The sequence below is a fragment of the Poecilia reticulata genome, chromosome 12 (genome assembly GCF_904066995.2).
Source record: "Poecilia reticulata chromosome 12, P_reticulata-male-v2, whole genome shotgun sequence".
Taxonomy (NCBI): domain Eukaryota; kingdom Metazoa; phylum Chordata; class Actinopteri; order Cyprinodontiformes; family Poeciliidae; genus Poecilia; species Poecilia reticulata.
Window position 1 is genome coordinate 29,942,374 of NC_088841.1, and position 120,860 is coordinate 30,063,233.

Here is a 120,860-nt window from a genome sequence, read left to right on the forward strand (position 1 = left end):
ATACATGTTTTGATCATACATTACAGACATTTCTTCATTGGCATGTGTATTATCACTTTATAATCACTTATTACTTATAATCATATGCAGGGTATACTGTTAATTCTCAGGCCTTTATTCCGTTTTCTGCGTGCACCTGGAAAGATCTCACATGCTCATACCAGATTTCATGACAATATGTATAAATAAATCCCCTAGTCTGCATGTCTAGAGGCTTAATGTTATACATTTGTCTCAATGGAAGTGATTGGAACACCTAATTACGAAAATCTGAAATTGTGAGCAAAAGTGTTGACTGACCCATATAGTGTATCTTAGACATTCTCCATGTCCATATCACCTCAGATTTAATCATGAGAACCTCATTGATGCAGCACACTGGTTGGGAGACTTGTGGGGACAGAACCTTCACGTCTACTGTCCCCAATCTCTGGGACTCTATCTCCATCAGCATCAGATCTGCTGACAGTGTGGACGCTTTGAAGTCCAAGTTCAGCACCAACTTTTTAAAATGTCTGCTGGGTGATTCTGGTGTTACTGGTCTTCATCCTTGTAGTTCATCTTCCTCTTTCTAACGTCTCTGTGTTGTGCTCATGTAATGCTCTGTTTTTTGGCTTTAAGGATTTTGATGTGAAACTCTTGGTGATTTCAACTGTGACCACTGCTGGATTAATATTTCCTGATTTCCTAATTGTTCCTGGTTCCTCCACAGAGTGGACCAGCAGAGCTCAGAGGCTGCCAGTGGTCTGTCTGCCCAGCAGCATCAAAAACAACTGGACTCCATATTTATGGTCTGCACATGAACAACAACTACTTTTCCATGGTTCTGTTCACAGTCGTCTCCATGCTGCACTTTGTAGACCAGAGGACTGTCAGTGTGTCCAACATCCATCTGGTGTTTGGCGCTTTGGTTCCAGTCTGATGTTTCCTTGATCTATTATTCTGTTTCAGATGCTGGAGGACAACATTGTCACTTTTATGAAGAATGAGCTGAAGAAGATCCAGAAGGTTCTGAGTCCAGATTACCCAGAATGCTCAGAGACTCAGAGAGACTATGATGAGGTGTTGGAAAGTGAGGAAGAAGAGCAGAGGAGGAGCAGCAGAGAGGCAGTGATGAAGATCATACTGAACTTCCTGAGAAGGATGAAGCAGAAGAAGCTGGCTGACCTTCTGCAGTGCAGTAAGAGGATTTCTACAAAGATTTAATTTCATGCATAAATCACACAATTATTAATGTCTGAAGAAATGCAATCTCATTTATTCAAATCATCATCAAATACAGATTTTGTCATTCCTGATTTTACTTTTTGTGTTAATTTAGAACAACATGCGGCAGTTTGTAAACATCAACTTAAATCTAGTCTGAAGAAGAAGTTCCAGTCTGTATTTGAGGGGATTGCTAAAGCAGGAAGTCCAACCCTTCTGAACCAGATCTACACAGAGCTCCACATCACAGAGGGAGGGACTGGAGAGGTCAATGATGAACATGAGGTCAGACAGATTGAAACAGCATCCAGGAAACCACACAGATCAGAAACAACAATCAGACAAGAAGACATCTTTAAAGTCCCACCTGGAAGAGATCAACCAATCAGAACAGTGATGACAAAGGGAGTGGCTGGCATTGGGAAAACAGTCTTAACACAGAAGTTCACTCTGGACTGGGCTGAAGACAAAGCCCACCAGAACATCCACTTCATATTTCCATTCACCTTCAGAGAGCTGAATGTGCTGAAAGAGAAAAAGTTCAGCTTGGTGGAACTTGTTCATCACTTCTTTACTGAAACCAAAGAAATCTGCAGCTTTGAACACTTCCAGGTTCTGTTCATCTTTGATGGCCTGGATGAGAGTCGACTTCCACTGGACTTCCACAACAAGGAGATCCTGACTGATGCTACAGAGTCCAGCTCAGTGGATGTTCTGCTGACAAACCTCATCAGGGGGAAACTGCTTCCCTCTGCTCTCCTCTGGATAACCACACGACCTGCAGCAGCCAATCAGATCCCTCCTCAGTGTGTTGGCATGGTGACAGAGGTCAGAGGGTTCACTGACCCACAGAAGGAGGAGTACTTCAGGAAGAGATTCAGAGATGAGCAGCAGGCCAGCAGGATCATCTCCCACATGAAGACGACATCACGAAGCCTCCACATCATGTGCCACATCCCAGTCTTCTGCTGGATCACTGCTACAGTTCTGGAGGATGTGTTGGAAACCAGAGAAGTAGGAGAGCTACCCAGAACCCTGACTGAAATGTACATCCACTTCCTGGTGGTTCAGACCAAAGTGAAGAAGGCCAAGTATGACGGAGGAGCTGAAACAGATGCACCCTGGAGTCCAGAGAGCAGGAAGATGATTGAGTCTCTGGGAAAACTGGCTTTTGATCAGCTGCAGAAAGGAAACCTTATCTTCTATGAATCAGACCTGACAGAGTGTGGCATCGATATCAGAGCAGCCTCGGTGTACTCAGGAGTGTTCACACAGATCTTTAGAGAGGAGAGAGGGCTGTACCAGAACAAGGTGTTCTGCTTCATCCATCTGAGTGTTCAGGAGTTTTTGGCTGCTCTTCATGTTCATCTGACCTTCAACAACTCTGGGATCAACCTGTTGGAAGAAACACAAACATCTGAGAAGTCTTCATTATTTAATAAACCTAAATTAAATGATCTCCATAAGAGAGTTGTTGACCAGGCCTTACAGAGTCCAAATGGACACCTGGACTTATTCCTCCGTTTCCTCCTGGGACTTTCAATGCAGAACAATAAGAGACTCCTACAAGGTCTGCTGACACAGACAGGAAGTAGCTCACAGACAAATCATAAAACAGTTCAGTACATCAAGAAGATCATCAGTGAGAATGTATCTGCAGAGAAAAGCATCAATCTGTTCCACTGTCTGAATGAACTGAATGATCGTTCTCTAGTGGAGGAGATCCAACAGTCTCTTCGTTCAGGAAGTCTCTCCACAGATAAACTGTCTCCTGCTCAGTGGTCAGCTCTGATCTTTATCTTAGTGTCATCAGGAAAAGATCTGGATGTGTTTGACCTGAAAAAATTCTCTGCTTCAGAGGAGGTTCTTCTGAGGCTGCTGTCAGTGGTTAACTCCTCCAACAAAGCTCTGTAAGGACACAGATTGGTACTGTATTTATTTTTGACAGAGTGAAATATACTAATGTTGAGGTAAACATTGAATCATGTCATCTACATTTATTTTCTGGTACATTGTCTCCCTCATGTTGACCACTAGCAAAGGATGAATGAAATAGAGACCGACTTCTTGCGGTGGCTGGCCATAATTTTACATATCGAACACAGGACGACAAGTGGGATTTTTGACCCTGTATTCTGACGCAAACGCAGCTAGTCAGCAACAGATATCTACAGCAATCGTAAGTTTTCATTTTCACGCCCGGGAGTCGAAATCTGTCTATTGCGGAATCCTTGGAGGGGGGGAGTGGCGGTGCGGGGGACCGGACGGGCGAGAGGTGTTAACGACTCTACTTAGCATATGCAAAGGCGCTTCAGCAGACTCACGTGGATTCTCAGTAATTGGTTGAAAAACAATGACATCAGAGTTCATCATTGACATGTGATTGGTTGGTTTATGTGTGCCCATTGGACTTTGCACTTATGTTTTTATAAATAAACCCCGCCCCAATCATTAATATATTTAATGATGTATTTTAAAAAATCTATATAAAAAATAAATGCTGTATTAAAATATATTTATTTGATATGCAACTTGTTCATATATGAGAAACATAAAAGAGACAGAAGCTTTTTTTTCTTTATTTCATTTTATTTTTTTTACTGTTTGCACACAAAATAAGACATAAATGCTTGTCTGGATCATCTGGCCGTGTTTTTTTGTCCAAACATGAACATTATGCTGCGTTCAGGACAGGCCCAACATCTCTCCTGTAGCATAGACCTGATGTCTCTTCCCGTCTTGTAGTCCTGATGTCACTGAGCTCCTGGTTGGAGGAACTTGGGGTCCATCCTGACACCACCTCATAGCTGCCATTCTCCCAGAATGCCAGTACTCTCTGCCTTCCTCCATCAGCTGTTAATACAGAACAATCATTATGAGCTACAGGCAACTTTTAGACATTATGAAACTACAGTGAAATTGTTTGGCAACTGCCAGGTTAGTACATTATATAGACATTAAAACAAACAAAAAAACATATCAATACATTCTTACAAAAAATAAAAACTTTAATGAAAAAGAGAAAACACTTGGAAACAATTGGAAGAAAAAAGAATTAAAAGCAGTTGGTAATAAATAGTAAAACATAGTTCAACAAACTCTGAGGCAGATAATTTGCTTTGATGGATTTTAATAAATCACAGTACTTTAATCATTCAAGGAATTGTGACATCTCTAGATTAGTAATAAATCTTACCTGCTTCTTTCTTTAGCTACATCTGGATGACTGGCAGTAGGTCCTGGATGCAGCTGGAAAACATTTTTGTGCATTGTCAATACATAGCATAATTACATTATGTACATAAACAATATTGAAGCATAAATGATCAACATTCTAAAATAGTAGATATTCACACACAGTTGCATCTCTGTCCTCATCACGGACATCAGAATGTTCCTGAATAGTCTGATTGACACAAATGTGACTCCCATTCTGAGGAGTCTGTGGAAATAAATTTAAAATTTAAAAAATATTGTAGCAAATATATCACTTTCTCAAAAATACAGAAGTAAATATGTTAAAATTATTCTCAACCAACCATTATACAGTTGGGAATCAACGCAGTGATTATACATACCGGCTTCATGACTTCGTCCTCATTTCTGTCCTCTGTCCGCCATTTTGTAGATCTCTACTGCTTTTCACACTCTGCCTTGCTGTACTGCGTTACAACAAAATAAATAAATAACGGGAAGATCAGTTTTCCTTACAATATGTGAGTGTTCACTATTCACTAAATGTGAAATCATAACTTACTGAATTTCTCTTCATCCTGGTGGACTCCGTAAGAGCTCCTCGGCACCGTGGTCTGAGGTCTGGCTGGTACGGCTTGGCCATTTTTCAGGTCTGAAAAAATCAAAGAATGTGTAAGTATTTTTAAGAGTTCAAAACATCACATGTAATAGAGATTACAATACAAAATCTCACCCTACACTTGTTTCGGCATTAAGAAAACGACAGTCGGTGTCATCTGTTGTTTTCCGCCGGAACATTGCTTAATATCAAAACGATACTGAAAATGTAACTCCGTGAAATAGGACATTTTCCACCATTTCACACAACGCACGGGTATTTTTGTTCATGTTGGGTGTAGGCAGTTAGCACTCGTTACCACCAGTGCAATCTTCCTCTAGGGTTTAATGGCGGCTGCTTGACCGACTATGAAAGCGCATTACTGCCACCAACTGGACTGGAGTGTTAAATGAAAGCTGACCAAAAAAAATACATTCTAAAAGTTATTTTTTCAAAAGTTACGTGACAGCATATTTTATTTTTTATTATAATTAATTGCTAAAATGTTTTTAGATGTATATATGTTTATTTACTCAATTCTACTTTGAGCTGTCTCCTTTTTAGTTTATACAGAATATGATTCATAATCCTTGAGTTATATTTAGGGCTTAACTAACAAAACTTTAAAAAAAACAATACAAATGTTATACTCGATCAGAAGGAATCACATACTTTCAACCATTTTGCTCTTCAATTTAAACTTCAGAGTTAAGCCACTGAATACTGACAAATCATCTGTAGTTTCTTAAGTCCTGTATTGTGATGTGGAATGACCACTACTACTCCAATATAGCATGAGTCTGGGTCTTTAAAGCAATCAGTGAACATTAACATTAGTTTGAATATTTTTCACAAAATTCTTTATGTACAATCTACCACTCTGGAACATCCATCCATTTTCTGACACCCTTGTCCCTCAGTGGGGTCGGGAGGGTTGCTGGTGCCTATCTCCAGCTAGCGTGCTGGGCGAGGTCACTCTGGACAGGTTGCCAGTCTGTCGCAGGGCTACAAGGAGACACACACTCACACCTACGGGCAATTTGGAGAGGCCAATTAACCTGACAGTCATGTTTTTGGACTGTGGGAGGAAACCAGAGTACCCGGAGAAAATCCACGCATGCACAGGGAGAACATGCAAACTCCATGCAGAAAGACCGGGGCTGGGAATTGAACCCAGAACCTTCTTGCTGCAAGGCAACAGCTCTACCAACTGCGCCACTGTGCAGCCCCACTCTGGAACATGGTTTTTATTATTATTTTTGATTAAGTTGTGCAATTCCTCCCATCACAAGATAAATCTTCAGATAGGAGGAATGTCAAAGTAAGATCACGTTTCACAAAAATCTATTGTATGTAATCATGCATATTCTTCTTTTAAATCATCAATTCAACCAAAACTATGTTTTTCAGTGCTCCTAACACACATGTAATATATATTTTAATGGATAAGATAGTTTTAATATTCTTTCTCCAAACATACTTCTTTATGGTGAACAGAAGATAAAAAGGGTTAGCTACAAAATGAATAAGAGTCAAAAGGCAGAGTCAAAAATCAACAGTTGATTTGCATTTGCATGGCACTCAGCAACTTCATTTAAATACGAAAACCTCTGTTAGGCACAGGCGGAGGGGGTTATAGGGGAGCACGGACACACAGCGTTTGACCATTTTTGGCAGTGTTCGACAATGACAAAAACCTCTTGCCGAAAGCCCTCAATCTCCATGCGCACAGCAGAACAAGGTGTCAATAGCTGTCGAAAATCCCATTTTTTGTCCTGTGGAAGGAACAAAACTACTGCTTTTTGAGTTACAATAGACACTGCCTTCATGTACATTGTGAAATTTTATAGTTGTCTTGCCAGTAGTTAATTCCTTTAAGGCCCAACTATGGGATGAACCATGTGTAATAGGACAGTTCCTTTAATCTGTCCTAGAAGAACATTGATGACTGAAAATTGAAACATATATTTTGAATTGTTTAACAGATTTTCCTTCCTCTCTCCTCAGACTGAGTGGCTGTAACCTCTCAGAGAGAAGCTGTAAAGCTCTGTCCTCAGTTCTCAGCTCCCAGTCCTCCACTCTCAGAGAACTGGACCTGAGTAACAACAACCTGCAGGATTCAGGAGTGAAGCTTCTCTCTGCTGGACTGGAGAGTCAAAACTGCAACCTGGAAACTCTCAGGTACAAAGTTCTCAGTCCTGATTAAATCAGGTTTCTGTCCAATACCTCCCATCAGTGATGATGTAAATGTTATTTCAGTAGTGGATTGAATAGTAGATTCCTTCAATCTTTCCAAGAAAATTGTTTACTTGTAAGGAATTTATTTTATATTTAACATTTTTCTTCCTGTCTCCTCAGACTGAGTTACTGTAACCTCTCAGGGAGAAGCTGTAAAGCTCTGTCCTCAGTTCTCAGCTCCCAGTCCTCCAGTCTCAGAGAACTGGACCTGAGTAACAACAACATGCAGGATTCAGGAGTGAAGCTTCTCTCTGCTGGACTGAGGAGTCCAAACTGCAACCTGGAAACTCTCAGGTAAAATGTTCTCAATGCTGGTGAAACCAGCTTGCTGTTGATTGGCTGCTGCCCGAGATGATACAAATGTTATTTCAATTGTGGATTGAATAGTATATTTGATCTGTCTTTCCAAAAATAACATCATTTATTGGTAAAGAAAACAAATTTTGATGAATACTTGAACAGATTTTTCTCCTTGTCTCATCAGTCTGAGTGGCTGTAACCTCTCAGAGAGAAGCTGTGAAGCTCTGTCCTCAGTTCTCAGCTCCCAGTCATCCAGTCTCAGAAAACTGGATCTGAGTAACAACAACCTGCAGGATTCAGGAGTGAAGCTTCTCTCTGCTGGACTGGAGAGTCCAAACTGCAACCTGGAAACTCTCAGGTACAATGTTCCCTCTCCTAGTGAATCTAGAGTCCTGTCCATTATGTTACGCTCTGCCAATCCAAATTTGTTACACTAATAAAGGTGTTTTCCATTAAGTTTATCCATTCGTAGTTCATGCACCACTTTAGGTGGACAAACCCACATAAAACCCTGCAATTGTTCACTGAAAACTTATGATGCACTTGATTCACTGCAAAAAATATTTAATTTAATCCCAAGATCACAGTCCAAACACAATCATGTCTCAGAGATTTAAGATTAACAGTGATGTGGATAGTCTATTTTGCACTGGGAGTCTGTGGTCGGATCTGTCATGATTTGAGGAGTGGGTGGTGAGGTAGGACGCAGGCAGACGCAGGACGATGATGATGATGATTTAATGACAAAAATCCACAGAACAGAACAACGAGCAGCAAAGACGTACACACGACGAGGATCCGATCAGACACAAAGAAAACAGGTGGGGACTAAATACACTGGGAGGGTAATCATAGAAACGAGACACAGCTGGGAACAATCAGGACGGCACAGAGACTCAGGGGAACACAGGACACAGAACCTCAAAAATAACTACACAGAAAACAGATCGTCACAAGCACAAACCTGGTCACACACACATGAAATTGACACTTGGCCACAACTCTGCCATCTTCCTTTTTACAAAAGCTTATGACATATGGAAGGTGCAGCACAGTGTGTTGCTATCTATTACAATTACATGCTAGCAGAGATAAGTAAATGTTATTTCAGTATAAGATTAGAACAGTGGTTCTTAAACTGGGTTCGATCGAACCCCAGGGGTTCGGTGAGTCGGTCTCAGGGGTTCGGCGGAGCCTCTGCCGCAGAGGTAAAGACACACTTGTGTAAAGTCGTGATGACGCCCAGCTTTGCCATCACTTGCAGCAGAGAATCACGTTACATTGTTTAGCCAATCAGAGCTGCGGAGGAGCACTGATTGAAGGAGCTCCACTCTCAGGGTGGATTTGAACTTGTGTCTTTAATTACTTCAGCAAAGCTCACAGTTTTTTACCAAATTCTGTAGCTTTCGGTGTACTTCTAAATCTGCTCCTGAGCAGTGGCGCAATTACACATTATTCAGGTGGATGCGAAAACATAGATCGGCGCCCCCCCTCCCCCAACCGAGGGAAGGAACGTCAGGGTGAAGGAGCGACGCTCACTCAGCCCCCCCCCGAGACGACGATACGTCAAGGGTAAAACTCGCTACATTTACCTCGTTATGTGCGCGAGGTGAAGGAGCGTAAGGCACGCATTAGTGTACGGGAATAAACTCGCTACATTTACCTCGTTATGTGCGTGAGGTGAAGGAGCATAAGGCGCGCAAAAGTGTATGGGAATAAACTCGCTACATTTACCTCGTTATGTGCGTGAGGTGAAGGAGCGTAAGGTGCGCAAAAGTGTACGGGAATAAACTCGCTACATTTACCTCGTTATGTGCGTGAGGTGAAGGAGCGTAAGGCGCGCAAAAGTGTATGGGAATAAACTCGCTACATTTACCTCGTTATGTGCGTGAGGTGAAGGAGCGTAAGGTGCGCAAAAGTGTACGGGAATAAACTCGCTACATTTACCTCGTTATGTGCGTGAGGTGAAGGAGTGTAAGGCGCGCTGAAGTGTATGGGAGAACATCATCGGCGCGCTGCCCCCTCCAGACTGGGTTTTGGCGCCCCCTCTGGTACTGCGCCCCTATGCGTTGCATACCCACTTTTTGCGCCACTGCTCCTGAGTCACAACTTTTCGGGCCTGCTACAGCCTCTAGTGGCGTGGGGTGGTAACACAACTAATATAATTACATTACTAAATCAGAATACCGCAAAGTCTTTATTATTTATTATTATTTTTTCATTCTCTTAAGAATGAAAAATTAAATGATCTAAACAAGACCTTAAGGTGGTTCCAGTTTCTCTCGATGGCCAACCTGTTGAAACTGTGGCAAATTTTAAATACCTTGGGTCGTTCCTGGACAGTCAGCTCAACTTTGCTGAAAACACTGACTATATGTTGAAGAACTGATCTCAGAGACTCTACCTTTTAAGAAAACTTAGTGTGATCTTGGGGTGACCTAACTAGACTCTAGTTGGGTCACCCCTATGTCTTGAATTTTCGGGGAAAAAAATCATATTTTATTTATCAGTACAGAAGGGTTCAGTCAATGCACATATGAAACTGGTGGGTTCGGTACCTAAAAAAAGGTTAAGAACCACTGGATTAGAACAATAATAATAGTCTTACCATGATGTGGCTAACCAGGCTAAGTCTTAACAACACATGAATGTGGCTGGTTTTTCTTTACTCCAGGCTGGAAGAATCAAGAAGAGAGATAAAGGTAGGAATCTAGCTTTGATTGATAATGTAACTCTGAGAACATGACAGATGCCTGCATCCTAGGTGCACAAATGAGTATTATATTAGATTCTTCCTCCCAGCAGTTGCTACATTCTATATGTGAAAAATGTTAATTTTTATTAGCTACAGAATTAAATAGTTTTATTACTATATAATTTTATTAACAGATTAAGCACCACATTCTTGAGTTTTTTCCCCTCTAGTGAAAATGACCAGTTCAGACCTTGGGCTGTACCTCAATGTTCTCATCATGTGATGCATTGTGTGTCGGCAGCTTATCAGGCTGTTTGGTCTCAGAGGACGGCTGTGCTTCTCTGGCCTCAGCTCTGACCTTTAACCCCGCCCATCTGAAAGAGTTGGACCTGAGCTACAATCATCCAAGAAACTCAGGAATGAAGCTGCTGTTGGCTGGACTGAAGGATCCACACTGGAGACTGGAAGCTCTCAGGTATGGAGGAACCTAAACATTTTCTTTGTTTCATCATTGTGACACAAAAATGCCCCGTCATCCATTTACTGAGCTGTTGCAGAAACAATTCAAAGAGAAAGTCCAGTGTTGAGGTGTCTACATATTTTATGTGGCTACATTAACATAATTTCTCTCGCATTATTTCTCTCGTTTCTTCTTTACTCCTTAGCTGTTAATTCTGGTGAACAGCCAGTAGGTGGCGCTAGAGTCAGAAGGAGGCAGCCTGGAGAAAAGGCTGTTCCTCCTTGATCTGTTTCCCAGCAGTCAGAGTGTAGAAGTTGAGAGCTGGAGAAGTTTCCTCCTGTTGCTGCAGCAGCAGAGATGTTCTGCTTCATGGACTGAATCAGGTTGGAAAGAGGAGAGATCTTTACTGATGGAACATTTAAACTCTTTCTGGAAACTAATGAGTCAGAAAAACTATGGATGTTTTTACCATCCAGACCTTTAGAATCAGTTCAGGTCAATAATTCAGTTGTTTTTGTGGAAGATGAACATATTTGATGTGAAATGATGAAATTCTTCATTTCTATCTGATGTTCCAGCAGATCAGTAGAAAATGGAGCTGCAGCTCTCAGATATTTCAGTCATCATGTTTTCTACCAATGAATCCACTGATTAAAGTAGGAATCTCATATCCATGTTCTCCTCCAGAGGTTCCCAAGGTTTGTTCCTGGAAGCTGCTGCTGGTTCCTCCAATCCAGGCTCCGCCCCCTTTAGAGGAAATCTGTCCAATATTTCTTTGACCCTGGAATCAGTTTGAAGGCAGGCCAGCTCCTCATCAGAGCTGAGATCTTCTCTGTCCTCCATTCCTGTCTGCTCTCAACAAAGAGTGGACAGACAACCCTTATCTGTGTTCTTACAACAAATGGACCTCAGGGTTTCCCCCAGAAAACTTGCTCAGACTGGTGGTCAGGGTGCTGAGGCGGTCCACTGCGTTTTTGTATTAAAGGATGTTAAGTAGATAGGAAATTTAAAAATATTACGGGGTAATTATAGGGTACGGGAAAACAGCATCAGTGAAACACTATTTAAACTCACAATTAGTCTTAAAAACAACAAATCAAAAAACACAATTAAAACGAATTTAAATTATTTGCACTTCTGTTTAATTCAAATTAAGTCAGCAGCTCCATCAGGAGCCCCATAAATGCTAATATTTTAACACAGACCACAGATACATAAATGTAACATTTATTTATTGAGATGATCAATGCTACAAAATTTTATTTAATGGTTTCAGCATACATAAAGTAAATTTTTAAATTGCTTAATATTTAAATATAAGATTTTAAGGAGCTGGCAAGCTTACTTTGTAAAAGTTGAAAGAACAATATTCATAGCAAGATTGTTTTGTTACCGTAGCTAAAATCTAATGCTGAGTTTAATCTTTGAGTTTAAGCTCTGTTTGTTAACAAATACAAATTAGTAAAATGCGATTATAACTTATTGCTTTTTAGATTGACCAGTAAAACTACTCCCCCTCTCCCAGATTTCACTGAATCTAACACAGAAACTGTTAGAGGTGCTGATGTTTTTAGCAACAAAAGGGGCCCCTAAGTCAAATTCTGCTCAAGGCCTCATGCAGCCTTGGACTGGCCCTGCATGACGAGTTAAACCCGCTGCACTGCGCAGAGATGTGCAACAAATGGGAGATTTAATTGAATGGTGCTAATGTGGCTTTAGTAGTTCTTTAATTTTGTGTATGTAGAGTTTTTAACAAGGGGACACAGAAACTATTTTGGTTGGTTGAGTTTATAGGACGACTATAAAGATCTCTACACGGCAGCGCACAATAATTCTGTCTGACTAAGTGGACAAAGCATTTGATATGGTTTGATGCTTCATGTAACCGGAAAAATAATACTAAAAATTATAATATAAATCAGCGTGATGAACTGTGAGGAGAGCGCAAAAGCTCCTCACCAGGCTGAATAATCATGAGTGATTAGCGCTGGTTCGTTAACCCCTAACACAACGCCCAACCGATATACTTTTATCAGCGCAGAAAGAGCCAGGCGATGGGCAACGTGTTGAGATGGAAAAGTCACACAAAATTCTGTTTACAAATATAAATCATTCTCACAGCTCACTCAAAGTGCACCTCTGAATGCACGACTACAAATTATTCCTGCACGTAGAGCTGCACAACCAGAGCTAACACAGTGGGTTTTAAACTTCTACCTTGATTTAAAAAAAAAAAAAACTCTGAAAAAGAATCATAATTCCTCACAGGGGGTTGATGTAAATATCCATACAGGTCAGCCTGTTTCCAGTTTGAGTAAAAGGAGGCACACTCGATCTGTGCTGGGGTTAACTTTAGACATCCAGCTGCTGCAGTGCGCGAGGTAACGCACAGAAGCGCCAGCGGTGTGATTGGTCCGGCTTATGCATAAACTATAAACCTATCTTCTATAAACATATCGTTTAGAAATAAATCTGCTCGGCCAGTGAGACGCTCAGAGCAACAAAGACGCTTGCAATCCGATTAAAAAAAAACCAGAGATTTTATTTCATTTAATTTTTATATTTCCCTAAAAACATAAACAAGAACGACTTGGCCTGGTGGTGGTGCTAGTAAAGCATGGCGGGCCATCAGGCCTTTAATACACTGGGGAAACCCTGGACGTATACAAATTTTGGACTATTCCTGTCTCAGTGGAGGACAATGTGTATCTGAGAGACATGTAATGTCCATGTTTGCTGCTGAAAAAGACTGATGGTCTGACCCCCTCCTCCTTTCAGGGTGGAGCCTGCTGGAGGCCGATTCTTGACACCAGGTCTGAGGAAGTGTAAGTGTGTTTTTTATCTGATTCATGACAACAAAGCAGCTCACATTCAACCATCTTCAAACTGCCACATCACTCATTCAGGATCATCATCAAAGATCAATAAATAATCAATAACTGCAACTGGATTGTGTTTGTTCTCCCCATCAGATTCCTGTCAACTCACCATCGACACAAACACAGTGAGCAGAAAACTCAAACTGTCTGAAGGCAACAGGAAAGTGACATTTGAAGGGGAGCTTCAGTCATACCCTGATCATCCACACAGATTTGATATTTGCCAACTGCTGTGTAGAACTGGTATAACTGGTCGCTGTTACTGGGAGGTCGAGTGGAGAGGAGAAGTTGATATATCTTTGAGTTACAGAAAAATCAGGAGGAGAAGAGACTGTTTGTTTGGATGGAATGATTATTCCTGGAGTCTGAACTGCTCTAATACTGAAGGTTACTCTGTCAGGCATAATAACAAACGTACTCGTCTCTCCTCCTCCTCCTCTGTCTCTAACAGAGTATCAGTGTATGTGGACTGTCCTGCTGGCCTTCTGTCCTTCTACAGAGTCTCCTCTGACTCACTGATCCACCTCCACACCTTCAACACCACATTCACTGAACCTCTCTATCCAGGATTCTGGCTCAATTATCGTTCCTCAGTGTTTCTCTGCTGAGTTGAGTCTGAACAGGGGTGGGCAATCCTTCTCCTTGAGGGTCAGTGTACTGCAACTCTTGGATGTCTCCCTGGTCCAACACATTTCAATAAGACACCTGAATCACCTCCAAAGTGCAGTCAAGATCTATTGAGTCCTGCTATTGATCTTATTATTTGACTTAGGTGTGTTGAAGTAGAGATGTATCTAAATGTTTCAGGACACTGATCCTCGAGCCCTGCAGTTGCCTATCCCTGGTCTATAGAGTCTAAAGCAGTGGTCCCCAAACTATGGCCGCGGGCCGGATCTGGCCCCCTGAACAATATATTTAGATTTTTTTCATATACCGTATTTTCCAGACTATAAGCCACTACTTATTTCCTACACTTTGAACCAAGAGGCTTACAGTCCAGTGCGGCTTATATGTGGATTTTTCTTCAACCACCAGGGGGCTCTTTAACAGGAAGTGAATCATTGGAAGTCAAAATTGGAAATAAAAGAAGGATGCGCCCATTAAAACAGAATTAGGTTTTAATAGGGAATTGAAATTTGAGAATGTTGATCAGTTAAATAGCATTGACAGGAAAAAGAAGATTTTTCGGTTTTTTAAATTATACTGGGATCGTTATGAGAATTTGAGGTATAGATATTAGGATCCAATAGATGGCAGTAGTGCAACAATAATGGATGCAAGCTGCTGTTGAAATCTGAAGAAAAAGCAGAGGAAGAAGAAGTGCCCATTTTCATTTAGCACATGCTAGTAGCAGACACGAAAGATCAGCATTTTTACTGTTACAGTTACTGTTCGGAAACTACAGTAATCAGTTCAGTTAAATCTAAACTTGGCACCATTTTCCTTTTCAACCGTAATAAATAATATTCAATTGACCTGTTATGACTCAAATTTTGGGTGTCCACCCCCCTCTGCTGCTGCTGCATCATTGTGGAAAACCTGGAGCGGCAGAGATATCTGTGGTTTATAGTCCGGTGCAGCTTATGGTCCGGTGCAGTGTATGTTTACTGGTTTAAAAAAAAAATATTTGGGGTTGCGACGTATAGTGTGATGCGGCTTACAATCTGGAAAATTCGCTATTTATTTTGTAACTAGTGTTATTTCCTGGATTTTTCCTGTGAAGAACCCAGAGAGGGTTATTTGTGCTTCTGGAAATCAAAAATTTTTTACATTTAGGCACTCCTGCAAACGTCACACTTTTTCTGTTACAAACGGACTCCAGCCTCCCACCAGAGAAAGGAAAACGTATGTGGCCCTCACAGGAAAAAGTTTGAGGACCCCTGGTCTAAAGAGTCTCCTTTTGTCAAAGAAACTCTGTGTTAAACAGATCGTTCAGTCTCTACTTGTCTGTCTCTTTCACTCAGAAACATGTTTCTTGGTGAAACTCTTCTAATTGAGTCATTGTAAATTTATTCATCTTCCAGTCCTTTAAAGATGAAAGATGGGATTATTCCATAATCTGCATTGTAGACCTTTTCATTTTACACAGTAATTTTTCCATTTACCTATTTTCCTTTTCATTTATCCTTTTCCAAGTTTTCATTTATCTGTTTTTCATTTTCCCATTTTCATTATTTTTCATTGATCCCTCTTTCATTTATCTATTTTCATTGATCTATTTTTATTTAATTTATCCCCTTTTCAATTATCCATTTTTCATTTCTCTCTTATCAATCTTTCCCTTTTTCATTTATCCTTTTTCCATTTTCATCAATTCTTTTTGATTTATTCTTTTTTAATTTTCCTTTTTTTTCATTTATATTTTCCCCAAAACTGGGAAAAAAGGTAAATAATTAAATGCTAATGGGAGGGGAAGCGTCATTAAGCTACAACTTCTGCAATTGGTTGGTTAACATCACACCGTACTTTGCTTCAAACCCACTGGCTCATCAGTGAGCTGAAGCTCAGCAACTTTATTAGAAAATAGTGTTATGAAACAGACTAAAAGGTTTAACATGACGAGGACCCGGCAAAAGACAACATGTGGGTTCAAATACACAAGGAGGGTAATCAGGGAACAAGACACACCTGGGAACAATCAGGACAGGACGGCACAGAGACTCACAGGGAACAGCACCAAATAAACAGAAAGACCTCAAATAAATACAGATCACCACATAGGGAGGGTAAAGAATGCAGAATGGATAAAAACTAAACTCGCACTACAATCTTTGCCTCTCTTGGTTACATCACTGAAGTGTGCAAAGTGTAGAGATCTGTCTTTTTCTGTGTTATTTTGAGGTTTTCTGTGTCTTGTTTTCCACTGAGTCTCTGTGCTGTCCTGACTGTTCCCCGCTGTGTGTCGTTTCTTTGATTACCCTCCCAGTGTATTTAGTCCCACCTGTTGTCTTTGTCTGTTGTTGGATTCTGGTCGTGTGATGTTGTCAGTTTGTTTCCCTGTTTCCTCTGTGGAATATTCATTAAATCTAAATCATCATCACTTCAACCTGGGTCTCCCTGCGTCCTTCCTCACCGCCACACGATAAATTATTTGGAGCTAAATTGGTCTCATAATTCACAAATGCACAGACTAAGATTCACAAATGCACAAGACAAGATCAACAAATGCACAGGACAAGATCCACAAATGCAAAAGATTTGCAAATGCACAGGACAAGATTCCCCTACAGCTCCTCCCGAGGTTCCGCCTTCTGCCGGCCCACCAGAGTCTCCACGACTCTGCTTCCTGCGGCGGCAGCCCCCAGACCCGTCTTCTGGAATCCACCTGCTGTGCCATGGCCGGCCCCCAGAGTCTCCATGGCAGGTCCTGCCCTGGCCATGTGTGCTTTTTCTTTTTGCTGGGGCTGAGTTTTTTGTTTTTGTTCCCTGTGGAACAAAAACAAAACAATATACATATATATATATATATATACACACACATATATATGTATTTGAATTAGGGGTGTAGCAATACAATAATCTCATGATACAATATACGATATTCTGATCACAATACGATATCAATATTTGGGAAACTATATATTTCAATATGATTTAATGTATTTTTATGATTTTCTGAAATATTTTAGAAGGACAGAGTGATTTTAGTAACATTTTGTATTCCATAGACTGGAATTGAATTAACTGAAAACTGATTAAAAGCACCAACTACACAATGCAATGAGAAAATTAGTTTCTGTCATTTAATTCATGTGGATTTGACATAAAACTCAAAGTTTCGAAGTGATCCAGGAGCTGAGTGGGGAGATTTTCAGTCTCTGTAGACACTCAATATGCAAATGTTTTCTTTTGGACATTCTGTTTCTGCATTTTTGAGTAAAAAAGTCTTTTGGACCATAGGGAAAAGGTTTTCCACCTTGGCTCCCGGAGTTAGCCTTGGCTGTAAGCTGTTTACGTCTAGCTGCTGGGGGAGTGGCTCCGCCTCAGCGCCACCGTTCTCCTGCTTGGATCTCTGAGAAGCTGCCTCTCAGACTGCCAGGATCTCATCGTACTTTCAGTCTCTGATACTTTTTGTCAGATGATAATAAGAATGATCGATCAACCATCTTTATCATGGAAATCCTCACTGCGCCGCGGATTCCGGCTGCTCAAAACACAGCGCCGCTGCATGCTGCTTACCCGCTTCGGATGTTATCAACTCATGTGCTGCGTGTTCATCTTCTTCTTCTTCTTCTTTTCTATTATGGCGGATTGCAAGCAACTTTAAGGTGCATACCGCCACCTACTGTACATGAGTGTGTAGCAACATTTCTCTACATCTTTTAAATTCTATTTATTAATCTTGTATTTTTAAGAAAAGTAAACAATGCTTTCCTTAGTCTATAAATATCCTTTATGTTTCCTTCATTTCCTAATATTCCTTTAAGACTCAATTCTTGACCTGTCCTTCTAACCATTCTTTTCAAATGTTCCCTTTCAGATTCATATATTCTACAGTTCATTAATACATGTTCTACATTTTCTTTCTCACCACATCCTTCACATTTATCATTATTTTTCTTCCCTATTAAATATAAGGTGTCATTTAAATAGGTATGACCTACTCTTAATCTGGTCATAATTATTTCTTCCCTTCTGTTTCTCTCGTTAATATTTGTAATTAGTACTGACTTTTGGACTTTATACAATCTTCTCCCTTTCTTTTCTTCATTCCACCTTTTTTGCCATTCTTCTATTTCTTTATTTTTAATACATGATTTCCCTTCCCCTTTCCCAAAAGGAATTCTAATTGTTATTGCCATCTCTAAGGCCCTTTTTGCTAATTTGTCTGCTTTTTCATTTCCTTTAACCCCTTCATGAGCTGGTACCCAGCAAAACCAGACATCAATACCACCTCTATATAATCTAAATAACTATGTATTGTTTCTAATACTAAATCTTTCCTATTATTTCCTTCTCCCTGGATGCTTTCTAATACTGCTTTAGAATCTGAACATATCACCACCCTGTCTGGTCGAACCTCCTCTACCCACTGCAAGCTTAATATAACTGCCATCATTTCTGCAGTGAAAACAGAAAGGTGATCTGATAGTCTTTTGGAGATGTAAGTTTCAAACTCTGGTATATTTATTCCTATTCCCACACATCCTTTGAGATTTTTAGAGCCATCTGAATAAATTTTGAGGTAGTTATAATATGTTTCCCTTAAATATATATCAGTCTTTACACCTATTTCATTTAAATTCCAGTTACTTTTCATTTTAAGAATTGTCATGTCTACATTAATCTCAGGAAATAGCCATGGAGGAATAACACTAATTGGATTAATTTGAGCTATTTCCTTATCCTCTAATCCATATTTTTTGGTCAGTTTACTTATCATCCATCCGAATCCATTACTCTGGAACTTTGCATATTCCCAACAGTTTTTTACTATATTTGATGTTATGTTCTCTTCTTCATTACTTTTAATTTCATCCAATATACTAAGGCTAATTTTATTCTTCTCATTTCTAGCGGAGTCTCTCCAGTCTCTATTAGAAGAGCATTAATAGGTGTCGTTTTTACCATTCCTGTACATATACGTAAAGCCCTACTTTGTAGTCTGTCTATCTTTTGCAGTGTTGTTTTAGCTGCTGCTCTATATATGAAACTGCCATAATCAATTATTGATCTCATAAGAGCCCTATATATGTTTAATAATGACTCTCTGTCTGCACCCCAGTTATTTCCAGCCACAGCCTTAAGTAAATTTATGACCTTCTTACATTTAGTTTCTAACTTTTCTATATGTGTTTTCCATGTATAAGACTTATCTAACCATAATCCTAAATATTTAAAGTCTTTAACTCTTTCTATAGGTTGTCCATATAATGTTAGTGTTCCTGTATCTATATTTCTTTTATTTGTAATAACCATAAAACAGGACTTACTTGCTGATAATTTAAAACTCCATTCATATGACCATTTTTCCACTTTCTTAATTGCTTTTTTAATTTTTTCCACTACGTATTTTACATTTTTTCCCCTCATCCATATGGCCCCATCATCTGCATACAATGCAGAATTTATACATTTATCAGTGTCAGAAAAAATGTCATTAATAATTATATAAAATAATATTGGGCTAATTGCACTTCCTTGAGGAATCCCATTCTCCACATTAAACTCTTTTGAATAATCATTTCCGATCTTAACTTTTATTTTTCTATCCAGCAGAAAATCTGCTACCCAATTAAACATCTTTCCACCAATTCCCATCTGCTTGATTTTATAAGTCATCCTTCTTTCCACAGTGAATCATATGCTTTTTCTATATCAAAAAATACTATAATCATTACCTCCTTCATTTTTAAAGCTTTCTCTATGTCATTACATACTCTGGTTAGGGCATCCATTGTTGATCTTCCTGTTCTAAAGCCACACTGGTATCTATTTATTAGTTTCTTATGTTCAACAATATATCCTAATCTACTAACTATTATTTTCTCCATCCATTTACTTAAATGAGAAGTTAAAGCTATTGGTCTATAGTTATTTGGACTAGTAGGATCTTTCCCTGGTTTATTAAATGGAAGTATTATTGCCCTTTTCCAGCTATTTGGTATTAAACCTTCATTCCATATTCTATTAAATAATTGTAATATTAATTTCAATGTTACTTCTGGTATCTGTTGAAACATAGCATAACATAATTGATCCTCCCCTGGAGCTGAATATCCTGTCCCTTTCAGTACCGTTTTCATTTCCTTCATGGTTATATTCATGTCTAGTGTTGACATGCATTTCTGACATTTTTCTAATATATTTTTATAATTTCCTAATTTTTGTATTTTCTGCTGTCCATGAATGTCTGTAAGATGTTCTCCACTGTGAACTGCAGCAAAAGTCTCCCCTAATAGTTCTGCTTTATCTTTATTTAGAACTAATATTTCCTGTCCTCGGACTAATGCTGGTATTTTAACTTCATTTCTTTTCCCCGTCATTTTCCTAAACATTGACCAAACATTCTGTAATTTTATTTCTGAACCTATTGAGGAACAATATTCTCTCCATGTTTTCTTTTTAGCCCTTTAATAATTTTCCGAGCTATTGCTCTTTTCTTTTTATATTCAATAAGGTTTTCGATTGTTAAATTTTTCTGTAATATTTTAAATGCTTTGTTACGTTCTTTAATTGCTGTACTGCATTCATCATTCCACCAGGGAATTACTTTTTTCGTTCCTTTGATTTTGATTTTTAGTATGCTATAATTTGCAGCATTTAAAATGTGTTATGTTATCTGTTTTGTACATTCCTCAATGTTACTATTTAATGTAACCATATGGCTGGTTTTTTCACAATTAATTTTGAATTTTGCCAATTGGCTTTTTTAAAGCACCATCTTGTTAATATGTAATCTTGTTGCCTATTTATACTGTCATTAATTATTGTACTCACTGGAAAATGATCACTGCCTAGTGTAGTCTCACTGTGAATATCCCATTCACATGAACTAACAAGACAGTCAGTTATTAATGTAACATCTAGACATGACATTGTATTTTTGTGTATATTTACTCTTGTACCTTTTCCATTATTTAGACAGACTAATGACCTTTCATCCATCATTTCTTCAACTATGATACCATTATGATCTGTTTTCTTGCTACCCCATAGCCTATTGTGTGCGTTAAAATCACCACACCATAGTTCTCTTCTATTTATATTTCCTGCAACTTCTGTAAATATTTCACTATCAAGACTTTTTACAAGGGTTATAATAATTTATAATTGTAATATTTCCATATTTTCTTAGTTTAAATATTTCTATATTAACACATTCTAAATCTTTATTTATTATGTTTCTCTTATAAGCTATTCCATCCTTAATTAAAGTGGCACATCCACCTCCACTACCATTACTTCTATCCTGTCTTTCTACGTTATATCCTGGAATTTTAAATTCTAGATTAGGTTTCAGCCATGTTTCTTGTATACATATTATGTCTGGAATTATTTCTAAATCATAAATAAATTTTTTAAGTTCTTGTCCATTGGCAATTAAACTTCTAGCATTCCATTGAAGAATATGAATAATTATTATGAGAGTCTATTCCTGAGTATTCTCTGTCATTTCTGTGGCACTTAAAATGGTATGAATCTGATCTGCTTGGATTTCTTTCATATCTAGAAATCTTCCTGCCGCTGTTACAATTGCTTTTATTTATCACTTTTCTTCTTCATTTGAACTGTAACATTAATAATGTGGCACATAAATGCGACAAAGTTTTCTTTTTTCACCACCATTGAATTTTCATCCACTTTACATTTATGTGAGCATGTTTTTGTATAATTGTTGTTGGAGCTGAGCTTTGTCTTTGCTCATTCTGCCCTCGATTTGAACTCCAAATTGTGTTTCTTTGACCCGTTTCTCCTGACCTAATTTCTCTTGAGTCATCTTTCCTTACTCTTTTTAAGGCTTCGGCATACGAGACTCTTTCTGTTATTTTAATTCTTTGAGCTTCTCTAGCTTCCTTTTGTATTTTGCATCCACCATATGCTGCACTATGTTCTCCTCCACAGTTACAGCATTTGATTTAGCTTCTTTTTCACATTTTCCATATTCATGTGGACCTCCACATCTTGCACACCTGGGTTTTCCTTTACAGTCTTTTGCAATGTGTCCCATTCTTTGACAAGCAAAGCATCTGAGGGGTTTTGGGATGTATTCTCTGACTCTGTAATTCAAATATCCTAGTTGAATATTTTCTGGCATGATATTTTCAAATTGCAGAATTACTGCCATTGTATCTTTAAGTTCTCCATCTCTTTTACCTTTAATCCTGGTGGCATCTGTTATTTTTCCTCCTTTAATTCTTTTTTCAACTCCTCCATTGATATTTCTGTTGGAACTCCTGATATAACTCCCCTCAGCCTTGCTAGGGACCCTGGAATATGTGCTTTGATTCTTTCCCCCATCAAGTTTTCCATTCTGATTATCTTTTGTTGTTGAGTTTCACTGCTAGCATAGATTAGCACTCTTTGTTACTCATGATTCTAGCCGTTTTAATTTTTCCTATCTTTCTCTATTGCTCTAGTCAGCTTCATTGGGTGGATAAATCCTCCTTCTTGCTTAAATTCCACTATTACCTTAAATTCCACTTCTCTATTATGCGTGTTCATTCTTCAGGTAATCCTTTATATACAGAACAGAAACTATTAAGCTAATGTGGTGGGATGGTGTTCCACCCTCCCCAGCTCTGTGAGCTGTGTGAAGCTGACACCCCACCCACGTCAAAAAATCCAGCAAATAGTCTGAATGGTTAGTGCTCCGTTTGTGCAGGTTTGTGCCGTTAAAATTTTCGTTTGTGCAGTTTTGGTTTCTGAGATATTAAACATTATTTTTTAGGTCATCTAGAGTTCACCATCCCCCCATATCTCTCCAAAACAAACCAAAGTGGGCTAGTTCGTTAGTGCTCCGTTTGTGCAGGTTTGTGCCGTTAAAATTTTCGTTTGTGCAGTTTTGGTTTCTGAGATATTAAAAGTTATAATTTTGGCCGATGACGTCACCGTCACCCTATCATGTTCCAAATCAAACCTAAGTGTGGGCTACTTTTAATTCTTCAGATTTTCAGCTGTTGTACAATGTGTACATTTTGTTTTGAACTTCAATAAAGACTTAGAACAAGAAAAAATGTCTCATTTCAAGAAATGTTTTAAGATAGCAATGTTTTTCACGAACGTAGCGTTCTCTCCACAATAATTGAATCCTGCTAATAAAGGACAGGGAGGGCAGGAGGAGGCTCACTACAGTGTGGGTGGAGCCAATCCCAGTTGTGTGAGAACTATGTCAAAGTTCGCAAACATGTCTATACAGACAGAGTGGCTATATGGCCGTTTTCTAGAATGGCCTTTTTTGAGTTGCAGAGAACTGCGAAAAGAGACTCTCTGTCTACTCCTGGTTGTCGAGGCATCTAGTTAAAAAATAAAAGGCTTTGATTAGCATTGCTTAAAATAACTATTGCCTACATGATTTCAAAGAAGCCACAAATTGTATTCTAGCAGTGTCTGCACACTTAAAATAGTCTTGAATTTAAAATATATATATATATATATATATATATATATATATATATATAATTCAATAATGCATCGTTACTTGAAAATGTAAGTACCTGTTAAATTTTTATTTTCCTTTGGAATACATTTTTAAATTGAATTCAGAAGATGTGCCCTTTGTGCATATGCTTAAGTGTTAATGATTCAATATAAATGTAAAGGCTGCAAGATGATGCCTCGCTATGTTTCAGAAGGTTTGAAATATCCACTGAATACAAGTTGTGAATTCAAATAAATGCATATATAAGCTAGCCCTGCATACATCCTCTCTGCTTTTATGGGATGGATTGCATTGAGTCAATATTTTATGTGAAAGCTGAGCATTAATTTACTTACCTTGTTCAAAAATCAAAATCGGGGTTGAAAAAATTCCAAAAATGACTTATTCAAAACGATTTGAGACCGCTAGAATATTAACGAGAGGTTGAAATTACACTTGCTCTGCCGCCAAAACAAGATCGGGGGTGGTGAGGGGAGGGGAGGGGGCTCACCACAGTGTGGGTGGAGCCAATCCCAGTTGTGTGAGAACTATGTCAAAGTTCGCAAAACATGTGGAGCTTTTCAAAATCCTTGAAGCCCATACACATTTAATGTAAGAAATTGGATGAAATGAAAGTCGTTGCATTGAAAATATATTTACTAAATATTAAGTACATTACTTGGATGAACTTTGAAATAATGACACATTTCCGTTTTACTCTGCAAAAACTTTGCTCAAGCAACTAGCAAATTGGCCGTTATAGGCTCATGTAATTTTTTACTCCGAAATCAAAGCACAGTTGAACAGGTCATACACATTACGTTAGGGTCAGGCTGCATGTCCTTTATTAGCAGGATTCAATTATTGTGGAGAGAACGCTACGTTCGTGAAAAAACATTGCTATCTTAAAACATTTCTTGAAATGAGACATTTTTTCTTGTTCTAAGTCTTTATTGAAGTTCAAAACAAAATGTACACATTGTACAACAGCTGAAAATCTGAAGAATTAAAAGTAGCCCACACTTAGGTTTGATTTGGAACATGACGTCATCGGCCAAAATTATAACTTTTAATATCTCAGAAACCAAAACTGCACAAACGAAAATTTTAACGGCACAAACCTGCACAAACGGAGCACTAACGAATTAGCCCACTTTGGTTTGTTTTGGAGCGATATGGGGGGATGGTGACGTCATCGGCCAAAATTATAACTTTTAATATCTCAAAGACGAAAGCTGCACAAACGAAAATTTTAACGGCACAAACCTGCACAAACGGAGCACTAACCATTCAGACTATTTGCTGGATTTTTTGACGTGGGTGGGGTGTCAGCTTCACACAGCTCTGCTTTACCTGCTATCTGATCGCTCCGTTTTTTTTTTTACTGCAGTGAGCCTCAATGTAGCCAAACTCCGTCAAGTATGGCGTTGTTTTTATGCCATATTAGATTCTTTGTGTTGATGCATTTTGACGTGCTTCAATTTCCGCCGCAACACGCAATCTTCCCCATTCACTCAGTGCGTCTTAGTTCCACATCGCTTAGGATTTGTTGCTGCGCGCTTGCGCAGTGTGAAGGAAAGAGGAGACCAGCTGCACAGGCAGGCTGTGACATGAGATGCAGGTGATCGGTTTGTGTGATCGGCAACAAGAGACCGTGATCGGCGATCACCAATCATACACTTTTTCACGGAAATCGGCCGATTATGATCGGTGGTCGATCGATCGGCACACCTCTAGTATCCTGGTATCCCTGGACCTTTGTAGAGGTTCAGGGGTAAATCACAACTCACATATGGGGGCATTAGATCTTGATCGGTCGTCACAGTTTCGAGTCCCAACCTGTTGACTTTTGCCACATGTCTTTCCCCTCTTTCATTACATACTGTCCTGTTTAACCACTCTCCATTTACAGTTTTTGGGCACAGTAAAACCTTTTTAAAAAGTTATTCAAAAGAAATACAATGAAGCATTCAAACCAGATAATTTCTGAACACAGTCATTATTTTTTGAAGTTTTGGAAACTTGTCTGAAGCTCAACTGAAATGTCTTAAATCCATTTAAAAGCTGAAGAACACACTGCAGTTTTAAACTCCTGTAAGGGGTGGAACACAGTTAATGTGTTAACTTAGGTACGGGAGCAAGGCCACGCCCAAACCACACCTCTAATTTTCCAGGCAAATTTATACTCTGCTTATCCACTCATCTCGGTTTGTTATGTTTTGCCAATCCCACCGTCTCTTACCCTTTATCTCTTTCATTTTATTCTCCTTCATTCATAGCCATGGTTTGCTTCTTTGTGCTGCAGGTTTCATCTGGGCGGTCCTATGTGGGCTCGGGAAAATAAGAAGATCCACTTCCCGAAGACCAAACCTCCACGCAGAGTCTTCACCTCCCAGGCCCTCCATCATTCTCCCCAGATGAACAAATAAAGGTCATTCATCCCCTCAGCACTTATCCTTTTATTTCTACATCCTTACATCCTTTCATCACTCGTCTCTACATCCCTTCATCCCTCATCCCTAGATCCTTACATCCCTTTATCCCTCATCCCTAGATCCTTACATCCCTTTATCCTCATCCCTAGATCCTTACATCCCTTTATCCCTCATCCCTAGATCCTTACATCCCTTTATCCCTCATCCAAGTCCAGTGGGCGACTGTGGCTCTGTGGGTAGAGTAGTTGTCTTGTGATCGGAAGGTTGTAGGTTTGATTCCAGCTTCCTCCTGCCATGTGTCGATGTGCCCTTGGGCAAGACACTTGACTCAACCCCAAATTGCCTACCGAGCTGTGTATCAGTGTATAAATGTGTTTGTGAGTGCAAATGGGTGAATGTGACTCTAGTGTAAAGTACTTTGAGTGGACAAAATGATTGGATAAAGCACTATATAAGTTCATTTACCATCCTTTTATCCCTCACCCCTTCATCCCTTCATCAATAAATCTTAAAACGTATATCTTTGTGCCGTGGTCCTTGCTAGTGAATTGATTATTGCTAAAGCTGAGAAGAGCTGAGGCGCTTCATCTCCAGAACTGAGGAAGACTATCACATATGGAATAAAGAAAAAATCTGTTTTTTTACATGTGAAATTAGATACAATCAATATGAATGAGAAGGACTGAATAGTCCATTTATCTCATTCAGATGGAATAGAGAAGCAATGAGAGAGTTTGACAAGAGAAAAATGTTTAATGATGGTGACTAAACAATCAGACCCAAAGCAAACATATCAGTTAAACTTAGTGTAGCTCCATCAAGGAAACCTCCAACAACATATTTTCTTTCCACCTTCACTGCTTTGGTTCTGGAGAACTTCCAACACAAATCACTTCATATAATCATAGACATGTGGGAAAAATAGATTTTGTTCCATCCTGGGATGAAAACATTTCAGACTGACTCAGTTTACACAATTACAGCATTTAGAAACAGCTCATCTCTTTGATGGTCGACGTCCAGAAGTTTGAAAATCAATAGGAAAGCTATTTGACCAGTCACTCTTAAAAGACGCATAGCCGGGTTCTGGTTCTGGTTTGAGTCTCTGATCAACCTGACAGAAAAAGTCATACTAAAATCTTAAGTGGAGTTTTGCTTAAAGATTTTTTTATGTGACTGATTGTAAAATAAAGAGCTGTGAGACACAACAGAAGATCATCAACTTGATGTTCTAAATGATTAAAATCAGAACCGGTCCAATCCTCCAACATGTTCCTGATCATTGATCCTCTTGAATGTCCAGTTGTGTTTAAATAGCAGAAAGGTCTGTTTTTGAGAAGTCAAGTCCCCTCTGCCCCAGACTCTCTGCACATACCTTGTTTGACTAGAATAGTCCTTAGTCTGTACTTTCAACTTTCAAGGTCAACATTTTACATGTAGTGGTCTTGTTAGAAAGTACAATATTAATGTTGAGCTCTGGCATAGAGAACAACCAGGGGTACTTTCCACTCTGTCCACCCAAGGAGGATCTGGTGGAGTTTCATTCAGAACCAGATGGTCCGTTAGAGACACTGAAACCCACTGCTGATCCTCGTGAGGTATTATTTAGTTTAATTAGAAATTAGGGATGCTCCAATCAGGTTTTCCTGATTCCAATTCCTATCACCCATTAGGGCTGATCACTGCTGATAGGCTGTTAATTTTTTGCTTTGGGTATAAATACTACTATGTGATTTGACAAAATGGAAAAATTATTTGGTAATAAATTCACCTAATTTAGACATAGCCACTTGAGGTGTGCCGATCGATCGGTCACCGATCATAATCGCTTAGGATTTACTGCTGCATGCTTCCACAGTGTGAAGGAAAGAGAAGATATGCAGGCAGGTTGTGAAGTGAGATACAGGTGATCGGTTTTGGTGATCAGCAATAAGAGACTAATCAGTGATCACCAATCACACAATTTTTCAGGAAATCAGCTGATGATGATTGATGGCCGATTGATTGGCACACCTCTAGTAGAAATAGTTGATATTCTATTGGATGATATTTGAACATCAGAGATTAAACTTAAATTTAATTAATTCAGAGAAACTTTTTTTCATTCAGCATTCATCTGTAAGGGAATTAAATTCAGATTTAATGACCGATCCAATGTCAACCCAAAATTGAAATTCACTTGTGCTATGTGTGTCAATCTCAATATTGGACTAAAAAAATGAATATGTTTCATCTAGAAAATTAAGTTGATGCAAAAAAAGAATAAAATGCAGTTGCTGTATTTTTCAGACTATAAGCCGCTACTTTTCCCCACGCTTTGAACCATGCGGCTTGTAGCATGGTTCATGCGGCTTTTCTGTGGATTTTTCTTCAACCACCAGGGGGCTCGTTAGAAGGAAGTGAATCATTGGAAGTCAAAATTGGAAATCAAAGAAGAAAGCGCTAATTTTAATTTAGAACAAGCACATGCTAGCAGCAGGCACAACGGAGAAATGTTTTCAAACTCAAACCCCCTCATCATGGAAACAACATGAAGAAGTTCATATAATGCAGCTTTTAAGTTGAAGGTTATCTGGTAGCACAGATTGATAGTTGCTGCATGTTAGCTCAGTGTGAACAAATCCATGGTTCAGCATTGGAGATAGAGAGATGCGTCTTTAACAGTATATTTATTAAGTTGTGTAAACTTAATAAATTGTGGAAAACTGGGAGCAACGGAGATACCAGCGGCTTATATATGTACGTTTCCAGGTTGTTGTTTTTTTAACTTTGTAGGTGCGGCTTATTGTGAGTTGCACTCTATAGTCTGAAAAATACAGTAAATGTTTTTCAAAAGTCCTGTCAACATAATAGTCAATGTAAATATGTACTTATTGAAGTTTTTCTTTGTTCTTTACCTATTATATTTTAGACATTTTAGCAGAGATGTGGGTTGATTTTTGTTACATATTTTGTTTCCATTCATTCAGGAGTAATTGTTTACATAAGGTGTCAATAACTTGGAGTAGTAAAATGCAAATATCAGATTAGATTTGGAGATCTCTGTTAACTAGATGGATGTGTAGACTGTGGATCTAAATAGACCAGTTTTACCCTGAAGTTCTTTCTTTAAATGTTATGGTACCAACGACCCAATTGGACTTCAATGTTATTGATGTAATACATATGAAAACAAAATAATCTGACTGCCTGAAATTTAGTTTAATGTTACAACAGAACTTGGTATTGTCACACAGTCACAATGACAGGTATAAACAGTTACAGCAGTTAGAAACAGCTCACCTCTCTGATGGTGGAGATCCAGGAGATTTAAAGTTAATAGGATCATGCTTTGACCTGTCGCTCTTAAAGGACACACAGCTGGGTTCTGGTTCTGGTTCTGGTTTGAGTCTCTGATGGATCCTGACAGAAACATGATGATTAAAACTGAATCTGTTCAGTCTGGATGAAGCAGCAAAGAGGAGCAGCAGCAGCTTCATCACCACGTCTGTTTTGGCCTGATATAGTGAACGCTGTGTGAAAAGGGCTGTGGACAGTTAGAGATGGTGACCTCACCTCTGACCTTTGCTCTGGCTCTCATCTTCCCCACACAGAGTGGTTTTAGAGGGAGGGACTCCCTCCTCTCTGTCCTCACACTGATCCATGCTGCTGAATTCACATCAGCTCACACACACTTTCTAGCTTCACCTGCAGAGGAAACACACATCATTCATCTGCACATCAACTCTGATCATCCTTTACATCATTAGTGCTGGAAAAAGATCAGCTGCTCCTCCTCTGATTGGCTCTTCTTCTCTGCTTCATATCAGTGTCAGGTGAATGCAGTCAGACAGCAGAGAGGCAGAGGAAGCTGCCATCAGCTGCTGCACTTCTACTATCAGTCCACTAGATGGAGACATGGAGCAACATTTACATTCACTGGTTCAATCTGACTTCTCTAGAACTTTGTTTCGCAATTAAACTCTCCAAGTGAATTATCTGCTCCATAAAATATTAACTATTTATTAATCTCACTGGAAAAAAACTATTTTTAACAATATTTAATGTTGAAAGGAAGAAGCAAAAATGGCGGAGACCAAAGATTAATTTTAGAAAATGAAAAAAAATTAAGTGTTCTGTGTGTTCTGTGTAGTTATTTTTTAGGTTTTCTGTGTTCAGTCATGTTCCTGTCCTGTCCTCACTGTTGATTGCTTCCCAGGTGTGTCTCATTCCCTGATTACCCTCCTTGCGTATTTAAGTCCACCTGTTGTCTTTGTGTCTTGTCGGGTCCTCGTTAAATGTTGTGTCTCCATGTTGTCAGTCTGCTCTCTGTTGTTTGGCTTTATCATTAAGTGATCATTTACATCATGTCTACCTGGGCCTGCCAGTGTCTTTCTCACTGCCTCCAAAAACACTTATTGATATAAGCTGTTTTTTCCACATAAGAAAACAAACATCAGCTGTTTATATTGTTTAATTCCAGTTCATCATTAATTTAATAATCCTGTAGATTAATTGTCACTAACAGATTAAACTTTGAGCTGAAATCAGAAGAAATCAGGAAAGTTCCAGAAGACAAAATTTAACTAGGGAATAAAGGAAACTTACAGTTTGTTCAAATGATCCAAAGGTTTAAGAAGAAAATCTGAATAGCAGACTTAAGACCCAACAGAACCAGACTGGTTCCACACCTGAACAGGTGAGTTTAAACTGAAAGTGTTTTCAGGATAAATGAGTCCAGAGGACAGAGCTGCTGGTGTCTTTTTGTAACTGGTCAGACGTGTCTGATTGGTCATATGGAATTAGACTTCCTCTGCTGTCTGAACACATGAACCTTTATTATGACTCCCAGTTTGTACACAAATAACGTTCCTGTTTTATGGGGATGCAGATTCTGTTCAGCTGTACTGGAACCAAAATCTGTTTTAACGTTGAACCAACTGGACTCTTGGTGTCCAGTTTGGATGTTCCAGGATGTTCCATTTGGATGTTCCAGAGTATTGGGAGAATGTCATATGGTCAGATGAAACTCGAAATGTAAACTGGGTGTGTTTGTTTTCCTCTTCATGGTTTCCACAAGGAAGTAAAAGGTAATAAATTAAGGCCAGTAAAAGGTAATAAGAAGTAAGTAAAGGTAGTAAAAGGTTGTACATTTTTATCATCTCTTCAAAATATTTTACATTTTCCATTAATGCTCACTTATTGTTTTAACAGGAAAACAAAAGTTCTTTTTAGCCTCTTAGTACAAATGTATCTTAGCTGAGTTTTATAAGAATTTTCTTCTATTTAATTTCAATGCAACAAATATTATATGGTAAACCAAAATGTTATAAACTGCAGTATTAATGATCTCTTAACATTGAAAGATGTTTTTATTCCCATACTAATATATAACTACAGCATAGATCTTCAAAAATGAGAACAAAATAAATCTCAACCGTCTGAGTGTCAGAGGTTTTCAACACATTTAGAAACCAGGAGGAACTGTGTGTGTGCGTGTGTGTGTGTGGGGGGGGGGGGGGGGTGCGTGTGTGTGTGTATCTTATCTTAAATGTCTCCTCTCTCTTCTCTCTCCCTTCTCTCGGCGTCGCTGCAGTGAAATCCTCCCCATCTCTCTCCTCCGGCTCCCTGTCAGTCCAGCTTGTTCTGGATCTTTGGGTCGTCCAGATGGTCCCTCAGTCAATGTCCATGTTGTCCACAGATGAAACCAGCATCACCAGTTCAGAGTGGTGTCTTCTCCTCTCAGCTCTGAAGCAGGTTGATCTTTTCTTCCTCTGCTCTGATCCTGGACAGCAGACCAGAGGAGGTGGTTAAAGCTCAGTCACACACAGTTTCAGTCCAAATGTCCAACAGGAGACAGACAGTCGTCCCCTGAATGGAAACGTCTCATCAGTTCTCTGGTGTCAAATAAATCAGGATCAACAGAAACTTCAGAGCCTGGAGGTGATGAAGGTTTCCTTCATCTTCCTCATCTTGTTGATCCACTGGATCTACTGGATCACTTTGATCAGCTGGTGGTGTGAGAGGGACGTCATCTGGTCCATGGAGGACAGGGCTGAGGAGTTGAGGTCAGAGGTCCGATGCACCACAGTGAGGCTCAGACAGAGGAGAGAAGAAGAAGCAGATAGAAATCGATTAGGGTTTGTTTTGTTTTCTTGCTTATTTTTAATTATTAGCTTTTTTTTTTTAAGAAATAAAACCATTTGCTTATTCAAACTCACTAAAACATATTAAACCCTGTAATTTATCGACTAAAGATTTATGTTCAGAAATAGAAGCATTTCCATTTGTTCATCATTTTTCCGTCTTTCTCTTCTTTCTCTCTTTCATCCAACTTTCCAAACTTTCCTTGTTTCTCAGGATCAACTCGACTCTTCGTTTCTCATTTCTTTGCCTCAGTTCACTTCCTCTGCTTCTAATTATCTTTCTCTTCCTTTCTAAACGATCAGCTTCAACGAACAGGAGAAATGACACTTTTCATCCTTTCATTCACATCATGCAAACTTCTTTCTCCATATTTCATTATTATATAGTGAATCGATTCACCCTGAGGAGGAGAAAAGACCCAGGAACCACTCAGACCCGTTTCTTCTGAATAGATGGGATTTCCTCTTTAGACTGCAAACGTCTCCACAGAATCCAACCAACCAGCTTTGTGGTCGCTCTGCCTCTTCATCCTCTAACAGGTTTTTATTTCTCATAAAGTCTTTAGGATTCTAAAGATTTGTATATTGTGCCCAATGCAGAGAGCTTGTAAGACGATCAATAATGAATCAGTTCAGGATGAAAAGCTCCAACAGGCAGAGTCAACATGTAGGTTTTATATCCAGGATCCAGAACATGCAGAGACAGTCTGGTTCCCTTCAGCTGCAGGAAAACAACTTCCAACCTTGTGTGTGTTTAACCCAAACAGGTTCTTCAGGTCAGAGTTCACAAGCATTAATATAACATGATCAGCTGATGGTCACTTATGATCATTTTCCCACCAGACTTATTTTGTACTTTTATTTTGATGTTTTTTTTCTTAGTGTGGCCCTAAAACTCTGTCGTAGCAAATAAAACTGGACATAAGTTGATAATTTTCTACATATTTTTAAATTAAAAATTACAAACTTTACTTACGTGGAATACAAGATGTTTGCTTTGTTAGCTAATGTGGTTATAAATACTGTATGATATGAATGGTGATTATCTTGACTGAGGCATGTTTTTTCCTCCATACATTATATTAGTTTTCTAATAACCTGAACATCACTGACTTAGAGGAGTGAAGGTTTCCCAGCATTCAGTCTGAAGAAGCTCAGCTCTTCTCAGCTCTGAGACATTTTCTGAATAAATCCCAGTCAGTGAATCTGCAGACCTGATCAGATCCAAACATCCATTTTCCAGGAGTCTCTGGTTTCATCTGTGTCGTTGTTCCAGCTGCTGAGGTCAGAATCCAGCTGTAAAACCTGGAGGCTGAATGTTCAGGTTCTCTCCTCCCCCTCCCTCCCTCCAGCTGTGGAGAACAGCTGGAAAACAGCTGCATCATGTGTAAATAATGAGTCTGGAACAAGCTGCCACCTCTCTGCTGCTGATCTGACTTTAGATTCAGGTTGATGATTGAAATGAAATCAGGGTTTCAACCTGGATCAGCAGAACCTGCTCAGCTGATCCTGGTTTAACCAGAGACTGTCCTCACTCTGCTCACCTCACTGACATGATGATCAATGGTTATATAGGAGCTTTATTAATAATCTACATTATAACAATGCATACTTTCAGGTACAGTAATGTGGTGATGTTAAGAACTACAGTTTAGTTTGTTTAATTTTTATGTTTATTTTCCGTTTGTATTTATAGTCTGACCAGCAGGAATCAACCAGCTGTTCTTTTCTCCTTATGACTCCATCATAAATATTTTTATCAGAACTTCTCTCCTTCCTCATGAAGATTTTATCAACCTGCCTCTGATTTCACTGCAGACCTTCGACCTCCTGGTTCTGTTGGTCTGAAAGAAGAAACTACAAACCAGGTGAGCTGTCACATAATCAGTTATAAAACATTTACAACATCTTGACTTTGAACTCTTTTACTCAAGTAAAAATGTTAATGTCGTTCTTTTACTAGAGAACATTTTGTCTGTTTATTTGTACTTTTACTTCAGTACATAGTTTGAGTCCTTTCTCCAGCTCTGGTGAACAGCCAGTAGGTGGCGCTAGAGTCAGCAGGAGGCAGCCTGGAGAAAAGGCTGTTCCTCCCTGATCTGTTTCCAGCAGTCAGAGTGTAGAAGTTGAGAGCTGGAGAAGTTTCCTCCTGTTGCTGCAGCAGCAGAGATGTTCTGCTTCATGGACTGAATCAGGTTGGAAAGAGGAGAGATCTTTACTGAGCTGCTGTTTAGGAAGCTGCTTCTTCTTCTTGGACTCATTGTAAATGTGTGCAGCGCCACCTGGTGGTGCTGGTTGGTAGAGGAAGTGCTGAAAGGTTGGAGGTGTTTGTCAGAGGTGTGTGATGATGGAAGCCTCTCCCTGGTTTGTGAGTCTGAGCTCAGAGATCAAATCTTTGGTTCTTGTTGAACTCTTTGTTGAATGTGATGCAGCTTCTCCTTTTTAATGTTTGTATTTCTGGATATTACAGTGAGGCCACAGCAGGTTTTCAGCAGCAGGGCTGTTTAGTGTTTCATTCCTTCATCTGTGTGTGGGAGTGTGGATGGAGCAGGTATCCAGGTGTTGATCAGAGTTTAGATTGATTGGATTTTAATGCTGATTATTAAATCAGGTTGAGCTTCCAGAAATGTTTCCTTAGTTTCCTGATGTCCTTTTAGGCTTCAGTGAGTTTCTTCAGGTTGTTACTGAGGGATTTCCTTTCTCCTCTCTGTTGGAGCTTTTCCTGTGTTTGGAGAAATGAGTTGTGCTGCAGCAGCACCAACTGTCCTTCCTACATCCACTGCAGTTTGCAGTCCAGATGTTGGACTGTTCCTGTCTCAGTGGAGGACAATGTGTGTCTGAGAGACATGTAATGTCCATGTTTGCTGCTGAAAGAGACTGATGGTCTGACCCCCCTCCTCCTTTCAGGGTGGAGCCTGCTGGAGGCCGATTCTTGACACCAGGTCTGAGGAAGTGTAAGTGTGTTTTTCATCTGATTCATGACAACAAAGCAGCTCACATTCAACCATCTTCAAACTGTCACATCACTCATTCAGGATCATCATCAAAGATCAATAAATGATCAATAACTGCAGCTGGATTGTGTTTGTTCTCTCCATCAGATTCCTGTCAACTCACCATCGACACAAACACAGTGAGCAGAGAGCTCAAACTGTCTGAAGACAACAGGAAGGTGACATATGAGAAGGAGCTTCAGTCATATCCTGATCATCCAGACAGATTTGATCACTGGCCTCAGCTGCTGTGTAGAACTGGTCTGACTGGTCGCTGTTACTGGGAGGTCGAGTGGAGAGGAGAAGTTAATATATCAGTAAGTTACAGAAGAATCAGGAAGAAAGGATACAGTATAGACAGTGTGTTTGGAAGGAATGATCATTCCTGGAGTCTGATCTGCTCTGATAGTGGTTACTCTGTGAGGCACAATAACAGTCAAACTCCTCTCTCCTCCTCTTCTGTCTCTAACAGAGTATCAGTGTATGTGGACTGTCCTGCTGGCATTCTGTCCTTCTACAGAGTCTCCTCTGACTCACTGATCCTCCTCCACACCTTCAACACCACATTCACTGAACCTCTGATTCCTGGAGTTGGGTTCTGGTTTTATGGTTCCTCAGTGTTTCTGAGCTGATTTCAGTCTAAAGAGTCTAAAGATTTTCCTCCTATCAGAGAAACTCTCTCACTGTTGAACAGATAGTTCATTTCTACAATCTATTTCTTGGTGAGTCAATTCTGATTGAGTCCTTGGAAACGTTTTCTTCTTTAAGTCCTTTGAAGATGGAAGGTGGGATTATTCCAGGATTATTTCAGGGTCCTCATAATTTTCTGTTGTTTCCAGTCAAAGCTTCACATTGAATATCAAGATGGGTTTTTTTCATTTCATTCATCATTTTATTGAAATATTGATCAGTTGTTCTCAATCACTAAACATTTCCTATTTCTGTCGGCTCCAGATTTGAATATTAAATCTTTCTTTTGTTTATTTGCTGCAGTTTTTCTTCATGTGTTTTAGAAAAATAAAAACATTTTCTTCTTCTGCATTTGGTTCATTTGCTGCTCATTCTGTTCTTTTCCTGTTCAAATTTAAATATTCGCATGAAAAATATTTTCCATCAACTCTGCCTTTCAGAAAGTCCTAATTAAAGTAAAACATTCCCATCCCATGAAGGTCAGAGGTCAAGCATAAAGTGATAAAATCTTAATATTCTCTGTTTCATTCAGAACTTCTACCTGAAACTCAGAACCTGCAGAACATTTTTGTCTTTGGAGAAAAAATCCAGGAACTGGAAGATCAGAGCAGAATGAAAACTGAAAATCAGTGTTGGACAGAAAAGCTCTGATCGCCGCATCTCTGACATATTTTACATTTGTTAACAACAGTAAACCTATTTTAGCTGAGAATAAACCAACATAGATATGACGCGCCACAGCCCAACGTGGGCCACACCTGATTCAACCAAACCAGAAAATAAAGGATTTAACTGGAAATCCCAAAACTCAGTAAAATCAGCAGCTGGTTGTGATTAAAATGCAGTTTTTTGCAGAGGTTCAAACTTTCTGAGTGTGACATCCGTTAATTGAACTAATATTGGCACGTTTATCTTGTTATATCAAGTAAATTCATGTGCAAATAAGATTTTCTGTTTGTTGAAAGGAAAGAAAGTAGATTTGAAAATTTTATCAGATTATGTGCACACTTTAATTTCAGTAAAATAGATGGATTAATTCTCCAAATCTGCTCAACATTATGGCAATTACTCGGTGTGTAGTAAAAACAATCTTTTAAGAAAGAGTAAAAACTTAACATAAAATGTAATGGATAAGTTCTATTAAAAATAGAAAATGAAAATTTAAAAAAAGCTGCTCTCTATAACAACTCCGACTTCCCAACTGCCATTGAACGCAGCACAAACCGTGGGGCTGAAGCGGCTAGCTAGCTTAGCTTAGCTCGAAGCCCATCGTGATTACCTGCGTCTGTCTCCTCTCGTCTCGTCCCTCTCGCACCGACCGCTCTCCAAGCTTCTCCTACTTCCCTGAATCTCGTCCTTTTCCGCGCTTTGTCCGGTTTTCTCTCCCTCCTGGCCGTGTTTCTTCACTTCTTGTCCGCTCGTCTTCCCTCCGTTCTCCATCATAACGTCTCTCCTCTTCTTCTTCATCCCGTCTCCTCTCCTCTCAACCAATCACGAGTCACGTAAGGGATGGACTGTCTCAGTAACCAATCAAAAGGCAAATCCATATAAAATGCATAGTGCTCTTACGTCTCAGTAATTTTTCTTTAAATTGCAATATTTACATAAAATAACGCTCTCAGTCAATTTACAAACAACGCAGTTTTAATTACAAAGTAAATAAATTACTTAACTGCTGCCTTTACCTTTTATATTACTCAGATAATATAAATATAAAGTCAAGGAAAATACAATTGTATTTCTTTCAGAACTCAGGTGAAATACCTAGCTGTCATCAATGCTCTGCATTAATAAATAAACGTTTACTTTTAATATACAGTGGGGACAAAAGTATTTAGTCAGTCGCCAATTGTGCAAGTTCTCCCTCTTAAAAAGATGAGAGAGGCCTGTTGACATCACAGGTAGACCTCAACTATGAGACACAAAATGAGAAAAAAATATCAGAAAATCACATTTTCTGATTTTAAAGAATTTATTTGCAAATAAGGGTGGAAAATAAGCATTTGGTCACCTACAAACAAGCAAGATTTCTGTCTGTCACAGACCTGTAACTTCTTTAAGAGGCTCCTCTGTCCTCTACCCATTACCTGTATTTATGGCACCAACTCATTAACAGTATAAAAGACACCTGCCCACAACCTCAAACAGTTACACTCCAAGTTCCACTCTGGTGAAGACCAAAGAGCTGCACCAAGCTGGGAAGACTGAATCTGCAGTCGGCAGGCAGCTTGGTGTGAAGAAATCTGTGGGAGCAATAATCAGAAAATGGAAGACCTACAAGAACAATGCTAATCTCCCTCAATCAGAGGCTCCACCAAGATCTCAGCCTGCGGGGTCAGAATGATCACAAGAATAGTGAGCAAAAATCCCAGAACCACACGGGGGATCAAGTGAATGACCTGCAGAAAGCTGAGATCAACGTTATAAAGGCTACAGACAGTAACACCCTACGCCGTCAGGGACTCAGACCTTGCATTACCAAATGTTTCCCCTGCTTAAGCCAGTACATATCCGGGCGCGTCTGAAGCTTGCTAGAGAGAATTTGGATGTTCCTGAAGAGAATGTCATTTGGTCAGATGAAACCAAAGTAGACCTGTTTGGTATAAACACAACTCGTCGTGTTTGGAGGTGAGTGAAGGCTGAGTTGAATCCAAAGAACACCATACCAACTGTGAAGCATGGGGATGGCAGCATCATGCTTTGGGGCTGTTTCTCTGCAAAGGGACCAGGACGACTGGTCCGTGTAAAGGAAAGAATGAATAGGGCCGTGAATTGAGATTTTGAATGCAAACTTCCTTCCACCAGCAAGAGCATTGAAGATGAAATGTGGCTGGGTCTTTCAGCAGGACGATGATCCCAAACACACTGGGCAACACAGGCGCGGCTTCATAAGAAGCATTTCAAGGTGCTGGAGTGGCCTACTCAGTCTCCAGATCTCAACCCTATAGAAAACCTTTAGAGGGAGTTGAAAGTCTGTGTTGCCCCAGAACATCACTGCTTTAGAGGAGATGTGCTGGAGGAATGGGCCGACATTCCAGCAACGATGTGCCAACCTTGTACAACCTTGTAATAATGTCATAATCATTATTACAATTACATTACTATAATAATGTAATTATGTCGAATGTCATTGCCAATAATGACATTATTATGCCAATAATGTAATTATTGGCAATGACATTCGACATAATAATAATTACATTATTATAATAATGTAATTATTATTATGTCGATATAATGACATTATTATTGGCATAATAATGTCATTATTGGCAATGACATTCGACCTGTCATTGCCAAGGTTCAAATACTTATTTTCCACCCTTATTTGTAAATAAATTCTTTAAAAATCAGGCAATGTGATTTTCTGAAATTTTTAGTTGAGGTCTACCTATGATGTCAGTTACAGACCTCTTATCTTTTTAAGTGGGAGAACTTGCACAATTGGTGACTAAGTACTGTTTTCCCCCACAGCAGTCTGTCCTGTAGGAACACAATCTATGTACATGTGGAACAGCTGAAACACTGGGTGTTTCAGCTACGTCCTACGGGGTTTAGAGTCCCAGTTGACGGCGTTTTAACTAAAAACCTAGAGGTTGGAGTCCTTGTCAAACGGTGTTTTTGACTAAGGTCCCAGAGGGTTAGAGTCCCAGTTAAACGGCGTTTAACTCAAGTCCTAAAAGGGGTGCGGGTTTCAATGTTTTTATCTTTCTCACTGTTTATTCAATGTCATTTGTTTTTATTTTAATTGTATAAAGCACTTTGAAATGTCCTGCTGCTGAAATGTGCTATACAAATAAAACTTGATTGATTGATGTGTGTTGGTGATGTTGAGTCCATCATCAATGACAGATGGAAGACACACCAACTACCTAGCAAGGATATATTAGCAACTAGTTAGCAGTATCCTCTACCAGTCAGAACGAAGATGTCTGCGCATGACTCAAACTTTTTCCTGACAGAAAAACCCCGGAAGAACAATGTATTTAAGGCTAATTTACTTTTTTAATGTGAATTTGACTTTTTGAAGATGCACCGACACACTAACATCTCCAAACAGTCTGAGTACGGTTGATTTGGGTCAAACAGGAGTCGCTGTGTTCCCAGCAACAAAAATGAACCTCAACAATGTGGAAAATGGATTGGAGTTCCTCAGGTTTGACAAAATCCCTTCAAATTTCACTGAGAAAGTGCTCAAAATAAAATCCAATCCAGTCCAATCTAATTTTATTTATAAAGCACCTTAAAACAACCACAGCCGATACAAAGTGCTGTACATTAAAACACAACATAACAATAAAAAAATATAACTCTTACAGTTTAAAAACAAACATACAATTTAAAACTAGGTCCTGCTGGAGTTAAAAGCCAAGTAAAATAGATGGGTTTTAAGACGAGCTTTAAAAGTGGACAGTGAAGGGGCCTCTCTGACCTGTAAAGGCAAGGTGTTCCATAATTTAGGGCCCATGACAGAGAAGCCCTGCCCACTCTGAGCTTCCTTCTGGATCTCGGTACCTCCAAGAGCAGCTGATGTGACCTGAGAGACCGATAAGGTATGTAGGGGTGAAGAAGCTCAGAGGTTCTTCACCTCATGACAGCAAGTTATTACAGTCACAGCAAACTAAAGATTATAATTACCTTGGAGAATAAACTGTATTTTCCATTACTAACCAGCATTAAACTTCACGTACGATATGAACATGGGACTAAAACTGGTTGGTTCTCTAATTGAGACAGAAATAGAAGCTGGAAGACTTGAATTGTGGGAACCCTTTAATGTTTATAACTTATAACTATTTACTAGCAGTTTTTGTGGGGAAAATAACCCACATTAAATCCCAAGAAAAGTTAAATGTGTCTCATTTTGTTCATGTATCTACGGAAGAGGATTAGTGCCACTGGGAAAAAAAAAAACAATTCTGACTTTAAACTTTGACATCAAAAGTCAGAATTTTGAGATTAAATTAAAAATTCTTAATTTTTTTAAAACATTGGCCCTAATCTTCTTCCGTATATAATCCCTCTAATTGAGACAGAAAACAACGCAGCACCAGCTGTTCTGTTCTGTAGCTTCATCTTGCTGTTTACGGCAGACCAGCGCCCTCTGTTGGTGTATTTTTATTTATTTCTGTCTGGTGGTCAGCGATGGGCGTGGGCAGCATGGAGGTGGGAGGCAGCTGGAGGCAGCTGTCGGGCAACACGTTTCCCCCTCTGCTGGACAGGATGGTGATGTCGTTCCACAGAGCGTCAGCCAGCTGCGTCTGCTTCACTAGCAGCTCCTTGCACTGCTGGATGGCGTCCTGGTCCATCCGTCTCCGGTGGTCCTGGAACTGCTGTCTGCCCTGCAGGAACACAGACCGGATGTTGGGAACCGATCCAGCACCTTCCTGGCTGGATCTGAAACCTACTGTTTGGCTAAAAGGTCAAGAAAAACCCAAATCAAAACATTAAATTTTAATTTTGGTCGCAGATGATCAATTTATCAAATAATTAAATGTTTTGTCTTTGAAGATTCAATTTAAGGAGAATCTGGTTATTTTTTCACCAATGGACTCTTTGGGTTTCCATACTTCAGAGTGATGGTGGCACGCCTGTGGCGGCCATCTTGTTTGGCAAACGTGTCCTCCTCTCCCAGCTGGAGGTTTGGACATTTTTTCAGTTTCAAGCCTCTGGTAAGGTGCAGACCCGTTATGTCAGAAGTTATTTTATAGAAAAGCCAAAATCTACATCAAGTGAAGGTAAAAACTAAAGAAGTTATTTTGATTCTTTTTAAGTTTGAATCAACCTTTTCTAATGCAAAACTTCAAAATACACAGAAGAAAAACCTGTGAAGAGAGAAACACAGCTAATACAATCAGGTGTTACCTTCCACTTGCCCACAGTAGCTACGTTTCCATCCTATTGTAATGTAAATCTTGAGTGTCTGTGAAATTTTTCATAGTTTTGTGCCTCTGGTAAGGTGCTACGTCAGACATTATTCACCTCGTGTGTTCATCACCCCGTTAGCCAAAAACCATGTCAGGATAGTGTGGAAACTGTTTTGCTAGATGGAGGAAATGATTTAGAATTTTGCCTTTTTCATCGACTGTTTCCGAATGTGGATTAAAAATCGTTTCTGGAAACCCGGCTAAAGTAATCTGTTTGAGAAACTGACTATTTTCTTCTGCCTGGCGTTGAGTTTGGGCTCCAGCCCTTTCTTCTGCTCCCACAGACTCGTCATGTTGTAGAGACTCTCGTTGTTGTTCTTCATCTCTGCCGTTAAAGCCTCCAGCCTCTCCTCCATCTTTTCCTGGATTTTACAGCAAACATTAGCAGAGCTTGTTTTAGCAGTTTCAGTTCCTAAATGACGAAGAGAAGTTTTTATTTCTGGAGAACTTGCCTCCCATTCTTGCACCTCCTTGGCTTGAATTGATTCTATGTGCAGCTTCTCCTGCTTCAGCTCCTCCAGCTTCCTGCTGCCCGTCATCATCTGCAGAGCCTCCAGATCCACCAGCCGGCCGAACTTCGTCATCTGCAGCTGGTCGAAATCCCTCTCCAGCTCTGCATCGACACGCCGTTCAGACCGACAGTAAACATGTTTCTGCTTCCTGAGCGCTAATAGTTCACCTTGGATCTTGCCGTTCTTGTCCCTGTCCTCATTGATCAGCTTGTTCCTCTGCTGACGAGCCACACGGTGCAGGTTCCTCTGCTCCACCTTCTCCGCCTCCAGCTGGTGGAAGCGCTGCTGCAGCTTGTGCAGCTCGGTGTGGTACAGCATCAGCGCCTCGCTCAGGTCAGAGGGCATCGAGTTGTTGATGAGATACGCTATCTGGTTAGGAAAATTAGAAACAAGTACAGAAATAAAATAGAGAAAATGGACAAAGAAAAAGATTTAGAAATGGTCACAGATAACTAAAGAAATGTCCTTAAAGCACTAAACTTAATCGTTAGCTTTGCTAAAGATGAACAACAACAACATGCTAGTTAGCTGAAGCTAATGCTAAAGCTCTACACCAACATGGCCAAGAGAAGCAGCTTCATCATCCATCGCTGTTGTCAGCGGATGTTTTTGTGCGTCAGATTTATCAGCGTACCAGAAAAATCAGATAAAGATTGAAACTTTGGTATGTGAAAAAAGCCATTAAAAGAGTTTAAAAAAATTTAACACATTAAAATCTTTGTAATTAATTAATCAAAATGAATTTGTCCCAGCCTGAATCTATTTATATTTTATTGCTGTTTTGCTTCCATTGTTAAATAATGAAAATTATTTATTCTACTGTATTTTTTTAAAATAAAATGTTTTCTCTTGAATTGGATGATTTTATCTTTCCACATTTTGTCACATCAGTGTTTAAATATGAAGAGGAAGAAGAAACATTACTTGGTTTCATAACACATTTTTCAAATAGAGATTTATAAAACAGTGTTTCTTAATTAAACTGTCATGATGTCATGTTTTCCTGATGAATGAAGCTTTTCTGCACCTGATGCAGCCGGAGAGGAACCACCACGTCCAGTTCGTTCATTTTCATCTGCTTCTCCTTGTTGATGAGCTCCATGTCGTCCTCCAGCGCCTTCCGGCTGTTCTTCACCACTTTGGTCTGCAGGTACAGAAACCCAAACCCGACAGAAACACCAAGACGGTGAGCAGAGCGTCGCAGAGACGCAGCAGAACTGAAGGCAGCCAGCGCTGACCTTCTTCATGACCAGGTCGTTCTCCTTCCTCAGAGACTCGATGACCCTCTTCTCCTCCGTCAGCAGGTCCTCCACGTCCAGCCGATGCTCCCGCAGCTCCAGCGTGCTTTCAAACACCTCCTGTTCGCAGCCTGAGGCGCACAGGGACACGACAGGTCAGGGCGGAAAACAAAAGGTTTGAGGAGCTGAGGTTTGGAAAATCTGGATTTATTTCCACCGACTGACTCCTTGGGTTCATGGTGATGTCAACGCGCTCAGGGCGGCCATCTTGTTTGACAGCTTATGTTTATTTGGACTTTGAATTCAGCTTAACTCTACGATTAAGTATTAGAGCCGGGCAAAACTTTTTTTTATTGTATAAAAGTCATATGTACGACAGAGAGTTAGTATTGTAGATATAAAAATAAAAACGGAGGACATTTCTGCTAAAACAAGAAAGTTTCTGAGCTCCAAAAATGGAAAATCTGCTTGAATGAACTCAAACCTTTGGACCGATCTCAGAAATTTTCTAGAAAAACCAGAACTAAAAGTCGAGAAGTTTTGACTTTTGTAGACAGGTTTTACATATTTAAAGGTAAATTCCTGCCAAAAAACTCAGAAAACAAGAAAATTGTTGAAAAAAAGAGTTTCAAAAGTCAAAGTATTTTTATCTCGGATATTTTTTTTAAATAACATTTCATGGGCTAACCTGAAAATTAGTGATTTCTTTTGTCAGAAATGTCTGGGTTTGCTGAGTAACGGCGCAGCGCCGCTGAATGTGACGTCACATTCTGGAGGGTTTTGAAACGGCTCGTTTTCCAGACACACAAAAACATTAATTTATTGCCCAAAACAAATCAGTGTGTTTGTAGGAGCAGTTATGACCCAAATGAAAGTAAAAAAAAAACATGCAAAATATGAATTTTCACAATACATTTTAAGACTTTCTTCTGATTTTGTCTTAATTCAGTTAAAATTATGACTATATTCTCGTAATGACAGAAATTCCCGTAGCTCCGTCACAGAAGGAATGATTGAACTAAAAGCCTTTTGTTGAAGATATTTTCTATCATTTCTAATTTTTCAGAACAGAAGACAAATAAATCAATTAAAATCATAAATCTGATTTGATGTGAGAAATGGACGGAGTAGAGAAAGGTCAGAGGTCGTTCTGCTGCTGACCGGCGGGACAAACGGTGTCGTCGAAAGCGGCTCCTTCCTCCTCCGACTCGCTGCTGTAGTCTTCGTCAGACTCGCTCTCGGACTCTGAGCTCTCGTCGCTGTCTTTCTCTTGTCCTGCAGACAAACCGGAGTTAAGATGGACGCCTGACCAAAGTGAATCCAGCAGCTTCGCCGTTTCCATCACCTTCCTCTCCGGTCGTCTCCTTCTTCTTCACCCGCTTCACCTTCTTCTTGAAGACTTTGGTGAGGTAGTCCTGGAACAGGTTGTTTTCCCCGAGCGACGCCTTGAAGGTGGCGGCCAGCGCCTTCTCCCTCTCCTGCAGCCTGGCGATGTTTTCCCTCTTCATCTCCAGAGCGTCGCTGTATTCGTCCAGCTTCAGCTGGAGGAGCAGAAACAAAGCCAGACACTGAACATCTCTCTGCTTCAGGTAACCGACTCACCTGGAGGGAGAGTCAGAGCTTTAAGGAGTTAATGTGAGTTAATTCAATAGACAGAAAAATAACATGGTAGGGTAGGTGGAGCTGGTCGATGAGTTAGTCATTTATACTGTGAGGTTTATTAGAATAATGGGTTAGTTAGTGAAATAATAATAAGTGAGTTAGTTAGTTATCGAGGTAGTTAGTTAATATAACCTATTATATTGAGTAAATTAACTTAAAATAATTGAGTAAAATAATTGAGTAAGAGTGTCAAAGCCAGGAAAGCAGTTAGTTATGAGTGAGGGAGCAGTTAGCGCAAATTTATTAGAATTGGTTAGATAGTGACCTAATTTGTAAGTACAAGCAATTAGTTAGTTAGTTGGTTAGTTAGTTATTTGCTTAGTTGGTTGGTTAGTTAGTTATAATCTGTTTTAATTATTTAGTAAGTGAATTACTGAGCTGTTATTTATTGGGTTAATGTAAAAATGACTTAGTTAGGAACTCAACTTGTGTGAGCGATTTGGCCTATAGGTTAGTAATTAGTTGTGATGAGTGTTAATGGGTTAAGTTAGTTAGTTTTTTAGTTAATTAGAAGTTATTTAGTTAGCGAGTGAAATCATTGTAAACTAGTTGGTTGAGATGTTTGTGGGTAAGTTAGTAGGTTGGTGAGTGAGCTAATAAATGACTTACTTTCTAAGTGTGAATAATTTACCAGGTGAGTTATTAGTTATTGATCGAGTTAATTGGGTAATTAGTTAATCAGTTACTGGTTTGATTTTCTGGTTGAATTAGTGATAATGGGTTAATTAAGTTAACTTGGTTTAAATATGTCAGTTAATGTGACTTTTGAGCAGAAAAACAAATAAAAATCAGGAGTCAGAAAAACAGTTTCAATAAAGTATTTTTCTTTTTCTAGTTAAGAAAATAAACTTTGGGTTTTCAGGTAATTGCCACATATTCATATTTGTTAAATTAATCTTACTAACTCAGTTAATTTAATGAAAACAAACATAATAATAACAAAAATAATTAGGTTTTATAGTGGAATGTCATTACAACTCAAAATGATGGGACTAAGATGTGCAGCTTTAATAAATTAACAGTTTTAAGTTATGATTTTCTTCAGTTTTCATGATTTCTAAACCAGCCTGGCTGTGTGTTTTCTTCACCGTCATGTTCATCTCCTCCACCATGAGGCCGTCCAGCTTGTCCAGCAGAACGCTCTCCCTCTTGTCGAACTGCTTGAGCAGCAGCATCTCCTGCACCAGGGTCAGCAGCCGCAGGTCGGCCAGCTTCAGCTGGCTGTCCAGCTGCTGCTTGTTGAAGTGCAGCTGCAGCAGCTTCTTGTCGAACTGGGAGACGGAGCTCTCCATCTGCAGGGAAACACACAGAACTCAAACGTCCTGCTGCGTCCTCCACTCAGAGGAGAGGCACCAAAGACGGACCTGGTGGAGCAGACAGTCCTGCTCATGCAGCAGCTGGATCTGCTCCTTCCTCCGACTCTCCTCATCCTCGTCATCAGAGGCCTCTGCTGGAGCCAGGTAGCACTCCTGCTCCTCCTTCTCTCTTTCTTTCTCCTCCTCCAGCTTCATTTCTATCTCCAGCTGCTCCAGTAAACCCACAGAGTCGTCGTCCTCCTCCAGATGTAAGGAATTCATTCTGTTTGAGAGGAGAAACATAAATGAACCGAGAAGATTGTTTCAAATATAATCTGAGAAACGGAGGATTCCCCTTCAGTTTGAAATAAATCTGCTTTATGAAGGAGATGCACATTTATTACTGCATTTTAATTGTATATTTGATTTATTTTGTTCATCAATTAGTGCATAAAAAACAAACATTACAGACTAGCAAATAGAGATATTCATCTAAGAAATATAAGATAAGCAGAGAAAACAAATAAAAACCAAACACATTTAAGAAAAAGACAAAACCCAAAGCTTCTGCTAATTGTCGTTATTTAGCTGGACTGAGAGCAAAAATGTGTGTTTGGCTTCAAAGGGTTGCAGAACTCTGGTGTAGCGCTTTAGCTTTAGCTTTAGCTTTAGCAGTGCTAATATTTATGACTTGTGTTTTGGCACCTCTAAGTTTTAGCAGTGCTCACCACTGACACTAATTTACTTAGTTGCCATATTTTATATTCTTCAGACTGGAAATATGAACATCCTACTTTGTGCTAAAGACTTTAAAGGGAACCTGAAATGAATGATTCACATTTTGCATGTTTTTATGCGTCTCAACTGAACCTAAAAACAATCCAAGCACTTAAAAAACAAATCCCACCCAGCCGTTTTCTAGCAATAATTTAATGTTTTTTGGTGTCTGGAAAATGAGCCCTATGAAAAACCTCTTGATTTTAAGACCCAATCCCGTTACCTAGCAACCCAAGTTTGGTTCCAGCATGTTTGGTCAGCTGGTTTTACTGTTGTATATGCTTTACAATGGCTGCTGTAAAAAACAAGTGCTCTTTTGTTGACTTTCCATCCAGAAACTACTTGCTGCATTTTTGTTGGTTGTGCAGGAGGCTCCACTCCTACTTTTCAAAGATGTACAGTTTTATAATTGCGCATCTGTTTGCAGCCATTTTCATGTGTGGTTGTAAACATAGAGTTTATTTGGATTTAAAGTGACACAACGCCCTAAAACAACTCAAATCTCATTGTCTAAGAATGATTTTTTGCAGAAAATGTAATGACTATGTTGTGTTCAGGCGATAGACTTCTCCTAACCTGCTCAAGGAAACATAATAGGTCACCTATAAATATTTTTTATTTTCACTGTCCCCTCTGGTCCCCCCTTTAGAACCAGCCCTGCTGCGTACCTTTTCTGTCTCAGGGTGTGGTATTGCTCCAGCTTGGCCTGGCTGGCCTGCAGCTTCTTCTCCGGCATTTCTTCGGGCAGCATGGAGGTGGGGGGGGGAGACGGCTTGCGCAGGTCGGCAGGCAGAGCAGGATGGATGTGGTGGAGCCGCCGGGCCTGAGCCTCCAGCCACGACACCAGCTGGACCTTGATGTCTCGCACCGACACGATCCGCTCGTTCCTCTCATTCTGCGTCTCATAGATCTGGGGAATAAAAGCTCGGAATCAAATAAACAGCTCAAATTAATGTTAGGAATAAAAATAAAACGTGTATCTAACAATAAAATATTGAGAAAAAAAAACAACCCTTAATGTAAAAAAACTTATTGGGATCTCGGGAAATTTCAGCAAAACAATTTTTCAAAAATACCAGAGGAAACATAAAAAAAGCAATTTAGTAATTATAAGGGGTTAGATGTTTTTTTATTTTGATTAATGAGAAGAGAATAAATTATTTTGACACATATATAAAAGCAACATTATATGTTTTAAAAAAAGATGTGAATTTTGGAGAAATGTGCAGCTCATCTTCAATCAGAAATTAACTTATAAGCTAAAATACAGGTTTGTAAACTTTTCTCACATTCAGGCACTTTTCTAAGTTTTCAAGCTTTTGAAATGATATTTTAATATATTTTTATTTAAAATAAAACTGAATTATTTTAAATTTTAATATTTAATCAATTAATTACTTAATATTTTAAGTAATTAAAAATTATTGTTTAATAATAAAATTATTAAAAATAATAGTAAAAATGGTATAAAATTTTGAATGATTCATATTTTACCACTTAAGTTTAGTAAATAGTAAAATGTGGCGATTAAGCTGTTTTTGGCACAAATGAAACTGTGTTTTGGCTCATAATGTGTGTTACGGTGCATAAAGATGAATTTTGAGTGTTTTTGTACGTTTTCGTTCAGAGCCACCAGCTCTTTCTTCTTCTGCTCGGCGTTCACCCTCAGCTTCTTCCCCATGATGAAGTCCCTGATGTCGGCTTTCTCCTCCTGAATGGCCTGAACATGCACTGGGTCCATATAGTTCTCCTCCGGCTTATCAGCATAACTGAGACACCAAAAAGCAGATTTTTATCAATAAAACAAATATAAGTCCAATGATTCAAAGGGGCAGCATTTGACACAAAGTGCCATTTCGTAGCATATTTAATGTTACCTACAGTTGCTATAATAATGCTGTACATATCAAATATGACTGAAAAAAAATTTACTTTGTAATTTAATGCCTTGAAATTGGGTCTGTGTCTCTTTAAGAAGCTCCTGCTCTTTCTGAAGCTCCGCCCTCAGGAAGACATCACAACATGGCTCCTCTATTAACCCTTCAACAATGTTTCTACCACCGTTGTTCTGAGAAGTAGCTCCTATAATGAGCTCAGCAGGTGTTTGCTAATTGCTGCTGGCTAGTCTGAAGGAGCTGGGGGAGGAGCTGAGCCTTGAAGGCGGGACGACGTGAACGGTTGTCATGGAGACTTAAGGATTTCTCAAAATGCATGAAATAATTAAATGTTATTGAAGAGGAAATAACATTAGGACATGATGGGAAGCTGAAAAAGTGGATTTTACATAATACTGCCCCCTTTAAAGTTGCTTCTTCCGGCTCTGCAGTAAACAAACGGAAGCAGAAACCTGATTTTTGACTCACATTAGGGCCCACTGCTCCTTCCTCCTCTGTATTTTGGCTCGAGCTTCCCCTGCTCTCTCTGCAGCCTTTCGGAGCTGCTCCTCCTCCCGGGCTCCCAGTTTGACCTTGGCTTTGACGGCAATGGAGGGCCGCGGTATCGGCTTCTCTACAGGGAGAGAAAGCGTTACTGCAGGCTGAAACGTGGAGATATACCCATCAGCCTGACGATACCGACCCTCTGTTGGATGGATGTCTCTGGTCGGTTCCGATCTGAGCCTCCTCCGTTCCGGGATACCTTCTACGGCTACGCTGGCCCTGCGGTCCACCAGAGGTTCTTCTGGAGTTAAAGGCTTTGGGAACCCTGAGAGAGGGTACGTGGAGACTCTGTGGTTGCTGCGTATCGCTGAGACAGTGATGATCTCGACCTGCGCGAAGCTGTCAGACCTGAAACACACACACTTTTAAACATCAAGAGTTTTTATGTGTGATCTAAATGTGCTTTCAAACTGATTGGGGACTAAGATGGCAACATATGTTACATTTTCCGTTGCTGTAGTTCACATTCCCTTTGCACCGAGTCAAACCAACCAAAACCTTTGAGCAACCTGTTCCCCTCCTCGCCCGGTGGGGGCGCTGCTCCAAAAACACTGAAGGAAACAACACAAAAACCTCTGAAAAAACAATGAGCGCAACTTCCTTCTTGAAATGGAAACAAAGGGAGTAGCGTCAGATTTTAGCAGTTGTTTCTCAAGCTATTTCTCCCACTACCACTAGGTTAGCGTTAATGTTTTGGTTGTATTTACCCAGAATGCCCTGCTCTGTTTCCACTTCCTGGTTTTGGAGCGGTCTCCGGTCCACTTGGTGTTCACATGTACATTAAACCACACCAAGTATTCACTTCAACTGAACCCAGACCAGAGAATGATTACGACATCACACCCCACAAAATGAGCCGGACTTTCTTGGCAAATGAACTGGAGTCGGATTAAAGCGAACTGAACTGAGCTGGTGTGAACACAATCTGGACTCTTTAACAAAACCAAAGTTGTTTGTTTTCCCGGTGATTTTTCCCGGATTATTTGTGGCCGAGCAGCCTGGTGCTGGTTCTGTTTGCGTACCAATCCTTCAGCTTCTTCAGTGCGATGGTGCAGCGCTCCTGCTCCCAGGCCATCTGCTTCCGGACCTCCATTATCCTCAGCCCTTCCTGCTTCTCTGCTTCTTCGTAGAACAGCTGGTCCACCACCAGTTCCTGGACAAACACAAACCCAGCCAATCTCATGTAAATAAATAACAGCACCGTGGAAACAGGTTTAAAGCTGACCCACTATTCTTTCTTGAACAGATTAGGATAAGTCTACAGCTTATTCAAAACATGTTGATTAATTTTAATTTTGCACAAATTTATTTTTAGATAATGAGATTTTAGTCTGTTAAGGTCAGAATGAACTGTTTTAGAGGAAATGCCCCGCAACTCACAAATAAAAATGGCACAAATTCAAATCTGAAAAGTGTGGTGTGCATTTGTATTCTGGCACACCACACTAAGCCCAAAATAAAATCTACATCGGTCCTTAAAAGGTGCTATCTTTATATTTCTGTGATAATTGTGACATTTTTGTGTACATTTGTTTAGTTCTGTGATATTTGGCCTGAAGCCGTCTCAGTGCTGCCCTCTTTGTGTTAAAGGGTGGTACTGCAGCTGAATTCTGCTGTTGGTTCCAGTACCTGTGGCTCCAGCTGGATGTGCTCGATCAGACTTTCGTTGTCGCTCTGGACCTGTTTGAATCTCTTCTGAAGCTCCAGCAGCCGTTTCAGCATCTCTGCTTCCTTCTGGTCGGCCTCCCGGCGCAGGTTGTCTTTCTCCGTCTTCTGCTTGGCCGTCTCGATGCTGGGCGGAGTCAAGGTGGAGGTTGGCTCAGAGACAAACAGCTACCAGAGCTTCTTCAAGGTTTAAAACTCAGAAATCAAGAAAATGTAAATAAACGACACAGAAAACAGCAGCGCCTCCAACTGCTGTTCTATAGTTAGAGGGTTAATATGTGAGCAATAAAGTTACAGTAATATGCTAATATCATACAGTTACTATTCTCCATCATTAGTATCCTTTTACTTTCAACTAAAACTTGTAATAAATTTGGTCATTTCACATTTCACTTTCTTAATAAAGCATTTTTTCAAGCACTCACCGCACAAACATTAAGTTTACATATTTAAACTTCAGAGGGAATAAAATAGGAACAGTAAGTGTGATGTTACAGCCAATTATTATTTCTTAATAAGGGAATGTCCTGTTAGCAAAATCAGCAGAAACGTTAGCAAAACTCAGCAACTATAAAACTGAAACCATGAGTGAAAGGTTTGCTAAAAAGATCACTTCCTGAAGCAGTAGCTGCACATGAAGGTGTAAAATAACGTTTAATCCTGTTGAGGGCGATACGCTATGCTGCAGCACATGTTGTGTCACAGACTCATGGTGGGTGTCAAAATGGTTGAATTTAGCATGTTAGCTTCCACTAAATGCCATGTTGCTTTAGCACTTTAGCATTAGCTTCTGCTAATTACTATGTTGCTGCATCAATCTATTAAATAATGCTGGAATTGTGCTTTAGAAATAGCTTCCACTAAATCCTGCATTGGTAAAGTGCCTTAGCATTAGCTTCTGCTAATTAGAATGATGGTAAAACACTTCAGCATTAGCTTCCACTAAATACCATGTTGCTATAGCACTTTAGCATTAGCTTCTGCTAATTAGAATGATGGTAAAACACTTCAGCATTAGCTTCCACTAAATATCATGTTGCTGTAGGACTTTAGCATTAGCTTCTGCTAATCAGAATGATGGTAAAATACTTCAGCATTAGTTTCCACTAAATACCATATTGGTATTGTGTTTTAGCATCATCTGAACTAATGTTTATGGATAGCAAAGCTAACATTTTAGTGAAAAGCTCCCAACACTGGAAGCTGATAGCTAAAAAACGATTCAGAAAAACAATAATCTACTCAACCATCCCAAGAAAAAACAAAAAAAAGATAAACAAGTTAATTTATACTCACCTGTAAGCTCCTGGGTCTTCGATGTCCAGAGCAAACGGCTCGGTTTCCAAACCCGCCTACATTTTACAGAAAAACAAGCAGCACCTTTCATGGTGATGCCCTTTATTTCATGGTTACATGTCATTCATCAGATTGAGACCACAGCATTAGTAAATGCAGGGTTCAGCTTCACTTTGTAAGAACATCATGAAGGAACGTGAACCGACCCGAGGTGAAGGAATCTTGGCCATTTTCCTGAGGGTTTTCTGCAGCTCTTCGGGTGGAAGCAGGCGGAAGGAGAAGATGTTCCCGTCTTCTCCGGCCGACAGCACAAAGAGGTCGTCGAAGCTGCAGCGCAGGTGTCGCAGCTGTCCAAAATGGTTGTCATGGACGCTCAGAGCCCAGTAAGCCTTCATAGAGGTGAGGTTGTAGTCTTCAGGCTGCAGAAAGTAGACCCTGATGGTGCCGGACTCCATGCCGCAGAGCATCAGCTTCCTTTCAGAGCTGGTAAAGATGAGGAAAGATCATCATAAACACTGGAGCAGTGCAGGCAAACATCACCGTGGATCCTGTATGAAGGCTGTAGGAGTGTACTGAAGGTATTAAAATGTTTTATTTAGGACAAAAACATGTTTTTAATTGTCAGAGCTGAGGTTCTGGAAACATCTGCAGCTCTAAATAATCCAGAAGAAAACGCTTCTGCAGAACTGAGAAACATTTCACTTGACTTCGGCTGTTTTTCCAACTGATAGTTCGGTAGACTCAGTTCGATTTGAGATCAAAACTTCAACACTTGTTCCATCTCCAGCTGCTGTGGTTCCTTCTCTGTGCTCTGAGTCAAACCCCTCCTGGCCTGTGGGGGCGCTGCACCAAAACCCACTGAAGGAAACGACACAAAACCCTCTGAAGAAGACACTAGTAGAAGCTAATGTCAAAAACACACAATTTCACAACTGTGGCGTTTCCAGTTAAAGCCACACGTGAGTTTAGACAATATGTCAACACGCAGCGCCATCATCCTCTTTCCACTTCCTGTCGTCTTCTTCATCCTTTCTGCCAGTAGAAACATCTAGTTGTTGATCATGTGACTCATGATTCAGCTTCGTGAAATGCAAAACGTGTTATTGAAAAAACTTGAGTTTATTAGGAATTGCCGTGTTTCCATAAAGCAGATTGACTTTCATAATTCCAATTTGCACAATTATATAGTGAAAGGAAAAGGAGACACTAAAAAATGTAAAAACCAAAAAACAGCTGCGTGTAGAAACCCAAATGGAAGCATAAAAATGTGCAAAAATGTGAATTTTGCATCCCACATTCCCTTTAATAAATGTTGATCCAGAGACCTGAAAGTCATGGAGCAGATCGGATCCTCGTCGGCATCGTTGACTTGTAGGAAAGCGAAGGGTTCGTCCTGTCGCTGCGCGGCGGCAGCATCCCCTTCCTGATCCGCTGACAGTTTGCAGTGATACAGGAAACCTGCGTCGAAGCCTCCCTGCAGGACCAGGCAGATGGTTCAGGTTTCAGCGAGTCAAGCTAAGACTTTTTAAAACTTTTTTAATGCCACCTTGAGTTAAATTTTCCTGACAGAAAAGGCATGTGAGCAAAATACAACATTGAATAATCCTTGTACAATAACATTTTAAATATATTTATTATCAACTTACATTTTTAATGAATTTATGACATTTTAAGGCCTTAATTTTAGATGCAAATTTTAGACCTGACGTGCAGACACCCTGAGGTTTTAGCATTTTACCGTCGCTGATGCTGATCAGTCTGGTTTATGAACTGCAGATAAAACTGCTGCCGTCAGTTTTATCTGACGGCAGCAAACCATCAGATAAAACTGACGGTTTGCTGCTGATTTAATCCAGAATAATTAGAATCGTTTTTGATCCGTTTGTACCATTGAGAGCCAGAACTTTCCCGGCTGGGAGTAGAAGCCGCAGCAGAGAGGACTGGGAGGGCTCGGGATGATGATGGGAGGCAGCTCTTCCACCTCTTCCTCCTCTTCCTCCTCTTCATCAGGAACCGCCACCCCCGCCTTCTTCAGGGCTTTAATCTTCTCTTCTCGCTCTTTCCTCTTCTTGTCCTTCACCGCCTGCCGTCTTCTTATCTCCTCGTCTCTCTGAAAACAGAGTCGGATCAGAACCGCCCTGTGGTGGATCGCAGCAGCAAACTGTTGGCTTCCACACCTTGATTTTGGACTTGATGCTCTTGAACCTGAAGGAACTCCTGGACACGTTCTGGAGCTGGAAGGTTTTGGTCAACTCGTGGTCCTCCATCTCGGGGCAGGGAACCTCCACGACGTGGCCGGTCTGGCACAGGATGAGCAGCCGGTTCTCGCTCTGAAACAGAAGCTTTCGTCAGCAGGAGCGTCCAGCTGCAACAGCGGAGCAGCTGAGACCTACGTGGAAGTGAGGAGACCACTCCAGGGCTTTGACTGGACCGGGCACCGGGATGAAGCCGATGGGGCTGTACTTCTCACCGACCGTGAAGAAGAAAACGGTGCAGTCTAAACTCTGGACAGGAAGGAGGAGATTTAAGAAGATTAAAACTGTCTCTGTAAACATATTTCTTTATTCCTCCAACACAGAGACCTGAAAACAGATTTATGAGACCCGACAGTCAGGAACCTAAATGCTCTCAGGGTCAGTCGGCAAACTGCTTGTGTGCAAAGTGATTGTTGGTTTATGGTTACCTGGATGGATTGGCACCAGTTCTGTTCAGTCTGATTTAAAGCTGCAATACGTAACCTTTATAAATAATATTTTTTTTATATATTTGTTAAAATTGTCACCATGTTTAATTGTCTTGACAATTTGTCATGAAACAAATGATCTGTGAGAATTTGCTCCACCTCCTCCCTGTGCTGCTATTGCACCAAAAACAACCAATCAGAGCCAGGAGGCGGGGCTTAGTGCTGTCAATCACCTCATGTTTGTGCTGCTAAATGTGTTAATGGGGGAGAAACAACTTACGTTATAACTAGTCTTAACATTCATAACATCCTAATGAAGATCATTAGGATGCTTTGAAGGAGAGCATCGCCGTGGAGGGAGAACAGCTCTGGCTGTATGTCTTCTGTTGGTAAATCACCCAAAATACAGATAAAATAAATAAAAAGATTGTGATTATAATTGCTACACTCAGAGGGGTTTGATACTTTTGAGCTGTATTTTCAGTTTCTGCATTAAACTGACCAGATTATTTTTAATGGCCCTTATTATTATTTTTAGCCCTACCGGGCCGAAGCCCGCTGTGGAGTGGGCAAGCACGTGACACATTTATAAGGCTTCGTAATAACAGACGGCATACCGAGTGTTCATTTCATCTCTGGTGGACAGTACGGACTTCAAACTTTATAAAAGTGGTGTTTTTATATTGGTTTGTGGTTATTTACTTGAAAACAAAGCCAGGAATATGATCGATCATTTCCGCCTTACTGTGTGGGGGTCTAACTGTACCACATTTCGACACAACCAATGAAAATGTGTTGACGGTCTGTTGCTAGGTAGAACGGAGACACGTGGGGACAAACGAGGGGGGGGGATTTGGATACGGCAAGAGACTAGGAAGAATTGATGCTGTGGATTTTACTAAGTGTTTCGATAGGTTTTTTATACAGTAAGTATGTTATTTAGAGTTTGTGGTGTGTGTAGTGTTAGTAGTAGTTTTGCTAGCGATCGCTGCATGGCTTCGTAGCGAGTTCTGACGTACTGAGAAGAGAAAGACTGCGTGCCGGAATGGCCATTTAGACCTTGGCCTATAAGGGTTAATTAAATCGCTCCATTTGGCCCTGGTGACCCATCAGGCGCCACGTTTGGCTCCGTCTGGACCGACTCACCCCTGTGGCCAGGATCTGTCCGTTCCGGTCGTACGCCACGGCGGTGACGGGGGCGTTGTGGGGCTTGAAGGCCTGGTTGAGGCGCAGCTCGGCGTCCATCATGGGGCCCCAGCTCTTCGTCACGTCCTGCAGCTTATGAGGGTTGAACAGCTCCAGCAGACGCACCACTCCGTCCTCGAAACCCGTCACCAGCAACCCACCGCTCTGGTTGACCTGGCAGAAAACAGAACCAGTTACTGAGGGAGTCGCTTCTCTGGCGGTTCTAGCATTAATGGGGCCTTGGGCGGGCCCCTCCTTCTGTTGACCCCCTAAGATACTGTTCAGGTATCTAATAAAATATGAGTGAAATATTTATCAAAATGTAATAAAATTAAAAAAAATATATTGATCCCACATGGAAATTTAATTTATTTCAACTTGTGTTATTCAAGAATGTTCTAAGAACTGTTGATGCTGATGGCTCCTGTAGCAGTCTGTATACAGGGGCTCTGAAGAACCCTCTGACTGAAGACACTCAGAGAGAGAGTTGTTTTCTATACACTGCAACATCACTAAATCTTAAAGTATGTTTTTGTCCAGTTTCTAGTCTAAATAGCTTAGAAAACTTGAACTAAAACAAAACTAACTTGCAAATAAAGTTTCAGAAAGATAAACAGCTTATTTTAGACCAATAATGCTTTAATGTGGATTTTTTAAAGTTCTAGTTTTATTGACAGACTATTTCACTTATACCACAGGAAAATGTCTTGTTATAAATTAGACAAATATGCCAGTGAAACGAGTACTTAAAAAAGAAAAACTATGAATTTAAATTACTGTTGGCTTCAAACAAGTTCCTATGTCTTGCTGAAAAGTATAGATACTTAATCCTTATGTCTTAATTTAAATGTACAATATTAATACTATAAACTAGGTTAAAAACACTTCCTAAGATTTTGTTTGTTTTTTGCAGTGATAATTTGATTGTTCTATATATTCAGCTTTTTGTCCATTTCTAATCTACCCGACGACTGCTGAGTCATCCGAGTCTGACTTGTGCAGGAAGTCTGAAGTGGCCTGAAGTGAATGGTGAGAGAACAGATCCCTGTGGTGCTCCTATTTACTCCCCCCTTTCTGATGCTGCCCTGAGCCACTGCCCATATCACCCATAGCTTAAAACATGATAACACTCACCAGCAGTGGAGCCCAGTAGACCATAGTTCCCCCCTGATTGAAGCGACTCATTCCAACTTCTTTATTAGCCACGAAGTCAAACACTCTGACTGAACCTGAACAGAACAGAAACAAGCAGCTAAAGCGTCTGTGTAACAGTTTTTGTGTGTTTTTTACGTTGACATTCGGTGTGAAGGCGAAGTGACGTTGGGCTCACGGTCCAGAGTGGTGGTGGCCATCAATTGGGATTTTGTGGACACGTCCATGCCCTGGATCGCCCCGGCATGGTAGGAGAACAGGCACTCTGGATCAGCAGCCTAAACAAAAACAAGACTGTCAGGATTCAAGTTTTGATCAAAGTAATTGATGAAGAATTAAAATAAAAGTTCAAAAAGTTTTTATTGCAGATATTTAAACATAGGTTTAATTTAAATGGAAGGAAAAGGCTGGATGGACTAGTTGGTACTAAAATGTTACCTACGCTAACCCTAATCATAATCAGCTAACGCTAATGTGCTATACCAATGTGGTATTTAGCGGAAGCTAAAGCTAAAACTTTAAATTCTTAAAGTTTCAGTTTCATAGTTGTTGAGTTTTGCTGTGCGGCTTGAAAACAAGCAGGACATCAGAAGATTTTAAAATGTTTCCGTTTCTCTACATCAATGCTTACTGAGTACAGGACAACCAACTTCAGCTCCTTCAAAATAAGAGGATATAAACATCTAAATATTTGAAGAATTCTTAACAGTTGATAAGCAAAACTTCAACAGAGATATTGAACATGGACCTTACCAAGCTCTGCCCAGAAACGCCCCTCGAAAGTCCCACGGGCTGCATGTCTCACATACAGAGCCTCGCGGTGCTTAGTTTCTATGTGTAATTTCGTTTCGACTGACTCTGCAGAGTATTTCTGAGTCGATTAGTGTAGCATTTCTGCCGGATTTTGACAAAATATCAGCCACGACAATGGACAGGGGAACCAACAAGTTCATGTCATCTTTTTTGGACGACATCAAGGTGTTTGAGCCACGCGATGCCTCCAACATTGTGCGCGTCACAGCTAAATGCTACCAGTCGATGAGAAAAACAGCAGATCCTCACACCCTCAGCATAAATATAGCTGTGGACAAGATCGCTGATGCCCATTGTTCTCGTAAGGCTGGGTCATGGTTTTGAGGGTTCGAGTGTGCCTAGGCCTGATGCACGGTACTCAGTGCTAGCGTGGCTAACACAATTACAGTTTAGTAAAAAGCCTTTTGAGGTAAAATAAAATCTTTAATGTATGTCAGATACGGTACACATTGCATATTGATCTGTTCAGCTAACGTAAGACTGTGTAACAGACAGGCTTCAGGATGTAGAAGTTGTATCGGTACTGCCATTATGCTGTACTTGGCTAAAAGGTTTTCATAATGGATGTGTTTATTATTGAGTTTATTGTTTTCATTCACTAAACACAAAGAAAGCAAAGCAATAATACTTACGCCAGCAGACACTTTGTTCTTATTGATCCTACGACGGTTGAGCTTCAAATGCAGTCGTGCACAAGCTTTAATCCAAACAAGGCTTTCCGTTTCAGATTTTGGAAATCTGTAAATTTTAGTTCCACAAACACGATCAGGATACCTGACATCGCCTGTACAGATACCCCACTGACAGTGGAGAACCATTCTTTATCGAGTCCTGACGGAAAACCTTCTGCCGGTCTGCTAGTCCACAATGTACATTAGCATGTTTTACTACTGTAGCTTGAGTTTGTGAGACGGTCAAGCACTGGTAGCTGCACGTAAAATGGGCTGTTAGAGATTTTTGATATTATCATTTTTGTTATTACTTTAGTTCATATTCAGTCTAATACTAATCAATAGTTAATCAACATTCAGACTAAGGTTAAGTAGTAAATGGCGTGATGTGAATACTTTTTGACTGTTGATTTTCCTGAGAACTGATTGTTCCCTCCAAAGTTCGCTCTCAAGGAAAAGAGCTAGATGACCTGTGTGTTAGATAGAGCCTGCTGCCTGTTTTACTGTTTATCCTTTCTGACTTTGTTTTTCCAAATAAAAGGCCTGCTCGAGCAGAGAGAGAGCAGAACGCTTTGTGAACGACTCGAAGGAGCAGTTCGCTAAGACTTCTCCTTCTGCAGAAGCTTGGTCATAAAATTCATCTACGTTGTCTGTGGTTATTTTAATGAAGGTTCGAACGGATAAATACCTATCATGGGCATTAGCCAATGAAACGCGGCCCCTGTGGTAAGGTCCATTATTCAAATGGAAGTTTAAAAAACAGCCAACAAAATTAGCGCTTTAGAATTTAAACGTGTTTAGGGGAAACTAAGAACGCTAAACGTTTTTAAAGTTAGCAAAAGGCTAAATATAAAGTTAGCTCTCCTTTTAGCGCATTAGGCAGATGGATGGATGGATGGATGGATGGATGGATGGATGGATGGATGGATGGATGGATGGATGGATGGATGGATGGATGGATGGATGGATGGATGGATGGATGGATGGACTCACGGTGTTGGTGAAGGACAGGTCCACTTTCCAGATGCTTCCGTTTGAATCCTGTGAAGCAGCAGAGACATTGAGGACTGAGTGGACCTGAGTGTTGCCATGGTTACCCTGGTTGCCATGGCTGCGCGGTCTGACCTGAGCGAACCACATGAAGGAGTCGGGCACGTAGGTCCGGACCATGGAGGTCACGCAGACGTTGTAGCCAACCAGCAGCTCGTTGATGGGCTCCAACTCGAACCAGTGGCTGCTGCTGTCGCTCATGGTGGCCATGTTGATCTTCTCAAAGTCCCAGCTCTGCAGTCAGAGACGCAGCGTCAGCCGTCTGATCGCCCCCTCACCGGGTTTACCTCCACGCCCTCTTTACCCGCACGGCTCCGTCCGCACCGAACGTCATCAGCTGCCCGTCCTCCAGGGTGAAGGGCTGGACCACCCCGACGTGGCAGCTCCGCCCCTCCATACGCGTGATCTCCATCCGGATGGTGTTGCCCTCCCACAGCAACAGGTTGCCCCAGTCTGTGCCCGACATAACCTAACAGGGAGACACACTCTACTACCTGCTCAGATATGCATTTTAATCTGCTTTAACGCACCTTATCACTTTAAATCCAAATAAGCGGCTGGTTAACATTTAACTATACGTCCTTGAAAAGCAGAAGTGGCGTCTCGTGCACAAACAACAAGCATGCAGCAAGTAGTTTCTGGATGGTAAGTCTACAATAAAACACTTGTATTTTCCAGCTGCCATCGTACACCACATAAAACCGGCTGTCCAATCAGAACTCAGCTTCGGTTGCTAGGTAACGAGCTGGGATCTTACAATCAGGAGGTTTTTCAAACGGCTCATTTTTCAGACACCAAATCAAACAAACAAAAAAAAAATTTAATGAACTTATTGCCAAAACCGCCTGGATGGTGTTTGTAAACGCTTGAGCCGTTTTCAGAATCATTAGAAGCCCAAATGGAAGAACAAAATGTGCAAAATCTGAAATTTTCCTAACAGGTCACTTTTAAGGAACCAAGACAAAATTCCAGGTTCTTTCAGGAGCAACGTCCTCACCTTTCCATCAGGAAGTTCCACGTAGCCCTCAATGTCAGTCGATGCAGTTTTCCCAAAATGTCCCATGATTCCTTGCAGTTTAAGACCTGTGAAGGTTTCCGCCATTTTCCAAAACCTGACAGAAAGAAACAAAACAACAAACAAATCAAATCTGGATCATTGCTGATTGTTGCTGGGATTCTTTCAGCCTCAGAGGAAAACAGAATAATTTCCTAATCTGAACTAATTTACGTGTTTTCTTATTGAAAGTCGGGGCTCTGGAGGAGCAGCAGAGATCCACAGTCTTTCCAGTCATAAAAATCTGCAAACTTTATTGAAATCTGTGACAATGTTCCTGGATCTCTTAATCTATTAATTTTCTATAACTTGGTTTTTAAATATTTGCATTATATTATGAATTATTTTGGTTTTTCTCATCAAAATAGCCTGTGGTGTCCTTTGAAAGCCACCTAGAGGCAGAAAGCTGAACTGCGCTGTGAGCAGGTCTGCTGCGTACTTGATGTGTCCGGAGCCGGAGGAGGTGAGCAGACCCGGGATGTGTGGGGAGAAGCTGACCCGGTAAACCTCCTGGGAGACGGCCTTGCAGCTCAGCATCACCTCCTCCTGCCTCCAGTTCCACACCGTCAGCATGTAGTCGGGGGCGCCGCCCACGCTGGCCAGCAGGCTGCCGTCCGTGTTGAAGTCCACGAAGCTGAACATGCGCTCCGTTCCGCCTGGACACGTTCACACTGAGCACCGAGCGCCGCCACAGGGAGCATTATGGGAAAGTATGTTTACCTCTGAGGATGCGAAACGGCCTGAGTGAAGGATATTCATAGATTAAGATGAAAGGATTTTTTCCTTTCTCTGCCACAGCAAAAAACCCTCCAGCTGGATGAACCTGCAAACACAGAGAAGAACAGCTTAAGTTTGGGTTTTTAAAAGACAACGTAGCAGGGATTTCATCAAAAAACTCAGTAATTTTGAGATTAATCTCAAAAGTTCTTTAGAAAACACTTGGAAGTTTATGATTTTCAATTTTTTGAAACTCAGAACATTTCCAAAAATAAAGAAAAGATTGACTTTTAGAGTTCTGAAATTTTCTTGTTTTTTTCTAGAAAATTTCTGCAATTAATCTAAAAATTCTTTTTTTTTCTAGTAATTTCTTAATCTCAAAATTTCGAATTGTTTATTTTTGAAATTTCCAAAAGTTGTAAAGTTGAAACTTCAAAGTCTTTTCTAGAAAATTTCAGAGATTAATCTCAGTTTCTAGGCAGCCATTTTGTTTTACTTCCCAGACAGAAATTTCCTTTTATTTTTCCTCAAAGTTTGAGAGATTAATCTCAAAACATCAGACTTTTTTTCAACCAAATTCTAGATTTTTGGCATAGATTTAGTTCTATATTTTCTATCTGAATGGCCCTAATACTCAGTTGTTTTTTTCTGTATTTCACAGTATTTTAGGCGGTGAAAGCTTTTACTGGATTCATGACTAAAGGTCCAGAAAATAAACGATTTAAGATACTTAAGATTTAAGATACTTAAAAACAGAACCATCACATAATGTGATTTTTTTTCTAAGTTAAAAGTTTAGTTTCCTGACCGCGATGCCGCCGATTCCTCCGCCGCTGCAGGAGCGCAGGTACGTCTGCTTCCCGGTGGGGATGTCCAGCACCACCAGCAGGTTTCCTGCGATGAACAGCAGCGTCGTCTCGTCCAGCAGCCTCAGGTTGGACCTGCGACTGCTGTCGTAGCCGAACGAGTGGCTGGAGGAGCGAAGGAGTCAAGGAGGAGAACAGGAGGAGAGAGGAAGAGTGGAGAAGGAGAGGACAGGGAGGAGGAGAGGTGTTCCAGATGGACTCACATGATTCATGAACATTAACCTGGAAAAACTGGACAGATTAGTGAGAGATTTAAATATGAACAAGAAAGAAAGAAACAAAGTTTTTTACAGTAATTTCTTAATTATCTAGAAAAATTAAACAAACTGGTGTAAAATAGCAGGCAGTGTGTGTAGTTTTAGTAGTTGTTGTTTGAGTAGCTGTTGTTTGTGCTGGGCTGTGTGTGTAGTTGGTGTTTTAGTTGTAGTAGTTGTAGTTCGCTCTGGGCTGAGAGGTGCGGATACGAGAAGAGCAGCAGGTTCTCTGGGATCTCTGAGTCGGGGGTCATGGTGGGTCTGGAGTGAAGCTCCTCGTAGTTGTAGAACATGTCTTCAGGCAGACCGTTCTCCAGCTTCTCGCTGGGCTCCGGCGGAACCTCAGGGCCTTCAGCACCGTCTCCTGGGTCACGGAGCGAACATCCACATTCACACCGTTTGTGTCACAACAGAGAGACTGCTTTTCAACTAACTTCACATCACTATTTTTTATCACCTTTGTCAAATTCAGATTTTAGTTTGGATAGCTTTGACACGTAATAAATTATTCTTGAAAATTACTGAAGTTCTATTGGTGAAAATGTATCATAGTCCTAATAGGAAGTTGTAAAAAAAGCTTGTGGTGGAGAAGTTGGGATTCCAATATGGCGACGGCTAATAGCCATTGTTTTTGTAGCTGTAGGTCAGAAATTCTTGGTTCTCAATCAGAAAAATCAACTGAAAGACCCCCAGATTTGAACTTCTCCCTCGGAAAGTCTCAGAATTTTTTCAAACGCTGGTTTCAAGATCCAATATGGCCGCCCCTTGCTTTTACTGACACCCTTGTAATGTGTATAAAATCAAAGCTACATGTAGTGCTTGCAACTCTAAACTAAAGAAAATTAAAAGTGCCGCTCGCTTGTAAAATGATCTTCAGTGGCTACTTGGGCATCGCCATATTGGAATCCCGTGTGACGTCATTGCCATCTCCGAGTTCTGACTGCAGGGAACGCAGCAGTCAGGCCACTATAATATAAATTTAACATAATTTCAAAGTGTCCACAGGAATTTAACAGTAAAAAATAAAACAAACAAGTTAGTGTTTTAGCTTCCGTATTAACGTCACTGTTTACCTTCTGTTGCTTGGTTAGAATGAAGACGGTACCTTTAATTAAATAAATGTGTTGTCAAATAATTTTTTTGTTAAACGTGTGAAACGGTTGGGACGCTAAGAGACAGCAACAGAGTCTGAAGTACCTTCAGTGTGTTGCTGTGTGGAGGACGATGTGTTTTCAGCCTGTTCACCTTCTTCACTACCTGAACTTGCGCCTTCCTTCGACATGGTGTCGTTCCTGTGAGAGAAAAAATTTAATGACAAATTTTCAAGATTTCTTAACCTATAAAACTAAAAAAATCAATTAAAAGCTAATTTATTTAGTCGATATGTTTTTTTCTGTCAGCCGTTTAATATTTATAGATAACCTCTTGCACTTCTCCCTGTTTGTTGACGCGTTGCCAGGCAACAAAATAACGCAATTCCATGTTTGCAAAGCATTCTGGTTAATGTAGTTCTCCACGAAAAAGACAAACCCGGACACTGAAACCGAAAAAAACTCGCATAGATAAAATAAATGAACCAATATTGCACTTGATAAAAACATTCTAAACATAATACATAAATATTTTTAGATTTTAGTCTGCTCCTTTCATACCAACAGAAATAAAGATACAGGATGGGGAAAGAGGGTTGGATTTGGCACTTTTATCGTTATCTGGGCGCATTTTAGAATATTAAAGCGTACAAACAAATGACAAAAGCAGAATGGAAGCTTTAAACTCTCTTTCTATGAAGGTAGACACATTTTACGACAACGACACATGACTTACGGCTTTGTCGTAAACCGGAACGACAACAAGACGCATGGGACGGAGTTGAAACAACGTGTCGTGCAGCTGAACTGTAAGTTATTCCTTGAAAATGTTCAATAATGTGTTATTTTCAGTTGTAATATGTCGTAAACTATTCTCTGTGTTTACACTGATGGTTAGAAAGCGACAGAAGAAGCACAATGTGGTTATAGGACACGATTTTATTCAAAGTGTTGATGTCTACCGATGGATTTCTCAATCAAAGACGTTACTTAGTTTTATGCTTCGACACAGCGACAAAAATCAATATTTATTTTTTGTCTCTACTTCTTAATGTTATTTGTTGATAAATATTCAAATGTATATTGTGGATGTAGCTGTTTAAAACGGGAAATATTTTCTGCTCAGACGATCTGCGATGAGAATAAAGTTAAAGGAAGTGAAACAAACTGCATGTTGTGGCTCTTTAAATATTTAATCGAAAAATATTTTATCACTAAAGGAAATTAAATGTTGAAGTGATTCGTGGTATCAAAGTATTTCAAAGAGTTGTGAATGGTGCCGCTTTGGGCAGGAAGGATCTCCTGTAGCAGTCAGTTTTACAACAAATCTGAAGAGTCCTCTGACTGAAGACTGTTGATATGATTTTCCATCCATCTAAATTACTTCCTAGAAATATACCATAAAGTCTGTGTTTCTAATTTAAAGAATGTTTTTAAAATGAGCTGAAAACCTTAGAAATGTAACATTTTAAACGTCTATCTCATTTCTTGGAACAGAAAAAAGATATAATTTGAAGATGTTTTATTTATTTACAAGAACTCTACACTTTAAAACCAAAACTCTTCCTGAGATCCAGATTGAATGATTCCGTCTCTAAGCCAACAAGTTAACAGGCTAATTAAACCCGAACCAGTGAAACATTCCTTCAGTCATCTGTTGCTTTGGGTTAAACTGTGTTTACATGATGAACCTGCAGGTGAATTTTGTTCCTGGTTTCCTGTCAGCATTTCCTTGGATCCCACGTCAACATGGAAGCCAAACCCCAAAAACCGTTCTCCTCTCAGGCTGGACGAAAACCATCATTCAAAGGAAAAGGAAAAGGTGAGACGTGTGTCACATTAACAGGAGTTAAACTCTTATACTTGGGCTTCAGCTTGTAGACTCATTCCAGACTCAGTTGGAACCAAATTCGGAGGGAAACCTGGAGCGAAAAAACCCTTCAAACCGTACAAGAACACAGAGAAGAAGAGCAGACCAGGAAAACCAAACGATGGCAGAAAACCAAGTTTCTCTAAAACTGAGAAGAGGAAACGGCCAGAAGGGGGCGGCGGTGAGCTTACATCCTTGTTGTTGTGTTTTATTTTTGTTGGACGACAGCATTTGAGTCGTGTCTGCGTCTACGATCAGGTCCGGCGGCGAAGAGGCAGAAGAGCAGCAAAAAGCCGCCAGCCACAGAAGAAGAGCTGAAGAAGAAGCGACTGGAGAAGAAGAGAGAGCTGAAGAACAACCGGCAGCAGGCGGAGAGGAAGGAGATGTTCGACATCATCAGCCGCTGCAAAGCAGTGTGGGGGAATCTCCGGAGGTATGGCGTTCTCAGAGAGGAGGTCAAAGGTCAGCTGGGTTTCCTCCTGATTCCAACTGATGGCTGATATTTGGGTCAACAGGAAGAAATGTGACACAGAGCAGAAGACGAAGCTGATGAAGGAGCTCCGTGGACTGATCCGAGGGAAGATGAAGCAGGTTGGTTGTTTGAAAAAGCAAAAAAAAACAACAACTGCAAAACAACAAAAAAAATTATGTAAGATAATCACTAAAATAACTGCAAAATCGATGTGACACAAATTCCTGTTGACGACTTGTCAGACTCACAAACAGCAGGATCTGATTTTGCTTCATATTTTTTTGCTTTAATGTTTTATGACTGGGATGACCAAAATTGTAAACATATGATGTGACAAAGTTCATCCAAGTCATGAAAGTAGGTCACATTTTGTGGCAATAACTAGTTTGATCTTGAGAAATGACTGTCATTCTGAAATTCAAGTGATTCTGAAGAGTCCATAAAACCTCCCGAGGTTCTATGGAAACCCTACGACCTGAGGGATCAGCGTGCTGACGCTGCAGCTCAGACTGATTTCTCTCTCTTCCGTTGTTCTGATGCGACGGCGCTCCTCTGCCTGCAGATGGCGTTCGCCCACGACTCGGTGCGAGTCCTGCAGTGTTTCATTCAGTTCGGGAACGAGAAGCAGCGATTTGAGGTGTTTGAGGAGCTGAAAGGTAGGCGCCGGTTCTGACCCGCTAAAATAAAATATAATGAAATGAAATAACCGATTCATTTCTGTCGCTCTCTGCAGACAGCATCCTCGAAATGTCCAAGTCGCCGTACGGGAAACACATAGTGAAGAAGCTGCTGATGTATGGGTGAGTTGGGTTGGACCCTTCTGTTCCGATGGCAGAAAACAAAGTTCCTCTAAAGCTGAGAAGAGGAAACGGCCAGCAGGGGGCGGCCGTTTCCCAGCCGGAACCAGCTGACTTAAAAAACCCAACTCCTTCTTCTCCTGGTTCTTTCCCGCTCAGGAACAAGGAGATGGTGGCCGCCATCATCCAGTTGTTCAGCGGTCACATTCGCAAGATGCTCCGCCACGCCTCCGCCTCCAGCATCGTCGAGTACGCCTACAACGACAAGGCCATCCTCGCTCAGAGGCTGATGATCACCAGCGAGCTGTACGGGAACACCTTTGCCATCTGCAAGGTCTCACACACACACGCACGCACACACACACACACACACACACACACACAAACACACTCCTGGCGGTCAGCGATGAGCTCCAGCTGTGCTAACCGATCCGCTCTGCTCGTTTTCCAGTCGTTGGAGTGCAACACCATTGAGACGGTGTTGGCTGCGAACCCGGAGAAGCTGGGGAACATCATGGAGGAGACCAAGCAGGTCATCGTGCCGCTGGCGCAGAAGTAAAAGCATATGCACTAAAAAACAACACATTAAATTTTAGTTATTATTTAGAAAATGAGCAGGACTGACTGTTTGTGTGTCTCTGACAGAGAACAGGTCATCAGGCATTCTGTGGTCCATAAAGTCTTTCTGGATTTCTTCCAGTTCGCACCTGAAAAGCAAAGATCGGTGAGCGCCGCCATCTTCCTGTAAAAACATAAAAGTATTTTGGTGTATTTCCAGTGTAAATAAAGGTCTTGTGAGTTTATTTGGATTTAAAGTGACAGAGGATGTAAAACAAGTTATTCTGAAAGGATGAAAATAAGCAGAACTAAGCAACTAAAGTCTCATTTTCTTAAAAAATTTTGTTCAATTGTGTCACTTTAAGAAACGATTCACTTAAAACAAGCTCCTGCATCTTGCCTAAACGTTACTTGTTAGTTAGTTTTGTCTTGTTTCCAGTGTAGCAGGATATTCGCATGATGTTGTATTTCCTCTGTTCTGCCTGCTGTGACTCTGAGCAGGAGATGATCGAGTCCATCAGGGAGGCCGTGGTCTACATGGCTCACACTCACGACGGCGCCCGGGTGGCCATGCACTGCCTGTGGCACGGAACCGCAAAGGTGGGTTCAGAGGGCCAACAGCTTTAATATTCTTATATAGACACAGTCCATGTTTACCGTTATCATTATCTGGGATTTCACTATATATCTGCATTTCATGCATGTTTGGGAAATCCTTTAATCTCCATGGTAACCATTCAGCTGTGCAAAACGCTGGACCTGGGCGCTAACTGGAAACAACCAATCAGAGCCGGGAGGCGGAACCTGTTGTGAATGCTAATGCTATTTAGCATAGCCACTGATAAAGGCGGACAAACTGTTTTCCTGTATTGCTGAGTTGTTTTTCCATTAACACATTTAGCAACAAGTACATGAGGTTGATTGACAGCATTAAGTCCCTCCTCCAAACTGCAGCTTTAAAGGATTTTCTTTGTTTTTCAGGACAGAAAAGTCATTATAAAAACCATGAAGACCTACATGGTGAAGTTCGCCACGGTGAGTTCATCGTCTCTGCTAGTAGTCGAATCAAACCTTCAGCTGAGGATGATGATGATGGTGAAGATGATGATGATGGTGAACTCTTCGTCCTGCAGGGGGAGTTTGGCCACCTGGTTCTCCTGGCCATATTCGACTGTGTGGATGACACCAAGCTGATCAAACAGGCGGTTCTGTCGGTACGTCCAGGTTCACATTCAGATTCACTTTATTTTGGTAAAATAAAAAGAAAACAAAACTAAATATAACTTTACAAACTATAGTTTGCTAAAAAAAAACAAGCAGTAAGAATCTGTCAAACCTCTTTTTAGCTCTTTTTCTACGTATTTTTTCCAATAGAAACAAACGTTTGTCCTGTAATCAGCCGTTCTAAACGGGTTTGTTCCTCCGGGAGGAAGCTGAATCGTTGCTCTGCTCTCTGCAGGAGCTGCTGTCCGTCCTGCCAGAGGTCCTCGGAAACAAACACGGCAAGAAGGTTCTGCTGTACCTGCTGAGCCCCAGAAACCCCAACCACATGCTGCCGGACATCGTTAAGCAGCTGGAGCAAGGAGACGGCAACGCACACAGGTAACCAGCACTTCCTGTCATTTCACAATAAAAGCTCCTGATAGGTCTATAACATATAATGAATCTGGGTGAAACTTTAGTGAGATTAAATCAACGTGTTCCCAGTCCGTTAAGATTCTTTCTACCTTTGCTTCTTTATCTTCCTTCCTTCTGTCCTTCTTCCATTTTGTCATCCTTGCTTCTTTTCCTCCCGTGTCCTTCTTCCTGTCAGTGCTCCCTTTCCTGTGTCCTTTCTTGGATTCTTCCTTCTGTTCCACCTTGTGTCCTTCTTTTCTTTCCTTCCATCCTTGGATTTTCCTTCCTTGTGCTTTTTCCTTTCCTCCTTTCTGTCTTTATTTGCCTTGCTTCTTTTTATCCTTACTTTCCTTGCCTTTTCTTTCCTTTCTTCCTTTTCTTCTGTCATCGTTTCCTTTTTTCCTTTCCTTCCTCGGCTCCTTCCTCTTCTCTTTAAATAAAAATAAACACAAATAAAAGCATCGATGTTGATAATCGTCCATATCTTAAACTAAGTCATAATAAATGACAGGGTGTTGAGAATATTATGGGATGTTTGTGGGTCGTCTCCAGATGTTTGGACTTTTCTGCTGGGCTCCACAGATTTACTCTAAAACTTTCACAATAAAAGCCTCTAGTCCTTCACAGACAGGAAGTAGAGTTCTGTGTTTAGTGACCTCTAATGACCTCTGCCTGTTCTGGTTCTGCTCAGTAAAAAGGACATGGCGATCCGGCGGCGGGAGTTGCTGGAGGCCGCCTCCCCGCCGCTTTTGGATCATCTCTGCCTGAACGCCGCTGCCATGGTAACGGACAAGGCGGCCAGCGTCACCGTCAGAGACATCCTGGCGTCGGCGTGCGGCGACCTGCGGCCCGCCATGACGGCCGTGGCCCAGCTGGCCAATCAGGAGCTGGTACCGGGAGGCGTCGAGGGACAGGTGAGGGGAACCGGTTTCAGGCCCATTTTCTGTTGTTATGGCAACAGTGACATCCCATAATGGGAGGAAACGTCCGAGCTTTATTGGGTTGATCAACACAAAGTGCTGCGTCGCACTGAGGAGGAAATTAATAAAGTTAATTTTATTTCTACAACTTAAACCTAAAATAGAGAAAAGTTTATAAATGGAGCCCCATTTACTCTGATACCACTGAATAAAAACCAGTTCCAGCAGGAACATCTCTGACATTTGAACTGAGTCCAGCTGATGATCCTCTTCCTTCCTTCCTTCCTTCCTTCCTTCCTTCCTTCCTTCCTTCCTTCCTTCCTTCCTTCCTTCCTTCCTTCCTTCCTTCCTTCCTTCCTTCCTTCCTTCCTTCCTTCCTTCCTTCCTTCCTTCCTTCCTTCCTTCCTTCCTTCCTTCCTTCCTTCCTTCCTTCCTTCCTTCCTTCCTTCCTCCCTCCCTCCCTCCCTTCCTTCCTCCCTCCCTCCCTCCCTCCCTCCCTCCCTCCCTCCCTCCCTCCCTCCCTCCCTCCCTCCCATAGTTTCATGAAACATCTCAGAGTTTCACTTGTGAACTTTATAATGTTTATACAGAAATGTGCTGAAAGCAGCGTTTCCATGGAGACGAGGTCGGTTAAAAACCAGCGGTGCTGAACTGAAAGGTCCAAAAGGTCATAAAAATGAACAGGAAACAAACTGATTATAAACAGGAAGTCTTTACTCGGTGGGCAGCAGATCAGTTTGAAAAACAACTTGTGGTTCTAAGTAGTTTCTTGGTTCTGTTGCTGCAGCTCCACATGGCCGAACACCCAGCAGGACACCTGGTGCTGAAGTGGCTCATCGAGCAGGACGCCGTGCTGGCCCAGAACGGCAGGGAGGGTGAGACCAGCAGGACGTCTCTGTCCTCTCTGATGACTCTGTCCTCTCTGATGACTCTGTCCTCTCTGATGACTCTGTCCTCTCTGATGTCTCTGTCCTCTCCGATGTCTCTGTCCTCTCTGATGTCTCTGTCCTCTCCGATGTCTCTGTCCTCTCTGATGACTCTGTCCTCTCTGATGACTCTGTCCTCTCTGATGACTCTGTCCTCTCTGATGACTCTGTCCTCTCTGATGACTCTGTCCTCTCTGATGACTCTGTCCTCTCTGATGTCTCTGTCCTCTCTGATGACTCTGTCCTCTCTGATGTCTCTGTCCTCTCTGATGACTCTGTCCTCTCTGATGACTCTGTCCTCTCTGATGTCTCTGTCCTCTCTGATGACTCTGTCCTCTCTAATGTCTCTGTCCTCTCTGATGACTCTGTCCTCTCTGATGTCTCTGTCCTCTCCGATGTCTCTGTCCCCACAGAGCGCTTCAGCAGGATCCTGGTGGACACGGTGGGGACGGAGACGATGAAGAGCTGGGTCCAGGTCAACCGGGGAGCCATGGTGCTCTGCAGGTCGGCTTCATGCTCAGCTCTGCTGGTTCTCACTGAGATTTAACATCTGTCTGTAAAATGAGTTTTTATGTTTTTCAGGCTTTTTAAATCTGACTTATTTACATTTTGACACATTTTAGCTTTAACACTTCGAACCTAAAAAAAAAAAATACTTGAAACACAAATAAAACACCTGGGGATTTAAGCTAAACGAGCTGGTCAGGTTCAGTTGTTAGTGGGTTACCATGGCAACCACAGCACACAGTCCCTACAGATGCTCTTTCAGGTTCATCCGCTACAGTGGAGTGTCTAAATATCATCAGCATATAAAGTGATTTTATCCTTTATGGACTGGTGATGCTAATTAGCTCCAAATCTCTTTTGTTGTGAATACTACAAATACTGGTTCATAAATCAGCCTCTCATACTATGCATACACTATTAAAAGTGCTTTGATGCCATCTAGTGGTCAGAGGGTGAACTACTCGTGGTTAATGGATTTTAACCACTGTAAATAGTATTTACTTGTGCAAATAAAAATGTTATATTTCGGTTTACTAATGTCTTCCACACATTATCAAAATTCTGAAAGTTATGTCTAATTTGAGGTTCGATGCTTTTTAGCGACACTCGGCAACGAAAGAATGAAAATGAGTGACTGTCAAGTATGGTAAAATAAATAAATTCTGTGCATCTATATTGACCATGTAACTTTGAATCAAATGATTACTTTAGATTAAAAAAAAATATATATATATCAAATCAAATCAAATCAAATTTTATTTGTATAGCACATTTCAGCAGCAAGGCATTTCAAAGTGCTTTACATAATTAAAATAAAAACAGAAATAAACAGTGAGAAAGAGAGAAAATTAAAAAATAAATAAAAATAAAAAAAAACAAACTCCCTTACCAGAGGACGCCGCCGTCCCACACAGAATTTAACTAACTTATAGTTAGAGGAGTCTGCCCTCCCGCGGACTTTAACTGGTTCCATTCCATTTCCATTCCACTTTAATTTTCATCGTTTTCCACCCTCATTTTTCACTTTCTTCCCCATACATAAAAGAAAGAAAAAAAAAAAAAAAAAAAAAATTAAAAACATTAAAGACATAAAAACATGGAAGACATCAAAACCCGCACTCTAACCCTAATTTAGCCATAAGCAACTCTAAACAGGTGGGTTTTAAGTTGAGATTTAAAGGCACCCAGTGTTTCAGCTGTTTTACAGTTTTCTGGAAGTTTGTTCCAAATCTGTGGTGCGTAGAAACTGAATGCTGCTTCTCCTCATCTGGTTCTGGTTCTGGGGATGCAGAGCAGAACCAGAACCAGAAGATCTGAGGGGTCTAGATGGTTGGTACAGTAATAACAGATCTTTAAGGTATTGTGGTGCTAAACCGTTCAGAGATTTATAAACTAACATCAGTATTTTAAAGTCTATTCTCTGAGCTACAGGGAGCCAGTGTAGGGACTTTAAAACTGGTGTTATGTGCTCTATCTTCCTGGTTTTAGTGAGAACCCGAGCAGCAGCATTCTGGATCAGCTGCAGCTGTTTGATTGATTTATTAGTCAGACCTGTGAAGACGCTGTTGCAGTAATCAATGCGGCTAAAGATAAACGCATGGATGAGTTTCTCTAGATCGTGCTGAGACATAAGTCCTCTAATCCTAGAGATGTTCTTCAGGTGATAGAAGGCCGACTTTGTGACTGTCTTAATGTGGCTCTGAAGGTTCAGGTCAGAGTCCATCACTACTCCCAGGTTTCGGGCCTGATCGCTGGTTTTAGTTGTAATAACTGAAGCTGTGCATTGATTCTAGTTCGTTCCTCTTTAGGTCCAAAGATAATAACTTCAGTTTTGTTTCTGTTTAGCTGGAGAAAGTTTTGGCACATCCACACATTGATCTGTTCTAAGCATCTATTCAGTGATTGGATGGGTTCAGAGTCACCTGGTGACATCGTGATGTAGAGCTGTGTATCATCCGCATAATTGTGGTAGCTAATCCTATGTCCTGTTATAATCTTTGCCAGTGGGAGCATATAAATATTGAAAAGAAGGGGTCCTAGGATTGAACCTTGGGGTACCCCACATGTGACCTTTGACCTCTCTGATGAGAAGTTTCCAATTGAAACAAAGAAATCCCTGTTCTTTATGTAAGATTCAAACCAGTTGAGCACTGTACCAGAGAGCCCGACCCAACTCTCCAGTCGATTCAGTAAAATGTCATGGTCAGCACTGAGGTCCAACAGAACCAGCACTGTGGTTCTCCCACAGTCTGTATTTATATGGATGTCATTGAACACTTTTACAAGGGCCGACTCCGTGCTGTGGTGAGCACGAAAACCAGACTGGAAGGAGTCAAAGCAGTTTGTTATTGTTAGGAAGTTATTTAATTGCTTAAAAACAGCTTTTTCAATAATTTTGCTGATGAATGGGAGGTTGGAGATCGGCCTGTAATTCTGCAGTAGGGATTTGTCTAGATTGTTCTTTTTTATAAGTGGTTTGATAACTGCTGTTTTCAAAGCCTGGGGGAAAACACCTGAAGAGAGCGATGAGTTTACTATTTGAATCAGATCATTAGCAACAACAGGCAGGACTTTCTTAAAGAAATGTGTGGGTAGGACATCCAGACAGCAGGAACTGGAGCTTAATTGACTTATAATTTCTTCTAGGGTTTTATAATTTAGTAGTAGAAATTGGGTCATTTTTCCTGCATTTGTTTTGTTTGGGCCCAGCATTAGTACTGTCTTTGGAGTGGATGAGCAGATTAATCCTCTGATCTTTTGAATTTTCTCTGAAAAGAAACTGGAAAACTTGTTGCAGGCGGCAATAGATTGAAGTTCAGGTGGTAACGTCATTGGAGGATTTGTGAGCCTGTAACAGTGGCGAATAAAGCTCGAGCATTGTTAATGTTTTTGTTTATGACATCTGCAAAGAAAGCTTCTCTCGCATGTTTCAGTGTTGTGTGATAGTTACGTAGTCTTTCCTTGTAGATGTCATAATAAACGTGCAGTTGACCTTTACGCCATTTCCGTTCGGCCCTACGGCAGAGTTGTCTTGCAGATTGAACTACTTGTGCATTTCTCCATGGAGATTTCTTCCTACCAGTCACAACCTTCACTTTAGTGGGGGCAATGTAATCAATGATATCTGAAAGTTTGCACTGAAAATCATCCACCAACTTATCTACGTCACTATAACTTAAGAGTGAGGAAGAAGAGTAGATTTGATTAAATGTTTCTGCTGTGTTTTCTGTGAAAGTACGTTTTGTGATAGTAGCTGTTTGTCCAAGTGGGTTAACAGATAAAGAACTGTCAAAGAAAACAGCAAAATGATCAGACAGGGCAATATCAGTTACAGAGACATTGGAAATATTCACACCCTTACTGATAACCAGGTCCAGTGTGTGTCCCTGAGTGTGTGTTGCTTGTTTGACATGTTGTGTTAAACCAAAACTCTCTAATATATTACAGAGCCTTTTAGCCCCTCGGTCTATATATATATCTATAGATATATTATTTACATCAACACTAATGGAATATGTGTTGTTATCCTGAAACGCTGCAGGATGAAAACCAATGACTGTTGAAATTCAACTTGTAGCATTGACTTCATGTTGCAGAAAAAAGTCTAGGGATTCATTGGACTGTGCAGTGAAGGAATTTTTCTTTGATTTTTTAACCTTTTATTTATACAGGTTGTCTCATTAAGATACAACAGCTTATTTACAATAGAGACCTCAATATTTTTTATTTTGCGGCATTAAGAAAATACATACCACAGATTAAAATCTGCTATATTCCTTAAGTGCCTGGTGTCGCTTTTTAGCATCTTATCAAAATTTACCCTAATCGTGTGTGCAATGGTAAGCTTAATAATTGCAAATTAATGTTAAATCTCATTGACAACAAAAACAAGAAAGATTTTATTTTTTATAATTTTTTTTTACGTTAATTCAGGCATAAAAATTGACTAAATAACCAGTTTCAAGTGGTTTCATTGTTGAATATTCCATCCGCATGTTCTTCATAAAAAGAAAAAAAAATTCTGCTTTAGTGAATTCCTTACAACTCGCATATTTCCAACTTGTTTTACCCCAGAGTTCGATGACGCAAATAATTAAAAACGCAAAACATACTGATGTGATTATGGAGAACATCTGGAATGTGTGAACACCATCAGAACAACTTTATGCTCACAAACAGCTGAAATGAGTGGTGCTCCTAAGGTTCTTAATTCAGGACTTTTTTAACGTTTTGTGTTGATGTCTGTTTTCTTTCTGCAGCCTCCTGAACAGCTGTGACACGACTGTGGCTGCTGAGGTGAAGGCGGCGCTGACAGCCATCATCCCTGAGCTCCAGAGAATCGACGGCCATAAAGGAGCCGAAATCCTGCTGCAAAACCTGAACAAGTAGATGGATTTGTTCAGGTTTTTATAATTATAAATGGACTGCAGATGTTTGGACCATAAACCATCCAAGACATGGAGGACAACGCGAGAAGTGGACAAAGTCGGGGACGTTTTGGAGATTTCAGCTATTAATCCTGATCTGGTTCATTAATTTAAAGACGTGTCGTACAAAATGACACAAATTCATGTGGGTTCATCAAAGTGGAGCATGAAACCCAAACCTTTCAACGATAACACCAACACTGCCCAGTTTGTGGACTGGTTCAGCCTCTTTTTCTTTTTTTGGTGCGATATTGTGATAAATGTTAACTGAAAATAAAATAAAAATTGAGATATTTTGTGTTCAGAGTCCTATTATTATTATTATTATTATTATTATTCATTAATGTTTATTTAAATATTGTTGGGAATCTCAAAAAGCTTCCAACATTGTAAAAATGTTGGTTTCTGAGGGTGAAACCAATATACCACAAATAACTGGAGATATTAAAAACTAAAATTTATGGCACTGTTTTGAATTTACTTCCTCCATTTGGTCTTTTTTTATTTTGGCAGATTCTATATTTAAATGCAGAAATGTGTGCCACAAATCCACAGTGAAGTTTCTCTAAAACAATGAAAAGGACTAAAGATTTTGTAGAAGTTATATTTTCTGTCTGTTTATAATGTTACTTTCATTTACATACAGAAAAACAGAACATTATTAGTTAATATGCTACATCAAAGGTTTTTCTAGAATGTGTCCAGTATTGCTTTTGTCTGACCCAAACAGAAATGAAGTCCTGTAGTCAAAACATTTCCAACATCCAGGTGGAAAAATCCAAAAACTCTTCAAGAATTGTGGAGCGTTTTTAAATTTACAGTCAAAACTTGACAGCAATAATTTGGGTTATTTAGCCCTTTAGTCCTGATTCATTTTCAGTCATAATTTCACCATAAGCACTAATTTACAACATCCAGAGCTTCAAACTACGTATTTAGCTTCAAACTCAATTCTTAGCGTCAAAGACAATATTTTGATTACTAATTATTCTTTCTTGGAAATAAATACTTATCAGTCTAATTAGTTAAATGCTAAATATTAATTCTAACCTAATTAGTTGTTTTGATACTAATTATTTAGCTTTGAGCTAACCATTTTGTTAGCAAGCTAAATATTTAGTTTGAGCTACATATTTAGTTTACATATTTAGCTTCAAACTAAATATTTAGTGACAATATGCCTTTGAAAAATGGCCAACCATGTTTTTCTGTTATTACAGGCTGAAAAATCTAAATTATTGGTGTTAATTTTAGACTCTATTGGCGCTCCATAACAGTCCAGCTCAGTGCCGCTGCAGCAACAAAGCTGAATTTACAGTGTTTTGGTTGTCTGTGTGCGTTTGTTTCCTCCAGGGTACGACAGGCAGGTACAGCTGATGGATGGAGGCTCAGTTTTTGGAGTTTAGTCGTTGGCGACCAACAACCGCCGCCCTCCTGGTTGCTTCAGCTGAGCGACGTCGTCGCAGCAGTCGGCGAAGCGCTTGGCGGCCCTCTTGATGAAGCGGACCTTCCCCCGCGCCCTGCTGACCATGGCGAACTCGTGGGACTTGAGCTTGGTGTAGTAGTCGGAGAACTTGTTGTAGAGGATGGAGATGGGCATGCCGTTCAGGATGACGCCGAACGAGATGCAGGCGAAGGCGAAGACGCGGCCCAGGTTGGTTTCTGGGAGCATGTCGCCGTATCCCACCGTGGAGATGCTCACCTGGACCGGCAGACAGGAGGAGACGTCCTGGTTTACTTTTATTTCTCTATTGAAAAGTATTTTATCATAAATGTATTTGGATCATTTAATAAATTAAACAACTTCATTTATTAAGGGAACAAAGTTTCATTGATTCCTCTGTCCTCTCATCCTAGTGTCCTTTCTTTCTTCCTGGTGTCTCCTTTGCTTATTCCCTCCTCTCTTCCCAGTTTTCTTCCTTCTTTCACTATTTCTGTCCTTCCTTGTATTGCTCCTTTCTTGCTAGTGTCTTATTTCATTCTTCCCCGAATTCCTTATCTAATTTTGCTCTTCCTTCCTTCCTTCCTTCCTTCCTTCCTTCCTTCCTTCCTTCCTTCCTTCCTTCCTTCCTTCCTTCCTTCCTTCCTTCCTTCCTTCCTTCCTTCCTTCCTTCCTTCCTTCCTCCACAACTTCTTTCTTTGTCTCCTAATTCCTCCCTTCCACCTTGCCTTAATTCTTTATTTGCTCCTTCCTTTGTTGTCTCCTTCCTCCCTTCCTAGTTCTCTTCGTTCCTTTATTTCTTGCAAGTGTCCTTCATTTTTTATTTCCTTCCCTCGTATTCCTTTCTTTCCTTGTTTCTTCCTTCCTCTCTTCCTGGTTTCCTTCCTTCATTCCTTGCAAGTGTTTTTCCCTCCTTATCTCTTTCCTTTCTTCCTACTGTCCTTTCCTTCTTTGTCTCCTAATTCCTTCACAGCTTGTAAATGTCCTACTTTCCTTCTTCCTACAGTAAGAAGAACCTGGAAGTGAAGCCGCCTCTGATCCAGCTGGTGACTGCGATCTAATGGTCTAGACAAAGCCTTGAAGAGTGGACTCACAACGGCCCACCACCAGGCGTGAGGCATGGAGGTGAAGTTGGTGTTGTAGACGTCGTGCTCCACGCTGTACACCATGGCGGAGAACATGAAGATCCCCATGCCGATGAAGAGCAGCAGACAGCCCACCTGCAGCGACACGGCAGGATGTGAATCACCAACATCAACCAAACCAGGCCTGGTCCTCACACCGTTTGATCCGGACCTGCTGGTAGCACTGCCTCAGCGTAAACCCAAACGCTCTTAACCCAGTGGAGTGACGGGCCAACTTCAGGATCCTGAAGATTCTCATCAGACGCATGATCCTCAGAACTTGACCCACCTTGGAGAAAAAATACAGAAGATCCACAATTCAACAAAACCCTGGAGCATCGGCGGAGGACACCGCTACCTAAAAGGTTAGCTTTATTTACCCTAAAGCGCTAAACATAAACAATAGTTCCACTAATGCTAAACCGATACGTCAACATAATATTTATCGGAAGCTAATGCTAAATGCTACATTTAGCATTTAGCTGAAACTGACATCAAAGCACAACAACACATTATTTAGGATGGGCAACACTAAATCGCTACAACAACATCGTACGTATTTAGTTGAAGATAATGCTAAAGCGGTATGCCAACATAGCAGTTAGCTGAAGCTCACATAAAACGCTACTCCAATATGATATTCAGCTGAATCTAATGCTAAATTACTTCACCAAAGTTGTACTTATTAAATTCTAAAGCTAAATCTTTAAACCAGCATGGTATATAGTGGACCAACATGTTATTTAATCAAATGTCAAAATGCTACACCAACACAGAATAGACCGGAATCCATTGCTAAAGCGCTAACTTCAATTCAAATTATATCTTATATCAAACTTTGTGTAGCTGGAAGTTTACAAAACAGACAATTAGCGCTTTAGAATGAAGGGGAAGCTAAGTGCGCTAAATGTTTTCAAAGTTAGCTAAAATGCTAAAAGAACATTAGCTCGGCTATTAGCGGGTTAGCATGCAGCGTGGAGTGCTGTGGCGTTACCTTGCCGACGCGTGCGACGGTCTCAATGTCCCCGGCGTGGCGGTGGACGTCCTCGTCCTCGAAGCACTCCAGCAGCATCTGCAGGTAGTGCGGCAGGATGGCGACCAGGTCCACCGTGTTCAGGACGCTGCGCATGTAGCTCTTCAGGTCCGGCGTGGAGACCAGCCGCAGCAGGTACTCCAGGGTGAAGAAGGTGATGCACAGCGTCTCGATGCCCTCGCCGTAGAACCGTCCGCTGGGCTGGCCCGACGGCGTCTGCAGCGGGTCAGAACCGCGGGTGAGACGGGACCGGTCCAGAACCGTTTCCCTCTGGGTTTAAATACCGAACCTTGTACTGCATCTCGTCCACGGTGTTGAGCGTCATGGCAACCAGGGAGACCAGCACGAAGAAGGAGGAGGCCACGCCCATCAGCTTGGCGGTGATGGAGGAAAACGGTTTCTCCGTCAGGTTCCAGATCATCCTCCGGGTCGGGCCAAAGGTCATGTGATCAAACATGGAGTCGCTTTCCTCCAGCTCCAGCTGCAGGGCGGAGAGACTAACTCTATCAGGATCCAACCGTTCATCCAACCGTTCATCCAACCGTTCATCCAACCGTTCATCCATCCATCCATCCATCCATCCATCCATCCATCCATCCATCCATCCATCCATCCATCCATCCATCCATCCATCCATCCATCCATCCATCCATCCATCCATCCATCCATCCATCCATCCATCCATCCATCACTTCCAGCCTCTGAAGATAATAAAAAGCTGATTTTTATCTCAACATTTTACACAAACATTCAGATCAAACACTGTAAAATATAAAAATCAAAACTCAGATATTTTTATCAGACAATAATCACGTCTGAGTTTGATTAATTTGATTAATAAAATTGTAGTTTAAACCCAGTTAAATCAAGATTTTAATTTTTTTTTTGCCTTCATGAAAGAACTGAATGAAATCTGCCGTTTGTGTTTCCTCTGGTTATCTTTCTTTTCTGTGTGCTTTAACAAAGCGACGGCGTCAGTGAGGGAAACATCTGCCTGAATCTGGGCCAAGAAGCAGATTACTCTGCTGCCCATCTGTCAAGACGACGGCATCATGTGGGTCAGATAGACTCGGGGTCAGGCAGCAGATTACTGACTTAAAACCTCAGGTGGAAAATAAATCACCAGCAAAAATAAAGATGAATAACTGGAACATTATTCTATTCATACTCTGGTTTTACTGCTCTTTAAGGTTTCCTGCTGTTAATGATGATGGCAAAGTGACGCTTCCTCATTTAATTCAAGTGTTTTACACGTTAAACATCCCCAAATCCTACAAATATTTAAATCTTGCCTAAAGCACACAAACTCCAACGTTATTGTTTGCTAAAATCCAATCTCGTTGTTTATGCTAATAACTAAACAACCACAATTAGACTTCTATGTGAACAGAGGAAAGTAGAGTAATAATGGTCGCCACCGTCTAAGGATGGATTTTAAAGTTATCGTGAATCGGCTAATGCTAACGTCAGCTAGCTTTAGCCATGGTTTATGTCTGAATTTACTGCGTCTGGCTTCTTCTGCAGAACTATGACGCATGTTTCACATCACTGAAGTAAAAGTTGGATAAAATGCAACATGGCCGTTCAGTTATCTGCTAACTAAATTTAGTGGGTGTAATTTTGTTTCACAGAAGGAAATGGCACAAAGGTGGAAAAATCAGAACGATCGATAACGATATGTTTACATCTGTCTGCTGTGTGAACTACAACTTTTTCATAAAATTTAGGGAATTATTGACTTTAAAAAGCAAATTTTTCTTGCCAATGTACAAAGCATACAAAGTTAAAGCTGGCTGAGGTTGCTAGGTAACATGCTAAGCTTAGTTGGGGTTGCTAGGTAACATGCTAAGCTTAGTTGGGGTTGCTAGGTAACAGAGAGGTGCCTTCTGATTTGTGACATTACATTTGAAGGGTTTTTGAAACGGCTCATTTGAACTAGTAATTTTTCATAAATGTTAAGGAATCATTGGCTCAAATCAAGATCCTATTTCTTGCTTAAAAGTTTTGTCTTATTTCAGGTGAACTAAGACATTTGGATTCGAAACTAGACCAAAAACTGTTGGTAGCTTTGTGTTTTCGCAGTGCAGCTGCTGCCAGCTGTTGCAGTTCGAGGAGGTTCTGTTGGACCCACCTCGGCCAGCAGCTCCTTCTGGACCTTCAGCTGCTCGTTCAGCTCGTCCTGCCGCTCCTCAAACGAGATGCGGCAGCAGCGATGCGTGTATTTGATCCTCACGCCCCAGTAGTGGATCTCCTCCAGGAAGTGATGCGGACACAACTCCTCCTTAATGCACAGCACTCCGGTTCTGTTGGACCGGTGAGAACCGGCTGTCAGGGCTGTGTAGTAACTAGTTACATTTACTCAATTATGTTTGCATGTGTAACTTTTGAAAAAATGTACATTAGGAGTATTTTTACTGTGCTGTGCTTTGAGTATTATGAAGTATCTCTGCTCTTACTGGAGTAAAATTTCTGGATTTTTTACCCACTGAATGAAAAACAAACATGTTTTTACGGAAGAGGATTAGGGCCACTGGAAAAAAAAAAACAGTTCTGACTTTAATTTCAGAATTCTGACTTTAATCTCAGAATTCTGAGATTAAAGTCAGAATTCTGAGAAAAAAGTCAGAATTCTGAGAAAAAAGTAAGAATTCTGACTTTAAACTCTTCTGAGATTAAAGTCAGAATTCTGACTTTAAACTCAGAATTCTGACTTTTTTCTCAGAATTCTGACTTTAAACTCAGAATTCTGACTTTAAAGTCAGAATTCTGACTTTAATCTCAGAATTCTGAGATTAAAGTCAGAATTCTGACTTTAAACTCAGAATTCTGACTTTAATCTCAGAATTCTGAGATTAAAGTCAGAATTCGGACTTTTTTCTCAGAATTCTGACTTTAAAGTCAGAATTCTGACTTTTTTCTCAGAATTCTGAGATTAAACTCAGAATTCTGAGATTAAACTCAGAACTGTTTTTTTCCCAGTGGCCCTAATCCTCTTCCGTATGTTTTAACCAAAAATTCACCAGAAAGTTTTTTAAGATTTTAAGAAACTGATTTGGAAAAAAATTATTTTGCCTAATTTAGTTTTTTTTTAAACTTATATAAATTATTGTAATTTTGATCCTTAAAATACCTAAATTTTCACTAAAGTTTTAAATACTGAATGAATGATAATTTGACTTTTTACCAAATAGATTTTTACTTTTACTTGAGTAATAACATGTTGAAGTAGTGCTAATCTTACTTGAGTACAATTTTTGGCTCCATTTCTGTTAAGCGTAGATCTATAACAAGCACTTTGTCTTTCATCTGACCTGTAGAAGTTGAAAATGTTGTGGAAAACTTTTGGGTCTCGATCAAAGAAGAACTCGTTGCTCTGGACGATGTAATCGTCACAGAGGTCCAGCTTCTTGCTGTGGTCCGTGTACGTGGCCAGACGGCCGATCCGGGTCTTTGGGTAGCGAGCGGCTAATCTGTACGGCAGGAGGTAAATCTGGGAGAAGAAGATTAAAAAATTCATGAAAATGTTGGAACAACTGAGCTTCTCTGAGTCACAATTACTAAATTAAAGTATTTTGAACCATACAACTGCAATTTCCACTGGTAGACATCTGTAATTCAGTTGGCAAGTATGGGATAACAAAAGTGCAAGAAATAAAGTATTTGTTATGCAAAAAATTTAGAAAATAGAAGTTATACATTAACATTAAAAGTGAAAGTAAATTTAAAAGATTTAAAAAAAGATTTAAAAAGATAAATCAAAGAAAAAAAAATCTGGTCAAAATATAATTTTATCAGTTACCATATAAATAGAATGAATGTAACAATAATAAAAAGTGATGTAATACAATATTTTATCACTTTGATTTTACATATGTTAATCTTTTAATCTACTTTGCGATACTGTTTTATTTATTACTTTATCTTTCTTATTCAATTTTTATATTACTTTGACTTTTCTTTTGCTTTTTTGTATTATTTTTTACAACAATAATTATAATAAAATTATTACAATTAATATATCAATAATTATAGTAGTAAGCCTTGACATAAAAGTAACACTTGTTACTATTATTGTTATTCCAATAACTTTTATATCATTAATAGTTTGTTCTGTTTTTTTAAGTAGAAACCAGTTGAGCAGTGTTCCTGCAGGATTTTCTAGTACCGTTCCTCCAACGTTGATGTTGAGGGTCAGGTGTTTGGTTGGAGACATCAGGACGCGAGACGGCGACACCGGCAGCCGGTCCTCCACCTCTTCGCGCTCGTACTCGGCATAAAGGTCGTAGATGTCTCTGCTCAGGTCCTGCATAAGAGGAAACATTCGACAAGAACGAAACAAAAGTGCAGTGAAACGTTAATCCTTACAGAATCATGAATTAACCCAATGAACTGGAGGAAACAACATAGGTTAGACAAACATTTAAATACCTGCAAGTAAAAGACTGAAGGGTATCAGATTATTCTGTTGATTAATTGATTTGTCTGGTGATTAATCAATTAGTCTGACGATTAATCGTTTAGGGGTTAATTGGATAAAAATCGGCACATTCTCTGTAGAAAGGATGCATCTGTAGCTAATAAATCCTCCTAACATCAACATGAAAATTCAGCACTTTCAGACATGTAAGGCTGATCTGGTGACACATTTTCCCATTTATTAATTAATAATTGGTTGTTCAATTCATCAACATGGTGGTGGCAGTGTCATACTGAGGAAGGAAGAGAAACCCCACCACAAATAAAACAGCTGCATGTGCTAAACAGGTCGATCTTTATCTTGTTTGACAATAAAATATCTGTCAGGAACGTCAATGTTATGAGTTCCCCAAAACACGAGAAAAAAGAAAAACAAGAAACGTTTAAATAAATCAATAAATTTGGGAGAGAATCAGGAAAACTGAAGAAAAAAAAAATCTAATTTTTTAAACTAAGAAATTCTGAGCAAAATGTTAACATTTTGAGACCCTAATGCTTTTCTGCAATTAAAAGCTTAAAATTGATAAAGAATTTTAAAGAACAAAACTAATCACCACAACAGTAAATCTAACCAAAAAAAACAGCAAAATTATTTGTTTTCAGTCGAATTGAGAAACAAAAACCTAAATATTTAACAGACTTTTGAAGAATTTTGACATCCAATGTAAGGTTTTGATTTTCCTGCTTTAGAAAAGAGAAAAACCAAAAACTAAATCAGCAGTTAAATCCTAAATGATCCGACCTGCATGGAGTTCCATGGCTTGATGAAGGAGCTGATCAGGTCCAGGTGATCGATCGGTTCCTGGACCTGGTGGATCTGTCCGCCGGGCTTGTAGCTGCAGAACAGACTCCTGCTCCGAGCCCTGAGGTGGTTCAACATGCTCATCGCTCAGAGCGGATGCATTCCTACAAACATCCAGTAAACCAGACCAACAGAAACCTTAAAACATCCTGTCTGAAATCATTTCCTCTGCTTTCAAATCAGACGCGACACTAAGAGAGAAGAGGTCGATTGAGATGATGTGGGTGCTTAAAGTTTTAAATACTGACATCATCTTCCGTCTGTCTCTCTCTCTCTCTCTCTCTCTCATCCCACCATGTCATCACAAATCTGCTGGATTTACAGAGATCATGAGCTAAATACTTAAATCTTTAAACACTTTATAGGCGTCATTATGCACGAGTGGAGAAAATGTGCTGGTATGAGTTGAAGGTTCAAATTTGGGTTTTTTGTAGCTTCTGTGGAGCTACAAAAATGTCTTAAAAATACAGAATATAATACAAAAAAATGTACATAGTTATTTAAATGTTTCCGATTGCAGAGTATAAGAAAATAAAAATAAAATGAAGTCAAAATTATGAGAATAGAATCTTAGCATAATGAAAACTCAAAGTTCAAATAATACAAGAATAAAGTCGTATGACTTTTCTCTTATTATTCTTATATCATTTTCAAAATGGTACGACTATTATCATTATTTTGTCTATCTTTATATCACTTTATTTTCACGACTATTCTCATATTATTTTAAATTATTATGATTGTTTTATTACTTTATTTTCATTTTATTCTTGTAATATTGACTATATTCTCTTACATCTTTTTAAAAAAATCTTTTTATTTTTGTACTCCATCATAGCAGATAAGACTGGACAAAAATATGCTCTATGTGTCACATCCACAGAGTTTGGTGTTGGTTGGATGGCTGCTCTCTCCTCTTCCTCCTAGAAAGCAAACCCATCACTATTGACCGAGTCCAGCAGCAGGCAGCCAACCACCGGACCTGTGGATGCTCTGCACTACACCCTGATCGCCTCCTCTGCTTCATAATGTACGATCCAGACTCTTTCCTACACAGTTATCTGATCACACCCATTAATCATCTCTCTGTCTTCCAGTGAAGATCCGCTGCCGATTTGGTGTTCTCCCTCGTGCAGAAAATATAAGTGAAAACTTTTTTTTCTGTTCAATAAAACATTTAACCGTGCTGTCCCTGTTGTCCGTCATTTTTCCTTGCAGTAGAGTCATCCAGGACCAGGACACTGTGTGTTTTTAATCAAAAGATTAGTTTTCATATGTGGTAAACAAGATGTTAGCTTTGTAAGGTAATCTAGTTATGATTTGATCTTATTATGATGTGAATGGTGATTATCCATATCTTGATAAAGGCATGTTTAGCCCTCCATACAACAGTTTTCCTCTTTATCTAAAAGTTTTTTAGACAATATGTATTTGGCAAAGTTATAAATTAGAGATTGCTTCAAAATAATATTTCTATTCTTATTCTTTGTTATAAAGAGCAGCAATTTTTTAAAATGTTTATTAGAACTGCTCCATTACCTTTCATGTTTAGAGTTTTTAATCTTTCTTAAAGGATTTTTTTTGCTACACGGGCTGGGTTCAATTCCCGGACCGGGTCTTTCTGCATGGAGTTTGCATGTTCTCCCTGTGCATGGTGGGTTTTCTCCAGGTACTCCGGTTTCCTCCCACAGTCCAAAAACATGACTGTCAGGTTATTTGGCCTCTCCAAATTGCCCCTAGGTGGGAGTGTGTGTGTGTGGTTGTGTGTCCTGTGTGTCTCTGTGCTGCCCTGCGACAGACTGGTGACCTGCCCAGGGTGACCCCGCCTCTCACCCGGAACGTTAGCTGGAGAGGCACCAGCACCTCCCGACCCCACTGAGGGACAAGGGTGAAAGAAAATGGATGGATGTTTCAAGTAGGAAAACTGCATCCCTGTATCATGTTTTAAATGTTGATGTTGAGGGTGGAGTGTTTGGTCGGAGACATCAGAAGGTGAGACGGAGACACCAGCAGCAGGTCCTCCACCTCTTGGCTCTCGGACTCGGTATAAAGGTCATAAATGTCTCTGCTCAGGTTCTGCATGAGGGGAAACATTCATGGGGATCAACGTTCAGCTGGAGAAACAGGAACAAAACAAAGCTGCAGTGAAACATTCAAGCTGGCAGAATAATGAGTAAACCCCAATTAACTGGTGGAAATGAATTTTATACATTAAAAGTTACAAACAGATAATTAAATCACTTATTAGAATATATTTAGTTTTTTCCATCTTAAATGCAAAATGTATATATTTATTAAACTTTCTAACTTGTTTCCTGCAGTTCCAGGGTGAGTCTTTCTTCATGACTCTTTAAGGAACGAGAAGCTCAATGTTTTTATCCAACCTTGTTATTAATCAGTGAAATAAGTTGGAGGAGAGACGTTTGGTTCCTGCTGCAGCTCAGTGTTAATCTGGTTAATCTGAGAGATGAGCTCCAGTCTAACACTGCAGTGAGGATTAAAAGCAGCCAGACAAGGTGAGGGACGGAGGAGAGGTCACCATCAGGAAGTTTGAACCTCTGCAACAAACTGTACCTTACACTAGCTGGGATTTTTTCTGCATGGTGAAAAATGTTCTGCTGGTTCTGAGTTTCAGGTAAAAGTTCTGAATGAAACAGAAAATATTAAGACTTCCCCACTCTATGCTTCAAAGCATTGACCTCTGACCTTCATTGAATGGGAATCTTTTAATTTATATTTCTGGAAGGCAGAATTGACAAATAAAAAAATGTCTTTATCGCAATATCTAAACTTGAACAGAAATTAAAACACACAAAGAATTATGGCAGCAAATATACAAAAGGAAGATTTGACATTCAAATCTGACATGTTTAGCGGACAGAAACAGTGATTTAGGAAAACTGTCCAACATTTCAATAAAATCTGACTGATAAATGAAACAGGGGAAAAAAAGAAGAGAAACATCTTTATATTCACTATGAAGCTTTGACTGGAAACAAACAGAAAAACATGTGCATCCTGGAATAATCCTAGCTTCCATCTTTAAAGGACTGGAAGAAGAAAAGGTTTCCAATGATTCAATCAGAAAAGTTTCACCAAGAAATAGATTGTAGAGATGAACTATCTGTTCAACAGTGAGAGAGTTTCTCTGACAGGAGGAAAATATTTAGACTCAAATCAGCAAAGAAACACTGAAGAGGAACCAGAACTGGACCACCAGACACGAAATCCAGGAATCAGAGGTTCAGTGAATGTGGTGTTGAAGGTGTGGAGGTGGATCAGTGAGTCAGAGGAGACTCTGTAGAAGGACAGAATGCCAGCAGGACAGTCCACATACACTGATACTCTGTTAGAGATGGAGGAGGAGGAGAGACAAGTTTCTATGTTATTGTGCCAGACAGAGTAACCATAAAGATCAGAACATCTCAGACTCCAGGAATAATCATTATATCCAAACCAGCAATTTCTCCAGTCTCCTCTCCTCTCAATTCTTCTGTAAGTCACTGATATATGAACTTCTCATCTCCATTTGACCTCCCAGTAACAGCGACCAGTCAGACCAGTTCTACACAGCAGCTGAGGATAATCAAATCTGTCTGGATGATCAGGATATGACTGAAGCTCCTTCACACATGTCACCTTCCTGTTGTCTTCAGGCAGTTTGAGTTTTCTGCTCACTGTGTTTGTGTCGATGGTGAGTTGACAGGAATCTGATGGAGAACAAACACAATCCAGCTGCAGTTATTGATCATTTATTGACACTTTGATGATGACTCCCAAATAAGTGTTGTGACAGTTAGAAGATGGTTGAATGTGAGCTGCTTTGTTGTCATGAATCAAATGAAAAAGAAACTTACACCTCCATGGACCTGGTGTCAAAAATCGGACTCCGGCAGGCTCCACCCTGAAAGAAGGAGGGGGGTCTGACCATCAGTCAGAATAAAAAAATAAATTTCTCCCTCTTCCTGGACCACCAGACACGAAATCAGACCTTCTCTGCTCCTGCAGCAGGTTCCTCCATACCTGAGAGTCTTCAGCCTCCAGTGTGGATTCTTCAGTCCAGCCAACAGCAACTTCCCTCCTGAGAATCCTGGATGATTGTAGCTCAGGTCCAACTCTTTCAGATGGGAGGGGTTGGAGGTCAGAATTGAGGCCAGAGAAGCACAGCCTTCCTCTGAGACCAAACAGCCTGATAAGCTGCAGACACACAATCACATGACGAGAAGATAAGAACACTGAGGTAGAGCCCAAGGTCTGAACTGGTCATTTTCAAGAAACTGGTCCTTAACGTCTTTATATTATCACTATATCCCATATTGACTTGCAGGTGCATCCAGGAATCCTCTTTGGTGTCAGGCCCTCTTGGCATCAAGTTATAAGCATTATGAACCCTGTTAATTTGCATCTCTGTTGGTAGAGTGGTTCAGGAGCCTGCCTCCCACCTGGGATAGCCTGGTTCACATCCAGTCTAGGACAACAATTTTTTTTGGCAGGAATTAAGTGTCAGCAATAAATGAGCAATTCTTAATGATACAATATGGCAGGAACTCAGTTATAGTGGTCTTACATTATAAGACCACTAGAACCACTGATATAATTGAGGAGAGAGATTTCTGAAAGATGAATATTAAAATTCATATGAACATTTTAGGAATTTGGGGAAGTCTGAAATATCACCGCACGTAAAAAAAATTTCTGCTACATTAAAAAGTGAACAAAATGTTACCTTATTAAACTCACCATATAAAATAAGAAAACTTACAATCCAACATTGAAATACAGAAACACAGCAATCCAAAAAACATAAATTAATCCTTAAAAGTTAAAGTGCAGACAATTTAAAACAAAATAAAAAAGGACTCTCCTGCTCTGACCAATGATGACTAACCCAAATGCGAGTTCACGTAATGGCGGACGAGGGAGGGACTTTCTCTGCTCAGAGACTTAATGAACAGACAGGTTCTAAGTGGTCTTGTGGTTAGAGGATTCTGGCGTCTTGCCAGGGACTGTGGTTCAATTCCCACAGGCTGCTAGCGCCTTTTTTAAAATTAAGGTTTTAGTTAATTTAATGCACTCTTGTTAACCACGTGGCTCCACCAGTGGTGTGGCTTTTTCTAATTATGCATGTGAGCTTGATTTCAGCCTAAGGTTCAATGAGTCTGGAATGGCAAGGGTTGACTTTCGGCAACCCTGGCTCAAGTGTTCTTGTGATTATTATAACTCTGTTGGAAGCACATATGCAAGCAGAACTGTTATACTCGCTCTGGAGAGCCAGGGGGCGGACTATGGACCTACTTTACCCAGGGATGGGTGCTCTACTTTACCCAGGGATGGGTGCTCGAAAGCCCGCAGGACTTTGTAAAAAATACCCCTGCCCAGTTCTCCACAAGTAGTCACATGGTTCCCATGGCAGAGTGGTTAAGGTGTCTGACTACAGTGAAAGGGCAGTTTAGTTCGAATCTCAGTTGGGGGAGAACATTGACATGACCCCAAAACCAGTAGAACCAAGAGGTTGTGATCTGGGAATGATGCTCATTATCAGAGCAGCCATTACACTAGAACCACTGATGGAACCACTTTTTATATTTTCATATAAGTGCTAACACTAACAGCACTTGGTAAAATACAAAATCCACCCATATGTCAGGAATCCACCCTTATGGCAGGTTAATGTAGATTTGACTTGCTGGTATCATTTTGAATGTGATTTTAATCATACAGGTAACATTTACAGGGGAGTTAAGGGGGGGGGCGTTCCATGCATTGATTTGAACACTAGTGGGCTTGGGCCATCCCATAAACTTGGAAGGAGCGTCAGAACAAGGCAGAACCTTCTCCAAAGCCCACCTGGTTCTGAAGTGACCATGGTATTTTACCCAGGAATGAAGCACCAAAACCTCACATTAAGTTGTCAAAATCCCCCTGCCCGGATCTGGAGAACCAGGGCTTGTCCGTGGACCAGTCTTGGTCCTGGAGAACCAGAGGGAGCACTCATGGAGCTCATCTAGCCGGGATTCAGGCACCGAAAACCTGCGGTAAGTCCTCCTTATTGTCAACAAGCATTTACAGGCTGAGGAGCAATGACTCCAACTTCGTGCCCCTGGTAAGGCAGGTCCTCCAGAAGCACCAAAACCCCACAAGATGTTGTCAAAATTCTCCTTCCCTGGTTCTCCAAGACCAGGTTTTTACTTTGGTCCATAGCTCCACCAGGTTCTCCAGAAACAAGGGTTCTCACAGAGCTTTTCTACCCAGGAATGAAGCACCAAAAACCCGCAAGATGTTGTCAAAATTCCCCTGGCCTGGTTCTCCAGGACCAGGCCTGGAACTTGGACCTCCACAGTACTCAAGCAGTTGGTGAAATACACAATCCACCCATATGTCAGAAGTCCACCCTGGCAGCAGGTTCTATGATTCTCTAGAACCAGAGGTAGGACTCATGGAGCTTCTCTAGCCAGGATTCAGGCACCAAAACCCCACATAGACGTACACTGAACATCCCCATGGTTCTCCAGAACTGGAGAACTCCACCCTGCAGGTGAACGTCCAGTGGATGTCCACTGGACGTTCACTGGACATTGGGATCGACTGTGGACATTCACTGGACATTCACTGAACGTTCAGCGGATGTTCGCATAGTAGAGGGGGGAGTCACGGAGCTCCTCTACCCAGGAAAGAAGCACCAAAACCCTGCAAGATGTCAAAATTCTGCTTGACTGGTTCTCCAGGACCAGGCCTGGAATTTGGTCCATAGCTCCACCAGGTCCTCCAGATCCAGGGGCAGTCACGGAGCTCCTCTACCCGGGATTGAAGCCCCGAAACAACACATGATGTCAAAAATCCCCCTGCCTGGTTCTCCAGGACCATGGCTGGACCTTGGACCAGCCCTGGTTCTCCAGAACCAGGGGCACCCATGGAGCTCCTCTACCTGGGATTCAGTCACCCAAACCACTGCATGGACCTCCAGTGGACCACCCCTGGAGGACCACCCAGAGGTGGTCCCAACACACACTCACAGTCAACCACAGTACTCAAGCACTTGGTAAAATAGATAATCCACCCATATGTCAAATATCCACCCTCATGGCAGGCCAGCCTCCCCCTCCCCCACACCTACAGTTGACCCCAGTACTCAAACACTTTGAAAAACACATAATATACCCATATGTCAAATATTCACTCTTATGGCAGGCTGTCTGATCTCAATATACTGGTTTACCATCACTTCATTTACAATACAAAAGCTACATCCAGTGGAGAATGCATAACACTGCAATGCTGCAAAATGTCACAAAAAATCACCCCAGATGGCCATTCATGTAATACCAACATGGCAAAATTCATTTTCCTGGACCCTAAAGAGCAATGCCCGGCATGTCGGTGGATTTTATATGGGATTCTCCTGCCATAAAAGAAGGGTACCCTAACCCCGATTATTAAAATTCCTAGAGTAAAATTTACCTGCCTCAAAGCTTTGTTAATTTATGTTTTGTTTTTTAGCGGACCGTGTTTTGGCTGGAACATTACTTGCATGTGCAGAACTCTGACTTCTGTCTCTGAGTTGTTGTCGAAAGCTAAGTGTTAGCAGCATAACAAAATTTTCAAGTTCAGTCCATGGGGGTTTCATTGATTTATGATAATGCCCGGGTTTTCATCATTTTTGGGGACCAACAAGCATCCTTACAATGACTGGCACAATGCCTGAAGTACAGCACCCTTTCTCCTCCGGGAGTTTCTGGTTGAAAGCAAATGGCAGGAAAAGCACTGCAGGAGTATTTATACAGGTGAGCAGATAGACTGAACATGGTGGGCGGCTGAGTAGTTGATGCTCATAGTGTAAGTGTAGCTTTATGGACCAACCGCACAATACATTTCATATCATCCCGGTCTCAACAAACGAGTGGCAGAGCACATTGTGGCAGTACACGACTGGTAGATGAGTTTCTGAGTGTGATGAATGAAGGTGCCGTAAATATCCCATATTTCTCCCACCATTCTTACTTTCAGTACCCTGGTTTACCAGTTCCCAGACTTGCGTTCGTATGTCCCCTGTTCTATTTCCTCCCGTCTATCCCCCATCTTATGTTTGTTTGTTTGCCTCTAATCTACCAGTTAACTGAGAAAGTGAGCTATTATTGTTACAGGTTAGTTTTCTAAACTACAAAAAGTAACTGTTAGAGAAGCTGAAAAATGAAAAATTGGACTGATATTGATGTCTGATAGTAACACCGGTGTTATGCCAGATTTACCAATATTTTATTTTATAATTTTTTTTAATCCAATTATTTAATTAATCGTAAGGATAATCAATAGATTACTCAATTACTAAAATATTCGTTTATGATAGCTCTACATGTGTGTGTATTAGATCCTTCATGATTGCCCTCCTTCTCCTGCTTTTACTAAGTCTATTATGCAGAATTAAAAGAGCAATAAACAGATTATTTATCATGAGCACCGGAGTAAAGTCCATAGCAAATAGCCGGTGTTCTGACTTTTATCTTTTCTGTTTTTTCAAACACCGGCTGATACTGATGATCGCTGATAGCTGCACATATAGGAGTCAAATTATAGTGCTTTTGGAACACCACAAACCAAACTTATTATGAACGGATCCTGTTTGGTTACATTTAAATTCAACAGAGCCACCTGCTGCTCTCTCGCCCGATGTGCAGTAGAACACTCCCTGCAACTGACCCAAATCACTGCTGCTGGTGTTCTCACTAAAACCAGGAAGCTATATGTTACATTCACTGCTCCAACCACCCATTCAAGGATTTGGTAATCAACTGGGGGAAGTTGATTACCAAAATAAAATAAAACCAGTAAAAAGGTTTTATTGGCTCTAGTGACCTTTATTTGATAGTGAATTGACAGGAAAGTGGGTAATGAGAAAGGGGGAAGACATATGGCAAAGGTCATTAGGTCAGGACTTAAACCTATGATGTTTGAGTCCTGACCTAACATCAGGACTCAAACCCTAACCCTAGTCCACAATGCGGCCTTAGTCCGCATCGTGGACTAAGGCCTCCATATGTGGATTGTGCTTAACCCAGCATCCCAGATCTGAGCTTTTTAATGCTAAAGTTAATGCTATTGATTGTATTTCAATGGTTTCAAAACCTCTTTCTGGTTATGTGCATGCAAGACTGAAACAAAAAGAAATCAGAGATATTTTGGGAAAATGTCTGGTTTAGCAGTTGGTGACTTTTACCAGTTAACGCCAAGATGCCCTTCACCTCTGTGTGCATGATCAGGAACACATTCATTTATGATGGGAACATTTCTAGATCGTCACCCATACTGAGATTATGCGTCAGAAAGATGATGTTGCCTTTGTTGAGATTTTGAACAGCATTTGGGTAAAACAACCAAGGTATGAGCTTGCTCAGCGTGACAGAGATTTGTTATCACAAGTCATGACTGTACCAGAACAATGTCCAATTGAGGTATTATACATATTTGCAACCAACAAGAATGTGGAATCCAAAAACATATGTTTGAGAAACTTCATACCAAATTATCCAGATTGATGCATATGATTTCCAAAAGGATCCATGTACAGGCAGAATGGCACAAAGGGACACACCATATAAAGATGTGTGAAATTATTTACCTGACACACTGAATGTTGCAATGTTGACCAGAAATGTAGACGCAATGAATGTTTTGGTAAATAGTGCTTTTGGTTTACTGACAAAAATTGTAAGATCTGAAAATAATGAAAACATTTTTAAACTCTGCTGAGGATGGAGAACCAGTCTAGCAGAAACAACCATAGTTGAAATTTAATGTCTTATGATCTGGAATACATTGCAAGAGCAAATGAAAGTCTGAAATTTGTCCTTAAAGGTGGGGTACACAGACAGTTTTTTTGTGAAACTTGCATTTGCCAGTGCAATTCACAAAACCCAGTGTTAGAGATTTTTTGGTGTTATCATTTTGTTGTTACTTTAGTTCATATTCAGTCTAATGTTAGAGCAGTTTAAAATGTTTTCTTCTTTAGTGTGTGTATTAACTGAGCTGGGGGTCACAGCTGCCTGTTATCTTCATGTGAAACAGTTTGACCGAGATTTGAACCGGGCTCAGATCATGGGACAGATGTTAAATTGTTTTACGACCTTTGCTGTGTTTAGGTAAAATGTTTTACGACCTCAGCTGTTTCCTCTGCTGTCTTATCTTGCCTATCCTCCCTCTTTGAAGTTTGATAATAAAAGACAAGCTGTATCCAAAGATTGGCAGAACGCTCTGTGAACAGCTCGGAGGAGCTGACAGAGTTTTTCTCCTTCTGCAGAAGTCGGCTAAAAATTCATATACGTTGTCTGTGGTTCTTTTATGTAGGTTCTAGGAAAATACCTATCACCCAGGGTCTTGCTACACAGATAGCCATTGTTTCAATGAATGAATGTTTATATTGCTCTCAGAAGGGTCACATCTGCTGGACTTGGATGAAGATCACTCTTTCTACATGACTCTTTAAGGAATGAGAAGCTCTAACTCTACAGTTTTTTTACCCAACCTTGTTATTAAGCAGGGGTGAAAGTAAGCTGGTACAGTCCGGTACTATGAAACGGTAAAAGATTTTTTGCTTGTACGCAGTACTGAAAGAATAGCTGCAATAAAGTCTCATTCAGAATGGCTGTAATTTGAATCAGAATCGGTCTCCTAGCAATAGAGAATTTAAAACACGACTTAATCTGTTCATAAATGTATAATTTTCTTATTCCAAACTATTTTTGGACTGCTGCGTGATGGAGCCTCTCTCCCCCTTCCATCTTCCTCTTGGAGCTCGGAGCTTTCATCAGCAGCCTAAAAAAATTATCTGATATGCTTAACCCAATCCCAATTAAAAATAAACAGATATGATCTAGTTGTGTTTCATGGTATTTTGCTCAATTAAAACAACACAGCACACCTTGAAAACAACAGCCTATTAAATTGACCAGAGATTTCACTGGTATTTTTAATGCAATATTTAAATTTGAACAGGACAAGAACAGAATTAGCAAAAATTGAACCAAATGCAGAAGAAATTTTTTTTATTTCTCAGAAACACATGAAGAAATACTGTAGCAAATATACAAAAAGAAGATTTAATATTCAAATCTGACGTGTTTAGAAAAATAGGAGCCAACAGAAAATGTTCAGTGATTGAGGAAAACTGATCAATATTTCAATTAAATCTGATGAATGAAAGGAAAAAATAAGAGAAACAACATCTTGATATTCAGTGTGAAGCTTTGACTGGAAACTAACAGAAAAACATGAGGATCCTGGAATAATCCTGGAATAATCCCACCTTCCATCTTTAAAGGACTGGAAGAAGAAAAAGTTTCCAAGGACTAAATCAGAAAAGCTGCACCAAGAAATAGATTGTAGAGATGAACCATCTGTTCAACAGTGAGAGAGTTTCTCTGACTGGAGAAAACCTTAAGACTCTTTAGACTCAAATCAGTTCAGAAACACAGAGGAACCAGAACTTAACCAGAAACCAAATCCAGGAATCAGAGGTTCAGTGAATGTGGTGTTGAAGGTGTGGAGGAGGATCAGTGAGTCAGAGGAGACTCTGTAGAAGGACAGAATGCCAGCAGGACAGTCCACATACACTGATACTCTGTTAGAGTCAGAGGAGGAGCGGAGATAAATTACTCTCTTATTGTGCAAGACAGAGTAACCATGAATATCAGAGCATCTCAGACTCCAGGAATGATCATTCCATCCAAACAAACAGTCTCTACTGTCTCCTTTCTTCCTGATTCTTCTGTAACTCACTGATATATTAACTTCTCCTCTCCACTCAACCTCCCAGTAACAGCGACCAGTCAGACCAGTTCTACACAACATCTGATCCCAGTGATCAAATCTGTCTGGATGATCAGGATATGACTGAAGCTCCATCACATGTGCAACCTTCCTGTTGTCTTCAGACAGTTTGATGTTTCTGCTCACTGTGTTTGTGTCGATGGTGAGATGACAGGAATCTGATGGAGAGAACAAACACAATCCAGCTGCAGTTATTGATCATTTATTGATCTTTGATGATGATCCTGAATGAGTGATGTGACAGTTTGAAGATGGTTGAATGTGAGCTGCTTTGTTGTCATGAATCAGATGAAAAACACACTTACACTTCCTCAGACCTGGTGTCAAGAATCGGCCTCCAGCAGGCTCCACCCTGAAAGGAGGAGGGGGGTCAGACCATCAGTCTCTTTCAGCAGCAAACATGGACATTACATGCCTCTCAGACACACATTGTCCTCCACTGAGACAGGAACAGTCCAACATCTGGATTGCAAACTGCAGTGGATGTAGGAAGGACAGTTGGTGCTGCTGCAGCACAACTCATTTCTCCAAACACAGGAAAAGCTCCAACAGAGAGGAGAAAGGAAATCCCTCAGTAACAACCTGAAGAAAGTCACTGAAGCCTAAAAGGACATCAGGAAACTAAGGAAACATTTCTGGAAGCTCAACCTGATTTAATAATCAGCATTAAAATCCAATCAATCTAAACTCTGATCAACACCTGGATACCTGCTCCATCCACACTCCCACACACAGATGAAGGAATGAAACACTAAACAGCCCTGCTGCTGAAAACCTGCTGTGGCCTCACTGGAATATCCAGAAATACAAACATTAAAAAGGAGAAGCTGCATCACATTCAACAAAGAGTTCAACAAGAACCAAACATTTGATCTCTGAGCTCAGACTCACAAACCAGGGAGAGGCTTCCATCATCACACACCTCTGACAAACACCTCCAACCTTTCAGCACTTCATCTACCAACCAGCACCACCAGGTGGCGCCGCACACATTTACAATGAGACCACGAAGAAGAAGTACAGCCTTTTTCCATGTCATTGGGAATTTTTTCCAAACTTTATTGAACAATCCCAAAAGCTTTCCCAACTACTGAAAACCTAAACACATTAGTCTTTTATTGGAACTGAACTCTAAAAGGTCTTTTTATTGTTTTTTAATTTCTACCACGGTCAACAGAGAACAATTCTACTTTTTCCTCATCATTCACTGCGATTCTTCCATTTCTCTGTAAAACAAGGATTTTCATTCCTCTCATTCATTTAATCATTTTCCAGATGTTGCCCCCTGGTGGAGAACAAAATACTGAATGGATGAAATTGCTAAACTTCTCACTTTCTATCTTTGCCTTATGAATAGTTGTTTTGTTTCTTCACTTTTTCATGTATTTTAGATTTTATTAAATCTTGAAATTTGTGAGTTTTGCTTAAAATCTGAAGTTCTTTATTTCTCTCTCAGAACTTTTAAACATCCATCTGACCAACATGGAGTTACTTTTCTTCTCATCTTTGCTCCTTGGGGCTGATTGGTCTGGAGCTCCATCAAATATTGTTTTAAAGTCCTTTCTGTCATCAGTAGATCATCATGGAAATCTAACTGAACTTCTCTTTTATTAATTTAGTCAGAGTCCCTATTAAACTCTATTAAATCCATCCCACTCTTTAATTTTCCTTGTGAGCCGTTCTTAGTCAGGAGAATATTCCAGAAAACTGGGTAATGATCTCTGCCTCCAGATGAGGCGTCTAATAAATCTCATTTCACAATCAGCTGAAATCTTCCTGGACACTCGTGTTAAATCAAGGACTGATCCATTTCCTGGATCAACATCTGTTCTTGTCTCTCTTAAACCATCCAAACATCATCAGTTCTTACCCTCTAAATATTCTTCTGCTGTTTCTCCATTTACATCTGTTTTGTTTCATCCCATAATATCCCATATGAATTACAGTCACCAAATATTACTGATTATCATGACTTTTAATCTGGATTAACTGATTCTAATCTAACTGTCATAATTGTTAATTTCAGCTCATTTATTATTGTCTCTATAGCTACATGTTCTAGATCAATTCCTCTACTTGTTTCTCTGAACATAAATCATATTTTCTAGATGTTGCTCATCTTCCTCCTGTTTCTGTCTTCCTGTCACTGAAACATTTCTACTTATTCTAAAATCTACATTTGCTCTCAGCCATGTCTCTTCAATACCAATAATATATACTTTATGATGTCATTGTCCATCAGCCAATCAGCTTCTTGTATTTTCTCCTGCCCATGATTCTCCTGGTTTGTGAAAACAGGGACAAACTGAACTCTGATAGGAAATAGTTTAAACAGATTTTCTCTCTCCAACCTCTTGGTTCCACATGGAGCTATATTTGGCCCCCTGCTGCTTTGACTACCAGGTCATTGTGGTTCCAGTAGATGGGTTAGTTTCCCAGGTTTATTCAGCACAATGGGAAAAATTGGTATAGTTTAAATGGGCTGATGACTGCAAAGTTACACAGTAACAATTACCAGAAATAATTTCAGTTACTTAAATTGTCAAAGGAGACAAAAGGGGGTTCAAAATGTTATCCAGTGATTCATAAATGCCATGGTTGTAAACTAGGCTGCAAAGTGGCACAGCTGGTAGCACCATTGCCCTGCAGCAAGATGGTCCTGGGTTCAATTCCCAGCCTGGAGACTGTCTGCATGAAGTTTGCATGTTCTCCCTGTGCATGTGTGGGTTCTCTCTGGGGACTATGTCTTCCTCCCACAGTCCAAAAACATGACTGTCAGGTTAAGAGGTCTCTATAAATTCTCCTTGTGTGTGTGTGCATGATTGTTTATCCTGTCTGTCTCTGTGTTGCCCTGTGATGGACTTGCTTCAATTATCCAGGGTGTACCTGCTTCTCGCCCGAAAGAGATAGGCACTAGCACCTCTCCCAACCCCACTGGAGACAAGGGTGGACAGAAAATGGATGGTTTTAAACTAGATATTTAGCTCCCAACTAAACATTTCCCATCAGACTGACTAAAGATGTTTCTCCTCTGCCTCCTCTATCTGACCTTCTCTGCTCCTGCAGCAGGTTCCTCCATACCTGAGAGCTTCCAGTCTCCAGTCTGGATCCTTCAGTCCAGCCGACAGCAGCTTCACTCCTGAGTCTCCTGGATGATTGTAGCTCAGGTCCAACTCTTTCAGATGGGAGGGGTTAAAGGTCAGAGCTGAGGCCAGAGAAGCACAGCCTTCCTCTGAGACCAAACAGCCTGATAAGCTGCAGACACACAATTCATCACATGATGAGAAGATGAGAACATTGAGGTAGAGCCCAAGGTCTGAACTGGTCATTTTCAATTTGTGCTTAACCTGTCAATAAGATGAAATAGTTATAACACTCTAATATCATTCCGTGGGTAATAAAAATCAACATTTTGTCACATGTAGAATAGAAACATCCTTCATTGTTCCACAGCAGGGAGTTCAAGTTTACCAGCAGGTAAAAGGAAGAATCGGATATTTAAGAAAAGGTAAAAAACAAAAAATAATAGGAGGTTGTAGAGTAAGGATACATTTACAACAGAGGAGTAATAATACTGTACATTTAATAAAAACAGCATCATCAATTTGAAAGAAATATGCAGCTGAGTAGGGCAATTTATAATCATGTATAAGATGTGTATATTTGTATGTTGAAACAGCAATAGAATACTTAAAAGAAACTTAAAAAGAAACTTAAAAATACTGCATGTAACAGTCAGGATGTACATAATTATTGAGTTTGTTGGGAGCAGTTCTGGTTATGAAGTGTAACAATTGCTGGGAGGAAGGATCTGCAATAATGTTCATTTGTGCGCCAAGGATGCAGCAATCTGTCAAGTATCCAGAGTTACACTATCAATGGCAGCCTGACCGCTGCCTTTCTAAATATCTCTCTTCTTGGTTCTCTCAGCCTGGAGTAAATGAAAACTAGCAATGTTTATGTATAGAGACTTGTTAGCCACTTGTTAGTGACAGGATGCTACTTGTACATCCCATCACAGTTTCACTCTGGAATTCACTGAGTTCCTGAGAGCAACCATTATTTCACAAATGTTTGTAAAAACAGTTTACATGTATAGGTGCTTACTTTCATACACATGTGGCCATGGAAGTTATTGGAACACCTGATTATGATCATTTGGATGGGTGGTAAATTCTTTGGCAGTATAGTGTATCTCTGTTAGCAGCTAGTGGACAGAAATCTGGTTTCACCAGGATTGGTCACATTTTACCTGAGAGTTTCCAGGTTGCAGTTTGGACTCTTCAGTCCAGCAGAGAGAAGCTTCACTCCTGAATCCTGCAGGTTGTTGTTACTCAGGTCCAGTTCTCTGAGACTGGAGGACTGGGAGCTGAGAACTGAGGACAGAGCTTCACAGCTTCTCTCTGAGAGGTTACAGACACTCAGTCTGAGGAGACAGGGAGGAAAATCTGTTACTAAACAATTCAGAAAAATTTATCTTTCATTTCAGTCAATTATGTTCTTCTTCAAAAGATTGAAGGAATTTGCAACTAAGTCTGCTAATGAGATCACATTTACATAATCTGATGGGGTTTAATGGACAGAAATCTGGTTTCTACAGGAAGGAGAACATTTTACCTGAGAGTTTCCAGGTTGCAGTTCAGACTCTCCAGCCCAGCAGAGAGAAGCTTCACTCCTGAATCCTGCAGCTTGTTGTTACTCAGGTCCAGTTCTCTGAGACTGGAGGACTGGGAGCTGAAAACTGAGGACAGAGCTTCACAGCTTTTCTCTGAGAGGTTACAGACACTCAGTCTGAGGAGACGGAGAGGAAAATCTGTTATTAAACAGTTCATCAAAATGTATGTCTTTCTTTCCAGTCAAAATGTTCTTCTTGGACTGACTTAAGGAACTGTTTGCTTTTATTTGTCTTTATGTTTAACTATAGACTGAATAAGTTTTGAACTTATTCAGTCTATAGTTGGGCCTCTAGCCATGATAGACTGAACTAAAGGCAACAAGGAGGTTGACAGGAGAAATGTTAAATTCTTCTATGAACTAAATTAATCCAGTGTCAGTTTTAACAGAATAAATCCAATGGAAGCCTGATAATCAAGACTAGGCTGAAGATCAGCATCAGAGCTGGTTTGAGGGCAAACATTAGATTCAATCAAAGCAGAGAGAATCTCAGATTTCATCCTTTCCATTTTGTTAACTCTTGGTATGCAGAGATTTAAAACTAAGCAGCAATTGACAAAAGCCATTCTTTTGTACAATGATCAAATTTCATTTTAGTAGGATTGTTCAAAAACTCCCACAAGCTAAACTCCATTTTGTTTGAGAAAAAAAATATGGCAAAACTAATGGAGGAGGAAAAAACCTTTCCAGACACCAAACCTAAAATTAGCAGAAGTGAAATATTGAGCAACGAGAAATTTACCGTAGCTTTTAATGTATTGGCTTTTGAAACACCCCACCAACCTGACATGTGAGGGATTTAGCCCCTCCCTAACAGGTGCTAATTTTGTGTACTTTATATATTCTAATTTATTTGTTAAATGTATTTTGTGTTTGGGGAAAGTAGCTTGATTTATTTACTTGTTTTAATCATCTTCTCTTTGAGGTCACCTGGTCATGTGCTGCCATGGAAGCCCATGAGCAATGCTGATAAAGGACCTGGTGTTTTCAATCAGCCTCATTGGGAAAATCCATTGCCTGAGAGGGAGGAGAGATGTATTTTTGATTTTGTTTGGATCCAGATTGGTTTTGTTTCTAGCTTTGTTTGAGTTAATTGTAACTGTGTAAACATTTTTAGGAATATAGTTTAGTACAAATGTTTGTTCTTTCTTTCTGGAAGTGTAAATGTTTCCACCCCTCTAAATTAGTCCTGGTGGAAGCCAATCCCTTAAAAGCCAGAGGAGACAAGGCGAGGTTTTATTATAATATCCAAAAAAAAGTTGGGGAATTTAGGAAGTGTAATAGAAATAAGAATGAAGAAGACATTATATCTAGAATAAGATTTGGACACACAGGATTAAATAGTACTCTTAAAATAATTAATAAACCTAGTACAGGTTCTTGTAATTATTGTGGAGAATTAGAAACAGTACAACATATCTTCCTAGAATGCAACAAATATGTCCGGGAAAGAGAGGTATTACTCAGAGTTAAGTATGAATAAAAATAAGCTTGATATTAGAGAATTGTTTCAGAGATTGTCAGGGGATGTAGTTTTTTGTAGTATTTTTATTTATCTTAGAAGAACGGGTATTATGGGAAGATTATAAGCATCTGATCCATACTCCAACCTTGAAGGTGGCGGTAATGCACCTAAAAGTTGAAAAGTTGGAAGTGTAGAGGGGTGAAAAACAAGTCAATAGTAAATTAAAACAATAAGTAAGAAAATAGGCACCCCAACATAATGTTTTTCTTTCTTTAATTTCTCATTGTAATAAGTTCTTTAGTGTCATTTTAGTTAGTCCTATGCAATTCCACACACAACCGCTAGGGGCGCTGCCGCGTTGGTGGCATGGAGAAGATTGAGCACACAAGAAGAATAAATCTTCCGGTTGAATGAGAAGGAAGCTCAACGTGTGTCAAGTCTTTCTCATACCACAGGTCAGTAAAAATATGGTTTTACACATATATTTTAGTTGTCTTGGAAGTGTTGAAAAGGTTCTTAAATCGAATCTCAACTAATGAGTCGCGAAGTTCGTTTTATGATTGTTATTGTGTACGAAAACGGGACTTGTTCTTAAGGCTAATTGGAGCTAATGCTAGCGGACGTATACACGTGTGCGTGAGCTAGCTGAGGAGCTAGCTGAAGGACTGCAGAGTTCAATTGAACTTGTGTTTCGCACTTGAGAGAGTTCTCACTCAAAATACATTGTTCTGGTTTCTTTATTGTATTTTATGTGATTCTTTTGATGGGTTTGTTGCAAAAACCAGATAAACCATATCTTTAGGACATATATGAAGGTGAGTACCGAGGCACAGCATGAAAGGAGCATTGCGCCTTTTTCAGTTTTATATTAAGAATAGTTTATGTTAAATGTAAAATATTATTGTTCTATTGAAACAATGGACATTGTTAAAAGCTAAGATGCTTAAATGTTAAATTACATTTTTATTTTTGGTAGTTAAATACAAAAGGTCTCAGAAAAGAGGACAAGGTTTTGAATTTAAAGCACCAACAACAAAATTAATATGGTTTATTAAGCTATTTGTGAATTAATTTTGTCAGTTGATAGAATTCATAATGCTAAATAGAGCATGTTAAAAGAATAGTTGTTTGGTTGAAAGGAATATTACAGCCATTTCTTATGTAATGAAGTTAATGATTCTCTACTGAAGTATGTGATACCTGAAATATGTTGTATATGAAGTGTTTATAACACATGAAAAATAAATCTTCTGGTTGAATGTGAAGGAAGCTCACCGTGTGTGTCTCATATTTCCCATATCACAGCATTACACCTTGAGGGAAGATCATTCTATACATTACCCTCAGTCATCCAAGGTTGCAGGGTAATAAGTACATGATGATGGCTATTGGCAGGAAAGATCTTTGGTAGCACTTGGCATTAGTGCTACAAGAGCCAAAACTTTCTCCAGCTGAACAGGATTTTTGCTAAAAATTCTAAACTTGAACAGAGAACCGAGAAATGCTTTATGTGTGTTCATTTCATTGTGTGGATAGAGGCCAAGGGAAGAAATCTGCATCTGTATTTGAAGCAATGGAGTGTAGTAGCTGCATATGCAAGTGCGGGTATCTACGTATGCTTGTGCAACTTGAAGAAATTAGACAATTTCTTCAAGTTCCCATCCCTCCCCACAATAGCTGTAGGTTGTGGTAAAACAATATTGTCACAGCTTTGATTGCTGGTTTTCCCTCATATTTTTATCCCACATATTTTATATTTTAAAAGCTCTGACGAAAGCTGCTTAGCGAGTTGCTAACATGTAAACAAGTGGCGGTTCTGGTTGGCGGTGGAAGTCGCGCTCATAAATCACACAAAGCCTCATGGGGGCTAGGAATAAGGTGGATAATCTACTAAGAAATTTTAATTTACATCTATCTGTAGCAGCTACTGGACAGAAATCTGGTTTCACCAGAATTGAGAACATTTTACCTGAGAGTTTCCAGGTTGCAGTTTGGACTCTTCAGTCCAGCAGAGAGAAGCTTCACTCCTGAATCCTGCAGGTTGTTGTTACTCAGGTCCAGTTCTCTGAGACTGGAGGACTGGGAGCTGAGAACTGAGGACAGAGCTTCACAGCTTCTCTCTGAGAGGTTACAGCCACTCAGTCTGAGGAGACAGAGAGGAAAATGGTAATTAAACAATTGATTTAATTAATTTTAATTTCCAGTCAACAAAGGAACTGCTTCATTTAAATAAACTATACCAGCATGGATCAATACTTAACACATCAGTTTCGGTTTTCCATCAATCAAAAATAAATGCAGTAACAATGTGTGTCCTTACAGGGCTTTGTTGGAGGCTTTAACCACTGGCAGCAACCTCAAAAGAGTCTCCTCTGTAGCAGAGTATTTCTTCAGGTCAAACAAATCCAGATCTTTTCCTGGTGAAACTAAGGTGAAACTCAGGGCTGACCACTGAGCAGGAGACAGTTTATCTGTGGAGAAATTTCCTAAACTCATAGACTGTTGGATCTTCTTCAGTAGTGAAAAATCATTCAGTTCATTCAGACATTGGAACAGATTGATGCTTTTCTCCGCAGACACATTGTCAATTATCTTCTTCTTAATGAACTGAACTGTTTCTTGATTGGTCTGTGATGTAATTCCTGTCTGTGTCAGCAGACCTTGTAGGAGTTTATGATTGGTCTGCAGTGAAAGTCCCAGGAGGAAAAAGAGGAACAAGTACAGGTGTCCATTTGGACTCTGTAAAGCCTGGTCAACAGCTCTCTGATAGAGAGACTTTGGCTTAGAGTTATTCAACAATGAAGACTTCTTAGATGTTTGTGCTTCTTCCATCAGACACAATCCAGAGTTAACGAAGGTCAGATGAACATGAAGACCTTCACAGGTTCTTGTTACTCAGGTCCAGAAACTTTTGAACACTCAGATGGTCAAAGCAGAACACCTTGTCTTGGTACAGCCCTATCTCCTCTTTAAACATCTCTGTGAACACACCTGAGTACTCCGAGGCTGCTGTGATATCAATGCCACACTCGCATCACACTCTCACTCGCACATGCAGGTATGGTTAATAAAAGATCAGGTTTCCTTTCTGCAGCTGATCAAAAGTCAAAGGAGAGCAGAGGGAAGCAGTTTCCCCCATGATGAAGTTTGTCAGCAGAACATCCACTGAGCTGGACTCTGTAGCATCAATCAGGATCTCCTTGTTGTGGAAGTCCAGAGGAATTCGACTCTTATCCAGGCCATCAAAGATGAACAGAACCTGGAAGTGTTCAAAGCTGAAGATTTCTTTGGTTTCAGTAAAGAAGTGATGAACAAGTTCCACCAAGCTGAACTTTTTCTCTTTCAGAACATTCAGCTCTCTGAAGGTGAATGGAAATATGAAGTGAATGTTCTGGTGGGCTTTGTCTTTAGCCCAGTCCAGAGTGAACTTCTGTGTTAAGACTGTTTTCCCAATGCCAGCCACTCCCTTTGTCATCACTGTTCTGATTGGTTGATCTCTTTCAAGTGGGACTTTAAAGATGTCTTCTTGTCTGATTGTTGTTTCTGGTCTGTGTGGTTTCCTGGATGCTGTTTCAATCTGTCTGACCTCGTGTTCATCATTGACCTCTGTCATGAAATCTGGTATGAGCATGTGAGATCTGTCCAGGTGCACGCAGAAAATGGAATAAAGGCCTGAGAAATAACAGTATACCCTGTATAATGATTTGATGATGATTATAAGTTGTAACAGGTTTAAGTGATAATACACACGCCAATGAAGAAATGTCTGTAATGTATGATCAAAATATATATTCTGTACTTTTAATCAAGTGAATGTTATAATAATGTATGCTCTGTACTCTTAATCAGTTGATTTTATTACACTATGGAAATTGCAGGTTATACTTTTGAGTTAACAACGAACAACATGATTATGTATGGTTATCCTGTATTATTAAAATCATGAATACTGAGGTAAGGAAAAAGCAAACACTCCTCACTGAGCGAGAAGCAAGGGTGGGGCAGAATTAGAAACAGATGGTCAGTGAGTCATGAGGCGTTGGTCAATGAGTCATGAGGCGTTGGGAAAGTCCGGGATTTTCGGCAAGCAGTAAGAAGGGTCTGACTTCATGCAATGGGTAGGTTCCAAGGAGACGCAGCCCTGCCAGGCATGACATCATGCAATGGGCAGGCTCCAAGGAGACGTAGTCCTGCCTTGCGAGCCGCCACGGGTTAGAAGGCATAAATACTGATGTACGGGGGAGAAAGAGTGTTCTTCGTCCGCGGCGCAGAAGAGGAGCCACCAGAGGAAGCAGGCTAAAGACCAGCAGAGGACCACACCCCGGGACCGAGGGAAGCTCCAGGACTTCACGCCGACTAGAAGGGACGAGTTCCACCAACCCTGGTTCCAGATCCGACCAACTCCTCTGCCTCTACCCAACGCTCTCAACCCAGTTGCAGCCGACTTGGAAAAGAGACGGAGGTCATTTGAAGACAAAGATTCTGCACGTTATAAGGACAACGCACGGTTTTGCTCCGCTTCTCTTCAAGAAAGAGGACTTTGCTCCAGCTGGACAAAGACTCTGGCCAAGGACATCTAAAGATTACAGCTGCCAAGACCAAGAACCATCGGGTATGAGTTGACCAGCTTCCCCCAAAGCCTCGCTCAGTGAACTTAGTGATACAGGTTAGGGATAAGAACAAGGATAGGATGTGATTGATCCTAGTAGATTTCATTATATTTTTGCCTCTTTTATAACCTTTGGGAATTTAACCTGTTGTCATATGCCCCTGCTAAAGCTTGCTTAATAAAATTGTATTCTAAAATTCTAATGAGAATTGTGAACAGAGAGTTTAATTGTGTCAGTCTTAATTATTGTTGGTTCTCCTAAATGTGGTAAAGTTAACATACATGATTCTAGAGACAGGGTGGCTTTGTGTTTTCCTCTGGTGAGTGTTAAAATAATGACCCTGGGACTTAAATCTAAGTCACTAAACTTAATCTAGCCGTTAACAAGTGCCGTTATTTTAGGAGAGGAGCTACCGTTAACAGGAGTGGTTGTAGGGGTTATGCAGCTGTGAGGGCTACTCAGCTGATTGTTCCTCAACTGTAAAGGGTCATAACTTCTGGATCGAAGGTAGTCAGAGCTAGACGAGTCCTTTCCGACCCCAGTTTAAACAGATAATTCTCCACAAACTATCTCTAGGGTAAGACCCGAGTTCTGGGGATTTTCCGGACCTGTTGGACAGAGAACTGGGCAGTAGTGAGTCCAAAGAGTTGTGAGGAGTAGGCGGGACTTACTATTGGGTAGTAACAGACACCTCTCAGGTCCCTGAAGATGATTTAAATAAATGTGATTCCGTCTCTTCAGAAATCAGTAAATGTGTCATTTTTCATTCAGGTCAAATATTTGTAGAAATCTTCTTACTGCTCTGCAGACGGTTAGCCAGCTCTTCCTCCTTCATCCTCCTCAGGAAGTTGAGTGTGATCTTCATCATTGCCTCTCTGTTGCTGCTCCTCTGCTCTTCATCCCCACCTTCCAACACCTCGTCATCCTCTCTCTGACTCTCTGAGCATTCTGGGTAATCTGGACTCAGAACCTGCTGGATCTTCTTCAGCTCATTCTTCACAAAATTGGCAAGGTTTTCCTCTAGCAGCTGGAACAGAACAATAGATGAAGGAAACATCAGACTGAAATCAAGGAAACAAACACCAGATGGATGTTGGACAGACTGACAGTCCTCTGGTCTACACAGTTCAGCATAGAGACGACTGTGAACAGAACCCTTGAAAAGTAGTTGTTCATTGTCAGACCATAAATATGGAGTCAAGCTGTGTTTGGTGCTGTTGGGCAGATGGACCACTGGGAACCTCTGAACTCTGCTGGTCCACTCTGTGGAGGAACTAGGAACTATCAGGAAGGCAGAAAATAGTCACCCAGCAGTATTCACCTAGATTTTCACATTAAAAGTCTTTAGGCATGAGCACATATGAACACAATAGACCAGTAACACCAGAATCACCAGTAGACATTTTAAAAAGTTGGTGCTGAACTTGGATTTCAAACTGTCCACACTGTTGGCAGGTCTAATGCTGGTGGAGACAGAGTCCCAGAGCTTGGGGACAGTGGAAGGGAAGGCTCTGTCCACACAGGTCTTCAGGACAGTGTGGGACATCCATCAGGTTTTGATGACTGGATCTGAGGTGATGTGGACATGGAGGAGTTCTGAGATATGTGGGTGTGTCCATGTGGGATCCTTTCCTGGATGTTATAGAGGATTTAAAATGGATCCTGTAGATCCTGGAAGCCAGTGAGCTCACATTATATCTGTCCACACAGAGACAATCAGAAGGTCCATGAAGTTATATCTGGATGTGAGCAGTGAACCAGATGATCCAAGTAGTTGTAAAGATTTAATGTTCCTGCTGATCCCACTAAGAACCAGCAGAACCTCTGATGTTCCACATCAGCTCAGTCTGGTTGAGTTCCAGCAGATCTCACCAACCACATCATGAAACTTTCCTTCCCTGCTGAACTGATCTCACAATGCACACAGGAACCCAGTCCTGATGGACCAGACTGGTTTACCAGGTATTTCCCAGTGGAATTGTGTCCCACTGTTAGTCTGACATGGATCCAGGAAGCACCAGAACATCATCATCAACATCACCCAGAGATGAAGATATGAAGGTGTTTTCATTAGAATAGAGCAGATGGTTTAGTTCTTTTTCTTGTGTGAAACTCTGTTGGATTCTGATAAAAATAACAACAATATTAAAACTCTGTGGAGGTTTGCTTTAAAGATAATTTTTAATGTGACTGATTATAAGCTAAAGAGCTTTGAGACACAACAGAACCAGATATATCTTCAACTAATTTATTCCTATTAGAACCGGTCCAATCCTCCAACATGTTCCTGATAACAAATCCTCCTGAATAATGTCTAGCAGAAAGATCTGTTTCTGAGACAAACATATTGGTTTGAAATGACTGAGAGAAGTTTGGTGATCTTGGTGTTGAGCTCTGACATGGAGAAGAACCAGGAGTCCTTTGCACTCTGACCTTCCAAGGAGGATCTGATGGTCTGTAAGAGACCATCTGATTCTGAATCAGATTCACAGGAGACATTCTTTAATTTAACTACATCCATTATGGTTGATAATCCACCATAATGGATATTTGAACCTCAGTTTCATCCAGAGGTGAAACTGGAATAATCAAATTAATTCAAAGATATATTTTTCTTTCAGCATTGTTCAGTCTGGAAACTAAACTCAATTATAGGTTGATCCAAATCTCAACCTAGAAATGAAAATCAATGTGTGTTAAAGACCAACTCTACCAACTGCTCCACTGTGCAGGAAATAATGTATCTGAAAATAAATTAAAACATATTATGTGGGCAAAAAATTCTGTAAACCACACAAAATAGCTGATATTTGACATGCAAAAAATCTTTCAGATTACATAAACAATACTTTTCTCACTTCAGGATGACGCAGGGACATCTATAGGACCAATTTTAACTGAGGTTGCACATATGTGCTTTACAGGATGTTTTGCCTACACAATATATTAATTTTTTTCAGATACATAATTTCGTTTTGCAAATTAATTAACACAAAGTTTTAGCCTCTTATAGACGCCGGAGAGAAACTTGACGTGTGAATCAAACATAAACCGGAGATGCGCTTTTATTTTGAAAAGAGAGCATCATAACTTGTGCTGTCGCGCACATTAAAATCGAGTGCAGGCTGGCTTTACTGCCATTTCCGAAGAGGCGGCTAGCTTTATCCCACTGATAGATGGGGCTTCCGATGCTGGCTGTCTGCTTCTAAACACTTCTGATAATGCTGACATCACTGTAGCAGCGCTAACAATGTCATTTAAAATATTAGTTGCCTCTGTGAGTCGCTGCCGCTCAGCTATTTTTTTGTCCGTGAAAACCCGCCTACTCCTGCATAGGGTCCAATCAGAAACTGAAATTTTATGTAAACTTCCATTGCAATAGTACGTGTAAGAGAGTTTGACTGTGAATGTAAGAGAGTTTGATAGTGAATGTAAGAGAGTTTGACTGTGAATGTGAGAGTTTGACTGTGAATGTGAGAGAGTTTGATAGTGAATGTAAGAGAGTTTGACTGTGAATGTGAGAGAGTTTGACAGTGAATGTAAGAGAGTTTGACTGTGAATGTAAGAGAGTTTGATAGTGAATGTGAGAGTTTGATAGTAAATGTAAGAGTTTGATAGTGAATGTATGAGAGCTTCCAGGACCTCCTCGATGATAGTTTTCCTTCAATGTGATCGGTGTCACATAAGCTTGAAGCATCACGTCACTAAGAAAAGTGTAACTGGATTGGCTGGGTGTCGGAATCTGACATCCATTGCTAATGTCTGTGACCTGAAGTTCCCTTGCCATTTTTACAGCAAATTTTTAGATGCTGAATTTGAGACAGCAAATTTGAGGACACTGAGAATATTGCATTTGAATTTTGAAAAGTATTTTTTTTTATATGCTGAATTTTTTAACACTGAAAAATTAAACTGAAAAAAGCTATTAAAAATGTTATCACTTTGAAAAAGGAATGTGAATTTTTTTAACGAAAATTTCAACCATGTAAAACTAACAACAATGACATTTTTTCTACATAGAAATAATGACAATGAAAACTTTTTAGGATAAAAATATATTCTGAATATATTTTAACACTGAAAAAGTAAGTTCAAATATACAACATTCAAATTTCAGAAGCATTTTTAATTCAAATTCTGATGGCATTTGAGGACACTGAGAATATTGCATTTGAATTTTGAAAAGTACATTTTCAAAATTTACTTCATGGAAGCTGTAATCTTCCATGAAGATCACAGCTCAAAGCTTCATGGAAGCTGTGAGCCTTCATGGAAGCTGATGCTCTGTGAAGCATCAGCCTTCACAGAGAGCAAGAGAAAAAAAGCTTTAGCTTCCATGAAGCTGGAAGATCACAGCTTCATAGAGATCACATAATAAATATAAGAGGAAGAAATTTTCAAGGAATCATTCAGAAGAGTTTCATAAAGAAATAGATAGAATCTTTGAAAACCTCTTTCTGAGATGAGACTTTTTAAGGTAAGGTAAGGTAATTTTATTTATATAGGACATTTTCAGCAACAAGGCAATTAAAAGTGCTTTACATGAGTTAAAAGGAAATGCAAACAAAATAACAAACCAAAGGAAAGAATAAAGAGGAAATACATTTTCTGGGTAAAAGTGAGTACACTACAATTCTAAGTTTGTTATGAATCCTTTTCTGGGTTAAACATAATATAAACTAAGCAGTGACTGATCCTGTTAAGTATTTCTGGATTCCAAGTTCGTAGTTATGGTAATTCTAATTCTGATTCAATTTCTGGGCTGTATAATGTTGATCTAAATAGTGCGTACTCCACAATTTCTGATATTACTAATAAACTAAAATAATCCTTTTCTGGGTTAAATAGGGAGCACTCCACCGTTTCTAACAAACTAAAACAAAAAAGGGGAAAGGACACATTAGAGCAGATGGCAACATTCAGACAAAACAATGGGCAAAACAAAGACACGAGTGAAGGTGGTGAAGTCAAAGGGCCATGAAGAAATGTTACTGAGCCTCCTGGCATAGTCCGATAGAGGTGTTGTTATCAAGGCATGATGTCCTTGGGAGTGCTCAGCTCCACAGCTCCATGGATAACAGGAGGGGGAGAGGCAGGAGGAGCGCTGTGTTTTCATATCATCAAGGAGACTGGAAATATGCAGCCCTTTCAAGGCCACATGGGGAAAGCCAATTCAGAAACAGAAAGTCTTAGGTCGGGAAGATTATAAATTTCAATCTAATGTCTCTTCGATACATCTCAGTTCCCATCCATCCATTTTCTTGACACCCTTGTCCCTTAGCGGGGTCGGGAGCTTTGCTGTTGCCTATCTCTAGCTAACGTTCCGGGCGAGAGGTGGTGTTCACCGTGGACAGGTCGCCAGTCTGTCGCAGGGCAACACAGAGACACACAGGACAAACAACCATGCACACACACACTCACACCTAGGGGCAATTTAGACAGACCAATTAACCTAACAGTCATGTTTTTGGACTGTGGGAGGAAACCGGAGTACCCGGAGAAAACCCACGCATGCACAGGGAGAACATGCAAACTCCATGCAGAAAGACGCCGGGCCGGGAATCGAACCCAGAACCTTCTTGCTGCAAGGCAACAGCTCTACCAACTGCGCCACTGTGCAGCCATCTCAGTTCCCAATCATCCAAATTAGTTTGGTCGTTCCACTGAGCCGAAACCAGCAACTTCTCCAAGATCGATTCCATCCCATTAGTGAGTTTTAGAGTCCTCGTCTCTGTCCACACCAACAGTCTGAGTGTTTGCCAGTTCAGCCAAGTCCGTCACAAATTTGTCAATAATCCAGGAATCCACAAGCTCCAAACAGCAGAAATCTGGTTATGAATAAATCAAGGTTGAATCCCTCAGAAGAAAAGGGCTCTCCTGTGCACAGACTTCTTGTCGAAAATTTTATCAATTGCATTGAGAGACTGGTTGACTAGATCCATAATTTGTAGATTTGGAGGATGTGCAAAAAAGGCTCCAAAAATATGGAAAAAGACAAAAAAACAGAGCAAGCAGGGCAGGCATGGGCAGGGAGGCAGCAGAGGGAAAAAGCATCAGCCTTCACAGAGAGCAAGAGAAAAAGAAAGCTTTAGACTCAACTCAGCACAGAAACACTAAGGAACCAGAACTGAGCCAGAATCCAGGAATCAGAGGTTCAGTGAATGTGGTGTTGAAGGTGTGGAGGAGGATCAGTGAGTCAGAGGAGACTCTGTAGAAGGACAGAATGCCAGCAGGACAGTCCACATATACTGCTACTCTGTGAGAGACAGAGGAGGAGGAGAGACGAGTTTGTCTGTAATTGTGACAGACAGAGTAACCATCAACATCAGAGCAGCTCAGACTCCAGGAATGATCATTCCATCCAAAAAAACAGGATCCACTGTATCCTTTCCTCTTGATTCTTCTGTAACTCACTGATATATCAACTTCTCCTCTCCACTCGACCTCCCAGTAACAGCGACCAGTCAGACCAGTTCTACACAGCAGCTGAGTATAATAATCAAATCTGTCCGGATGATAACAAAATGGCTGAAACTCCTTCATGACCCATGTCACCTTCCTGTTGTCTTCAGACAGTAGGAGTTTTCTGTTCACTGTGTTTGTGTCGATGGTGAGTGGACAGGAATCTGATGGAGAGAACAAACACAATCCAGCTGCAGTTATTGATCATTTATGGATCTTTGATGATGATCCTGAATGAGTGATGTGACAGTTTGAAGATGGTTGAATGTGAGCTGCTTTGTTGTCATGAATCAGATGAAAAACACACTTACACTTCCTCAGACCTGGTGTCAAGAATCGGCCTCCAGCAGGCTCCACCCTGAAAGGAGGAGGGGGGGGTCAGACTATCAGTCTCTTTCAGCAGCAAACATGGACATTTCATGTCTCTCAGATACACATTGTCCTCCACTGAGACAGGAACAATCCAACATCTGGATTGCAAACTGCAGTGGATGTAGGAAGGACAGTTGGTGCTGCTGCAGCACAACTCATTTCTCCAAACACAGGAAAAGCTCCAACAGAGAGGAGAAAGGAAATCCCTCAGTAACAACCTGAAGAAACTCACTGAAGCCTAAAAGGACATCAGGAAACTAAGGAAACATTTCTGGAAGCTCAACCTGATTTAATAATCAGCATTAAAATCCAATCAATCTAAACTCTGATTAACACCTGGATACCTGCTCCATCCACACTCCCACACACAGATGAAGGAATGAAACACTAAACAGCCCTGCCGCTGAAAACCTGCTGTGGCCTCACTGTAATATCCAGAAATACAAACATTAAAAAGGAGAAGCTGCATCACATTCAACAAAGAGTTCAACAAGAACCAAACATTTGATCTCTGAGCTCAGACTCACAAACCAGGGAGAGGCTTCCATCATCACACACCTCTGACAAACACCTCCAACCTTTCAGCACTTCCTCTACCAACCAGCACCACCAGGTGGCGCTGCACACATTTACAATGAGACATCAAGGTGACTCTTAGCTCCATATATGGACAGATTTCCTCTAATGGGGGCGGAGCCTGGATTGGAGGAACCAGCAGCAGCTTCCAGGAACAAACCTTGGGAACCTCTGGAGGAGAACATGGAGATGAGATTCCTGCTTTAATCAGTGGATTCATTGGTAGAAAACATGATAACTGAGATATCTGATAGCTGCAGCTCCATTTTCTACAGATGAGGTGAGCCGCTAACTGAGGAGCGCTTTGACTCTGATGGAGAACATCGCCAATGGAAGGATTCAGAGGGAGCGATTGATCATATTGATCTGCTGGGAAATGATGATGATGATGGTTTACTAGTGTTTAGATTAATTCAGACTGATCATCCTGGAGCTCTGAGCAAAACTTAAAGAAGGAGCCGTACGTTAACGGTACTGGTCCAGCTGCAGTCATCTTTCAGTGGAGCTGCCAGATTTGTGAATGCAACTTTATTGTCAGAAAGCGTCTCTACTCTGTAAATGTACAACTTATGCACATTATTCCACTATTTAGTCCACTTTCCCACTCAATGGACTCTCTGACTCTCTGTCTGTCTTTAAATCCTGGCTGGACACTCTGCTGTTCAAACAGGCATTTGTACAATCTTTTTATTTATTTTATTTTTTTGTTATTTGGATTTTTTTCTTTCTTTAAATGTATTATTTTTATTTTTGTGAGGTTACCTTATGTTCCATGAAAACACCTTTTAAATAAAATACATAATAATTATTATAAATGCTTATACTGCTAAAGCAAGGACATTGCCATGGTTGTTGCCCCACATTGTGGGGCATGGTGGGGCAGACTTCGGGGTATTTATACTAATTTACATAGGGATTTATGGGTGGCGACAGGGCGGACCAGCAGCTGCGCTCTATTTCCTGCGAATTGGGATTTATAAAGGAAAGGTTCGCAGCCACTTGCGTGCGCAGGGATTTATACATCCTAATTTTTTTGTGCGCCACACTTTTCTAAATTTTTCCATACTCCAAGTTTTAGTGTGCTATGCTCTATTTTATGCATGAGGCCCCAGTTCTGTCATCCCAGAACCCCGATCGTGTTGGTCCTTCCAAGCCTAGCCATCAGCCTACCTGTCATAACACATTGAACATATTTTCCATGTAAATAAATCCTTTAAACTATCTGGTTTCTTGAATGCATCGCTGCATGTAGATCTGGAACATTGCAAAAACCATGACAGTCAAGCCATATTTACCATGTTATTTATAAATGCCATGTTTCCAAACTACATATTTAATTATCAAACTAAATATTTATCTTCAAACTGAACATTTCCCATCAGATTGACTAAAGACGTTTCTCCTCTTCCTCCTCTATCAGACCTTCTCTGCTCCTGCAGCAGGTTCCTCCATACGTGAGAGCTTCCAGTCTCCAGTCTGGATCCTTCAGTCCAGCCGACAGCAGCTTCACTCCTGAGTCTCCTGGATGATTGTAACTCAGGTCCAACTCTTTCAGATGGGAGGGGTTAAAGGTCAGAGCTGAGGCCAGAGAAGCACAGCCTTCCTCTGAGACCAAACAGCCTGATAAGCTGCAGACACACAATTCATCACATGATGAGAAGATGAGAACATTGAGGTAGAGCCCAAGGTCTGAAGTGGTCATTTTCACAAGAGGACAAAATTGCTTAAACTTTTAATGAGAAAAAACAGTAATACAATTGTATTTTATTCTTTAGTTTTAAAAAAATCAACATTTGCTATATGTAGAATGGATGAAAAAGTCTAACAACTGCTGGGAGGGAGGATATGCAATAATTAAACAGGCAAGCCTGACCCCCATTTTTCTAAATAAGTGTCTACTTGATTCTTTCAGCCTGGAGAAAATGAAAACTACTCTTGTTTATGTGTCAAGACATAGATTGTTAGCCAAGTCATAGTCAGATACCTATTCTTATAACAATCTACAACTGAAATAATATTTGCATAATCTCTGATAGCAGGTAATGGACAGAAATCTGGTTTCACCAGGATTGGTCACATTGTACCTGAGAGTTTCCAGGTTGCAGTTTGGACTCTTCATGCCAGCAGAGAGAAGCTTCACTCCTGAATCCTGCAGGTTGTTGTTACTCAGGTCCAGTTCTCTGAGACTGGAGGACTGGGAGCTGAGAACTGAGGACAGAGCTTCACAGCTTCTCTCTGAGAGGTTACAGCCACTCAGTCTGAAGAGACAGGGAGGAAATATCTGTTATTTAACAATTCATCAAAAATGTATGTTTTGATTAGCATTCAACAATGCTCTTCTTGGAAAGATGGAAGAATCTACTTTCAGTTTACCATTGAAATAATATTTACATAATCTTTGACAGGAGGTAATGGATATAAATTGAGTTTCACTGGGACTGAGAACATTTTACCTGAGAGTTTCCAGGTTGCAGTTTGGACTCTCCAGTCCAGCACAGAGAAGCTTCACTCCTAAATCCTGCAGGTTGTTGCTACTCAGGTCCAGTTCTCTGAGACTGGAGGACTGGGAGCTGAGAACTGAGGACAGAGCTTCACAGCTTCTCTCTGAGAGGTTACAGACACTCAGTCTGAGGAGACAGAGAGGAAAATAAGTTATCAATTCATCAAAATTAATATTTTTATTCCCAGTCAAAAATATTCTTCTCGGACAGATTAAAAGAACTGCTTTATTTTACAGGTCTCTATATTCCCTTTTGATTGTGAACTGCTTTAATCAATAGTTGGGCCTCCAGCTGTGAAGGACTAAACTATTTGCAACAAGGAGACAGGCAAGAGAAATATTACAATTCACAATGAACTAAATTATACCAGTTTCAGTTTCCACAGAAAAGCAGGAGTTTTTATGCTTGAATATGTAAAGTTATGGCAAGCTGCCAAAAGAAATCTGTCTCTCTTCTACTTATCATCCACTAGTGGCCGACATTGTGGAAACAATGCACAAAAAAGTAAAGAAACAAACATGAATCAACATTTACCTCATCAATAACAAATTTCTCTAAAAAATAACTGCAGTAACAATGTGTGTCCTTACAGAGCTTTGTTGGAGGCTTTAACCACTGGCAGCAGCCTCAGAAGAACCTCCTCTGAAGCAGAGTATTTCTTCAGGTCAAACACATCCAGATCTTTTCCTGATGACACTAAGATGAAACCCAGAGCTGACCACTGAGCAGGAGACAGTTTATCTGTGGAGAGACTTCCTGAACTCAGAGACTGTTGGATCTCCTCCACTAGAGAACGATCATTCAGTTCATTCAGACAGTGGAACAGATTGATGCTTTTCTCTGCAGACACATTCTCACTGATCTTCTCCTTGATGTACTGAACTGTTTCCTGATTGGTCTGTGAGCTACTTCCTGTCTGTGTCAGCAGACCTTGTAGGAGTCTCTGATTGGTCTGCAGTGAAAGTCCCAGGAGGAAACGGAGGAACAAGTCCAGGTGTCCATTTGGACGCTGTAAGGCCTGGTCAACAGCTCTCTGATAGAGATCATTTAGTTCAGGTTTATTAGATGATGAAGACTTCTTAGATGTTTGTGTTTCTTCCATCAGGTTGACACCAAAGTTGATGAAAGTCAGATGAACATGAAGAGCAGCCAGAAACTCCTGAACACTCAGATGGACGAAGCAGAACACCTTGTCCTGGTACAGCCCTCTCTCCTCTCTAAAGATCTGTGTGAACACTCCTGAGTACACTGAGGCTGCTCTGATATCGATGCCACACTCTGTCAGGTCTGATCCATAGAAGATCAGGTTTCCTTTCTGCAGCTGATCAAAGCCATTTCCAGAGACTCAATATCTTCTGCTCTCTGGACTCCAGTGTGGATCTGTTTCAGCTCCTCCATCATACTTGACCTTCTTCACTTTGGTCTGAACCACCAGGAAGTGGATGTACATCTGTCAGGGTTCTGGGCAGCTCTCCTCCCTCTCTGGTCTCCAACACATCCTCCAGAACTGTAGCAGTGATCCAGCAGAAGACTGGGATGTGGCACATGATGTGGAGGCTTGTGATGTTTTCATGTGGGAGACGATCCTGCTGGCCTGCTCTCATCTCTGAATCTCTTCCTGAAGTACTCTCCTTCTGGGATCATTGAACCCTCTGACCTCTGTCACCATGCCAACACACTGGAGGGGATCTGATTGGCTGCTGCAGTCGTGTGGTTATCCAGAGGAGAGCAGAGGGAAGCAGTTTCCCCCTGATGAGGTTTGTCAGCAGAACATCCACTGAGCTGGACTCTTAGCATCAGTCAGGATTTCCTTGTTGTGGAAGTCCAGTGAAAGTCGACTCTCATCCAAGCCATCAAGATGAACAGAACCTGGAAGTGTTCAAGCTGCAGATTCCTTTGGTTTCAGTAAAGAAGTGATGAACAAGTTCCACCATGCTGAACTTTTTCTCTTCAGCACATTCAGCTCTCTGAAGGTGAATGGAAATATGAAGTGGATGTTCTGGTGGGCTTTGTCTTCAGCCCAGTCCAGAGTGAACTTCTGTGTTAAGACTGTTTTCCCAATGCCAGCCACTCCCTTTGTCATCACTGTTCTGATTGGTTGATCTCTTCCAGGTGGGACTTTAAAGATGCCTTGTTGTCTGATTGTTGTTTCTGGTCTGTGTGGTTTCCTGGATGCTGTTTCAATCTGTCTGACCTCATGTTCATCATTGACCTCTCCAGTCCCTCCCTCTGTGATGTAGAGCTCTGTGTAGATCTGGTTCAGAAGGGTTGGACTTCCTGCTTTAGCAATCCCCTCAAACACAGACTGGAACTTCTTCTTCATACCAGATTTAAGTTGATGTTGGCAAACTGGAGCAAAATGGTCTCAATTAAAAGAAAATTAAAATAAGGAACCAAATAAACCATGTTCTGAAGAAGACCAGAATAAATGTGATTCCATCTCTTCAGACATCAGTAAATATCTGATTTATCCATCCTATCAAATTTTTGTAGAAATCTTCTTACTGCTCTGCAGACGGTCAGCCAGCACCTCCTGCTTCATCCTCCTCAGGAAGTTCAGTGTGATCATCATCACTGCCTCTCTGCTGCTCCTCCACTGCTCTTCATCATCACCTTCCAACACCTCATCATCCTCTCTCTGACTCTCTGAGCATTCTGGGTAATCTGGACTCAGACCTTCTGGATCTTCTTCAGCTCATTCTTCACAAAAGTGACAATGTTTCCACCAGCAGCTGGAACAGAATAATAGATGAAGGAAACATCAGACTGAAATCATGGAACCAACACCAGATGGATGTTGGACAACTGACAGTCTCTGGTCTACAAAGTGCAGCATGGAGACGAAGGTGAACAGAACCATGGAAATGTAGTTGTTGTTCATGTACAGACCATAAATATGGAGTCCAGCTGTGTTGGATGCTGCTGGGCAGATGGACCACTGCGAACCTCTGAGCTCTGCTGTTCCACTCTGTGGAGGAACCAGGAACAATTAGGAAGTCAGAAAATAGTCATCCAGCAATATCTTTAAATAAAATAACTAAGAGTGTCACATTAAAAGTAGAAATCAGAGCATTACATGAACACAATACAAAGAAGTTAGAAAAGGGAAGATGAACTAAAAGGATGAAGACCAGTAACAGCAGAATCACCAGTAGACATTTTAAAAAGT

General features: G+C 40.4%; 5 protein-coding genes and 2 long non-coding RNA genes across 9 annotated transcripts; 2 read left to right on the top strand and 5 right to left on the bottom strand.

Annotated features, from left to right (window-relative positions):
• The first annotated feature begins 716 nt into the window (after positions 1-716).
• LOC145553987 (protein NLRC3-like) lies at positions 717-35,916 on the top strand. 2 transcript variants are annotated; one of them, XM_081613204.1, is made up of 9 exons: positions 717-791; positions 952-1,180; positions 1,322-3,116; positions 7,007-7,180; positions 7,358-7,531; positions 7,722-7,895; positions 10,534-10,707; positions 13,471-13,517; positions 35,287-35,916. In XM_081613204.1, the coding sequence occupies exons 1-9, from the start codon at positions 789-791 to the stop codon at positions 35,835-35,837; spliced, it is 3,321 nt and encodes a 1,106-aa protein (XP_081469330.1). In that variant the 5' UTR covers positions 717-788; the 3' UTR covers positions 35,838-35,916. The 2 variants fall into 2 exon arrangements, with proteins under 2 accessions (XP_081469330.1, XP_081469331.1); XM_081613205.1 differs by lacking the exons at positions 7,722-7,895; positions 35,287-35,916 and adding an exon at positions 13,665-14,179.
• A 4,734-nt stretch (positions 35,917-40,650) lies between these two features.
• LOC145553986 (cilia- and flagella-associated protein 44-like) lies at positions 40,651-64,630 on the bottom strand. Its single transcript, XM_081613201.1, has 35 exons — positions 64,573-64,630; positions 64,348-64,442; positions 63,361-63,514; positions 62,839-63,001; positions 62,034-62,136; positions 61,753-61,969; positions 61,257-61,371; positions 60,564-60,728; positions 60,335-60,493; positions 60,203-60,250; positions 57,904-58,003; positions 57,708-57,802; positions 56,535-56,747; positions 55,099-55,209; positions 54,883-55,035; positions 54,594-54,815; positions 54,031-54,179; positions 52,912-53,188; positions 52,706-52,761; positions 51,374-51,536; positions 50,767-50,897; positions 49,884-50,092; positions 49,670-49,814; positions 48,922-49,075; positions 47,975-48,216; positions 46,599-46,812; positions 46,323-46,526; positions 44,918-45,113; positions 44,734-44,847; positions 43,573-43,703; positions 43,362-43,478; positions 42,502-42,703; positions 42,275-42,435; positions 42,050-42,184; positions 40,651-41,237 (listed from the first exon to the last, which is right to left on the bottom strand). The coding sequence occupies exons 2-35, from the start codon at positions 64,430-64,432 to the stop codon at positions 40,980-40,982; spliced, it is 5,361 nt and encodes a 1,786-aa protein (XP_081469327.1). The 5' UTR covers positions 64,433-64,442; positions 64,573-64,630; the 3' UTR covers positions 40,651-40,979.
• A 302-nt stretch (positions 64,631-64,932) lies between these two features.
• LOC145553993 (pumilio homolog 3-like) lies at positions 64,933-76,628 on the top strand. Of its 2 annotated transcripts, none has more exons than XM_081613213.1 (18): positions 64,933-65,050; positions 65,939-66,063; positions 66,134-66,292; positions 66,370-66,544; positions 66,627-66,702; positions 67,146-67,239; positions 67,317-67,383; positions 67,540-67,714; positions 67,832-67,935; positions 68,026-68,104; positions 68,440-68,538; positions 68,920-68,973; positions 69,072-69,152; positions 69,398-69,540; positions 70,247-70,469; positions 71,263-71,350; positions 71,815-71,905; positions 76,168-76,628. In XM_081613213.1, exons 2-18 carry the CDS (start codon positions 65,991-65,993, stop codon positions 76,295-76,297), a joined length of 1,911 nt encoding a protein of 636 aa, XP_081469339.1. In that variant the 5' UTR covers positions 64,933-65,050; positions 65,939-65,990; the 3' UTR covers positions 76,298-76,628. The 2 variants fall into 2 exon arrangements, with proteins under 2 accessions (XP_081469339.1, XP_081469340.1); XM_081613214.1 differs by having other exon boundaries at positions 64,958-65,050; positions 65,967-66,063.
• Positions 75,784-85,394, bottom strand: LOC145554011 (potassium voltage-gated channel subfamily V member 2-like). The gene is made up of 9 exons (XM_081613230.1): positions 85,152-85,394; positions 84,099-84,236; positions 83,245-83,423; positions 82,065-82,236; positions 80,223-80,414; positions 79,895-80,149; positions 79,073-79,189; positions 78,871-78,996; positions 75,784-78,037 (listed from the first exon to the last, which is right to left on the bottom strand). Exons 1-9 carry the CDS (start codon positions 85,293-85,295, stop codon positions 77,738-77,740), a joined length of 1,623 nt encoding a protein of 540 aa, XP_081469356.1. The 5' UTR covers positions 85,296-85,394; the 3' UTR covers positions 75,784-77,737.
• A 2,664-nt stretch (positions 85,395-88,058) lies between these two features.
• Positions 88,059-89,331, bottom strand: LOC145554035 (uncharacterized). The gene is made up of 3 exons (XR_014090073.1): positions 89,235-89,331; positions 89,069-89,115; positions 88,059-88,921 (listed from the first exon to the last, which is right to left on the bottom strand). It is a non-coding gene; the product is annotated as an uncharacterized LOC145554035 (long non-coding RNA).
• A 6,917-nt stretch (positions 89,332-96,248) lies between these two features.
• On the bottom strand, positions 96,249-100,358 carry LOC145554030 (uncharacterized). The gene is made up of 3 exons (XR_014090068.1): positions 100,113-100,358; positions 97,337-97,383; positions 96,249-97,189 (listed from the first exon to the last, which is right to left on the bottom strand). It is a non-coding gene; the product is annotated as an uncharacterized LOC145554030 (long non-coding RNA).
• A 5,690-nt stretch (positions 100,359-106,048) lies between these two features.
• On the bottom strand, positions 106,049-119,141 carry LOC145554346 (NLR family CARD domain-containing protein 3-like). Its single transcript, XM_081613917.1, has 7 exons — positions 119,100-119,141; positions 118,282-119,012; positions 117,275-117,448; positions 116,645-116,818; positions 114,554-114,600; positions 108,579-108,737; positions 106,049-106,179 (listed from the first exon to the last, which is right to left on the bottom strand). The coding sequence occupies exons 1-7, from the start codon at positions 119,139-119,141 to the stop codon at positions 106,049-106,051; spliced, it is 1,458 nt and encodes a 485-aa protein (XP_081470043.1).
• Between the last annotated feature and the right edge of the window lie 1,719 nt (positions 119,142-120,860).

Coding starts and splice junctions, on each gene's coding strand:
- LOC145554346 (XM_081613917.1), bottom strand. CDS start 119,141: ATGTACATCCACTTCCTGGTGGTTCAGACCAAAGTGAAGAAG. Junction 119,013..119,099: donor TTCAGACCAAAGTGAAGAAG/GTCAAGTATGAT, acceptor GGCTTTGATCAG/CTGCAGAAAGGAAACCTGAT. Junction 108,738..114,553: donor GACACCAGGTCTGAGGAAGT/GTAAGTGTGTTT, acceptor TTCTGAGTCCAG/ATTACCCAGAATGCTCAGAG.
- LOC145553993 (XM_081613213.1), top strand. CDS start 65,991: ATGGAAGCCAAACCCCAAAAACCGTTCTCCTCTCAGGCTGGACGAAAA. Junction 66,064..66,133: donor ATTCAAAGGAAAAGGAAAAG/GTGAGACGTGTG, acceptor GACTCATTCCAG/ACTCAGTTGGAACCAAATTC. Junction 67,384..67,539: donor AAGAAGCTGCTGATGTATGG/GTGAGTTGGGTT, acceptor TTTCCCGCTCAG/GAACAAGGAGATGGTGGCCG.
- LOC145553986 (XM_081613201.1), bottom strand. CDS start 64,432: ATGTCGAAGGAAGGCGCAAGTTCAGGTAGTGAAGAAGGTGAACAGGCT. Junction 50,898..51,373: donor ACATCCAGCTGGAGCCACAG/GTACTGGAACCA, acceptor GTGTTTGTCCAG/GAACTGGTGGTGGACCAGCT. Junction 42,704..43,361: donor TTCCTCTCCGGCTGCATCAG/GTGCAGAAAAGC, acceptor TTTCCTAACCAG/ATAGCGTATCTCATCAACAA.
- LOC145554011 (XM_081613230.1), bottom strand. CDS start 85,295: ATGAGCATGTTGAACCACCTCAGGGCTCGGAGCAGGAGTCTGTTCTGC. Junction 84,237..85,151: donor AGCCATGGAACTCCATGCAG/GTCGGATCATTT, acceptor CCTCTTATGCAG/GACCTGAGCAGAGACATCTA. Junction 82,237..83,244: donor AACATTTTCAACTTCTACAG/GTCAGATGAAAG, acceptor CCGGTCCAACAG/AACCGGAGTGCTGTGCATTA.
- LOC145553987 (XM_081613204.1), top strand. Junction 3,117..7,006: donor AACTCCTCCAACAAAGCTCT/GTAAGGACACAG, acceptor CTCTCTCCTCAG/ACTGAGTGGCTGTAACCTCT. Junction 7,896..10,533: donor TGCAACCTGGAAACTCTCAG/GTACAATGTTCC, acceptor GTGTGTCGGCAG/CTTATCAGGCTGTTTGGTCT.